The sequence below is a fragment of the Triturus cristatus genome, chromosome 5_1 (genome assembly GCF_964204655.1).
Source record: "Triturus cristatus chromosome 5_1, aTriCri1.1, whole genome shotgun sequence".
NCBI classification, from domain to species: Eukaryota; Metazoa; Chordata; class Amphibia; order Caudata; family Salamandridae; genus Triturus; species Triturus cristatus.
The window spans coordinates 151,699,110-151,843,288 of NC_140587.1; the positions used below are offsets into that span (position 1 = coordinate 151,699,110).

At 43.5% G+C, this 144,179-nt stretch overlaps 1 protein-coding gene across 1 annotated transcript; it reads left to right on the forward strand.

Annotated features, from left to right (window-relative positions):
• Nucleotides 1–36,000: 36,000 nt before the first annotated feature.
• Nucleotides 36,001–91,004, forward strand: LOC146830449 (nmrA-like family domain-containing protein 1). Its single transcript, XM_085603749.1, has 5 exons — nucleotides 36,001–36,046; nucleotides 36,578–36,816; nucleotides 63,089–63,338; nucleotides 64,473–64,663; nucleotides 90,825–91,004. Exons 1-5 carry the CDS (start codon nucleotides 36,001–36,003, stop codon nucleotides 91,002–91,004), a joined length of 906 nt encoding a protein of 301 aa, XP_085459875.1.
• The last annotated feature ends 53,175 nt before the right edge of the window (nucleotides 91,005–144,179 follow it).

The following is a 144,179-nucleotide window of genomic DNA, read 5'->3' on the forward strand; positions in this document are numbered from 1 at the left end:
TTGCAAGGCGGCAAGAAGCTCCTTTTGTGTGAGGTCAGATTCTAAAAGTGAAAGATCCAAGCACGTGTCAGAAGTGCGTTGGATTTTAGAGAAAAATTGAGAAATGGAATGATCAGAGGAAAGAGTTTCAGACGTGTACAGTTTTTTGTAAAACTGGAGAAATTATTTTAGGATATCTACATCTTTGAACTTCAATGTATGGTTATGATCATAAATAGATTCTATATTAAGTTTGTTTTGTTTAACTTTCAAATAATTGGCTAGCAATTTTCCAGCTTTATTCTGACCCCCATAACATTTTGCACTAGACTTCAGCAAAAAGTTAGAAGCATTACTAGTTGTGTCTTTGTTAAACTGAAATTTAGCATTTATAAGTTCAGACAAACAAGATTTCGATTTGGAAGAGTAGTAAGAATGCTCCAGTCTCTTTATTTTAGCCAAGAGGGCGTTGGATGTTTCTCGTGCCTTCTTCCGTTTTTTTGAGATATATCCAATAATAAAATCTCTAGCGAATGCTTTGAAAGCGTCCCAAACCACATGAAAAGGCAAAGTAGCTGATTGATTAAAGAGGAAATATTCCTTAAAAAAAGAAATAAAGGAAGATGTAAATGTTGTATCTAGAAGTAGGGCATTATTGAAACGCCATTTTCAAGATAAATTGGGTTTCTGTAAAACATCAAGTTGGATAGTGACAGGGGCGTGATCAGATATTAAGAGAGAACCAATATCTGCTGCCACCAATGATTGAGAAATGTTGTGGGACACAAAAATATAGTCTAAACGTGATTGAGTGTGATGTGTCGGGGAGTAGTAAGAGTATTCTCTTAATGTGGGGTTACAAAGCCTCCAAACGTCTATAAGCTTATGTTGTTCAATTATTTGTGTGAAAAGTTTATGAGACTTATGAGGGACAAAGGGGACAGACGAATTGCGATCCAAAAAAGGGATTTCATTACAGTCTCCGGTAAGGATAAAATTATCATCAAAACATCGTGTGATTTGTTGGGCTAGGGAAGACCAGAAAGAGGTATCTCCAACTGTGGGCGCATAAATATTTAACAAAGAGAGCGGAACATTTACCATCATTAATTTAACAAATAGCCACCTACCATCCTTATCTGTACATTGCGATAACATTTTGATAGGAAGAGATTTGCGACAAAGAATGAGAACTCCATTACGTTTGCCATCGCCCGGGGAAAAAAAGACTTCCCCTACCCAACCTCTCTTTAACTTTACAGATTCTTCAGCCATCAAATGCGATTCCTGTAAACATGCGATATCTGCCCCCAACTTAGCTAAATGGGTCAAAACCCTCTGTCTTTTAATAGGTGAGTGCAAACCTCTGACATTCCACGTAATAAGTTTTAAAGACATAGAACAAAATTGTAAATGAGTAATACGCACCGATTGCAACAATTCTCTGAACCATTCAAACAATACCAAATACCAAACCAACTACATATAAAATGAGCAAAATAAAAAGGAGAAGAGAATAGAAAGGAAAGAAAAGTAAGGCGAGTAAACAACATTTGAGATGTGAAAGAGAAAGGTAAAAAGGGGAGTAATGTTACAATGAAAAGGCATCGAGATAAAGTCCTCAAAGGGAAGTGAAGATCAAAGAAAAAGAGTACGAAACAAGAGAAAAAGAAGCTTAAAACAGTGAAAGACTTGCATATAATCCAGGACATACAAAAGGTGGAGGGGTGTGAGGCCACATGGAACAATGACGCGTCCAAAGCCCATGCGGGAAAACGGGGGAAAGAACAAACCGACGGATGATGGAACAGAAGGAGAGATGGGACACGAAGACATAACCTGTGAAGAGAAAAAAGGAGATTACTTGTATAATCGAAGAAATGCTAATGAAAAACCTGCATTTTGCTATTAATCAACACACAGCAAACCGTGAACAGATCCAAAGAACATGTAACATAAGTAAAAGCATTTCAGGAGTCAAGACAACTATTTGACATGTGATGTAGAAGTGTCCATAGAGTCAGCGTGATAAGAGTAGAGGAAGCTCTTCAGCTTTATTGGATCCTCATAGACTGACCTTCTTTCCCTAAAATACAGGAGTTATTTGCAGCTAATTCTGGATCTAAATATTTTTCCTTGATAGACCACAAGTCAGCCTATCATCAAGTCAAAGCAGCTGAAGATTCCAAAGATTACACAACTTTTGTCACACCCTTTGGTGTATATAAATGTATCCAACTTCCATTTGTGCTTGCTTCTTCAGCTAGCGTATTCCCAAAGATGATGGAACATATATGAACCCCATGCACACTGCGCAAATCACCCCGCGGTGCAGGCAAATTGATGAGTGGGCAGGGTTCAGATGGCCCCGGCCGTCCTCCGCACATGCCCACTGTGACATCGGACGGCCGGGGGGCGTACGAAGCACGCAAGGGGTTAAAAGATGTTAAGGGAGTTGAAAAATTCCAAGATGATATCCTTATACATGCAAGCACTGTAGAAGAACCTAATAGAATGCTTGACTCTGTTCTTCATAATTTAAATAAAAGAGGCATGACAGTGTCAAAGAGCAAATGCAAGTTTCTTAAGCAAGAAATTGAATATTTAGGACATGTTCTAACTTCTGATGGAATAAAACCTAAACTAGATTTGGTAAAAGCTATTTCTGATGCTCCTAGACCTGATGATAAAGATTCGCTAAGATCTTTCTTAGGTCTTAGTGAGTATTATTCACAATTATGCAGATAAGGTAGAACCCTTACGTGCTTTATTAAGAAAAGGCGAAACATATTTTTGGACGGATGAACAAGAATTTGCATTTTGTGAAATAAAAAAAGCAATTGTTGAAGCACCCACTTTCAATCCTTATGATTCAGAAGGCAATAATATTATTACAGTTGATGCAAGCTCAGTTGGTATAGGAGTCATTTTTACTCAAAAAGTAAAGGGAAGGGTATATATTGTAGCATTTATTTCCAGACGTTTGCACAAGGCCGAGCTCTATTATAGCACAATAGAGAGAGAAACATTGGCTTGTGTGTGGGCTGTGGAGAAACTTAAAATGTATCTTTGGGGCAAACATTTTGAATTAGTAACTGATCTAGACTTGTAAGATTGTTAACTAAATTACAAGAATTCAATTTTACTATTAAACGTATTTCAGGAAAAGAAAATATTAGAGCAGATTGCTTTTCAAGATTACCAGTAACAGATTTAGAAACAACCATTGAGGAAGACACTGAATGTGTTGTAGCAAGTATTGAAAGTTTTATTCAAACAGATTGCACATATTCTGATACTGAATGATAGATTTGAGTAAAAATGACCCAATTTTATTAACAGTCAAAGAATATGTCACAGGTAAATGGCCACCAATAAAGAATTTACCATCTGAACTTAAATCTTACCTTCAAGTTTCTGGCAAATTGAGTATTGAAAATGGATTATTATTACATGGAGATCTTATCATACCACCAACTAAACTAAAGAAACATTTAATTGAATTAGCTCACAGAAGCCACCTAGTTTCTTCTTCAACCAAAAAGTTATTGAAAATGTACTACTGGTGGCCAGGACTAGACACAGATGTTAATCTATATATTGACAAATGTTCAGTTTGTTTAAATTCTGATAAACATTGGAAACCTAGAGTAAATGAAATGTAATTAGTTAGTATTCCAGAAATGTCCTGGAGTAAAATTGCAATAGACTTTGCTGGTCCATTCATTCTTTTGGAAAGAGATAGTAGATTCATAATTGTTGTAAGTGATATTACGGCAAATGAATTTATTTTGAATTTGTAGATAAGATTGACACAGACGCAGTGATTAAATTTCTAAAGAAATGGTTTGCTAGTGAGGGTTTACCACACATAAATGATAAACAATTTACTTCAGAAAAAATGGTTTTATTCTTACAAAGTAATGGAATTAAACAGGAAAACACCATTATATTCCCCCAAAATAAATGGACTAGTTGAACGAATGAACAGGTTCATCAAAGAGGGAGTTCAACTTGCTCTTGCATCAAATTTTCCTGTAAATGAATTTATACAAGAAAAAGTGATTTGTTACAACTACACAACCAATAATGTTACTGGTTATACTCCTTTTTTTCTTATGAGAGGCAGAAAAGGTAATACACAACTTACACACAATTTCAGACCTAACATGAATGAAAGTAATAAACTTGTTATAATTGATGATGAAATTCTAGAAGTTAAAAAGAGAATTCAAGAAAACAACTTATGTCTAAAATTTACCATGACAAGGTTCACAGAGACAACATTTTTGAAAAAGGTGATTGGGTTAGTGTGAGAAAACCTTATAAAGTACAAAAAGGAGAATCTAAATATTCTGATCCATGCAAAGTAGATGAAGTTGCTAGAGGTTCAGTACGCTTAACTAATGATGGTTGGGGAAACAAAAGAGATGTAATTAGGCTTAAAATTGGTCAAAAAAAGCTTATTGATAAGTCAGAAAGATACTTATCAGAGGCGAATGATGGATATTTGTGGCATGAGTTAGTTTCTATTGATAACTCTAACAGAGATTTTCGTTGCATTCAAAATTGTGAAAATCCAGTTGCATCTGCGTGGTCCAGAAATATTGACAAATGTATTTCTAACACTGGCAATACTATTCATAATGATGAATTTTAAGATATATTAGAACCTAGTATGGATAACATGCTAGCTATGGGGTCATCTATAACTGAGCCTGGAAGTTCCAATGTTATACCTGACAACTGCATTTCTGATTACAGAAGTTTATCATCCCAAAATATTTACGACAGTACATCTACCAATTCTGGTAGGATTTCTCATTTTCTAAATCAGTATAAAGATTATATTATGTTCCAAATGCCTTTTAAAAAAGGGACATGTTGTATATGTGTATTACACACATTACGTATAATGCTAGCTGTATCCCATAGTTAGTTTTCACCACACTAGCACATTAACATGTTTGCACATTGTGATGTCATTATAGAACCTTTTACTTGTATATAATGTGATGTAATAGAATGTTGAAGCAGATTCTCCCACCTGCTCTACTTGTTAGCCATGCTTGCTGCTGGCTGCTTGGAGGCCTTAATAGCAATACATTTTATTGATTTTACTTATGCTATGAGGACCGTCTTTCTTCCGATGCTCCAAGCAGCTTCCTCATCTCTCCTTGGCAGAGCTCCATGTTTCCAAAGGGCATGAACTTTGCAGAACAAGCAAAATGGCGGAGAAAAAGGTGATCACAGTGTTTGAGGCGACAGGTGAGAACTGCAGACTTGAGAAAAAAAGCTGAATGTGGATGATGAAGGCTTTAGATGTGTACTGTACAGGCAAGATCAAACGAAGGTGGAGGCCTGTGCCACGGCACTATTAGTCCTACCCCCCCATCATTCCCATCACTGATGTTTAATGTGCCAGGAGCAACACAGAAAAAAGTTTTAAATAAGCAAACGCTGCACCATGCCACACTTGACTTTGTTTAACTAGCTTTCACTGCAAAGCAGTGTTCTTTGTTTATAATGGTTAAATCTTACTATGTATGGGGAGAATAAGTGCACGTCTTAACAATGGTATATTTCTTTTAATGGGAGAGTACAAGCACTTCTCATTAGCAAGCAGACACTCTGGGATACTAAAGGGCAGATTTATGTTAACTGGCGCATCCCTGCATATCAGCAGGGATGCGCCAATTATTATGCGCCACAGCTGCGCCACCATGGATGCGCCGCATTTATAATGCGGCGCACCATGGGGCAAAAGCGGCACAGATGCGTGACGCATCTGTGCCGTAAAAGTGGCGCATTGCTGGAGTTGCGTCGCAAGCGCGACGCAGCTCCAGCAATGTTCTGGGGGGCCCTATCTGTACAATGCTGCGTCAATCCTTACGCCTGCTTCAAGCAGGCGCAGGGTTTTGACGCAGCATGGGCCTAAAATTGACTGAGTGAAATCTTGTAGATTTCACTCAGCCACTTTTAGGAGGCATTCCTGCGCCGGAACGCCCTCACCTGCCCCGGAACGCCTACATGTGCCGCAGGGCTTTACAACGTGACGCATCTCCCAGATGCGTCACGTTGTAAATACCCCGCACAATGGCGCAGGATTTGCGCCGCTGCTGCGTCACAAAAGTGACGCAACGGCGGCGCAAAAGTGGCGCAAGTGCAACATAAATCTGCCCCTAAGTACCTAAAGTTGTTTATTTCTATTTTAAAACACTGGCACTCACACACATGCGCACCCACACAGCTGAATGCGTGAAAAGTGTGAAGGTGTACCCGTTATTCTGTCGCAAAGTCATTTCATATTTTGTTTTGCTGCCACAGGCAAGTTGACATTTTTCTACAGCATCAAAAATGGTTCATCGCTTACAAACCCCTGTACTCTAACCTGCCCGTCAGGTTTCATTTTGATAAAACATCAGCATAAAGTGTGAAGTCTGTCTTACGTCTGTCTATCGTTTGCAAAAAGATTGTAGAGAAATGGTCCAAGAATTGATGCCTGAAGCACCACAGCTAGGATAGGGCGTACTGTTGATCCTCCCTCAATTCGGTCAAGTGAAAAGTGCATTCGGCCAGGTAGTGACAGCAGCTTCACAAGGGGGCATATCAACAAGAAGGCGATAAAAAATTATCGCCGCTTTTGCGGCCGTTTTCGGCCGAAAAGCGGCAATAATTTTATCGCCTAATTAGCAAGGTCACGCTAACGCGTGAAACCTTGCTTTAGCGTCAGGATTCATAACGCCCAGCTTTGCATCTCTAATGAGATGCAAAGTGGGCGTTCCTGACCTGGCATGACAGGAGAAATGTTGCTAAGCAACATTTCTCCTATCAGCAAGCCTAACGCTATGAAGCATAGCGTAAGGAAAAGGAGCGATAACCCCTGTTATCGCTACTTTCCTTACGCCTGCTTCAGGACTGACTTAGCCATGATATCCTATGGAAGGTGGATATCATGGCTAAGTTTGTGAGTCCCTATCAACTAGCTAACATGAGATTATCGCTGGGTTTCCAGCGATAATCTCACGTTAGCCAGTTAGCGCTAGGATTTTTATCGCTGATGAGATAAGCGTTGCTAATAGCATGCTATCTCAGCGATAAAAACCGGCGCTAGCTGGCGATAATTATCCTAGCGCTAAGTGCGCTCACCGATAATTATCGCCGGTTGTTGTTGATATGCCCCTAGATAGTTCGGAAACTTGAACTAAATGAGCTTGTAAAACAGTGCTTTGCGTCATACTCAGTCAAAGGATGTGACTTCTTATCCCACTCTGTGTATCAATTTAAGGGCCTGGTGAAATAAGCAGCGGAATCGCGGTGAGTTGAAGTGGGTTTATTCAGTATATCAAATACACTCCACCCGTAGCAAGAGCGTCCTCTCAGTCAGACGTCCGAACGGCAACTACCAAGATGCCATCCGAACGTCCGTAGGGAAGAACGCCATGCCCCGAGCTACATTTCAAAAGGACACAAATACATAACACCTGAAAGGCATTGCGCGCCTAACACTCTAACATGGCGCGCGATACCGAATCACCATACTACATCATCTTCCCCCTTTTACAGAAATCAAAGAAGATACAGTGTGCATACGGTAAAATCATTTTTTTTTTCTAACACAACATGTTAATTCATACCTAAAATAATATTATTTCCTTAATACCTAACAAAATCCTCAAGTCTTCTGGGAATCCTAGAAGTGCGTCCACTAGAAGTGTGGAAACTGCTCATGCCCCCATAAGACTGTGCTGAAGTTTTATTCACACTGGAACGCAAACACTCCCCAATAGGTACAGTACCCGGATCATGAGAACTTAAACTTCATTAGACAGAGCGCGTGTACCTGAAACCTCATGCAACTCGTTCGACTTTAACTAATGTCCCCAGTGAAGTTCATCACACATATTTTTCTGTCTTTCTAACAAAATCTTGGCTTGCATGTCAGAAACCTTAACGAGTTGTCTCTTGTTCCACCACCCTCTACTTCCAACAAAAGCGGCTCCCTTACTTACTTTGCACACCCTTTCTGGTTTTAAAAACTTCGATTCCCCTTTTCTTACTTTAGCCGGTTTTCTAAATAGGACCCAATCTCCCACAAACACATCTTCTTTTTTGAGATGGCACTTCTTATCAAAATTTTCCTTCATTAGTAATTGCTTAGAGCAAACCCTCTTGGAAACGTCTTTAATGTCTATCTTCTTTTCATTAGATCTCTCTTTTAACCAAGATGGGAATAGGGATGTGTGGGCTTCCCTACCTCTTAATAACGTGAAAGGAGATACCCCTGTTGTACAGTGAGGGGAGGTATTATAGCTCCACAATTTCTCTTCCAGAAATGCATTCACGTCCAAGCCTGCCGCCAGGGCAGTTTGGACGCCTTCCTTCACAATTTTATTCCCCCTTTCAACCAATCCGTTGGAAGTTGGGGAATACAGTGCCACCTTGAGGTGTTTTACATCAAGCTGTCTCAAAAATGTACACATTTTTTCTGAGACAAAATGCGTGCCATTGTCAGTCACAATAACCTTTGGAGCACCCTCGATTGAAAAAATGTTTCTTAAAAACGTTAAAGTTGACTCTGTATCAGGAGATTCAATGAAAATGTAATACATCCACTTGGAGAAATAATCCACCGCCAGTAAAATGAATTTTTTATCGTGATTAAGTACAGAGTATGGTCCGGAAAAATCCAGGCCAATTTTTTCCCAAGGAGAACCCGGAAATTCAGTAGGATGGAGCGGGGTTTTCAAAGTTCGCCAATGCTTATCTGATAATAAACACTCAGGGCAATTATCGATAGCGGACTTCACCTGTGAATCAATCGCAGGCCACCAATAATGCTGCTTAATCTTCATTGTAGTTTTAGTGGACCCTAGGTGACCTGAATGGGCATTGCTTATAATTACAGGGCGCAAATCGACCGGGGGAACAAACCTGTCCCCCCGAAGAACAACCCCATTTTCGACTGACAACTCACTTGCCACTTGAGCAAAAGTTCTAAGATCTCCATCTAAACCCCTAGGTCCAGGCCATGAGCTAGATGAATACTCAATTACCTTCCTTAGTACTGCATCCTTGCCACATGCGTCTCTCCACGCACTCTCTGACAAAATCGAATCACACACCTGAATCGCATCCACCACAGCAACACATTCCACATCATCCATCATAGCATCGTCTTCATCATCCTTATCCATTAGTAGTCTTGATAAACAGTCCGCTCCAAAATTTTTCCCACCCGGGATGTGTCTGACAGAGAAATTAAATTCTTGGACTTTGGAGACTAAACGCATTAGCCTAGCCGACATGCTGGAAGAATTAATATTGTTAAAAATGTACACTAGTGGTTTATGGTCTGTTACTAACTCGAATTTCCAACCCCAAATGTACATCTTGAACTTATGTATGGCCCATACACACGCTAGCGCTTCCCTCTCTATCGTGCTGTATAGTCTTTCACATTGTTTCAAAGACCTAGAAGCAAACGCCACGGTCTGCTCACGCCCATTTACGCTTTGGCTCAGCACTGCTCCTAACCCAGACATACTAGCATCTACTGTTATAAGGGACATACAATCATCTCTAAATGCAAACAAGGCTTGAGCAGATACAATCAGCCTTTGAACGTTCTTGAACGCTGACTCCAGATCATCATTCCACCTGAAACTATGTCCTTTCTTTAGTAATTCGCGCATAGGTTCTACAGACTGAGCATAATTAGGTACAAACCTAGCATAGTATTCCGCCAACCCAAGGAACGAACGCAAAGCGTCCTTATCATTTGGAGCTTTTGCCTCTTCAATTGCTCTAATTACTGAGAATTTGGGTTTAATTTCATTCTCGGACACCGTGTGCCCTAAATATTCAAGTTCCTGTACCGCAAACTTGCACTTGTCTGCTCTCACAGTAATTTCTCTAGATTCGAGAATGGCCAAGACCTGTCTTAAAACTTTATCGTGTTCCTCAAGAGACTTAGCATAGATCAGGATGTCGTCCAAGTATGCCTGGACCCCACAATCCCTTCGAAAAGGGTATCCATTAATTTTTGGAACACGCTCCCTGCTGATGCTAACCCAAACGGAATGCGAAGGAATTTATACGCCCCGAATGGTGTCACGAAGGTAGTTAACTCTTGTGATTCCTTTGACAATGGAACTTGGTGGTACGCTGACCTAAGGTCATTCAAAGAAAACCACTTTGCCCCACCTAGATTTGCGAGCAGTTCGTGGATTCTGGGCAGCGGGTGGCAATCCACCACTATATTCTTGTTGAGAGGGCGCAAGTCGGCACAAAGCCTAATTTCGCCAGATTTTTTCAGTGCGACCACAATGGGGGCCACCCACTGCGAAGAATCCGTCGGGGTTATGATCCTTTGCTCGCACAAATTTTTCAACATGAGTTTAAGGTCCTCAGGAACGCTCATGGGAACCGAGCGGACCTTATGGGAAACCGGGTGTGCACCCGGAATCAGTTTAATGTGATGCTCCACCCCTCTAACTTTCCCTACCGTTTCTCTAAAAACAAGTTTAAACTCCCTTAAGTTGTCTTGTAACTCACCATTGTTACCCGTTTCTATTGACTCGATGTTGCAAACGGGTAAATTCCCTAGTTTACTCGGGTTCTCATCGCCCGGGACTAAGTACAACCCCATACGAGCTAGATCCTTCCACCCAATTATGATTTTGCCTTTCTCCGCCACGTAAACTTTAGTCATAGTCTCTCTCCCCAGACATTGTACAACGCCAGTAAAGTATCCCAGCATATCTATATCTTTTTCCCCGAATGCTTTGGGGTGTACATCTGACGTGAGTAAATCTTTGTCCTTCCAAAATTCATAAAATGTCGTGTCCCTTAAAATGGTTATCGGTGACCCTGAATCCGCCATAACCTGTAAGGAAATATTATCGATTGAAGCCGAACATAAGGGACCCTTGATACAAAACGTTCCACAATCCAAAGTTACAATAACATTGTTTAAGGAATTTGTACATGCATCAACTTCAGTTTGTAAACATTGAATATTAATTGGCTTCTTAGCATTCCTGCAAACCCCCTGGAAATGGCCTATTTTCTTGCAAATCACATAGCGTTTTGAAACCGCTGGGCATCCCGGAAAATTACCAATGTGGTTTCTAGATCCACACCTACAACAGAATAAATTTTGTTTCTTCTGTACGAATTTTGCACCCTTGGACTTAATATTGACTGACGCTAATGTATTTTCCTGATCTGGCTCGTTCGAGTTAATAGCATTGATACCAGTTTTAGCGTCAGCCTGCATAACCTTACTTGTAATTGTTGAGCGTTCGATGCTTAGAGCCAACTCTATAACCTCAGACAAAGGAGGGTTTTCACAACTCAAAATCCTTTCTCTGATTTTACGTGATACACAATTAAAAACAAATTGGTCTCTTATATAGTTGTCAGATAATGGACCAAATCCGCAGGTGGTACCCAACACACTGAGAGCGGAAATGTACTCCTCCACTTTTTCTTCCTCCTTCTGTTTACGAGTGTAAAAATTGTGTCGTTCAAGCATAATATTAGGCTCTTCTTCAAATTGTTTTTTAAGTCTAGCAACGGCCTCTACATATACATTCCAACGATTATCCCCAGACTGTGCGGCTGGTGGTGGGATAGGGGCGATACTATCAAAGATTCTTTGTGCCGCCTGGCCCAGGCAACCAAAAAGTATAGCGAATTTGCGCGCAGGAGAATAACCGTCGGCATCTATAGCTACAAGGTGGTTCTCAAAAAGTCTAAACCATTCTATCCAGATAATAGGTGGCCTACCAGGCTTGCTTAGAAAGGGTGAAGGTTGAGTAAGGTTGAGGTTGAGCTGTTGGTTGTTTGTAGACATTTTTGATACTATTCACTTATTCACAAATGTCTCCCAAATAATCCTAAAATGGATCAATAAGTAAATATGAATAAATAACAAATTATCAATCAGTTCTCCTTAACCATGCTTTGACGTGAGTATTGCTGTAGGAATGATAGTATTGCTGGAGGAACGTTGAGTTACATAAAATGCTAGTATAAGCTCATGAAAGCCTTTAACATAAATACAAACTGTGCAGATGTACTCAAACTATTATGAATAGGCAGTGCTTTTTTTAAAAAAAAAATTTGAAAGTTGTGACGTCGCAGAAAAATCCAACACACACGAAATGGAAAATTAATTGAATGAATGACGTGTGTATCGTCGAAATATGCACAGAAATATGTAGAATCCAACAATTAGACCCTTCAAAATGACGTGCGTGTCGTCGAATTATGATTGGCAACACGCTGGTACCTTGTAATGCCCGCTTTGTGCGAATTAACTCCTAAAAATATGACGTGCGTGTCGTCGAAATGTGACAAGCAGGCAGGCAGTGACCGGAGCAATCTTTGTACCGGTAGAGTTGCGAGCGTTTAGTCCCAATCCAAGATGGCGTCACGTTCGTTACGTGTCGACGTCACATGGGAGGGGGTGAGTAGTTCGGCAGTCATGCGCATGCGTGGAGACTCGAGGAACTCTCAATCGGCAATGCGCGAGGAACGCTTAAACAATTTTTACCTCCGGATGCTCTTTCTCACCCAAGAGACAATCGTCGAAGCTTGAACGCGATGACAGCAAAATCAATGGCGCTGAAATTTCGTACACGATGCACCCCTGGAATTCACCAAAGTCTGCGTGGTTCGATGGGTGGAGCAAATCCCGGTCGTCGCCAGATGAAATAAGCAGCGGAATCGCGGTGAGTTGAAGTGGGTTTATTCAGTATATCAAATACACTCCACCCGTAGCAAGAGCGTCCTCTCAGTCAGACGTCCGAACGGCAACTACCAAGATGCCATCCGAACGTCCGTAGGGAAGAACGCCATGCCCCGAGTTACATTTCAAAAGGACACAAATACATAACACCTGAAAGGCATCGCGCGCCTAACACTCTAACATGGCGCGCGATACCGAATCACCATACTACACCTGGTGATGCCCAAGTGGTGCCTCAAGCTCAAGAGCTTTCAAACCAAGGAGTGAAACTTGAGAGGCAGGACAGAATTCCAGGGGGCACAAGACACCCAGAAAACAAACTTCAGCACAGCCATTCAGTTTGGCATTGGCTGCCAACCTTTTGTTTAGCTTGTTTTGCCATAGATTTTATACAATTGTATTGTAATGGGAGCTGCTGGGCCCTTACCGATATAAACAAAAACATATTGGTGAAAGTAAACTTATATTTTGTCTCAAAAACCACACATTGCCTTTGTAGTGCCTGGAACTGAGGGAAACTATGTTGTACTCGTCTGTGTTCCTTGTGAAAGAGCAGAATATTGTCAGTTACAGTGAAGTTAGCCAATGTCTGAAGTGCGCTGACCCATTGCACCATACTGTGTGGTAGTGGGTGGAAGAGAAACTTGAATGACACAGTAGACCAGTGCATGAGAAGGGCTGACTGAAAGCCCCTATAAGTGAGAATATCATATGGAGAATTTGATTGAAATCAACAAGTCTGGACTAATGCCAGACTTAAAATGGGGGTCCTTACAAGAAGCTCATGTCGCTGCATTGAAAGCCCTGCTCTGTGCTGTAAAATAAGGCAGAGAGTAGATAAAAGTGAAAGGACATGCAGCCCACTTGTTATTGGATGGCTTTTACTGTTCCAAATTAGGCATCGAAATTCCCGTCCAGATTCTTTAGGCTATTAGGGGAAACAAAATAATGCAAACTGCCTCATCATTTCACTAGTTGGCCAACATATGACATTGGTAAGAAGACTTTCTACATCGCCGAAAAAAGGAGTCACTAAGAAACTGTGAGTGTTGATACCAGAATAAGAGTTGAAGCTGATATCTGGGATCTTATCTTCGTTCGTTCAATTATATCTAGTGCATTACAATCATATGTGCAATTACACTAATCTGCTATTTATATTTTCACAAAATATGTTTTTTTGGTACTTAGCAATATTGCTTTCAGGTTAAATTGTTTCATTTTTTCAATGTCCAAACAATCAAGTCGTGCAAGTACTCAGATCTACACCACACACATCACAAGTAGATTGTTGCATCACATGTATAGCCCAAAGTTTTATTTTTCAGGATTGGAACTTGTTATCTGCAGCTCATACAAAGTACTGTGCGGAAGGCACTCTAACATTACTACTGCAAGACTGTTGTGACAAGTGACACAGCCATATTCAAATCACACACACGCACACGCACGCACGCACATCCACACACACACTGTGTGTGAGTCTGGGAGGCATAAAGTCTGCATTTGATTTGTAGTAAAGGCGGCACAAATTGTGCTTCCTATTGCCATAAGCTATGCTCAGTTGGGGTTGGCAATAAGCCAGACACGGCCCATTCCACTGTGCAGCCAACCTGTGATGCACACAGCCTTTGGTTTTTAGCAGTAGGAGTTTGTGTCCAACCCACCATGCAGTCACGACCTCCTGCACATGGCCTTTGTCCTTTCAAATCAGGGGATTTCTATAGGACCTTGTGGTAATGTCCATTTAACCAAGCTTGGTTTACCTGTGGCTGCCTTTCTATGTGGATGATCCTATTAAAGCTCTAAGTGAACTTCTTCTGTGTCGGACCTTTACTACATTTTGACGACGAGCGGGGTCTGGCAGGAGCATCCACCTTTCAAGCACCGCTGGAACAATTATTCGTGAGTCTACATTGAAGTATTGACTTATATTGAAGGACAGATGGATTGTTCCACTTTCTCTGGATGAATTTTCATACTGCCGCTTTTCCTTTCATTGTGTGGCTTTGCGGTAAGCTTTACATTTATTTTGTAAATGGGCATCCACTTGCGCTTGGGCTCTTGTCATTTTTTTTTTTTTTTTCAATTTGACATTTCGCCGTTACGCTCGTGCCTCTGCCCTCAAGACTGAAACTTCGAGAGTATTACCTGGCAACCACTACAAGCCACGAAGTATTGTCTTTGGTAATATTTACGTTCGTATGTTTATGCTTTTCTAAGCACTATTCAATTTATAGAAACGATTCAACAGTGCCATCTAGTGGTTGTGTAAGGAAAAGGAAAGCTCACTTGATAGAGACACAGTGAATCGAAGATCTGGATTCCCTTGTGTTCTGCAAACAATGACTTTTTAAGGATTCAACTCCGTATCGACCCACTATTTTGGCATATCTTTCCTGAGAATTCTGCCTAAGGCTGACTGTTTGATACTGTGTGCCTAGCTACAGCATGCCTTGGAGCCACCCTGTCATTTCAGCTTTTCTTCGTGAATCTGTGAAGTGTTTCCTGCGTAACACTGCTATTTGAAGCTATTTTTTTTTTAAAGTGCAAGTGTTTCCTGGATATTAATCACAGCTCGCCTTGGAGTCACGCTATTATCTGAAGCAATTCTTCATGGAAGTTCAGAGTTTGTCATTTTTTGATCTGTTTCATTTTTTTTTTGTTTTTTACACGTTGTGTTTTTTCTCATTTATTAATCTATTATTTCAACATGGCAAGTTCGAGTTGTGGTAACCCTCCAGCACCATTTTTTAAAGGTCCCAACCAACCCAGCATGAAATGGGACAAATGGCTTCGTCATTTTAACAACTACTTATTGGCTATAAATGGCGCTACATTTTCTCCACAACGGAAAACAGCTTTTCTCCTTAATCTTATGGGTAATGATGCCGAGGACATTTTTGAGCATTTACCTGCTTCAGCACCCCCACACGGAGTAGAAGCTGGGGATTATGACTGTTTTTCTGAAGCCCTTCATAGATTAAAGAAAAGATTTAAGGAGGAGCCACACATAGTCTTATAGAAATTTCACTTCTACACTTGTCATCAATTGATTGAGGAATCTGTGGATGCTTATGTATCTACATTGAGAGTTTTGGCTGCTGTGCGTTTGGCACTGAGGTTGATAGCTATATCAGAGATCAGCTTATAATTCGTTGTTCAAACAAAAAGATACAAGAGCAGCTCCTTCGTCAACGCAATCCTTCTCTCCAAGAGACTATTGACATTGCTAAGAGTGTAGAACGTTCTATTAGTTCTTTCAAAACGATTAATGTTGACTCCACTGTTGATGGAGTAGCAGCATTATCTGTTAAAGATAGTAACAAAACTAGTTTTTCTAGAACTACATTTTCTAAGCCCATTACTCCATATAATAATTCTTTTTCGAAAATGGGGTGTAATCGTCGTGGGTCTAAAACTCGTTCAGCTCAATTTAAATTTTGTCCTGCAAAGAATAGAGAATGTTATTCTTGTGGTAAAATGGGTCATTTTGGCAATGTATGCTTAAACAAAGGTAAAAGAATTTCCGTTATCCAAGAAAATGTCAATGAAGGACAATGCACACAAAATGTTATGTTATGCATTAGAGACTGTCCTATTTTTTCTGAGCAGAAGAAAGTTTGGATGATTGATTCTCAAGATTCAGCTTCTGTTGAACATACTAATGATTCATCTTCTGATGTGAGTCATTTGGAAGCAAAACAATTAATTTCTGGTGTTTCTTTGGAAAGTATTGATGGCGAACCTTATGTTCCTCCTATGTGTGAAATTAGTATTGATGATAAAACTTTACAAGTGATGGCTGACTCGGGTTCGCCATACACTATCATTTCTGATTTTTTTTTTTTGAAGAATTGGAATAACAAAATTTTGGAACCTTCTGACATAAAAGTTTATGGGTTTGGTGGAAAAGAAATCTCCATAAGCGGTTATTTTGTGTCTGAGATTAAATTCAGACATAAAGTCATTTTGGGAAAAGTATATGTAGCGGTTGATGACAAGTCTTAGGTTGGAGACATCAAGGAAAGTTTAACATTACTCTTCGCCCAAATTCTAAAGTACAAGTGTGTTTTGCTGAAGATATTGACTTTATTCAAAGTGTTTTGGAGAAAGATAACAGACTAGAATCTATCCTTGAAAAACATAAAAATCTTTTCCGGAAAGAATTAGGTCAGGTTAAAGGATTTTCACACCACATTCAACTTAAAAAAAAATGCTGTTCCTGTGAAACATAAATTGAGACAATTTCCTCTGTCTATTCGTTCTGAATTATCCCAAATGCTTAAAAATATGTGTGCTGAAGGTATTATCGAACCTGTCAGAATGGGTTTCTCCCATCGTTATAGTTAAAAAAAAAAAATGGGGAACTTCGTCTCTGCTCAGATCTTAGGTCAGTTAACAAACAAATCCTAATTGATTGTCATCCTCTTCCCAGAATTCAGGATTTGTTATCTAAATTGGATGGTGCGAAGGTCTTTTCCACCATAAACCTTAAATCGGCTTATCATCAAGTAACACTATCTCCCCAGTCAAAACATATAGTCACTTTTATTACACCTGGTGGAGCATTTAGATATGTCAGAATGCCATTTGGATTGGTGTCTGCCGCTTCGGCCTTTCAAAAATTGATGTTCTGTCTTTTTGGGAGGATTGAAGGGGTTGTCGCTTTCCAAGACGACATCCTTGTGTTTTCCAAAAACAACGATCAACATGCTTCTTTACTAAGTAGAGTATTGTCGATTTTGGAGAACAAAGGTATGACTGTATGCTTAGATAAGTGTAATTTTTTTACAAATGAAGTTGAGTACTTAGTACATACCATATCTAGCTCTGGTATTGCTCCTAAAGAAGATTTACTAAACTCTATCCGTGACATGCATGTTCCCAAATGTAAAGACCAACTCAAATCATTTTTAGGCTTGTGTGAGTTTTATGCAAGATTTGTACAAAAGTTTTCTGACATTGTTTTACCTTTAAGGTTACTGTGAAAAAAAGGTGTCAAATTTGAGTGGCTGGAAATGCATGATTCTGCTTTCAATGCCCTTAAAAATGCTATTATTGAGTCCAAACCATTATTTGCTTTTTCACAAGATGGAACTAATGTCATCACTGTTGATGCCAGTTCTACCTGGCTCGGTGCAGTGTTTAGTCAAATCAAGGATGGTGTTGAACTTACTATTGCTTTTGCTTCCAAACCTTTAACTGCCTCAGAATCAGGATACTCCACCATTGAGCGTGAAGCTTTGGGATGTACATGGTCTGTTAAACATTTTAAAATGTATTTGTGGGGAAAACATTTTCATCTCAGAACTGATCATAAACCTTTGATTTCATTACTTTCCAAACATGGCATGGGCAAGGCTTCCTCTAGACTGGTTAGAATCTTATTGAAGCTTTATGAGTACAATTTCACTGTGGGTTACATTCCTGGGTCTCAAAATGTCCGAGCGGATTGTTTTTCTCGGTTGACAGGGGATGTTATTTCAAGCCCTGATTGTTCTTCTTTGGAAGAATGTGTTGTTGCATCCATTGATGATGTTATTCTCTCAGTTGGTGAAGTTATTTCTAAAGAGGAATGGCTTGCAGATATGTCCCAAGATGAGGTTTTGGTTTCTCTCAAAAAATTTATTTTGGATGGTTGGCCTTTAGAGAAACATTTATATAAGGAGTTACAAGTTTTCTGGAAAGTCAGAGATGACTTGTTTTTCGAAAATGATCTTATCATTAAAGGTTCTTGCTTTGTTCCTCCTTCTGGTATCAGAAACAAATTGATTTCTATTGCTCATTTAGGTCATTTGATTCAATCTAGTACTGTTAAAAAAGTCAGGATTTTTTTTGGGTGGCCTTATATGGACAATGATATTGTCAAATTTGTTGAAAATTGTCCATTGTGCATTAAATCTGACAAGATTTTGAAAACTCAACATGTCGATTATATTCAGACTGCCTTTCCAGACAGACCCTGGTCTAAGTTGGCCATGGATTTGTTAGGACCGTATGAAGGTATTGATTCTAGAAAGATTTATATTTTAGTTCTTATTGATTATTTTTCAAAATGGGTGGAGTTAAAATGGATTTTTCATCCTGATACCGTTTCAGTTATTGAGTTTTTGCAAGAAGTTTTTAAGAAGGAAGGTTTGCCTGACAGTATTGTAACTGACAATGGTTCTTTGTTTACTTCGCATGCCAAGGAAGATTTTTTTAAACAAGTTAGTATGTGTCATCTTACTACAGCACTTTATTCACCGAATATGAACGGTTTGGTGGAAAGGTTTAATAGAACTTTAGTGGAAGGAATTCAACGAGCTCGCAAGTCTAGAATTGATGTTAAACAACATATTGCTGATTTATTGTGGTCGTACCACTGCACTCCCCACTGCACTACAACATTTTCTCCTTTCTTGTTGCTTAAAGGGAGGTCCCCAAGACATAAACTTAATCCAGGATGGTTATTTCCCAAAATAGATACTTGTAATCTTAAACATATAATGTAGAAACCAAGTCTTCGAAAACAATGGTTCAAGATTCCAATGTCTCAAAGAACAAGTTAGTTATTGGTGACTGTGTTAAGATCAAACTTCCTTTTCATGTGCATAAGGGCTTTTCTAAATTTTCTGATGTCAGGAAAATTGTCAAAATTGGTAAAACGTCAGCTTTACTGGACAATGGATCTTGGTGGAGGTTGTCCAGATTAGCTAAAACATGCTCTTCTGCTTGTGCTTCCTTACCTGTATCTTCTCCATTTTCTTTTAATAATATTCCTGATTTTGGAAGTGAACCCTGTTTTAATAATTCTTCTAACAAGGAAATTTTTTGTGATACTGTACCTGAATCTGAATCTGTTGAAAGAATTAAGAGAAGTGTTAAGTTACCTTCAAAGTACAATGATTTTGTTATGTATTAAGAATTCTTTTTCTTGCTTTTTATTTTGTTTTATTTTTAAAGAAGGGAGGTATGTGGTAATGTCCATTTAACCAAGCTTGGTTAAATGAACATTCTTTCCTCCCTTATCATTGTGTCTATTTGTTTTCATTGGTCTGTGTACGAGCATTCCACTCTCTGTGGGATGTTCTATTCAGTTTACCTGTGGCTGCCTTTCTATGTGGATGCTCCTATTAAAGCTCTAAGTGAACAACTTCTGTGTCGGTCCTTTACAACAGACCTGGCCTGTAGCCCAGCAATACGGGATATCCACCAAGATGCCAACCCCTGCTGTGCCCATCAGCTAAACTTTGCGTCAAACCTCCTATGTAGCCAACTGTAGTATCTTCCGAGAAGTAACACAGGAAATGTTGTACTTTGTCTGTATCCTTTATTGCCAACCCGCAGAACATACAGTTCACTCTCCAAGAGAGCGTAGCATCTGACCGCAACATTCCACTTACAGATAGAACACAGAATGGAAATATGGAAGTTCTAACTTCCAACACTAAACTAGAATCAAGCAAGAAAGTAATCATGTAATACGTACACAAGCATATAAATAATAACAACCATAATAACCATATACTACTCCAACCTCTTCTGTGCCCTGGTAGCAGCATTTGAGTTCAGGGCCCATGCGCAATGGTTGGCCAGAGGGCCTGTCCTGTGGCCATGCACTTCTCTCAACCCAACATACAGCCAAACTGGCAAGAATGACCAAAAGCTAAGTGCAGCATGGGCTAGCAGCATGAATGACAAACACATTGAATCAAAAATATGGCGTGGCATGAGAATATTGTCAAAAATATTGTCACCACGGAAATAATGAGGAATAGCATTTCAAAGGTATCAATATTGGTTTTTATGTATATTACTTTGAAAATATAATTCTATCTATTATTGTTTACTGTAATACAGTTGTATTAAATATATTTTTTGGAAAATTTATTATATATCAGTCATTATAATAATTTTAGCTGTTAATATTATTATTATGATTGTGTTTAACATTTCTAAGTATAGTTTGTAATTTATTGTTTTATATTTTCAATTATTTTATGTTAATTAAATATGTAATTGCTAATTAGTTAGGAAATTTGATTAATTGATATTTTAATAATTTAATTGTATTCTATGATTTGAAATGTATATGTTTTTATTGTATAGTAAAATTACAAATTTTAAATTTAATTGCAGGTTCTTGGATTTATAGAAAAATTGTTATTTCAATACTAGCTTTATAAAATTATTTCTCTGTTAATTAAATGTTTAATTAGTAATTAATTATGTTCATTTTAGTTAATTATTTCTTATACACATTATTTGTTTTTTATTTGCATGTTTGTTGATTAAGTGTATTTAATAATAACATTTTAAAAATGTATTTGAACTTTATTAGTGGGTTTATTTTATTGGTGTTATTTAACGAATATGTTAATGTTATTATTGTTTTTATTAATTATTTATTATACTTTGTTTTGGGGGATCTAGCATAGAAGGAAGTGTAAATATTTTCAATTATTCATATTCTTTCTTTTTGGTTAAATAATTTTGTATGATCAATTACGTTACATTTAATTTAATTTGTTTATATACTGTATATATTTTTAAAGTTTTGAATTTGTTTTAATATTTATATATAGTTAAGTAATTAAAAGACTGTTTAAAAATTATTAGGATTTCGAGTGGTATGTATTCATTCAACAGTCCATGTTTCACTTATGTGGAAATGGGAATTTGTAGTACACAGGTACAGAGTTGATTTCCTTAAGTTTATTCCTGTAAGGCTACATGGTAGACAGCACTTCACAGCCAGCCTCCCATCCAGCTCCCACCGCCAACCTTGTCTTTGAAAGAATACCATCCCAACAGAAAGGCTACTAAGCAACCATAGAACCTCTGGGAGGGTATGACATTGGAGAAAAGAACACTCTACTCCCAGCACCTCCCAGCACTATACATAGATACTACATATCCTTCTTTCGCAATAAAAAAAATTGAAAAAAAACTACAAAGAAAAATTACGACATAGAAATAACAACATAGGAAAAAAACAGCATGGAAGAAAAACACCAGTTCACACGCGGTACCTGCTAGGAATGACCCTTGTCCTGGAGCTTCTCCTAATAGAAACGCCAGAAGAGTTATAAGCACCACAAGCTTGCAAAGAACCAGGATTCTCTTGATAACTACTCTTTAACTTAACAATTTCCTCCAAATTCCACCATTTTCCTCCTTCAACCTGAACAGCATTCCTACCCACCTTTATAACAGAACTGGGTGCACCAAATTTGCTTTCTCCCTTTTTAACATGGACAGGAAACTTGATGCGCACCAAATCTCCCACAACCACAGGGACAGTCTTGACAGCTCTCTTTTGATCAAACCAATATTTTTGTTTGGTTTGGGAAATCAACACATTCTTTCTAGTAATATCCATTAAACACTCCACATCAGACAGTGACTTAATCCACTTGTTCATTCAACCAGGTTTAAAGCTGGTATTAGCTCTCCTTCCCCTTAATAACTCAAACGGAGAAATTTTGGTCGTGGAATGTGGAGTTGTCCTATAAAACCATAACATGCTGTCTAAAGATTTCACCACATCATGGTTTCCAGACTTACCCTACTTGATGCACTCACCCACAACACGGTTCATATGCTCCACAAGACCATTCATTTGTGGATGATAAAGAGAGCTTTTCAAGTGCTTAATGTTGCACGACACCAGAAAAGATTGAAACACAGCACTCACAAATTGAGACCGTTGTCAGAAACCAAGACTTCAGGAAAGCCTTCTCTCATTCAAACTTCTTTGAGAAGAAGTACCAGGTTAGAAGCAGAAGGATCCCTGACTAGCTTAATTTCTGGCCCCTGGAGACATAGTCAATGAGAACAAAGCTAAAACAAAATCCACCAGGCAAAGACTCAAAAGTTTGTGCTTAACAGGCAAAGCAACATCTCTCACAATGATTTTATACTTGAACCCTCATATCTTCCCTAGACCATAACCAAACACAGAGGGAAAACTTTCCTTCTACTTGCACTGTAGATCATCACTAGAAACCACTAAGACTTGTTCCTTGGAACCTGGTCTGAGGACCATACTGAACAACCCTTGATGATACTAGCCTAAAATCTTTAAACCCACGAGGGCAACATAAACTTTGCCTTTAATCTTCCTTCCTTTGAAAACAAGCACATCTTCCAAATAGCCTAGAAGTTCAATCCTCCGTCCTTCATAGGAAACCGGAGAATGGTCAGGAGGCTCGAGTACTCTCTCACCCCAAGTCTCCTTGAACAGGTTGTGAGTAATCATATTAATACTGGCACCAGAATCAACAAGTAAACAAAGGGATTTACCTCCGACACTGATTTCAACAATGGGATCAACACAGCTTGATAGATCACCCTCCAAAGGTTCAGAGTTATCAGACAACGCACATACATCAGTGACAACTGAATCTACTTCCGAGTCAGATTCATAGTCAGACTCTACCACACATGCTACAGCCTTCTTTTGATTCTTTTTCCTCAGACACACCTCAGCAAAATGTCCCATTTTCTTACAATAGTTGTATACAAAATTTGCCCCAGCACATCTTCCTCCTTTTTGATGTGGAGGATTACCACAACGAAACACATAGGTTTTGAAGTGGTATTGTCTAATGGATTTCTACTTTTGACATTTGCTGGTGTGAGAGTGCGAACATCTTTTTGTTTCCCTTTTCCATTTCCAATAACAACATTAACAGTTTCAAGAGTTTTGTCATCTAATTCCTTCAGAAAGGTTTGCGAAATTTCAATGCTCTTGGCAATTTTAATAGTCTCTTCCAATGACGGGTTTCCCAAAGATAACAATTTTTGTCTGATTTGCTTGTCCTTACACTGGCAAACAAACTGATCTCTGATCAACTGTTCAGTAAAAGTTTCAAATAGACAAACAGAAGCCAGTCTACGTAAAACTGAAATATAAGCATCCACATATTCTCCATTACCTTGTTGTCTTTTGAAAAATTTGTGTCTAAGGACCATGAGACTTGGCTGCTTATCGAACTTGGTCTTAAGCTTCGTAATTGTATCTTGATATTTGTCTAGATTGTCCCCAGGTTGATGTGTCAGCTCGGGTAAATGTTTAAAAATAGACCTTCCCTCAAAACCCAAGGAGTGGAGAAGAAGGCATTTTTTCCGCTCAGCACTGAATCTCAAAACTCCAATAGCCCCAAGATAGGTTTCAAAAGCGTCGAACCATACCTCCCATCTGACAGGAGGTTCACCAGGTCTATCTAAAAATGAAGGAGGAGTAGCAACAGCTTGCATGGTACACATTACAAGAGAAATAGAAAGAAAGAAATGGAAGAAAGAAAAGTAGATGAGACAGGAAGCAAGAAGTAGGTGCAAAAAAATAGTGGAATAGATGTAGAGAAATGGAAACAAACAACAAAAGGAAAACGTCACTGAACTACAATACATACAGTAGCAGATAGTGTGCAAACAACTGATCAGGAAGAAGAAGTGTGCGAATCACTGATCCACAAGGAGTTAAGACATATAAAAAAACACAAGTGTGCAAATCACTGATTTGCTAAGTGCACGTAATAAATTGCGTGGTGGTAAAACATCCGCTTGGTAAGTCTGCGAATCACTGCTGCGCAAGAAGTCAAAAGGTATTGAAAATAGAAATGAGCAAATCACTGATTTGCTTTGTACAAAGTGATCCACTTACATAAATATAGGGTGTGCAAATCACCGTGTGAGAACACAATTTAGGCAAAAGGCAGAAGAAACAATGGTGTGCGGATCACCGAGATCCGCAAAATGAAAAGCTCCGGCGTCACAGAGGGATGCGTCGCTAGGCAATGATGTTATCGACTCCAGGCTGGAGGAATTGCTGAAGAACGAGGTAAGCAACTCGAAGATAGCCGGTAAACGGAAACACAGATGAGAAGGAGTGGCTTACCCATATAGGAGGCCGAGTCAAAGCGCTTCAACACGAAGATTTAAACATAGGTTTGAAGATCGTTGCACGCATGCGGTTGAGCATGTAGCCAACTCATTGCCACACTTTTGTAGTAAATACGCAGGTACAGAGTTGATTTCCTTAAGTTTATTCCTGTAAGGCTACATGGTAGACAGCACTTTACAGCCAGCCTCCCATCCAGCTCCAAACTTACCTTTGAAAGAATACCATCCCAACAGAAGGCTACTAAGCAGCCAGAGATCCTCTGAGAGGGAATGTCATAGGAAAAAAGAACACTCTGCCCCCAGCACCTCCCAGCACTATACAGAGATACTACAGAATAGTAAATGTAACCACTTCAAAGTTCAACATTTTCCTAACTGTTTTTAGATTAAAGAGGGAATAGTGAATCTAACCCCTCCAGAGTCTATTTCTTTCTTTGATTTTGCTTTGTTGCACTAAGAGTAGTAATCTGAACCCATCCAAATTTCAACACTTTGAGTACTTTTTTATAGATTGGAGTAGGAATAATACATCTAACCTCTCCAAAATCAAGCATGTTCCCTGATTTTGATTATGCTGAAGTGGGAGTATATATTCTAACCTCTCAAAAGTCCAACACTTTCCCTACTAGTGTATAGACTGCAGTGGGATTAGTAAACATAACCCAGCCAAAAGTCCAAAATTTTCCCTGATTTTGTCCACCACAATATTATAATCTTATCATAATAGGTCTAAACTATTCTTTCACTACATTTAAGCTATCTATTTACAAGTCACACAATTTTCTTATAATAAGGAAACTTGTGGTGCCCTAAGTTTTCATTCTTCTTTTGCACAAGGATTTAATTCGAGAGTATTTTCTTCTTTGCCTCATGTTGATCCTTTGGCTCCAGTAGCTTCTGATTTCTTGAATCAGTTACAGAAATATGGAAAACATGTCTGTGAAAGTTTACATCGTTCTCAGGTCAGTATGAATGGTATCTGTTTAGTCAAGGCCAAATCCTCCTTCTTTTGCTTCTCAGGTTAGTTTGACGGGCTTATCATTTCTTCCTGTTTATACACTGACTGTCCTAATTTCAAACCCAAATGTTTTGGCTATTAGATATAACTGATCTGATCAACCCTCATACATGGAAAATTCATTTTGTTTTTCATTCTTTCCAATTGAAGCCCCATCTTTGTGATCCTTATCGATGTTACTGTCTAAACCTCAACATGTTATTATTATTATTTTTATTAATTTATTTCGCAGAGTTGTTATATAGCGCAAACTTGACCCGAAACGGGTATCAGAGCGCTTACATAGCGCCAGCATTACATGTGGACCCATTCATTTTTGTTAGGCACGGGGAGATTAAGTGATTTGCCCAGAATCACTGGATGTTCAGCGTCATTGCTGAGACTCGAACCCAGTTCCCCAGATTCGAGGTCGACCGCCCTACCCCTTAGACCAACTCCTCTCCCCAATTAGTTATGTTACAAGGATAATAGAACATGAGCAAACGTTGGTATTCTCTGAAGTTAGGGTACCTTTAATTCCTGATCAACTTGAAAGATTTCCCATTCAATGAGCTTTCTTGGGAAGATGCATCTTTTGTTCATGCTCCCTTGTTGGATCACTTCATTTTTAATAAACCTGGAGCTTCAAGAAGGTAGAATACTGCTAAATCTCCATAAAGGGATTTCCTTTGGTTGGAAGCTGTAAGTAGAAGGTGCACTCCTTGCTCAATCAGGAAACATGCTGATGGATGCTATGCTCAGTGTGTGGTTGTGCATCCATGCCGCCTGGACGTCAATATCATTTCAGACACACATTGCCCTGGGATGGCGGTGTGGTGTTCCATGAGTTGCACAGAGCATCAGGTACAAACTGGGCTGCAGGCCTATGACTTCTGAACTGGGCAAAGGATTTCAAACCTGGGTATCTTCAGGCACCAAACAAAGCAGTGTGTTTCAGATAAGGGACGTGGGCAAGTCATATGAATTACTTTTCCAAGATTGCAGTCTTTCTAGAAAATGCTAAGGAAGGTTCCCAATCCAAGGTGAAGTAGTCATTTACTTTGATGTCAGTCTTGTTTGCTTTTTGTCCAGCATATCTTTTTCAGGCATGTTAGTCCTGTTGATTCAATTGAACTGAACACAGACTGCAACTCCTACAATAAAATAATTGTGAAAGGGAAACAGAGAATAAATAATTGTGTCCTCTGACATGGAGTGAAATGGCAACAGGCAGAGTTTTACTCCACAAAATTCTGCAGAGTTACATTAAAACGCCACAAGATTCTGAGGAGTTCTGCGAGCGGCAGAATTAGAGCACGTTGTACTGATTTTTAGTGCCGGGAGCTTGTTGGACACTGTAAAATCAACACGAACAGCACCACACACCGTGCTGGAGGGTGCTGCTTCTTTCTGCCACTTGAGTAGATTTTCTACTCGAGCGGCAGCTTTCTCCACAGGAACTGTAGCCCACGTTGAGAAATCATGCGAAACGTGTCCTAGCATTCCATTTTTCTTGCTTGTGCTCACCAACTTAATGATGGCAAGCTGCACATGAGAAAAACTCTGTCACACGGTGGTTTACAGAGTTTTTTCTGAAACACTGCACTCCTGGAGGAGCGCGGAGTGGGCGAAACTCCATGCACTCTCCCAGCAGGGCGTAGTTTACTGCCCTTTCCTAATGATAACCCTACAGATTGATTTGATTTGATATATTTATTTGTAAAGCGCCTGAATCACCCCCAAGGGGTATCTCCACGCTGTCGGATTGCTACTGCCAGCCATATATAGAAATGGATTAGTCGGGTTTTAAAGAGTCTTCTAAACTGTAAATGATCCGAACAGTGATGCAGGTGTACAGGGAGTGCGTCCCAGAGGGTAGGAGCCACGTGGGAAAAAGCTTTTCTTCTAGCAACAAGAAGAGATTTGGACCCGATCGGAGAGACCTTAGGCGGCAGGTAGTTGGTAAATTTCCTCGCTAAGTAACTAGGGCCTTTGCCATTCAGAGATTTGTGCACGGTGCAACAGACCTTAAACCTAATCTGCATCCGCACTGGCAGCCGTAGCTGTCACAGAAGAGGAAGGGAGGCCGTTCGAGGGGAGAGATTAGCTACCCGGCAAGCAGCAGTGTTCTGAACTACTTGCAGCCTGTTCAAAGATGCTTCATTGCTGAAATCAGCAAGGAATTGCAATAGTCTAGCCGGCTTAATACTAGTGCCTGGATAAGGGTTTTCCACGTGTTTAGTGGCAGAAAGGGGAATACCTTTCTTAGGAGACCAAGCACACGAAAGCATGACCCGACAGTAGATGTAGTTTGCTCTTTCATGGTCAACTTCTGGTCCAGACAGATGCCCACGTTTTTTACCACTAGCTTTGGAGTTGGTGCAGTGCCCGTTTCCTCGGACCACCACCTCAACAGTGCCTCGCCAAATGAGAACTACTGATTGAACAAGCTCAACATCAAATGTTTCTTGACCACAGGAGCCAACACCAATGCACTCCTTCTGATTTCATCTTTAACCTATGCTCCAAGGCAGACTACTAAGCTCTTTTAGGACCAAACTCTCAGCCCTCTACAACATGGGTATCAACAGGAGCTCAACATACAGAAAGGCGCCCCTTCAAGCTTGAAATGGAATGCAACAAATAAGGCTCCTAAAAAAACTCAAAGCTCTCCAGGAAGCCCACAAGCACATAAATAAGTGTCATCAAAACCAAATGCATCTATTACCCCGAGTGGACACCTAGGATTCCGGAACCTTGTCCACTATGGACACATACACATGTTTACGCTGTCTGAATAGGGAAACTAGAGATAGAAATTAGATATTTTGTAAGAATAGAAGGCACTCAAACAACTGACTAACTAATATGCAACACTGACAGATGGACCATGTCAGTTTTCATTCCTTAAAGAGGAGGTGCACAAATGTTTGGCCAAAAATAGAAAAATATGTGATGAATGGGTTTGGCACAAGTACATAATGCCACAAATGGTCAACTGTAAATATCTGGTTGCAGATCCATTTAAGGCATAATCCCACCTTCATTCCATAACAAAATAACTGATATCTGAACTAGCCAATCAGAGACAAGTGGGTCATCCTTAGTCTTAGAATCATTTTTTCCAGGTCACTAAAAAAGCTTAATGAAACAGATAGAGACAAATTGTTTTACCATGCTTGACCTGCAGAGACATTTTAACTAGATCCTAGTTTGAAATTGTCCTTCATTATCAAACTTGAGAAAAAATGATTTTTGATGATTGACTTTTGAATCTGTTCCACATCTTAACTGACCAACTCTCACAGTCCTACAGGGGCAGAGAGCATCTGGGGAGACAAACCATTATAAAACCTGCTATTTCCTGCTCCGAGCAGGGCTTGCCTCTTCTTGCAGCATGCATCTGGGGCATGTCACACATGGAGTGAAAGGCAGACTGGATTTCATAGTGGCAGCAAATACTGAAATGGACACATTCCCCAAATGCAAAGAAGTTCAGGAAGATGACAGACCCCACAAATCATCATGTTATGTCTTATATATTTTAAAACCATGTACCCTACTTTATGCTACAGAGTGGAAGTGTCCCTCCCAATGGCATCATCCCAGTTTTTCATGATATCATTGCAGTACCAAAAGTAACAAGAAAATGATATCTGGGGATTGATAAAAAGCAATTATTTCGCCACAGGAAAAATATATTATTCCCCTACGTGGGAGCCTAGTCCCCAAGTGTTACTCACAAACAATTTAACCACTCACAGAGCCTTCCTCAATTCTTTCTCTTTTTTTGATAAAAAAAATATATATTTTTTTCATGACACTAAAAACACATTGTGCATACAAAAGTCAATACTCCAACAAAAAACTCCTAGACCTTTCCATACCCATCCCTTTTTGACCCGGCTGCAATAGAATACATATATATAAGCAATCGGAGGGGAGGTCTTTACACACAAAGAATCAGAGGGAAAATCCTCCTCGACTCAGTCCATGTATTGCGTGTGTTGTTACATTACTATATCCATATTTTAATTCATTGGACTCCTCCTCTATTTCTGATCCGCATAGCGGTACCAGCATCCAAATTAAGCAATGCTACTGCTAAGGGAGGGGATTGCAGGAGCACAAGGAGGTGGATCTGCATTTGAAAACCATTCAATCTGGACTAATTGAGAGAAGAGACACTTGACATGTACCCGCTCTACTCTACTGCACCTCCAGGTCTGCCATGTGTCAATCTCACTCCAAACCCGGCCATCCTTATCCAGCAGCCAGCTGGAAGGATTGCTAATGGGTACAGTCTGCATCATAAACTCAAAGGATGTTTTTATCAACTGTTTTTTTTTATTTCCATCAATATTTTGTTGTCTTTTTACATTCACTGATTGTATCCTTTTAAACTTCTCTACGTTTATGTTAACATTCTCTATGTTGACATGGCCTCATGTTTGTGTTTTCTTATTCTCACACATACTTTTTGGAATTTTTGTCATGATTGTATGTAAATAATTAGATCAAACTAACAGAAGAAGACGTGAAAGAATGAAATTAGACATAAAAGAGATCTAAATGTGGTATAAGAAAAAATAAGCTTTTAAAAGTAATATGGGAACATTTTCCCTTTTACCGTAGTATCTCAGTTGTATTATGATGTGACACCCCCGGCCTCAGTCCATGCCCCCATTTTTCCCACATCTTTTTACTCTAACTTGCCTCTTACCACAACCTAACCTCCATTTCTAATAGTAACCCTTACTCCAAACCAAACCATAAGGTCTTATCTTAGACTATCTCCGACTCTGACCATACTTTTAACCCAACCCCTAAAAATACCCTGTAGCTCAAACCTATTCCTAAACCCAACCTATATTCCTTACCTTACATAATATCTTACAATAACCCTAAGCCCCCAACATAACTTAAACCAGCACTAAACTTCTTCTTAATATCATACCATATCCACAGTCATTTTTTACGCTAGTTTTTCAACAAAGTTTTGTAAACTGTACTTTTTTGTAGCCTTTTTGTTAGGTCTCACCAACACAGTGCATGTGCAGTGTTGGAAGTAGTATTGGTTACAATATATATATATATATATATATACGTATATATATTGTGAGCAAGGGCTCTTGTGGCCCGAAACGCGTCAGGTTCGAGGTTGAGAGAACAATAAACGCCATCTTACCTCATTCGACTGGGTTTGCTGTCTCTGTTCGCCATTTCTGTGGAGGTGCAGGGAAATCTTCGTTGTATGTATATATATATATATATATATATATATATATATATATATATATATATATATATATATATATATATATATATATATATTTAACTTTATTTACCATTTAGTACATCAAAGAGATATAATCATAGGTGGTATCTGGCATTGACATTACAATTGAGATTGATAACTTGGACCATCGAGTGTCATTGCACGAATCAACATGTAAAGTGACTATTAAGGAACGCATACTAACAAGGCATAAAAAACACAGTCCTGAAGGCCCATCCCTCCACATTAAGAGCAATCTCCCCTCCACCCCAGCAGCAGGACCGCGTGCCTGCCCGTTTCCAACCGCCTCAGATAAAGTAACATAATCAAAAAGACAAGAGTATTTCAGGGTACCACTAAGCATAGGAACTCAATCACTCGGAAAGGGTGAAGCTAATAACCCAACCCCTGTAGGAACAATGCCCCGTTCCAGTTGGGAGTCAGTGGATCGTCGAGCTTTTTCCACATAGGACCTATATGGACCCCAGATGTCCTTGGGGCAAGAAGAGCCAGGCAGTGTACTAGAAAATATTTCACTTTTGACGTTGCAGTAGGCCAGACTGTTCAGCCAGCCTTGCTGAGTGGGGGTTGACCGACGGCCCCAGTGAATAGCTATTTCCTTCTTGGCTAGCAGCAGGCTGAGAGATGCAAACCTCCGGATGCTCTTAGAAAAATTAACCACATACCCCAGTAGTGCCACTTCAGGTGTGAGGACGAGAGACAGCTCGGTCATATCGCCAAGTGTACTATGTACCCCCTCCCAGTATGACTGTAGTTTTGGACAGGACCAAGTGAGGTGTGCAAAATCAGCAAAAGGGGCGTTGCATTTACGGCAGGTGTGGGGTCTGGATGGGTGCAGTCTGTGGGTCTTGGCAGGGGTGATGTATATCTTGCGTAAGAACTTATAGTGCAGTAGTTTATGCCTGCTGTTGAGTGACACTTCATTCGTTACTGTACAGCACTTAGTCCACTGGTTATCGGTGATGGGGCGGCCTAAATCTTCCTCCCAAAGTTTGCAGATCTTGTTGTCATTGACCAGGATCATCACAGAGCATGTCTTATATAATTTAGATAGGAGATGAATCCCACTCTCGTTTTCAATGATAAGAGAGAGCGGAGTGAACGAGTCCGGTTCAATAGGGAAACCAGGCAGAGTGGTGCGCAGCGCCGAACGAATCCGACCTAGTACAAAGCTGTCAATGAATGTGGCGTCGTGGAAGCGGACATCCTTTGTCACCGAGAAGATGTGACCATCCGGGTATAAATCACCCAGTTTAGAAATATCAAATTTGGACAAAGTGCGCTGCACCAGCTTTTCGCCGGTGATTGGTAGCCAGCGGACGTTGGGGACAGGAAGAGCTGAGGAATACAGTGTAGATGCGCCGGTGACGTGTCGCAGCTTATCCCAGGCCCAGCTGGTGGTAGAGACAGTCTGAATATCATTAGGGTCCCTGGGTATGCCCTTAGGTAACACAGTGGATAACTGCTCAGGAAGGACGAAATCAGTCTCTGAGCAGAGGAAGGGAATCCTGGCATCAGGGTGGAACCATGCAAAGGCATAGTTGCATTGGGCCACCAGATACTACAAGTGAAAATCCGGCACGCTAAACCCTCCCCTCTCGTATGGTAGAGTGAGCACCTGCCAGCGCACGCGAGCCTGTTTACCTCCCCCCCAGACCAATCTGATAAGGGCTCCCCATATTCGGGAGGGGATGGGGATATTGTTGCAAAGATATAAAAATGTAGGGAGCACCGCCATCTTAATGACTGCCACCCTGCCGGCGATAGACAGTGGAAGCCGCAACCATTTTTCCACTTGAGCCTCGAGGGCGCTGATTGCCCGCCCGTAATTAAAGCGGAGGATCTGGCCGGTCTCAAGATGGATGTGTATGCCCAAATACTTGACTGAGTCAGAACACCTTTTGAGGGGGAATTCACAGTCCCATGAAGTCATACTGGAGGTTAAGGGAAAAATAACCGATTTACGCCAGTTGATGCCAAGGCCGGAATGTTGACCGAATGGGATGATCTCTCTAATGGGTGGATCCAAGTTCACCTGGCGATCTCTGACATAAAGGATGGTGTCGTCTGAGTAGAGCGAGACCAGAAGAGGGCCAGTGTTGAACTGCAGGCCTCTCTGAAGGTGCCTTTCCTGCAAATTACGAATAAAGGGGTCGATAGCTAAGATAAACAATAAAGGGGACAGAGGACAGCCCTGACGGGTGCCGCGTGAGAGAGAGAAGGGATGGGAGACCGTGCCGTTCAGGCAGAGTCTCGCCGTGAAGTGCAGTGGTGGCAATGAATCCCACAGGCACTCACATACGGCGCATAATGAAATGAAGAAGGGCCACTCTAGCGAATCAAAGGCCTTCTCAGTGTCCAATAGGATTGCGGCGGCGGAGGCCTCAGGATTAATCCTGTGGAGGACAGAAAAAAGTGTCCTGAGATTCAATGAGGTCGATCTACGGGGGACAAAGTCGGATTGGGCCGGCGAGATGATAAATTCCATCAGTTGGGACAGGCGATTCGCGATTATCTTAGCTAGAATTTTATAATCCAAATTCAGAAGGGACAGAGGTCTATATGACCCACATAACGACGGGTCTTGGTTAAAATAAATGGGCTTATTAATCTCCTGCAGTGTACCGATGGTTGTTTTCTTTGTCACTCTCACTTTCAGTCTTGCGATTGATTAGCTCCCATAGCTTCCTTTCTTATATTAGCTCACCCTGGAGCAAAGACCAAGTACATGTGTCTTTCCTCAGCTTTGTTCTTGCTCATCTTTTTGCAATGCACAATTTTTTTATTTTATAAGAGCTTCTATATTATTCTTGGACGCGCAATGTGCCTTCCTACATTTTTAACACAGTTTCTTAATTATGTTGCTGTCACCCTATCTGCAGTCTCTATTGATGCTTTAATTACTTACACCCACAACTGTACTACTCTATGCCACTCTATTTTACACTACTCTAATTAACGCCACTGCACTGCTACCCTTTTGCACTCTACGCCACACCACTCTAATCTATGCTACTGCACGCTACTCTACATTACTCCACTTTACTCTACGCCACGCCAGTCTACTCCACTCCTCTCTACTGTCCACCTCTCCTCTATGCCACTCTACCCTACCCCACTGAATCCTATGCCATTCCACTGTACTCTACGCCACTATGCAGCATTCTACGCCACTCCACTAAACACCACTCTTCTCCAATCTGTGCTTCTCTATTCTAAATCACTCCACTCTATGCCACTGCACTCTACTCTACACTACACCATGCCACTCTACAAACTTCTACTCTACGCCACTCTACACTACTCCACTATACATCATGCCACTCTGTGCATGCCTCTCTACTCCACTCCAAACCACTTGACTCTTCACCACTGTATGCTGCTCCACTCTACACCACGCCATTCTACTCTACGCCACTTTGCACAGCTCAATTATACACCAATCTACTCTATTCTACTCCACTCTACTCTATGCCATTCTGTTCAAAGCTATTCCACTGCACACAATGCTACTCTACGCAACTCCACCCAGCTCTACTCCATGCCACTGTACTCAGATCCACTCCCCTCTACAGCGCTCTAAGCCACTCCACTCCACGCAAATCTACTCTGCGCCACTTTACGTCACTCTACACCACGGCACTCTATGCCACTCCACGGCACTCTATGCCACTCCACCGTACGCCACTCTACTCTACACCGCTGTACTTTACCCTACTGTGCTCCATTCCACTTCATGCTACTCCCCTTTTTGCCACTCTACTCTGTGCCACTCTACTCCACCCCACTCTATGCCTTCCCACTTATTGCCACCACACTCTAGTCTGTACCACTCTTCTGTGCGCCACTCTACACCACTTCACTCTATGCCACTCCACTCTACACCACTCCACTCCCCACCACTCTATGCCACTCCACTCTGTGCTACTCTGCTCTATGCCACAGCACTCTACACTACTCCACTTTGTTGTGTGCCACTCTACAACTCTCCACTCTGCGCCACTCCATGCCACTCAACTCCACACCACTCTACTTCCATCTATCACACTCTGCTCCTTTATGAAACTCTACTGTACACTCCTTGTACTCTTCAGCACTCTATACAACTCCACTTCATACCAGTTTACCCTATGACACTCTAAGCCACTTTATTTCACGCTGCTCCACTCCAGTCTATGCCACTTCACTCTATCCTACTCCACTCTACGCCACTCCATGCTACTCTACACAATGCTATTCAACGCCATTCTGAGCCACTCCACTGTACGCCACTCTACACCACTATATTTTACTCCACTCTACTTTACTCTGCTCTGCTCTATGCCACTGCACGGTATGCCACGCTACTCTACACCACTCTACTCTGCTCTATGTCACTCCACTCTACGCCACTCTATTCTACAACACTACTGTATGCCGCTCTATTCTACTCTATGCCACTCTACTGTATGCCACTTTACGGCACGCCACTCTAAGGCACACCACTCTACGCCATTTCACGGTACTCCACTCCAGTCCATGCCACTCCACTGCCCCCTTTGCTATTCTACTCTACTATAGCCCTATGTACGTGTCTCTCCTCTTTGCCAATCTATGACACACCACTAACTTTTAGCCATGCTAACCGGCACCCCAGCTTCTTTACAACAATGCAGGAGCTTTCACATAGGCAGGATCTATTGGCTTAAGTCGTTCTAATGGTTCACTGCAAGCAGCTTTCATTCTTCTCTGCACTTTCCTTTTCTCATCAAGTGTGCAAAATATTTTCTTGCACTCGCCTAAACCTCAAATTTAACTTAAGTTGTGAACTCTTATTTCATGTTATTACATTAGTCTTCTAAACTCTTCACTATCCCTGGAGTGCCTGATTTTATTTTATTTCCTGACATTATTTGCAGTTTGTCCTATACTGCTTTAATCTGATGTGGACAAGTTTGTATAAGTTCTGTGTAGTTGAACGAGTCTCCGTGTTGCATATTTTCTTTGTCTCTGAGAAGCTTCTTCAGATGTTTATGCTGTAAAATAAATATGTTGTTCCACAAAGTGTGCTCTCTCTCGCTGTGGTGTAAACCATAAATGTGGTACTTGTACAATATCCTATATTTTGATTTCCTGATGGTGGGTAAGTGGTTGACGGTGATTTTGCCGATTTGCTTTTTCTCAAAACAGTTTGAAAAAATATAATTGCTATAATGCTGGGGCGTAAGTTACACGATCTCTTCTTTCCCAAATGTTTCTATGTCCCGAATCAAATTTGGGGAGCCCTCAAACTCTACATTTTTTGGCAGTTTGGAATTATTACTATCCAGCCAAACAGCACCAGACTGTCCCTGCGGGACCACTGACCCTCTGTAGGCTAATCCACCCACACAGCCCCATTAACTGGCTCTGGCTATTTCTTGCATCTCTTTATGGGTGGACGGCTACAGAGCTGGCCCCATCTGTACTCACTTCCCCAAGCTGTTTGCCTTTGTCCATCTCAGTTTACTGCCCTCACACCTGTGGTGTACCACAGCCTGCCCATGCACCTACCCTCGTTACTGTGTGCCAGACTACCTGGCATTTGCACAACTTGCTCTTAGGTGCGGCCTCTACATTTTTAGTGTTGAAATCAGTTTACATCTACTACACCATGTCTGTTCTCTGCACCTAGGTCCTGAGGGTGAGGTTGTCACTCGAGCCCTCTCGCAGAGACCTGATTTTGCAGTGAGAGCCGTTACTCGCTTTGCCAACCGTCCAGTATCACAGGCCCTTCGTGACATGGGAGCCACGGTGGTGAAAGGAGAACTGGACAACCAGAAGAGTGTGGAGGAGGCCATGAACGGGGCACACGGGGCCTTTTTGGTGACCGACTTCTTTGACAGTTTCAGCAGGGAGAAAGAAGTGCAGCAGGTAAGACCAGAGCGGCTTCCTTTGATCATCATGCAACATGCCAGGTACCCCCCTTCCTATAAAGGGCCTTTGTTCATGTTAATTTAAATTGCCATCTACGGGAACCTGTAGACATGTTGTAGCCTGAAATGTGTAAAGCACTTAATCTTGCACTAGTTCCAGCTTTGAAGCAACCTTTTTATCTTTGATGGACCTTTTGGGATGAGTTCTGTGATGATAAATTCTTAGCCCAGGTTTTGGTACCCCTTTTGCACATTCGGTTCACCATTTGTAACTGTCTTCCAAGTGGAAGGAATAGCGCAGTTCTCTTTGCAATAAGCACAGATCAGTGGAGATTGGTTCTGAATATTGCCAGACCTGCTTTCTGCTTACTTGGTCAAGAGACCGGGGAGGAGAGCCACAACTGGCATACCTTGCGGCACGTAGCCGCCCACGTTATTGCCACGCGCCGGGAGGTGCTACAAAATCGCCAGCGGGCTCCCGCAGCGCGGGACCTGAGCGGACGGGCCCGTCTGAGCCCATCCGAGACCAGAGGAGGCTGTGCTGGGCCACCCCACCTTCAAGTGGCGTTGGAAACCGGTAGGAACACGGGTGAGTGCTGATTTATCTATCTCTGAAAGGCCCACAGGTGAGCCCAGCAACTGACATTATTTGAACCTACTTTTGAGTTGCCACAATGGGAAAGCGTACTATGCCACCACCTGCACGCCTGATAACTGATAGCATTAACAGCATGCTCGAGAGGGTGGTTAACATTGTCTCAGGCGAAATTGAATTCACGGAGTGGCGCATGTCATTGGGCATTAAGGGGAGGGCGGATATTGCCGATTTTAGAGGCATACCAATTGATCACACGCAAGACTCGCCCCCGTCACAACCCCAGGGTACTGGAACACACAAATCCCCAATTGCAAGCGGGAGCATAAGTGGGCTCGAGATAGTTGAGATAGCTGAGATGCAGTCAGACATAGACATTGTTACATCTGCAGGAATCCCAGCCACCAAATGAAAGAGGAAGATGTCAAACCTATTTGCACCAAAAAGAAACAGCCTACCCAAACTACCCCTCCCCCCGAAGCTATCTCTCCGCCTGGGTACACCACCTTTAAACACTGGTACTTCCGAAGTCTCTGACCCCCTGGCGATAGCATTCAACACGAAATTGAGTTGCTCAATCAGCACACAGACTGAGGTGATATTGAATCTTGAGAACCTTGGGGAACCTATTGCCAATATTGCCGCTAAGATGGTGACCAAACAAATTAATGAACTTCAAGATATAAAATTCATTACAGGACAGGCTAGATAATTTGGTCTTACTTATAAGGGGATCTGGTCGATCAATAGGGAACGCACAAGTCATAGCAGAAGAAGGCAGAGGGCCCCTTGTAATAACGAACCTTTCAACTAATAAAACCCAATCCCCTATCACCAGAGCCCCTGCACCTGCAAGTAATTTGCGCACCACATGTGGACATACTTGGGGCCGTTCCCAACAGCTTTATAACAGGCAGGGTTCCACACCTACTGTTAAATCGGGTATTACACCACATTCCAATACCATCCAGGGCAGTGCTAACAGACCCAATAGACCTAACGGAACAGACCAGTACCCATTGCCCGGTAAACTGAGCAGTAATGCTTTAGCTTCTACCAGCTGTAGCTTCCCGATAGCAAATCAAGATGTTCTGAGTCTGCCACCTACAGCCTGCCCCTATGTGCTGGTGTTGGCAGGTGTACCAACCCTAAAAAGGGACCAGCATGAGTCTTGCGTCCAACTCCGTAATAAGTGCGTGGACTGGGTATCGAGGAACAGGAGGTTTCACCCATCAGACATGGATGACATTATTATGGTATGTAGAGTTGGGTAGGTTGGAGCATTCACAAAGAACATCGAAGGGGACTGTATTGTAATCAATTTTCGCAGACCACCCCTGGTGAGACATCTACTTAGAGCATGTGAGCCCACAACATTGAATAGCAAAAATATATACATATTACCTCTAGGTTATTTTTACAAACCGAATCATGGGCCCCGCTCTAATGAAATCCCCCAACCAAGCACCTCCAATAGGTTTCTGGCCCTGTCCGGGTTGGATACTCAGGATTGACTATTGTCATCTATGGAACCCCCTTACTCCGCTGATGGATTACTATATCTTTCCCCAGCAATTGAGCTTGCTAGCCCACACACACCTAAAAAAGCCTTAGAAAGCCCAGACCTTCGTATCCTAAACTGGAATGTTGCGGGGCTGCACTCTAAGCTGCATCAACCCGACTGGTTAAAACTCATAAGGGAACAGGATATCCTCCTGTTCCAAGAAACTTGAGCCACCCAAGATTTATTTATCAACGTGTTTGAATGTCATATTATTGTAGCAACAATCCCTAAGCACGAACGGCCATCTGGGGGATTATCGATTTGGATCAGTATCACCGCAGGTGGCCAAAAACAAGTAGAGAGTTTCCCAGGTTTAACCAGAAGGGACCGGGTACGTAACAACGTTTAAAAACTGTCAAGTTTCCCTCATGGATTTGCTCACAAGTCTCCAACTACAGATTAACGATCAATGTATATTGAACCAAAGATAAGGAGTCCATAAGACTAAACACAACGTTAAGATATATTGTTTTTTTATTTGATTTGAAAATTATTCTGTATCTCAAATTTATATTACAATCATTTATCCACAAATATCTGAATGTAGTAGAGTAAATCTTCTACAAAAAACAACAATCATGTATGAAAAATAACTCTCGATGACAGATAAAATCATTAATTGCACATAATTAAAGCAAAAACATTTTATAAAAACATTCAATATAGAGATTGATAATGCATTGCACACATTTAAAATTAGTATAAAGACACAAATATGGTTTTGTCCTCTTGTCGACGCGTTTCGGTGTAAGATGTGATTTGTAACACCTTCTTCAGGACCAATGAATTAAAAGCAGCTCTCTCTATCAAATTAAAACAATCTATAAAAAGAGAATGTATATGATTACAATACATACATATACTTATGGTATTCAGCCCTATCTTTGGTTCGACACACTTGACTTTGGATGACTATTAATCTAAATAGAAAGAATTCTAGAATGATACAGGGTCTGTTGATAAACGGTGTAGAAAACTGCACCAGAGATTTATCCCAGCCTCACAATTCTAAGGCCTGTGTACGGCCTATCGTGATATTGCCAATCACTATGTTAAATCACTCAAGTATGGAATTATCAGTTATTGGTGAAGGGCCTGCAAATAATTCCATTATGTCAGGGGTATATTTTAGATGACTAAATCCTCCCCCACAGCAAATAATTTCTAAATTTGATCGTTATTTGATTCTGTTATTGCTGGAAATGGGGCAAAATGATTTATGGGCATATACTCACATGTAGATAGGACCATTTAGAAGTAGTCCTTAAATGACCAGAATAGCGTGTTGGCTCAGTACATCACACTCCAATCTAGTTTAAAAAATATACATGTATATTTTTATGTCACGAAACATCTCCTTAAATTGTGTCTCTTATATTTTTGATTAGTTGTTTATATACTTACAAAAAAAATTTTTTGACTCTGAATCGTAGTCTTTGATTAATTAAGGCGGCGTGTCTAACTTGATCCACCGTATTTTGATCTAGTATCAAGCAACATAAAAATTATTACTTAGTTGTCTCTATTTCTCCATTAGTTACAGAGTTATTTATTCTAAGAGAAATGTTATGTCACCCAGTGAATGAGTGTTACTCACCCTAATGCAGCGGATGTTTTTTTCTTTAAAGCCGCTTGTTAGAGTTACAGATGGATTATCATGTTCAGATTCAATTAATTCTGTATAGACACAAATTCAGTATGACCTAATTAGTATCAGAAATTAGATAGTGTACTCTGATAACTGCTAATTCTATTGCATAGTAATTTGCTTACCTAAAATTTCAACTACGGTCTATTCATTGGTATCTTTTCTCTGTATGCGCAGAATGACCGAATATTCCGCTGAGCACCAAGGTGTCTGTAAATCTAACCTTCGTGTTTCTTTTTTGCGGAAACGAATTCTAAAAGTTAAAAGAAAAGACCGCTATGAGCAATGTAATGCTGGGAATTGTAACTAAAGGAGCCATTGTGGATATCATTACAATTTAAAATATACGCCATATGCGTTGTCGGGTGGTTGCACTCTGTGTATCAGACTAACTTAAAAAACGCCGTGTTCGCTAGTGAAAAATACAAGGTGTCCCAACTAACATTATTTGTGCGCTGGGCGTCATAACGCGCTGTTATGAAATGCGTTGTCCCTGTCAGTAAATATAGAGTGTTGACCCCTTGTTTTAATAAGTTTGGTGGTGTCGTATCTGATGGTTATATATCAAAGCCACCAAGCCCCACAATATTTTAAAGAGCGCCATGCTCGATACTAAGGAAAGCTAGATGCCCCGACTGATATTTTTCGAGCGCTGTGCGTTATAACGTGACGCTGTGTCATAACTGATTCCTGTTAGAAAACAGACTATTTTTACCCCCTGTTTTTTACACTATATCTGTTAGTACCACGGGTTCTTACCTTTGAAGGAGCGTAACGTCACCTCGTATTGGTATCTCTGGTCTGGCTCACCTACTGAGATCCTGTTGTCCTTCCTTTATATACGCATTTACGTTTCCGGCAGTGGCTTAATTACGTATGTACGTGTACTGCGGCCATTTTGGTAGTTCGGACGTCCGCTATGTCTGCATTATTTAATTTGCATATTTTCGTGTCGCACCGTTTCTACTTCTTTATATATATTATTAAATAACATCAAGGCCAGCTTTATAGAGCCTGAAACGCTGCGGCCGTATCTACTGTCGTTTATTCACATGTGTCCATGCCGTGCAGCGATCTCGCTAGTTTCTAATACTATTTTTTTCCGATAGAGATTCAAAAAACTTTATTGAATCTCAACCGACCACATCGAATTTACGGAGAACCTTATAATGAATATTGATTTTTGTACAATGGGGTTATATCTGTATTAATTTCTACTATTTGCATACAATCTAAGGGGATGCTTGGATGATAGCTATATGTCCTACATACCCATAGATCGCAAAAAGATGTTTTACGTATTGCTAACATTAGCATTCGTAAATTGCGATTACTGGAAATTAGTGGGGCACATTAATCGAATTTCCATATAACTGAAGTACCATATAGGTATACAGGGATATAGGGCTAAGGGATCAAACTGCCAGGCCCTCTGAAAACAAGGACAATAGTCAATGTTGTAAATAATGTAAATCAGTTTACCTAACTGTGGAAATGTGGATTTTCCTGATCAGTTATGTCCCCTATCTTGGACCCCAACGGTTCTATATGCATGTTACAAGTACATGTATGTTCCCTCCAGTTCCAGTTTCTAAGACGCAAACATATGTGTGTCTACCGTCAACATGTTCTCTGTCAGATCCGCCATCAATGGGCTGGATATTCGATTCCTAAGTATAAAAGGCCACCGACTTTATATGGCTAAGTTACTTCATCTTTACAGTTCAGGCGAGTAGGCCCGATTCTGTCCTCAAAGCCTTTCCCTGCTCTCTGTCTCTGACAGCTTCAGCTTGAGCTCGCATCTGTATCCATGAACTTTGTCCTACTCCCTGTGCAGCTAACGGTGCCTGCCTCGGCTAGTTTTCGCCTGTCTGCCAAGAAGTTGTATTTCACCTTCGAATTATCTATTTTGCTCTTCAGCCGATGCATTCCTGTCCAGTGATTTAGGTAAACATTTCCTTTAGCTCACAAGCAAAGGACTCAGCCTTTCCGTCCTCCTGCAAGTGATTCATAGCCCTGTTGCCATGGAAAGTTTTCTGCCCCTCGCATCTCATATAGACACTTAGACGCTTGTACACGCACACAGTCAGTATAGAATAGATTCTGTCCGAGAGTCTCCTCCTTGTGGATAACATAGTTCTTTAAACATAGGATGTTAGATATGATTTGGGATTAGGATGACTTGACCCCAGACTTCTCGTCTCCACATGTAGAGCTAAATGTCAAGTCCCCTTCACCCCCTAGTTGCACGTCAATTACACGTCATGCTGCCGCGCGCGCATCTATGCCAAGTATTATCTTATAGATCCACCTATGTCTGATAATTCTAACCAATCATGTTTCTTTTATTCCTTATTACGCCTAGTTTCGATTATGTCACTGTCACGTCATTTTTCTTATCAAATGTTACGCCTTCTACATTCGTTTCATTGTAATGTACTTATTATAAAAATACATGTCTGTTAATAAATTATTGTACTTCACTTCCTGAACCTTCGTGGTGACGGAACCTGAGGGCCGCGACTCGAGTCGGCCATTTTGAATGGAATAAAGCCCATTAGAAACCTCTTATACCACGGATTCTGCCTCTTGTTATTTTGAGCTATTTACTTTAATTTAAGATTCCGCATGAAATTCAGTCCGGTAATATTTATTTTATTTACCACATAATGGCGCCCGAACAGGGACACTTTCTCATCTCACGCGCCGGCGGTGCGTTGCAGGCCCGGTCTCCTGCCACAGCTGGACGGACCATAAACGCGTACCAGCAGGATTTCCTGTAAGCTCCCTCCGGTCAAGCGGGGGCGACTGAGGCTGCGATCAACCCAGACGAGGCGGTGAGAAGTGCGAAGTATCCCGACCAGAGCCTAGCTGAGAGAGCAAGATCCGAGGTATACAGAGGCCCACCAGGTTTTCCGAAATTCCGACGTCCAGAGGGTCCGATGTCCGCAGTTATCGAGTCCTGTCCATTCTCTGAGGCCTTCCGTTTCAAGGAGCTACTCGGTGAGTACCATCGCCGGGGAGGCGTGTTGACGCGCACATAGGTTGTGCCGGTCAAGACGGATTTGGGTACACAAATCCGGTCTGCACTGTTTAGCAGTGTATATGTACTGTTTAGCAGTATATCAAGTATTCCGAAGTATTCAGTTATTGTCAAGAATTCAGCGTGGTGATTAGTTAGGCGGACTGTCATCATTGTCGATCATTGTTATAATGTTTAATGTTTAATGTTTAAAGTATTCAGAAAATGTCTTGCATATTGTGGTATGAATGACTGTTCATTGTTCACTGTTCATTATTGTGTTTCTCGTATTAAGCAAGTTCAAGAGTAAGTATCAGGTCAGTTGTCAATATGCCGCTCTTCTCGAAGTTAAGACAGATTACTACCAGAAAAGGGGTGCTTGAAGAAGCAGTCCCTATTCCTCCTAGAGACACTCCAGGACATTTCATGTACCATAAACATGGCTTAGATGCCATATTGTTTCTTGATCTATGGGTAGATTATACCAAGGGATTACCGGAAAGTCAAAGGTGGCCCATAGCGGGAACCTGGGATGCAGAGTGCATCATGAAAGTGGAGGAAGAGTTATGGAAAAGAAAGGTCAGACAGTCACAGAAAGACGCTGTCGAGTTATGGCGTAAAGAATCTCATAGACGAACAGAAAAAGCACGTAGACAAGAAGAGAGGAGTAAAGAGAGTTCAAATAAAGTTCAAGAAAATCTATTAATTGAGGAAGGTATCCGAGTGAAATCAGAACAAGTAAATAGACAAAGAAATGCTCTTATGAATGGTATGTATCCCCTTCTAGCCGAAGGACTACCTAAGGCTGTTACGGAGGTGCCAAAAGACTTGCCACCCCCGTTATTTCCAATTAAGGTACATCCAAAGGGGCATCCCAGAACCGCAGAAGATGTTTTCCTTTCCTCATATCTAGACGATGCAGCCCCCGAGTATGCTAACGCCACACCACATAGACCGTCTGGCGGAGGGGTTCAACGTCAGGATCAGGTATCTGTCCCCGTGCAACAGCAAGTCCCGACGCAAGCTTCGGCAAGCACATCTGTTTCCGCATCTGTCTCCGCAGTCGACTCTACAGGGGTATCGACGCCCATAGTTGCTGTATCACGTTCGACGAACCCTTTCACACCCGACGCCCCAGATGGGGCCACGGGAGGTGCTAGCAGTATTTTTACACCACCTAGAATAAATAAACTTGTTTTTCAAGAGTCAGCACATTCACGTACACCTAAGTTCGTAAATGAACGTACGCTTAAGGAACTTCTTGTAAATTGTAGATATGACCCGGTGGTTGGTAAAGAGGACGAAATGGTCCTGGCATCATTACGTATCAGACGAGCCGCAGAGTATTTAGCAAGGTTACCAGGGATGGCTACGCATCTAGATAACATATATCATTTTGTTCAAACAGGACGAGATCCAGGATGTATTAACAGAGCTATGGAATTCCAGAAAGTAGAGATACAAGGGGAACTGTTACGTTTCCTCATAAACTGTGTGATCAGAAATCAAGATCGTCCGGAGGTAGACCGGAATGCAATGCTTATTCTTACAAGATGGAGTCAGAATATATCAGAAGGGAGACACGATAAGCAAAATTGTATAATAGCCATGTGCCGAAAAATACGTAAAGAAATAGAGCGTATTCATGAAGAGAGATTGGGAACAGACGAGTTTGAGCAAGATGAAGTGTCCGAATCAGGGGACTCTGCAAGACAGTCAGAGACCATAGCCTATGTAGGCAGAGGAAGATCTTGTGAAAATACTAGATGTTTTTCTGATCCAATACACTCTGTATGTCCAAATAATAGCAGAACGTATCCGACGCCTGTAATAAATCTGAAATCTCCTGAACATTCGTTTCAAGCCGCAGATAAAATACTACGAGAACGAAGGGGTTATCACCTCCTCGATTCCATGGATGAGCAAGAATTAGCCAGATCAGCCGTTCACTGGATTGTTAGTCCTGAAAAATACGGTGATGAGACCGTAGCACACACGTTTCTCAACCTCAGTACAGATGAACAACGTTTAGCTGGAATCTATATGATTCAGCAACTCCTCATATTATATAAGAGCCAACATGCTGACCCTGGTCCTTTACCTGATATATTAACGGAACTACTTACGTACAGATGGAGAGGTTCTAGTAACAAGCTAATTAAAGAGATATTAGTGTCACGTAAGCAGTACGTCCTTTTTGTAAATCCAGATTCTCTCTCCCTGCCCCCCAGAGAAAGAGCACCGTACTACATGGATAGACAAAATCCTTTACGGGAAGTGCACCCAATAAAAGGCGAAGACAATGAGTTTCACCGTGTATTTGTTTACACACCCATATCAAAAATGGAATTATTAGAAATGAAGAAAGTAGTACCTAGTCATGACAAAGACCCAGCGGGTTTCCACCGAGAAATTAAAGACATGTTACTGATGGGAGAGTACACCTTTCCTGATATTATGACGATATTAAAAGTGCTTTTGCCTGCTGGCATATATGAAAAACTGAAAGAAAAAGAGTGGGAAGTGGGAGACCAAAAGATAGACTGGACAGCATTAGCAGAGGAAGAAAGGGGCCGAGCCGCAGGTTCAGGGCTCGGGGATAAAGTTAAACTATTACCAGGTTTACTAGTACAGGTACTGCCACGTTTATTAACTACAAAAAAGGAAGATTGGGGTGCAATCACAGCCTGTAAACAAAAGCAAGATGAAGACACAAGCGATTATTATGCTCGATTTGAAAAATGTTTTGGTATAAATAGTGGTATAAAAGCAAGTAGTGACTCATATCCACATTTATTTGTGACAAAATTAGTGGAAAATGCATTGCCTCCAGTGAAGAATAGAATATTGAAATTCGAGAGTACCTGGCAAAGTAACACTCCGTCGCAAATGCTACAAATGTTACAGTATCATCACAATAGAATTAGGGATGAACAAGAACACGAGCATAGACGCATGAAGGATACAAAAATGAAAATGCTAGTTTCTCAGACAGTACCAGCAGATGGTCACAAAAAGGGTGTGACACATTCTGGTGATTCTGCAGTTCCTGTAAAAGGAACCTGCAATTACTGTAAACAACTAGGCCATTATGTACATGATTGTCAAGTCCTGAAACGAAATATAGCTACAGGTATTGCAAAAGAGAGACCACGATTAGTTAGACAAGATCAGAATGAAAAAGGAGCTATGCAGCATGGACAGTCCGTGCCAGTTCAGCAACAGTCTATGCCAGCCTCACAGCAACCCATACAGTTTGTGCCAGCTGCACCACCGTTGCCTGCTACTGCCACACAAACCACAACACAACAAATGTATCAGACTGCACAGTATGAATACCCTGAGTATCAGCGTTACGCATGAACCAGCCTAGAGAGGGAAGTTGACTTACCGCTTATCGAGATTCCGGTAGATCAAGAAGGACCTTATGTACATAGTGAATTATTAGGTCAAGATAGAAAATTCTTACTCGATACAGGGGCAAGTCGAACAACCATAAAACGTAGTGAAGTTCCAGGGGCACCCCTCTCAGGCTCTCAAAATGTTTCCCTTGGTTTTTCAGGAAAACCTATTGTTAATGAAGTATCACAGCCTCTACCACTTACGATAGGACCTTTGACACGAACTACAGATTTATTGCTTACTAAATCATGCCCAGAAAATTTGTTAGGAATTAAAACTCTGAAAGCACTAGGAGCCATAATATGTTGTTCTCCGGAAGGAGTAAGGTTGTTTTTGCGTGATTTTAAAGGTCACTATGTGTCTAGAGACATGGATCCCCGACTACAGATTTTACCAGTACATCTATGGGCACAAGGCCCTACGGATGTTGGCTGCATGAACATTACACCCTATCGAGTTACATTGAAAGCAGGAGTGGTACTACCACGAATGCGACAATACAAGTTACCGCATGATGCTGTAGTGGCTTTGTTGAAAATCATTGATGAGCTAATTGCCCAGGGAGTAGTTGTAGAAACAGACTCCAATGTATGTAATTCACCGATAATTCCGATTCTTAAACGAACTGATCCTACTGCTCCGCCAGTGTACCGATTGGTTATTGATTTGCGTGAACTAAACAAGTGTATTGTACCACAATTCCCTGTGGTCCCCGATATATCATCATTGTTGACAGCAATTGATTCCGAAGCAACATTCTTTACTGTAATTGATCTCAAGAATGCCTTTTTCAGCGTCCCAATAGATCCGGAAAGCCAATACTTGTTCGGATTCAGTTTAAATGGGCGCAGCTTTAAATTCTCACGCGCTCCCCAAGGATTTACAGAAAGCCCCAGCATCTACAGCCAAGCACTGAAACGAGAACTTGACAGTATACACATGCCAGTCAATACTGCACTGCTTCAATATGTCGATGATCTGCTGATCACCGCGAGAAGCGAGCCAGAATGTGAAAAAGCTTCTCTGACAGTTTTACATTTCCTAGCCGACAAGGGGCACAAGGTGTCCCCTTCTAAGCTGCAATTCTGTGTTCAGCGAGTTATTTATCTTGGTCACTCGCTGTCCAAGGAGGGAAGGCAGCTTACACCAGATCGTATCCAGTTAATTGCTAACATGTCAATACCCCAGACACAGAAGGAGGTGCGGGCTTTCATAGGCCTCACTTCATATTGTAGGCAGTGGATCCCTCAGTACGCATTTCTAGCAAAACCACTCATTCAGTTAACCACACAGGAGGCAGCCACATCGACTGTTCTCCCTTGGACTCAGGAACATACACAAGCTTTTGAAAGCCTAAAGGAAGCTTTATGTCAAGCACCTGTTTTAGCAACACCATGTTATAGCAAACCTTTTACACTCTTTGTTACAGAACGCGAAGGTACTGCCTTGTCAGTACTCACTCAGGATCAAGCAGGATCACGCAAGCCATGTGCTTATTTTTCCAGTACATTAGATCCCGTAGCTCAGGCTTTGCCTGCATGCCTGAAATCAGTGGCAGCGACAGCTTTAGCAATCAGACAAAGCGATGCCATAGTATTAGGACACCCATTGACAGTTCAAGTACCACATGCAGTAGAGGTTCTTGTGAACCGAACACAAACGCAACACTTGACCATAGCAAGACTTACCGGTTATGAACTGACATTGTTTCAACCACACATAGAGATCCGACGGTGTAATACATTGAATCCTGCTACACTATTACCTGTAATTGGAACAGACCCACTAGCTCATGATTGTGTTGAAATCATTGAAATAAAGACGAAACCTAGACAAGACTTGACAGACGTTCCATTGTTAGATCCAGACCTGACGTTGTATGTAGACGGATCATGCATGAGAGCAAGTACAGGAGATTTAGTGGCCGCGTATGCAGTCACAACAGACACTGAAGTTATTGAGACACATTGTATAGATATTCTGTCAGCCCAAGCAGCAGAACTTATTGCTCTAACGCAAGCCTGTATTCAAGCCACAAATAAGAAAGTTAATGTATACACTGACTCACGTTATGCATTCGGAGTTGTACACGACTTCGGCGTGCTGTGGCGAGAGAGAGGTTATCTAACGTCCCATGGTGCCCACATTCAGCACGGACCCCTCATTCATGCCTTGTTAGACGCAATACATCTACCCACTGCTATATCGATTATGAAATGTAAAGCACACACGAAGGTTACTGATACCATTTCTCAAGGCAATGATTTAGCTGACAGAACAGCTAAACAGACTGCTCAGAATCGCACATTAGACATGACAAAGCCAATAGTTCAGACACCAACACAGTGTATGACAATTAAGGATCCCACACTTGACGTAATTGACATACAGACACATGCCACAGCAGAAGAAATAAAGAAGTGGACTGAACTAGGAGGGATCCAGACAGATCAAGGATGGATGACGAAGGAGAAATCTGTATGGTTTCTCCCTGATTCCATGGTTCAAGCCATTATAGCTACAGTTCACAGTCCAGCACATTTAGGAGAGAAGGCTATGCTAGACAGTATTCAGCACATTTGGTTCAACAAACATTTACGAGCAGCAGCTAAACAAAAAGTTCGTACCTGTATGATATGTTGTCAGTTTAATCCAGGAAAGAGTGTTCCCGTAGAGCAGGGTGGATTTCAGCCTCCTGACCATCCTTTTGAAATCCTCCAGATGGATTATATTCAGATGGAACGTTGTCGAGGATTCAAATATGTCCTCGTAGTTGTCTGCGCTCTCTCCCGTTGGACAGAGGCGTATCCCGTATCAGATTACACTGCCTCGACTACTGCCAAGCAGCTAGTTCGAGAATTCTTCCCACGGTACGGTTTACCACGTGTTGTATATTCAGATAACGGTCAGCCTTTTTCATCCGAATTAATGAAACATGTCTCACTCCTGTTGGGATATCAGTGGAAATTCCACTGTGTCCGACACCCCGAGGCAGCAGGTCTCGTAGAAAGACATAACCAGACACTGAAAATCAGATTGTCCAAAATATGTAGAGAGAAAGGTGTCGACTGGATAGTAGCATTACCAGTTGCACTCTTTTACATGAGAATGGTAGCACACTCTAGAACAGGGCTATCCCCGTATGAGGTGATCTTTGGTAGACCGCCGAATATGTGGGGGACGCCTATACCACGTAAAATAACTGATGTTGACTGTAATATGCTGACAGATTACCTGGCTTCCTTGATGTCTGCACTACAATCTTCTCGTTCACAGGTAGCTGCAGCCTTTCCCGACAACACTGAGGCGAAACCCCATGACGTTGTTCCGGGTAATCTTGTCTTTGTGAGAAATTTCGACAGGAAGAGTCAATTGGAGCCCAGGTGGAAAGCACCCAAGTTGGTCCTGTTGACCACAAGAACAGCCGTGAAGATCGAGGGACGAAAAGGGTGGATTCATTCCAGTCACGTAAAAAAATTTCATGGACTTCCTCCTGACACAGACAGTACTGCCCGTGTGTCTTCCCCCATAGACTCAAAGCTACCTTTGGCTGAGGCCAGTAGCACCGAACTCTATAAACAGAAACTCAGGTCCAGATCTAAACTGTCGGACGATTTGATTGTTTAAGTCCTCTCCAAGGTGAAGCGGTTGAATCTGTCCCGACATGTACCCCTTAGGTCTGAATCATGTAGAGTCCAGAATCCTAATGAAACGACATGCTTATTGTAAATTACTGCGTAACCACTGTATTGTGACATTATTAATTTTGTTTTTATTGAGTATTTTAGTAATTATTACGAGTATGATTTTGCATATGTATCATCCTGTTTCTAAACGTGTTTTCAATATAACTGATGAACATTCTTTTAGTGACCTACCGCCACATGAATTATCCTATAGACTTGCGCTGCGCAATAACACATTCATTAGTATGTTACATCATTCCCATCAGACTAGTAATGCGACCAATTGTTGGGTGTGTGGCCGACTCCCTCCCTATCAGAATAACAAAGGAGTTCTGCCTTTCTTTCCACATCCGTTCACACACAATGGCTCCTGTGGAGCATGGTTTAGTTTATTAAATTCCATAGACCCAGACACAGCAGTTTATCAACAACATTGGATATGGGGAAATCTGAATCTAGTTTTATTCAAAGTCTGTCACCCTAATAAGGAGGGTCACCTCAGTAGAACAGGAACTGATCTAGAAAATGAAGTGTATAAATTAGGTAATTTTACACCTAATCTTATGATTTTGAATGTCAAATCCGAAGTTGAACTAATTCTGCCCACTATGTCAGTATTTCCAGTTAAGGGTGAATTATGTGTTAGAAAAGTTGGTTCCAAACACATGGGCCATAGCCAATGCGTTACTACAGTAGAATATAGTGATCAAGGTAAATCTTCATTTAGAGCTTCTCGCCATTCCTACTTCATATGTGGTCAGACTGCATATATGCGTCTGCCTCTAGATTGGAATGGTACCTGTTACATAGCATTCCTTTTGCCACCTGTTTTCCTAGCTCCCCCTGATTATTATCGAAATGTTCATTTAGTACACAATAGAGAGCAAAGAGATCTCCCAGTTGTCGATTATACTGAGACATCATGGGACAAGTATGTAGATTTCAATAAAGGTATCTTTCCCTATATAGGTACTATATCAAATAGTAAGCTGATACGCAGACTCACCAAGACTCTTGAAGCTGTAGTAAACGAGACTATAGCCGCCCTAGGCAATCTGACAGAGGAACAATCAGTGATGAGAATTGTTGTTCTCCAGAATCGTCTTGTCCTTGACGTCATCCTGGCCGATAGGGGCGGAGCTTGCAGGGTCATCGGATCCAGCTGCTGCATATTCATACCAGAAAATTCGCCATCTGTATATAAAGCTATAACACGCCTTCATAAGATTGTAAGCCAGATACACGAGAATCCAGGCACTTGGACGTGGTCCGGGTGGTTTTGGAGTGTGATATCAGCCTGGGGATGGAGAGTTCTATCCTTCCTAGGTATTGGCCTTCTTATGCTCTTCAGTTGTTGTCTATGCCTGCAATGTGGACCAGCGATTTGTGGTCTGTGTGCCACATCGTGTATCCCACATCAAGGTTTTCGCTCAAGATCCCGGAAGAAGAAAGAAGAAGAAATGATGCTCCATGAGCAAATCAATGGAATGATGAAGATTGATGTCTCGTGAAGGGCAAGAAGGGGACAAGGAGGGAATGTGGAAATGTGGATTTTCCTGATCAGTTATGTCCCCTATCTTGGACCCCAACGGTTCTATATGCATGTTACAAGTACATGTATGTTCCCTCCAGTTCCAGTTTCTAAGACGCAAACATATGTGTGTCTACCGTCAACATGTTCTCTGTCAGATCCGCCATCAATGGGCTGGATATTCGATTCCTAAGTATTATTAAATAACATCAAGGCCAGCTTTATAGAGCCTGAAACGCTGCGGCCGTATCTACTGTCGTTTATTCACATGTGTCCATGCCGTGCAGCGATCTCGCTAGTTTCTAATACTATTTTTTTCCGATAGAGATTCAAAAAACTTTATTGAATCTCAACCGACCACATCGAATTTACGGAGAACCTTCAGGATTACAACAGGAGAATGCAAAAGCTATTGGATGTACCGTTACATTACAGGAAATCCAATGCAGATGAATGGCTTAAATTGAAAGACAAGGTCAGCAATCTCTTGAGATTGGCGAAGGAAGACGGTGTAATCTGCGAAGATGAATTTCGCTTCCTGTATAACGAGCACCCATTGATTCCAGCCATTTATGGCCTCCCGAAGGTCCATAAGAACATCAATGACCCCCCTATGCGACCCATTGTATCAGGGATTAATTCCATCACAGAACCACTTAGCAAATATGTAGATAAATTTATAAGCCCCCTTGTTAAAAAGCTTCGATCATATATAAAAGACACAACTGATATGATCTCAAAGGTGGAAGGACTAAATTTCAATCCAGAGACTCAATGGTTGGTGTGTTTGGACATTGAGTCCTTATACACCAACATACCCCAACATGATACAGTAGAGATGATAAAAGAAATACTCAGTGAAGAAGGACGAGATCTTTCGCCCCTGGAAGTATTCATTGTTGAATGCATAGAAATTATTCTTATGAACAACATATTTCTATTCATTAATACATACTATTGTCAGATCAAAGGCACCAGTATGGGAGCCACATGTGCTCCCAGCCTGGCATGTCTCTACGTGGGCAAATTTGAGGACCGACACATCTATAATGAAGTCGCTCCTTATTTCGAAAACATCAAACAGTGGTCCAGATTTATAGATGATGTGTTCTTTATCTGGCAAGGAGATGAGGTAGAACTGGTTTCTTTTCTAGATTGGCTTAATTGTGGTGATGTCAACTTAAAATTTACAGGAAATAGAAGTAAAGAATCAGTAGATTTTTTGGACATTACCATAAAGGTAAAGGAAGATAAACTAAAAGTAGAACTCTACACTAAACCATCAGATAGGAATACGTTACTACACCATACAAGTTATCATCCCAAATGCCAGAAGGACAGCATCCCGTTCAGTCAGTTTTTAAGGATTAGACGGAATTGCAGCGAAAACAAGGATTTCGAATTTCATGCGCTGGCTTTGCAACAAAAACTTCTTAATCGAGGATATCCCAAACGACTCATCAAAGAAGCGCATAAGAGAGCTAAATACTATAATAGGGATAGCATCTTTGAACCCAATGATAGGCCCCAAAAAGCCCTACAAGAAATTGTCATGGTGACTAATTTTAATGGCTTGAGCAATAAACTTAAAAATTTGATAAATAAAAATTGGTATCTACTAAATAAACCAGGCCAGTGTCCACTTAATAAACCTATTTTTTCCTATAGAAGAAATAAAACGATTCGGAATGAACTAGTAAGAACCTTCAGTGAACCGAAAACGAGTATACAAACCAGTATCCATGACGGAATGAAGCTGAAAGGCAATTTCCCGTGCAGTTCATGTACACATTGTAAAACCATTGTAAAAGAACAAAAGATAGTGTTGAATAACACAACTCATTGGATTAATGAAATGGTCAATTGCCGAACAAAAAATGTGGTATACCTTCTAATTTGTCCCTGTCAAAAGGGATATGTAGGTGAGACAAGTAGGGAGATGCGTTCTCGCCTTACAGAGCATAGGTCGGCCTTGAAAAATGGCAAAAAGAATGCCCCTCTGGTTGATCACTGGCGAGAAATGAAACATAAGGAAGACGATCTCAAATGGTTCATTCTTGAAAAAATAAAAATTTCAGCTAGAGGTGGCGACATGGACAAAAGACGAAAACAAAGAGAACAATTTTTCATGTCTAAATTCAAGACCTACTACCAGGGGCTCAATAATAGAGAAGAGTGGGAAAGAATTGTTAGGTAAACTGATTTACATTATTTACAACATTGACTATTGTCCTTGTTTTCAGAGGGCCTGGCAGTTTGATCCCTTAGCCCTATATCCCTGTATACCTATATGGTACTTCAGTTATATGGAAATTCGATTAATGTGCCCCACTAATTTCCAGTAATCGCAATTTACGAATGCTAATGTTAGCAATACGTAAAACATCTTTTTGCGATCTATGGGTATGTAGGACATATAGCTATCATCCAAGCATCCCCTTAGATTGTATGCAAATAGTAGAAATTAATACAGATATAACCCCATTGTACAAAAATCAATATTCATTATAAGGTTCTCCGTAAATTCGATGTGGTCGGTTGAGATTCAATAAAGTTTTTTGAATCTCTATCGGAAAAAAATAGTATTAGAAACTAGCGAGATCGCTGCACGGCATGGACACATGTGAATAAACGACAGTAGATACGGCCGCAGCGTTTCAGGCTCTATAAAGCTGGCCTTGATGTTATTTAATAATATATATAAAGAAGTAGAAACGGTGCGACACGAAAATATGCAAATTAAATAATGCAGACATAGCGGACGTCCGAACTACCAAAATGGCCGCAGTACACGTACATACGTAATTAAGCCACTGCCGGAAACGTAAATGCGTATATAAAGGAAGGACAACAGGATCTCAGTAGGTGAGCCAGACCAGAGATACCAATACGAGGTGACGTTACGCTCCTTCAAAGGTAAGAACCCGTGGTACTAACAGATATAGTGTAAAAAACAGGGGGTAAAAATAGTCTGTTTTCTAACAGGAATCAGTTATGACACAGCGTCACGTTATAACGCACAGCGCTCGAAAAATATCAGTCGGGGCATCTAGCTTTCCTTAGTATCGAGCATGGCGCTCTTTAAAATATTGTGGGGCTTGGTGGCTTTGATATATAACCATCAGATACGACACCACCAAACTTATTAAAACAAGGGGTCAACACTCTATATTTACTGACAGGGACAACGCATTTCATAACAGCGCGTTATGACGCCCAGCGCACAAATAATGTTAGTTGGGACACCTTGTATTTTTCACTAGCGAACACGGCGTTTTTTAAGTTAGTCTGATACACAGAGTGCAACCACCCGACAACGCATATGGCGTATATTTTAAATTGTAATGATATCCACAATGGCTCCTTTAGTTACAATTCCCAGCATTACATTGCTCATAGCGGTCTTTTCTTTTAACTTTTAGAATTCGTTTCCGCAAAAAAGAAACACGAAGGTTAGATTTACAGACACCTTGGTGCTCAGCGGAATATTCGGTCATTCTGCGCATACAGAGAAAAGATACCAATGAATAGACCGTAGTTGAAATTTTAGGTAAGCAAATTACTATGCAATAGAATTAGCAGTTATCAGAGTACACTATCTAATTTCTGATACTAATTAGGTCATACTGAATTTGTGTCTATACAGAATTAATTGAATCTGAACATGATAATCCATCTGTAACTCTAACAAGCGGCTTTAAAGAAAAAAACATCCGCTGCATTAGGGTGAGTAACACTCATTCACTGGGTGACATAACATTTCTCTTAGAATAAATAACTCTGTAACTAATGGAGAAATAGAGACAACTAAGTAATAATTTTTATGTTGCTTGATACTAGATCAAAATACGGTGGATCAAGTTAGACACGCCGCCTTAATTAATCAAAGACTACGATTCAGAGTCAAAAAAATTTTTTTGTAAGTATATAAACAACTAATCAAAAATATAAGAGACACAATTTAAGGAGATGTTTCGTGACATAAAAATATACATGTATATTTTTTAAACTAGATTGGAGTGTGATGTACTGAGCCAACACGCTATTCTGGTCATTTAAGGACTACTTCTAAATGGTCCTATCTACATGTGAGTATATGCCCATAAATCATTTTGCCCCATTTCCAGCAATAACAGAATCAAATAACGATCAAATTTAGAAATTATTTGCTGTGGGGGAGGATTTAGTCATCTAAAATATACCCCTGACATAATGGAATTATTTGCAGGCCCTTCACCAATAACTGATAATTCCATACTTGAGTGATTTAACATAGTGATTGGCAATATCACGATAGGCCGTACACAGGCCTTAGAATTGTGAGGCTGGGATAAATCTCTGGTGCAGTTTTCTACACCGTTTATCAACAGACCCTGTATCATTCTAGAATTCTTTCTATTTAGATTAATAGTCATCCAAAGTCAAGTGTGTCGAACCAAAGATAGGGCTGAATACCATAAGTATATGTATGTATTGTAATCATATACATTCTCTTTTTATAGATTGTTTTAATTTGATAGAGAGAGCTGCTTTTAATTCATTGGTCCTGAAGAAGGTGTTACAAATCACATCTTACACCGAAACGCGTCGACAAGAGGACAAAACCATATTTGTGTCTTTATACTAATTTTAAATGTGTGCAATGCATTATCAATCTCTATATTGAATGTTTTTATAAAATGTTTTTGCTTTAATTATGTGCAATTAATGATTTTATCTGTCATCGAGAGTTATTTTTCATACATGATTGTTGTTTTTTGTAGAAGATTTACTCTACTACATTCAGATATTTGTGGATAAATGATTGTAATATAAATTTGAGATACAGAATAATTTTCAAATCAAATAAAAAAACAATATATCTTAACGTTGTGTTTAGTCTTATGGACTCCTTATCTTTGGTTCAATATACATTGATCGTTAATCTGTAGTTGGAGACTTGTGAGCAAATCCATGAGGGAAACTTGACAGTTTTTAAACGTCACCGCAGGTGGCAGCATTAAAACCATATGTACCAATAATAATAATTTCCAAGTCATATTGTTCAACAGGGGGGTTTCTTTTTTCTTAAGTAATTTTTATAATAATGATTTCCATTCCATACCAAATGAGAATTTTATAAATTTATTTAATTTTATCGCGTCTATTCGAAAATCCAAGGACTATTTTAAGCCAATTGGAATCTGCCTAGGTGGCGATTTCAATGCTAAATTACCTCAACTATGGCCAAGTAAACAGCCGTATAGTAGCGGACAAGGAATTATTGGACCATTTCAATAATCACAATTTAATTAATGTCATGGAGATCGTTGCCATAACAAAAGATAACGATTTCCTGGAGCGGACATTTAGAGGTAGGGGCTGTTCATCAATAATTAACTAAGTTTTTATTTCCCCAGTTTTAGAGGCCAACTTGTTGAAAGCAGAAATCATTGCCACAACTTTCGGGGACCACAACTCAATTCAAATAACATTAAGATTATCCCCTGGCCCAACGCCTAACATAGAATGTGGTGCCAGGAATCTGTCACCGTCTACAGATAACCTAAGATTGGTGTGGCGGCGTGTTAACAACACTGACTTATTTAGCACAATGGTCAGGGAAAACCTGAGCCTTATTAATTTAACCCACGCCCTGAGGTAATTATTGCCTTTACCTAACTTCGTGGAGCTATCAAATCCCTGTTGTCTAAACCTACCACCACAATGCAATGCAATGCAATGCAATCCCAGATGGTTCAATCATGAGTGCTCAGAGGCTAATAGGCAGTTACGCAAGGCCCTGTCACACAGCGCAAGGAGCAACTCACTGGTCAAGTCATCAAGGCAGACTTATAAGTTGGCCATAGCCAAAAGGAAGGAAGAACTATTAAGTGAGCTATGGGACGCCCTTGTCAATGCTGCTAGCTTCAAGAACGGGAGCATATTTGGGACCACTGTTAAAGATCAACGAACAATGGGGCAGCCGCTAACTCCCATAAGCTGCAATATAGCAAGTGCAACCTGGGAACGGTATTTTTCCACAATTTACTCTGCACCTGCATTAGAACTCGACCCCTTCAAACATAAGACTCCATCTGGGATCCCAATATTAATAACAGACGTTGAGGAGGCCATACGCCAGAGAGTGGGCAATAAAGCCCCGGGCCCCAATGGGTTACCCATTGATCTGATCAAACACATACCTGATTTCTGGGCCCCATTGCTGCTACACGTTTATGGTCCACTAGTATTATTGTTCCAATTTTTAAGAAGGGCGATCGCTCGCAACCGAGCTGCTACAAGCCAATCTCCCTAATACATAACACCCTCAAAATTTTAGGTATAGCTTTATATAATAAAATTTTAACTTGGGCTGATGATAATCATATTTTAGAATAATGTCAATTAGGCTTTAGGAGCAAAGTAGGCACAAATGAGCAGTGTTTAAATCTCAATCTGATCAGCTGGAAGTACACCATAGCACAGCACTCGCCACTTTATCTAGCTTTTATGGACCTGACCACCGCCTTCGACTTTGTGAATAGGTCTCGCGTATGGTCCATTCTCCTAGCTTACGGCTTGGAGGAGGCCCTCGTTAATTTCATGGCTTACCTACATACAGACTTGAAAGCGTGGGTCAAGATTGGTGGCGGGGGTGAGGTGTCCAATGATATTACTGTTGGCAGAGGGGTTAGGCAAGGGTGTGTCCTAGCCCCCCTCCTTTTTATTATTTATAATAATAATTAAGCCTGGGCAAAGCACTACGCTACGCTTGCGGTACTTCGCACTACGCGAATTGCAGGTAGCACAGTGCAAACATGCGTAGCATAGTGCAGCGGTCATTTTTTGCTTGCTCGCGATCCTCAACATCAAGTTGGCAACCGCGAGCAAGCAAAATGACATCCCGGCGAGACTTTTTCCTTGTTCGCGATCAGCAACATCAAGTTGCCGATTGCGAGCATGGAAAATAAACATCCCGGCGAGATTCTCAAGGTGGGGAGGTCAGGTTTCTCATTGCGAGTGGTCGCGTATGCTCACGACCACTCGTGATGAGAAACTACCAGTCCGCGTTGAGAAAGCTGCCGCTCGAGTAAAAATCTGCTCGAGGGGAGAAAACTACAGCTCGCACTGTTCAAGATGCCGTTTTCAATGATTGCACAGTGCCGGAGGCTTGTCCGCACTGTGCAATCATTGAAAACGGCATCTTGCACAGTGCGAATAGGGTACTACGCAGTTCGCGAAGTGCTACGCGTAACTCGCGTAGTGCGAAGTGTACTTTGCGTAGCTTCCCGTAGTGCTACTTCGCGAACTACGCCCAGGGTTAATAATAATCTGCACATATCATTGATTACACTTACTGATGATGTACCCAGAGTTAAAGGCAAAATCCTTCCGGTGCTCTTATACGCAGATGGTGCGGTCTTAATTGGACGCACACCCAATGCACTTCGCACTTTAGTACAGGGATTTATGGATTTTATGTCTGACCTAGACCTATGTACCAACTTTAGGAAATCATTTATAATGTCCTGTGGGCAAAGGAAATATCCCCATAGCTCTATTTCTGTCGGAGATCAAAAACTAACTTGCACTGTTACTTTCCCATACCTGGGTATGGTCTTTGCTGCGAATGGCACCTGGTCTGAACACATGGGGGTCTATTAGGATGGCAGTCGGAAAATCACTCCGACTGCCATGGTAGCGGGAAAACACCGCCCGCTAGGACCGCGTCATAACCGCCGGTCCAATTAATATGCTCCGCAGTCTAAATCCGACAACGGCGGTATGATCACGGCATTTAACATTGTGGCGGTTGCTTCTGCCAGCAGCACCGCCGCAATGTCCAAAAAAGCATGTCCAGCATATCCCTGCACCTGGTACAGGGACATGCAGGGGGGTACCATGGGTACCCCCCAGTGCACCCACACCCCACAAACACATTGGGGGCCTGCAATGGGCCCCCAGAGACATTCTCAGCATGCCTGCGGAGCCTGGCCCTGCACGGGCCCCATTTTAGCGGTCCAGCTCCGCTCACCAAGCAAGCGTGTGGACTGCTACCGGCAGAAAAGTGGCGGGCAGAAAATCTGACCGCCGCGGTCGTCACCGCCATGCTAATGGGACCAGTGGTTTTCTGGGCTGCGATCGCTGGCGGATGACTGCCGCCGGCCCGGCGGTTGCCACTGCCGGCCCGGCGGCAGCCATCCGACCGCCATCCTAATAGACCCAACGGTGTTTTGTCAGAACAAGTTCTCAAAGGCCTATAACTCTAGCTTCAGTGTCCCCCGCCCAAAAAGATCAGGGGCAATTTCAGCGATTTGAAAGATTTTTAGATCGCAATGCATACCAATAGCAACCTACGGCACAGAGGTTTGGAGTATTGCCAAAAGCTCTAGAGTCCAATTAGGGGAAAATAGATTCTGCAGGAAGCTTTTGGTTGCACAAATTTCTACTCCTCAGTAGATATGCCATAGTGAACATCGAAGATTTTATAAGGGCACGTCCCGCATTGTTTTGGCTAGCTATAATGAAAAACCCTGAAGCATCTCTCACCAGGGAGAGAATAGATGATTGCATTAGTTGCGAGAAATGGATGGATATCCCATGGCTTGCTGGGGTTAATAAGAGCCTGAAAAGTGTTAATGTCAAAGGATTGTTTTTAAACCCAAAACACAGCTGAGACTGTAGACGAAAAAGTTCTTAGTTCAGCACTGTATGCACTTGATAACACGGAAAGATTAGAGAGGGAATCAAAATAAAAACTGTTGCTAACTTTGTACCCATTGAGCGATCTGAACATTGGTTGCCTAGTTATATTACATTATCGATGTCACATTGGGAGAGAGGACTTCTTTTTCGTTTAAGAGCTAGGACTGTAAAATACTTGCTCTGGTTTCCCCTTGGGTATAATGCAAAACTTGGGGGCATATTAACAAGCTAGGCGATAAAATTTTCGCCACTTTAGCGGCAGAAAACTGCCGCTAAAACGGCGATAATGGGCTTTATAATATGTTCTATGGAATTCCAATTGAGACCCATGTTAGATGTGAAGGACATCTAACATGGGCTTCAATTGGAATTCCATAGAGCATATTATCAAGCCCATTATCGCCGCTTTAGCGGCAGTTTTCTGCCGCTAAAGCGGCGATAATTTTATCTAATATGCCCCCTTATTCCCTGCCATGCCCATGTGACGGACAGAGTGGTCAAACACTCTTGCACTTCATATTCTTTTGTAAGTACTACACAAAATATGCACAATGGCTGCTAATTAAATTTTTTAAGAAATTGTCACCTATCCAATTAGCTGATGCCCCTAGTCGCATACTCAAACTAGAAAACGATGAACTGACTCTGCGTGTTGGTACTTTTTTGTGAATAGCCACAGTGGCTCGCAAATCAATGTGCAACCTGTGAAGCACATCTGCACTTTGCTCTTAATACATTGCACTTTTGATCATGTTACTGTAATCGATTTTACTATGCAGCCTAGTTGCCTCTTGTTTGCTATACTACAAGTTTTCATCATGCTATTTCATTGTTTTATTGTGATTTTAATCCTTGCACATGCTCTACTTTTATGGATACAGTGTTATCCGAATACAGTCTTTTGGATTTGTAACTGTTTTGCACTATTTTATGTCATATTCTTAAAAGTTATTGTATTTCATTGATGTAGCTAATATGATTTAATATATTACTTTCTATATTTTCTACAGCCTGTAGAAAAATGCTATATTGGTGTGTGGCCCTCAGTTGGACTATTATGCCCAGACATGCGTCCCATGTAGACTGTGCCACTGGAAATAAAGCTATATCTGGCTGATGAGCCCATAACTAGGGCTAAAACGGCCCTGGGTTGCTAGTGGACCAGTGCAGGACCTGGCTTGGCAGTTTGGGCTGGACTGGTCCCATTGCAGCAGGGGCAAGACTGATTTGCATATAACTAGGTCTAAACTGAGGTGGTGTGGTGTGGAGCGCAAAATTACAATGGGTTGGGATGCGGCCCGAACAAGTGCCAGTGACTGAGATTAATTCAATCATTCCATCCATCACTATTGTATACTTCACTAAACCTACACATACCTATAAGTACTGTTGATATTTGGTTTTCAATATTTAGGCTAGCAAATCAATATTCTCTACTCATTATTCCTTCCAACCACCTTTCTCAAGCAGCAGGTCCAGGATAGAAAAGCACCAGTGGGCCTGGACATTGTTTATGAGACCAAAAGTACACAAAGTAGAGCTACTCAGGAGAATCATTTGTATGCCATTCAGATTACATATGTTTTTGTAAGTCTAAATCAGTGAAGCGGAATTAAACTAATCTAAAAAAGAAAGTTTCTGCTACAGGTTATTTGCATAGAACACCCCATATGCTATCTCCATCAAAACGTCTTAATCTGCAAGAACAGTTTCAATGGAGGACAGGCTGGCCTTGGACAGATGGAGGGATTTGCAGTTACAAAGTACTTTTGCACTTGGTGTAGTTTCTCCGTGCTGCATTGTCTCCTATGATGATATAAAGTCGAGTTGCATCTGCAGTGCAGTTGCATGTAGTGGTGATGTTGTGGGAGGTCCTATATCGTTCACTATGTTTGCATAGGTGAGTCATGCATCTGCAGAGATGGCCCATCCAGTTCTGTGAGCTTTCTTTGTAGTAGGGCATATATTATCAGTTGGTTGATGAGGCTCTAAAGTTGGCATACTCCTTCTTGAAAGGAGTGAAACAATTCCCAGTAACTTTTGATTATCAAAAAAACCCTTCTTATATACGTCAATGCTGGAAGTAATTCATAACATGTTCTCTAACTGAAGAGATGCCTTCTTTCTTCTACAGGGCAAAATGGTGGCTGATATTGCGAAGCGACTTGGTACGAAGCACGTGGTATTCATCGGGTTTGAGAACGTGAAGGCGCTCACAGGCGGGAAGCTGGAAGTGTTGCATTTGGACAGCAAAGGCGAGGTGGAGCAGTACTTTTGGGACATAGGGGTGCCCATGACAAGTGTCCGTGTCAGCTTCTACTTTGAGAACTTCTTCACTAACGCAAAGCCGTTGAAGGCAGCGGATGGAGACCATTATAACCTGGGTATGGGACTTACATGGTCCAGGTTCTAGAGCTTATGTACGCAGGACCTTCATGAGTGTGAGACCCTTCCCATGATCCAGGAGAAAGTTGAGCAGTCGCTCTCACTTTACCCACAACTCTAAACTATGGGTGCATGAACCTTTGAAGTATCTAACTGACCAGTACACATAACATGGTACAGATTGTTAGTAGCAACATCATAAAACAAAATGATGGACAGAGTGTTGAAGCTTCTCAAACACTCACCACCAGTCACAGATCTGGGTTTAATCCATTGTTATTTTGCTCGCCATGTCACCCCAGTTTGGAGACAGCCATATGCAAATCAATTTTGGCCCTGCTCCCCATGTGAACAGTCCAGCCCAAACTGCCAGGTCAGGCCCTCCCTGGACCGGAAACAAGCATCATGGGACCGGTTTCGGGGTATCACCCCTAATCTGTCAGGCTAGCTTGAATCTGGGGACGCAGCAAGCAAGGAACCCACACCTGGGCACACCCATAGCCACTTAGGGCGCACATAGAAACACCGCAACATAAAATGATGGACAGAGTGTTGAAACTTTTCAAACTTTCACCCGAGTCACAGATCTGGGTTTTATCCATCGTTATTTTGCTCGCCACGTCACCCCTGTTTGGACCCAGCTACATGCAAATCAGTCTTCACCCTGTGCCCATGGAAACAGTCCAGCCCGAACGGCCAGGCCAAGTCAAGCATCCTGGGACCAGTTTCGGGGTATCTCCCCTCATCAGCCAGGCTAGCTTGAATCTAGTGGCACAGCGAGCAAGGGACCCACGACTGGGTATACCCATACCCACTTGTAGGTTGGCTCTTGAATACCTGGAGGTGAGGTCCAAAGGACCAGCCATTTTTGCTATGCACTGCTGGGGGTGAAGCTCCATGTATGTGCCTTCAAGAAGACAAATGCGGCCTTTTGAATGCACTTCATGAACTCAGGTATACATGGGGGGGACATATTATACAGAGGGATGAAGACCAGACACCTCCTTGATCCTCTGGGAATCTAGGGCATCTGCAAAACTTTGCAAGAGATTACCGTTTTCCTTATTCTCCCCACTCACCTTGCTTACCTTGTCTCTGCTCACACTTTATCTCCTTTCATCTTTCTACACTAGTGCTGCCCTTGGCGGACATTCCGCTGGATGCAATATCCATAGATGACATTGGACCTGTCGTGGCAAGCATCTTCCAGTCCCCTGAAGGTTACCTGGGCAAGCCCATTGGACTGAGCGCTGAATGCCTGACAGTCCAGAAGTACGCAGAGATACTGTCCAAGCACATGGGGAAGACAGTGCTGGATTCCAAGGTGAGAAGCATACTGTGCGCAAATAAAATGTAAGAGAAAATAGTAGGATTTTTTATGGCTATGTGGTAACAGCAGATGCCAGAGCAACCCCATGCAATTCACCTGTTCCACGTATGGTAACTATCTCACCGCCAGAAACAAAAAACAGGAGAATTCGTACATCCAGTATTTGTATTTTTTCTGTGCATGTGAAACCCCCATGTTGTGGAATTGGCTAAGGCAGTTGGCACCAGTTACCAGCTGGTAGTGGCTGGGCAAAGATCCGAGAAGCACAATTTGCTTTGAGCTCCTTGCATTAAAAAATGCTGAAACAGGGACAAGTATAATTTCTACCCATACTAGCCCTACTGCCCTGCTCTAAATGACCTCTAAACCAGCAGCTACTTTTGTAAAATAACAATACAGTTAAAATACTCAGGCCCTCGTTATGAATGGCTAGGTTTTTGATGCAGTGATTTAGGCAACACATTTTTTGGAATGTATTGGTTGTGACAATTATCCCCTATAACTAGTTCCTGTGGTGTATCTTCAAGAGTTCTTGAAGATACGCCACAGGAAGGGATTTTCTGATTAATATAGCCACTCCCCCCCCCCCCCACTTGAAGTCAAGGGCAGTAAGAACCTTTTTATAAAGTGTGTTATGCCAATAATATGCTGAAGACATTGACTGACTACACCCAGAAGAGCCGTACTGAGAAGAGAAGGTACTAGAGATGACACCACGCCATAATATAGTAGAAAGAGAAGGTGCAGGCGTGGAGTGCAAGTGCTGAGGGGTGGCATGGACTCTGTATTGCTGAGAAAGGCTTACTCAAAGAGATGGTGATAGTAAAGGAGTACGGCTTCGTGCCAGTTAAAGTCGTGAGTTGTACGCAGGTGGAACCCAATTGTTTCTCAAGAGTGATGAGAGACTTGAGGAAAGGGGTGGGAATAGAGAATGAACAAAAACAGGATCAAGAACGACCAAAAAAACGCTCAATATGGTCCTTCGGCCAACAATACTCTAGACCAAATATTTAGGGGAAAGTCAGGACAGCGAACCCACCTGTCATGAATTCAACATGAAACATAGGCCGGAGAGTCAAATCAGTACCTTATTTCTGGTGTTACAGTCTTATAGTAGTATTGGAAGCACTTAACCTATTTGACCCAAGCTAATGAGTAGGTGTTTATCACATGAAGAAAAGCCAATTGTCATTGTACATCTATGTATATCCTAACCAGGGTCAACAGCAATTAAGTTCTGACAATGTGCCCCTGTATATGTTTGTCCTCAGTGTAAGGTAGACACAATTCCTTCCCCTCCCCCCCAAAATGACACAACACAATGAGCTAACATTAACACTTAAAAAGTGCATATAAAATCACCATTTGGTGTACTTCTCATGTCAGCCATTCCTTGGGACCAGCTATCTGATGAATCACCCAGAGAGGGCCACGGGTGCAGTGTTCATTATGATCAGGAGTTCTTAAGAAGTTACTTTATGTGTCTCTAGGCTCTTCTTGTCTTCCATTTCTGTTCCTGTCCCCAACATTCCATAGCAGATGATAGCATACATTCGCTCTCTTTTCTCCAGGTGCTGGTCCATTGTATGACAGGTCTTGGTTGGTTGTGGTGGGGATTTTCTGGCTGCAAAGTCTGCATCTTTGATGAATGCAGGGGGTCCGGTAACATTTCCAGTGAATCAGGTCCTCATATTTTGTGATCTTCCTATCAGTCATTACCAGCATAGTAGCTGAATCAAGTAAGCCAAAGCCCATATTTCATTTTCTCCATCATGACCTGAGCATTAGATATTTCTTCTGCTTTCGATTGGTTGTACACCAGACGTCCTGTGAGATCTATATTTTGTGTCCTTGAAATGAAACGGGGCCATGTTTTTTAGCCAGCTCAATCACTTGATGTGCGTGTTATTGTATCAGAAAACATGCAATTATTTGTCTTGGTCCAGGTTGTGTGTTGCATTCAACGTCAACGCTGAGAAGTCTGTTACCGTTGTGCTAGCCTCCGAAGGACGGCCTAACTTTGACGGGACATTGCTGCTGTTTGACGTTTCTTATCGACTGCAAGACTGACCTCAATGCTGAAGACAGGTATGGCACTGCCGTCATGCTCTTTTCCAGTGTCGGCATCTACGGCAAGACCTCGATCAACGTCAAGATCTCACTAATCGCTGTCATTCGCTGTCAGGGTCACATCATTTGATGTCAAGATCATGCCACTCTTCCACGTCAAAAAACTCTGCTTCGAAGAGTCATGCCTCTCCTACAAGTTCTCCGGTGCCATCTAAAAGACAGTGTATAGCGTCGAGCACCCCTCACTCAACGTCGAACATAATTCAGGTGAAGATCTCTTCATCCTCTTTTCGCTGGTCTGGTTCACCCCAGCATATAAAAGCTTCCTTACCGGAGCAGGATACAGGTCTTCCACCAATACGACCTGTTATCTTTCCTTCTGATCCTCTTCAGATTCCTGCGCAACATCTTAATATTTCGCATGTGCAACGACACTCAAGAGTTACATCAATGTTGCCTATCTGCAAGTGGAAAGCTCCTTCACCTATTAAATCTCCTACAAGACGCAGAGCTCCCAATCGCCCACTATCACTGTCAACATTATCACAAACAGGATCTCCAGATTCCTCTTCTTCTTGTACACCAACGTCTCCGCCTCGTTCTCCATCTGGATCTTCTCCTGTTGATGATATTGTCACTTTTCAGGACGCTTTAGCCAGAGGTGCTACTAAGCCCAAAATACAAGTTGATACCCACCAACAATCAGTATCGGTTATACTGGAAACTCAGCAACCTCTTCTTCCAGGCCTATAGACATCGTGCAGAAAAGGTTTCTGACTCCAGCTACAGTGGAATCTGCAACTCCGAGGCTATTAAAGAAATACAATACTCCTCCTCAGGATCCAGACTTCCTCAAGGCTGATCCTAAACCAGTCACAATAGTACACAGGAAACATGCCTCTGCTCCGGAGACCACAACTCCACCTGACCGAGGATGCAAACAAATGTATGCAATTGCAAAGAAGATGTGTGGCACAGCATCTACACATTCACGTGTCAAGTCAGCAGCACTATTGGGTAGATATCATAGGAAGATTTGGGAAGGAACGATGCAGTTCATATTGGATCCGCCAGATCACAGACAATAAAAATAATCAGAGAGGGCACTCTCATTTCCAACCATTCCATCAGCACTGCAGTTGACTCTGTTGATCTGTCTGCTACTACCTTTTGCCATGGTATTTCCCTATAAACGTACAACCTGGTTGAGATTCTCATCTTTAAAGCCAGATGTACAACTGAAGATTGCTGATCTGCCTTCCTCCGAATCCTCTCTATTCGGACAGCACACGGAAGAGGATATGTTACGAATGAAAAATGAAGTGGAAACACTTAAGGCAGTAGGTTTAGAAGAGCAGGAAAAATTCTTCAAACAATTAAACACAAAGACGAAAGACATTTCTACCCGTAGGGTCCAAAATCCTAGGTGGCTTTACCAATGCCAACAACAACAGAGATAGCCTCAGCGGTCTTTTCAAAGCTGATAACAAAGACGAAGATCCTCTCCCAACAAACCCTCATAAACCAAGGGAAACATTTTCTCAATTAAAACAATTAGTATCACATACTCCCTCCAGAGTACCCACTCTGGTGGGGGAGCGATACAGTCTCATTGGGAAGAGTGGACAAAAATAACAACAGACAAGTTGGTCCTAGATATTATTCAGAGCAGCTACGAACTACATTTCACGAGCGCCCCACCACCAGAACCTCCACAACAAACCATTTTGGCCCATTTGCACGACCTCAAGCCAGAAACATCTGTACTACTCCAGAAGAAGGCCATAGAGCCTGTGGACGACCCAGCATACAGATTGGATCGTCATAATATGCAACCAGGTGGCCGTCTTGGAGCACTCTATGGGGGAAATCGACGAACGTCTTTCACACCCCGACCTCAACCACACTCCAGATATTGCAGGTGGAAACAAAGGCATTGGGTTGGCAAGACAAAATCACCTTACTGATCCCATTGTGGGACTCCAATAAGCTGGGTCTGATGGTGCAAAACATAGGCTTTGACAGGTGGGACATGATTGGGTTCTCCAAGGTAGGCGACCTCTGGGAGGGATGAGATGTCAAATCCTTTTCGGCCCTGCAGAGGGACCACCAGGTGTCGGGGTCGGGAACCTTTAAGTATCTCCAGATTACCCATGCCCTGAAAGCGGCAATACCTAAGGGGACGGCACTGCCCGAAGCTTCCCCGCTGGAGGACAGACTGTAAGATGAATACTTGGATAAAAAATCGATCTCCCTAGTGTACCGCAAAATCATAAACAATGTCCAGGATCCCCTCTCAACTCTTAGGACTCGATGGGAAGAAGACCTGGGCACTTGAAGATGAGGAATGGCTGGAAGCTACGACCTCTCCCAGGGAGGTTGTCATACGCCTGCGCTTTAGACTGGTGCAGCTTAAGATCTTACATAGAGTCTACTATGCATGTGCCACTTTGAGGAAAATGGGAATAACGGCTACGCCACTGTGCCCCAGAGAGTGTGGATGGGAGGGTACTTACTACCACCTACTATGGGATTTCCCAGCCCTGCAGGAGCGTTGGTTAGCTATATTGACGAGCATGAGAGAAGCATATATGGTAGAGGACACCAAATCACTGATATTGTATCTTCTAAATGTATGGGGAGACTCAGACCTCACAAGCAGTAAGCGGTTGTGGGTGACGTTGGGATTCATGGTTGCAAAACGTAACATCGCACGAAAATGGAGGGCAGTGACGGCTCAACTTTGAATGAGTGGAAGGCAGATATGGACTGGTGCATGCTGGCGGAGAGAGCAATCAATGAGAGTAAGGGCTGCCCTAAAAAATGGAATAAGATTTGGGGTACCTGGAACGAATATCGAGGGATGTTGTGCAGGCTGGTTGATAGACTTAGATATGACCAAGAAGCAACAGAACCGGTTGATTGAGGGAAGGTGGATGGGGGAGGACCTGTGAAAAATCAGCTATGGTATGTAATAAGAGCATTATTTATCGGTACACTAATGTCGCATCGAGCTATTGTGATATAACTTTTTTCAATGTAAGTGGCAAGTTGCTGTTTCAAAAACAAGATTTCTTTTTTTTAACGGTCATAGGGATTGTCCCACTACATCAGAGAGGCAAAGGAGTCCATTTGAGATACTTCTTGATCAAGAAGAAAAATCACTTCTCCAGTTTCAACCAATCCTGGACCTCAAGTTCCTCAACAAATTAATAAAGAGAAATTCATAATACTTTCACTGCTTAAATCTTCCCGCACTTGAGGAAGAACGATTGGCTTTGTGCAGTATATTTACAGGATGCGTATTTTCATATTCCCATACTTCCGTGTCACAGACAATTTCTCAGATTTCTAGTGGACTCTCACCACTATCAATTTGCGGCACTACCCTTTGGAGTCAAATCATCACCACAAACTTTTTCCAAATGTATGGCAGTGGTGGTGGCTCAACTTAGAAAACAAGGTATTTTTTTATATCCATATCTGGATGACTGGCTCATCAGAGCAGAGTCTTTTCACAAAGCGAAGGAGGACTATGCCACCACAACATCTCTCCTGGAAAAATTAGGACTCCAGGTCGATCCACAGATATCCATCACAACACCGGTGCAGGGCCTCACATTTCCAGGAGCTACTCTAAACACTCCAAAAGAAAGTGTGTGTCGTTCGGAGGAGAGAGTGTTTTCAATTAGAACAAAATGTTCCAAAATTCTACAACAGACCAGGCCCACAGATCGCAAAGCAGTGTCTCTACAAGAATCAATGGCGTTATGCATCAACATTGTACCTCACGCTTGTTCATGAGACCTCTACAGGAATGTCTGGAAGATCAAAGGTCTTAAAGAACAGGCCTCTGGGAAAATTGGATCCTTCCCACGCCTATCCCTTGCATGGTAGACCAACCCGAACAATCTGCTGAAGGTAGTTCCATTTCAAGAAACAACCCCAACTCAGATGATCGTCACAGATGCATCTTTAAAAGGATGGGGGACCTAAAACTGAAAACAACAGTGTTACTGGCCCTCAAAGCGTTTCTTTCATCTCTGCAGTTGAAGGACCTCATGATTTAAATAGTCAATGCCACCACAATGTTTAACATCAACAAACAGGGTGGATCAAGGTCCAAACAGTTGTCTTACCAGGCTCAAACAGTGGTCTCCAGCGAGAGAATTCTCCATTGCAGCCTTTCACATCCCAGGAGTTATAAACATGGATTTCCTCACCTGCTTCAATAAAGAAAAACATGAGTAGGCCCTCAGTAACAAAGTCATAGATGCTATCTTCCAAGAATAGGGCTCCCCAAACTCTGGATTTGTTCTCAACCGCCCTAAACTGAAAACCCCAAGACTTCACATCCAGCGCTCCTGAACCGAAGTCTCTGGGCAATGCCCTTTTTATAGACTGGTCGACTCCATTTCTGTACACCTTTCTGCCAATTCTACTAATTCCGAGGGTGATTCAAGAGTTACTGAGATCACGCATCACAATGATCCTGATAGCTCCAGATTGGCCAAGAGACAATGGTGGTACACGAACCTTATCCACTTATTCATAGCCCACCACAAGCGTCTCCCACTCAGATCAGACCTGTTCTCCAAACACCAGGGCAGAATTCTCGATCCAATCATTGAATTTTGCAGCATGGCTCCTGAGTTCATCCAGTATAGACATCTAAATCTTTCTGAAGATTGCATGGACATTCTTAAAGAAGCCAAGCACCTTTCCACAAGGATTTGCTACTCTTTTAAATGGAAACGCTTCTGTATATGGTGTCATTCAAAGAACTATGATCCCATCACAATGCAGGAAGACATTATTCTACCTTATTTACTACACCTAGCCAAGTCTAGCCTACAGCTGCCCTCTTTAAGAGTTCACTTAGCAGCTATCACTGCGTATAGTAAATATCCAACACAAGAATTTTTTTTTTCAAGATCCCAGTCATTAAATACTTTCTTAGAGGCCTCAACAAAGTTTTTCCTCCTTGCAGAAACCCCTCTCTTCCTTGGAAGCTAAATATAGTACAATCCAAATTAATGGGTCTGCCCTTTGAACCGATTCATAAAGCATTGCTGCAACACTTATCATTAAAAACTGTCTTTTTGGTTGCAATTACCTCGGCTCGTAGAGTCAGTGAATTGCAAGCTCTATCCTCTGTAGAACCCTTTATTTTTTCCACCACTATAGGTTTGTTTTATGTACACACCTTTCTTTCTTGCCCAAGGTAGTATCATATTTCCATCTCAATCAATCTGTCACTCTTCCTACCTTTTTCCAAATTCCACATCTGCAGCGGAGAGAACATTACACTCCCTAGATCTTAAGAGTCCTTTGTTTTTACTAAGACGGATCGTACTCTTAAATCACCCCAACTGTTTATAAATTATGAGACCATGAGACAAGATTTATAAACCTCAAAACAATCCATATCTAGATGGATAGTTTCATGCATTGCCCTATGTTGCTAGATTGCCAATAAACCTTTACCAGGCAAACAAAGGGCTCACTCAACAAGAAGAAAAGCTGTGACCACAGCTTGGGTGAGGTAAGTACCTATTCAAGACATTTGCAGGGCAGCAACCTGGAACTCTCTGCACTCTTTCAGAAAACATTACTGTTTGGAATCGAACAATCAAGACGACGCTAAGTTTTGGCAAGAGACTTTAAGAAACCTCTTCAAATAGGTTTTCTTCTCCTTCTATGTTTCTCTACTATCTTTTTCAGGATAGCTTCCCTTGTGTGACCTTTAAAGTCTCACAGGATACATATTTGTAAATACCCGACAGCCGCTTTCTGAAGTTTCATTAGCTTGCCATTCTGTTCAAGGTTTATGACTATCAATGAAGATCCCATGATTCAGAAGGAAAGGTTACATACCTGTAGATATAATTCTGCGGTGTAGGTATTTTCATTGAAGTCATAAATACCCTCCCTCCTCCCTGGCTGTCAGGTTGTATTATTATCTTGTTCTTCCCTTAAAAAAGAACTGACTCTCACAGGCAAACTGCTACTGCAGGGCATTGTGGGATGGGGTCCCTCCGGGATTGTTAAAGGTACAGGTCTCATTTTGTACTTTCTAGTGTTACCTTATCAGGCTGTCTTTTCCTTTGCACTGTAGGCTTTCTGACACATCCCCTTTTCCTATGAAAAGTGTTGTAAGCTTTGCAGTTCCTGCCTCCTGCAATCTCTACCAGCATGCACCAGGAAAATATAACGCTGACAGTCTACTCTATGAAGATATCTACGATGCAGTACTATACCTACAGGTATGTAACCTTTGCTTTTGTAACACTTTCAGTAGTATACGTGGCCAAACACTGATACTACAACCCCCTCTCATATAAAATAAGCAAAGAGGGTACAAACAATAAAACTGTTTGGTCCAGGCTATCTTTTCCTTTGCACTGTAGGCTTTCTGACACAGCCCCTTTCCCTATGAAAAGTGTTGTTAGATTTGCAGTTCCTGTCTCCTGCTGTCTCAACCAACATGCACCAGGAAAATACAACACTGACAGTCTACACCACAAATAAATGGAAAATGTCTTTCAGCGATGAATGCTATACAGATCCTTTTCCTGGATATTCTACACATATGAAAGACGTTGCTCCAGGGCCCACCAGGCAGCATGGAATTATTCAAGGTTTATGACTTAAATGAAGATACCTATGATGCAGAACTTTACCTACAGGTATGTAACTTTTGGCTTTGTAGAACTTCCAGTTGTATACATGGCCAAACATCAATACTGGCAAAACCCTCCCTTAGAAAATAATGATGGTGGGTACAAAAAATAAAACTCCATAGAAAATGTTAAATTCAATTATTTGAAATCTTTTAAAATATAGATACATATAAATGAATGTATAAAATATTAATATAGTATATATTTATTATTTAACAAATAGTTATGAAATGTGTTATCATTAAATAATAAATATGTGCTATTTTTATAATATATTGTTTACCATTAATTTACTAATGAGGTGAAATCTTTGGTAAGACAGTGCTAAAATGGATTTAAAAAAGTCAAAATAGTTAATTATTACTATCGCAAATTGTGTTGCATTACACCGCATAGTTTGTTTTTAATGCCCCATAATTTAGTCAATCCTGCCTCAGAATTTGGTTCTCTTCTGCCATGTAATTCCAGTTGCCCTAGCAATAGGTTTGCAATAGAAAGTTTATCAAAATACCCTTTACCAATCTCCAGTTATCAAACTATCCACCAATCTTGCCCCAGCCCAAAAGCCCCAGAAGCCTTAGAAGCCATTACACGCTTTGCTGAGTGAATCTCAAACTATCTGTATCTATCCCTGCCATGACCGCTATACTTTTAACCAATTGATTATGGGTAGTAGAAGACATAGGCTTAAATGGCTTATGCAAAGCTGTCAAAAGTTGCAGATCCGATGTCCTCATACTCTCTGTTACTTGTACATACTGCTTCAGACATCTGAACACATACAGCTTAGGTTGTAGAGGAAAAGCAGGGATCTCAATGGAAGTAGAGGCATTTTTGGTATGTCAACCAGCCTCACAGGAGATAAATACAAAGCAGAAAGATCTAGCTCTTTATTATTGAAAAGAAGCCAAACATAACAACATTACCAATTTTTCTGAAAACAGTTTCAAGTTTAAGCTGTTATTGTCCTCCAATGATGCTATAAGCTCTAGAGCCGTCTCTACATCCTATTAAGGACATCCGAGTCAAATGCAAAAGCTTCATGAAAGGGTTTCAATGCTTTTGCATTTGACTCGTGAGGGACATCTAGTAACGACTAGTGTAACTGCAGCTTGATGTAATAATAATTTCAATGCTTTTGCATTTGACTCGTGAGGGACTTCTAGTAATGACTAGCTGAACTGCAGCTCTTTATAGAATTATTTTGATATTGGACACTATAATATTCACTGCCCACTGCTAATCTCGTCCCATAATGCTTTGCAGGGCCTTTGGTTAGGATTGTATTTTTGCCCATAACTGTGCTTGGGGTGGTCCTAGGAGGAAGGGACCACCACTGAATCGTTCAACAGCATGATATGCTCTTTGTGTTCAAAGCATCTGCTTGATCCTCCCCCTAGGTTAGGGGTGACCCCAAAATCATCACCTCTCTCAATGCCTAATATTTTCATGGACAGTTCACTTTTGTGAATTGGTTATATGCTTTTTAGCATGTAAAATTGCTTTACCAAAGCTTTTGTGGGTGTTGTTGGTATTGCTGCTATGCTACGTATATTTTGCGCAGGCTAGATTATTGTAATAGTCCATATGCAGGAACTAATAGAGCAGTACTGCGTAAGCTCCAGATGGCCCAGCATGCGGCTGCATGGCTGGGACTGAAATGGCCCAGGCGATCGTCCGCAACAGCGGCACTAGATTTCCTAAACTGGTTACCAATTCACAAACGCATTCTGTTTAAGGTCCTCATTATCAATTCTAGCGCCTTCCATTTTCGGGGCTCCCAATACCTTCGAACTGGTTTTAAGCGCTATGTTGCCTCCCGAAGCTTGAGATCAGCAAATGACAATCTGCTAAAAATACCTGCCTTCAGATTAGTGTCAAAGGGAGGAAAATCACTCACGGTCTTAGGTTCAAAGGCTTGGAATAACCTCCCCCCAAAATTCCGCCAAATCACATCAGAGTCCCTGTTTAGGAAGGCACTAAAAACCTGGATCTTAAGTGCTCCGGACAATCTATGCAAAACGCTGATCTGATCTCCCATCCCTACCGTCTTTCAGTAAACAACCTCTTCTTTCCATCGAGGTTTACATTCTCAGCGCAAAGATGCTCCTCGGAGTGATAGCCGCGCTATATAAATATACCATTACATTACATAGCTGATCTATATCCATTATCAGTTCTGCTAGCCTTCTGTCCTTTTGCTAAGGGTGACAGAAAATTTAGAACACTTGTGATGTGAGAGAAAACGGAGTTGATACCCCACCCACTACTTCAGGTTTCCTAAGTTGACTTTTCGATATATGTTGTATCTTTCCCCCAGGATTTTCTGATATAAGTAGAAGCTGATTCAAAAGGCCAGGCCTGCCTGTGACCACTCCAAAAGATTCTATGCCACCAGAGTGAACTTGCCCTCCAAAGCAGGTTGTGAAGTCACCCACAGGGTCCCTCAACAGCTGAGGAAATGTTTGAATATGAATTGGTCGATTGACTGATAGTTTTAAGAGTGCCCTCCACAGTGTAGTTACCAATGTGGTCCTTGCCAACTAGCTGCTAATCTTGAAAACACATCCTGGAATCATGAGAAATGGTGGAAAAGAATAGGAATCCCCATGGACAAATCCTAAAAAGCATCCATTGCTAGAGCTTTGGAAACGTATCTCGAGCTGTAACATCTTCCTTACTGAGCTGTCAAGCTAGACTCAAAGAGGTCTATGCTCAAAGGACATCGTATCTTGTTCAGAGTCTGAAATACTTGGCGATCCAGACTCCAATCTGCTACTGTATTATCCGGTCCCGGTAAGTATTCTGCCTCCAGAGATATGTTCCTCTGAGATAAAACTTCCCAAATGGACATGGCTAAATCAGCTTTGAACTTGTTCCTCCCAGTCTATTTATTTACCTGACATCTGTAATGTTGTCCATTTGAAGGAGGATTGCAAATTTGATTCTGTTCTTTGCAAAGCTCTTGATTGCAAAAGAGCCTGCAAGCAACTCTAAACAATTTATGTGCATTAAGGATTCTTTACTGGACCATACTCCTCTGCTCGAGTAACTGCCACATCTTGCATACCATTCTTCCAGACTTGCATCATTCTGATTCTAAGACAAGATCTGGGGACGTTGGGAAAATAGCTTGCCCATTCCGTGTGTCTACACAATTTAGCCATTGTATCATCTCCATCTTTTGACTCCTGGTTTAAAGGGACTGTTTGTGAGTATTCTAGTCCTCTTTAAATGTGCCTTATCTTCAGGTGCTGGAGAGCCCTGTTACAAAGGGGTCCTGGATATATAACGGCATGGAGTGCCGTAGATAATGTAAACTGTTCTCCCTCTCCAGTATAACAAGACTTTGGTTGATATTTGCTCCATTGAATAGGAATGAGTATTGAGAATTGTATTTGTGAGAGACTTCTGTGGGCTTTGTTCTCCCTTTTTCTCGCCTCCTTGGATAGCTCTGTATTTGCTGATTAAGCAATATGCTGTACATTTTCCATTTATATGTGGACAGTAGGGAAGGGGAGATGGGCATCTCGACTTGGACTCCTACTTGAATGTGTTTTTCTATGTGATATCCCTATATGCCAATAAAGTTATTTAGAAAAAGGGGGGGCCTGGAACAATTGCCTGAATTGAGGTAGAGAGCTTAATTATTTTATTTCTTTACTTGAGTTTTATATAGCGCTGGCTAGACCCGGAGGTATCAGAGAGCTTTACATGAGGAGAGTTGCTTTGGTTCCACGTTACACATTGTTACAGAAGGTACATCAATTACAAGTTACATCCGAAAGGTACATCAATTACAAGTTACATCCGTTGGTTCATGGCGTGTAGAAGGGTAGGGGGTAATGTCAAAGGAAGACGGGGAGGGAGATTGAGCGGAGAATCGGCACAAGGAAAAACAAAGCAGGCAAGAAGGGAGATTCAGGGGAGAGAGGAAAGGAATAGGGGAGGCAAGCCAAGAATTAAAGGAGGGAAGAGGTGGGGTATGAGACACAGCGAGGAGATGAGGAAGAAACTGTGCCCGATGTCCGGCTGGGTGTGAGACGGCTCCCTGCAGTAAAGGGGTCATTCTCAGACTTCCATTTTGTGTGATTCCCTTGTCGCGGTGGACTCTCTCAGCGGGGTAGCTGAGACTCCAGGGCATAAATGCTGGATCCCTCCCCAACAAGGGGAGAGGAGTGCTTTGGTCACGGGCACACTTAGAAGAATATGGGGGCATATCAGCAAGGGCCGGCAATAATTATCGCTCAGCGCTTTTAGCGTGAGGATAATTATCGCTGGCCAACTCTGAATTTTATCGCGGCAATAGCGTGCTATCAGTAACGCTTATCTCCAAAGCGATAAAATTCAGAGCGCAAGCTGCCAATTGTGAGATTATCGCTGGAAATACAGCGATAATCCCACAAGGTTTGGGGATAGCTTGCTGATAGGGATAGACATACTTAGCCATGATATCCACCTTACATAGGATATCATGGCTAAGTCAGAAAAATACCAGACGTAAAAAAGCAGCGTTAACCGCGGTTAGCGCTACTTTTTTTGTCTCTAACAGGATTAGCGATATCCTTGATAATAGGAGAAATGTCGCTTAGCGACATTTCTCCTATTATTTTACTCTGGAACGCCCCCTTTGCATCTCATTAGAGATGTAAGGGGAAGGGTAGAGTAAAAGGGTGCTAACATGCGAATTTGCGTGTTAGCACCCTGTTGCTGATAGGGCGCTAGTTTTATCTCTGCTCTTTTGGCTTTTAAAGCAAAAAAAGCAGAGATAAAGCCTTTGTTGATTTCCCCGAAGGAGGGCAGAGGTGGGGAAGGGGGTAGAAAACCCAGCGTGAACACAGTGTCCGACTTCTGGCAAGTAGGAGACAGTTCCCAGAGGTAAAGGGATCAATCCCAGTCCTCTACTATGTGAGACTCCCTTGTCACTGTGGACTCTCTCAGAAGGGTCTCTGAGACACCAGGGCAAAATTGCTGGATCCATCCCCAACAAGGGGAGTAGGAGTGCTTTGGACAAGGGCATACTTAAGTGGGCGGTTTTAGGGAGTCAGGCTGGTAGGGTTTTATTGGTTACAAGTTACACATTGTTACAGAAGGTACATCAATTACGAGTTGCATCCGTTGGTTCATGGCGTGTAGAGGGTAAGGGGATAATGTAAAAAGGGCGACAGGGAGGGAGATTGAGCGGAGCATAGGCACAAGGATAAACAAAGCAGGTAGGGGGAAAGAGATTCAGGGAAGGAAGGAAAGGAATAGGGGAGGCAAGCAAAGAATGACGGAGGGAAGAGGTGGGGGAGGGGGTAGGAGACATGGCGAGGAGACGAGGAAGTCCAGGCTGGGCCCAGAGGTATCAGAGCGCTTTACATGAGGATTAAGATGAGTTACAGCGTTACCTCAGTTACAGTTACATTACTGTTAAATTCATTGCTAGAGCATTCAATAAACACAGAAAAACTAGATTAGGTGTTGCTAGGTTAGCTAATTGCATGAATGGCAAATACATTTTTTTATTTCCAAATGTCTTTTTAAATGAAAAATACTTTGGGCCGAAGTTCTACAGGTCTAACGGGTGCCAAAATCATCCAGTGAACTCCCTGTTTGCACATTATAAGGACTTTTAAATTGGGAATCACATGGGAAACTTATGGAAATGGTATTTGTTGTTTTTTGGCATGATTGTAAATGCGCCATACAGCATGCTCCATTCTCCAGACCAGAGGCAATATAAAGTCCACCAAGGCGATGTCCATGTGATGCACTTGTGAGCAAAGCATTCCACGCCTTTTGTAGTATGGCTTGATGTCACACTGATCAGTGGCAGATTGGCTACAGGGGGAATGAAATCTAAAGAGCAAAAGTCTGCCAATCTCTAGCTGACCTTCTCTGCACACACTGGTGACTCTGCCATCTCATGTTCAGTGCCAGACAGATGCCACTCCACTCTGCCACAGTGGTTAAGAGGGTGCGAGTTGTTGCTCGGCGTCCAGAAGATGAAATCTGTTGTTGTGTTCATTCTTCCCTCGGATGTCGGCGGGTGGGTCTGAGTCAGTCGACCCCTCGCAGCGGGCCTCTCTCATTTCATGATCTTGGCCACCGGGGTGCTTCTGTGAATCTAGTCTCCGCCAACAGCCCCCCGCCACCCAGGCCCTGGAAAGCGTGGAGCAGCTCAGGGACCGGCCATTCAATTCCTGCAGTAGAGCAAGAAGGGAGATCCTTCTGTCATTTGGGCCTAGCTTTGGAGGGGGGTGGGCGGATCCAGTGATGCGCGGTATGCACACTTGATGCGGTTCAGGGCCGATTCCCATAAGGTGTGGGGGCCTCAGGCAGAGTTTGGGGCAGAGTATAGTGTGGAGCCCACCGTTCGCTCAGATGTTGAAGATATGAGATGCCCACTAGCCTTCTCAACGGACAGAAAGGAATCTGATCTAGTGTAAATTTCACCCTCTACTCCTTCTTTATCTTCTTTAACTTTTCTTCTGCCAACATAAGAATGTAATTTTCGTGATCCATCAGAAACCCAAGAATTCAAGACACCAACTCCCATTTTATCAAATCAACTCTATGGCCACCTGAACTTGCTTCACCAAAATCCTTCTCTCCTTTTCCAGGAAGATGATATCGCCCAGATACAACACCATACTCAGTCCCTGTGCTCTGAGGGCAGCGGCTGCTATAAGCCTCATCAACTTGGTGAAACACCAAGAAGCTGATGATAGACCGAATAGATGGGACTTAAAACTAAACACTGTCCTTGTCACAGAAAATGAAGGTTCTTTCTTTGCTCTTGATATTTTGGTACTATCAGTTAAACATCTTTTAAAACCAGATGCACCATCCAGTCCCCAACGTTTGCTTAAAAGTGTTACAATTTTGGCATCAAACTCCGGAGTTATGTCCGTTCTGTCAGATATAAATCGCCTTGGTTAGCCTGCTCTCCTTTTAGATCTAACACTCAGGTCCACTGAACATTTTATCCTGGACTTAATGTATTTCATCAATAAATGGTAGAGGAGCCCACTGCATGATTTTATATGCTGAATGAGCTCAGGCTCAATCATGGGAGTACCTCCCTCATACAAAACAATAATATGAGACTGATCCCCAGTTTTCATCTTTATCGGAACATTAGTACCATCATCTACAACATCACTGTAAATATTGCCATTAGCATATAATTCATCAAAATCCTAGGAACATAACTAATCAGAGGGCCTCTTACTCTGACCCCCCATATAAAGCACAATAAGGCTTTGAGATATTGACTTCAAATGATTATCTTCCTGCAGAATTGAACTGCCATCAAATGTATCTCTATCATGCCCATGAGGGGAAGCATCATTTTTCTTCATCATTCATTTACCCACATGGCTACATAATTCCCCTTGTTGTCAATTTAACCTGGAAAAACATTTGCCACTAAATTTTCTATATCAGTGGCCACACTTCTAAATGATGAAGAGCTCTTTTTAAGAATGGAATCAGAAACAGCCTTGCACTGCTTCAATATACTTATTCACACATGAACCATGAAACCAGGCAGATTTGAACTTCAATAAACAAACCAGCCACAGCATGCAGAAACAAAGTAACAATTTTGCACACAACTTAAAAGCGGTGAAAGTGACTTAAAAGAAATTATTAATCAAATCAAAACTCCATTTATATAGCTCCCAGCTGCTTCTTAAGAGGCGTCCCAGTGCTCGAGCAGAGAACTGACAGCCAATGAATCCAGTGCAGATAAGAAAAAAGGTGGGGCCAGCTTTTGTCGAAGAGAAAGGTTTTCAGTTCTGTCTTGATAGTTGAGATAGATTCACAGGAAGTGTATTCCACAGATTAGCTGTCAAGACTGCGAAAGATCTTTTTCCTTATCTTGCTTGGAAAACTTTGGGTCTTGCAGCAATAGAAGACTGCTTGATCTGAGTTATCTACATTGCATACATATGGACGCAGTCGCTTTCGCAGATAGACAGGAACCTGACCTGAAAAGGCTATAAATGCTAGTGTTAGAGCTCTAAACTTGATCCGATTTATTACTGACAGCCAATGCAGTTGCTTCAAATAGTGAGATATGAACTGTGTATACGGGACTCATCGAATCAGCCTTGCTGCTGCATTTTGCACCATCTGAAGTCTGTGAATAAAAAAAGCAGTGAGCCCCAGATACAGAATATAAGCATAGCCCAGATAGGAGGTTATCACGGTGTGAACCACCGTCTTGCAAGTCTTCGCTGGGATCCGATGCAACATCTTTCTCAGGGGTCTAAGTTTAGAAAAACAAACTGATGACACCTGTTTGATTTGCGTAGAAAAAGACTTGAATCAAACATTGTTCCTACATTTTCTGTGTGGGCTGCGGGGGCTGATGGGGAAACAAGTTCCTCTGGCCACCAAAGGCTTAAAAGGGGAGGAGAACATGTACCAAAGAAAACAACTTCAGTTTTCTCTGAGCTTAGTTTGAGAAAATTGCCATCCATCCAGCCTGCGTCTGCTTTAAGGCATTCCTTGAACTTAATCAGGACAAAATCAGAATTTTCCTGGAAGGACAGTAAAAGCTGTGTATCATCCACATAGGACACCACCTGTAGCCCCCAAGATTTAATCATTCGAGCCAAAGGAGCTAGACAGAGATTAAACAGTGTAGGTCTCAGTGCTGAGCCCTGTGGAACTCTGTATATCAGGGGCTTAGGGGCAGACGAAAAGGGACAGAGATAGACCTTCTGCGATCGCTCCTGTAGAAAATACTTCATCCAGGAAAGGGACTTCCCCTGAATACCTGCCAATCTGATTCTATCTAAGAGAGTAGCATGAGAAACCGTGTTGAACGCTGCCAATAGATCCAAAAAGACTACCATCACAGAGCGTCTGCCATCAAGATGTTCTTTGATGTATACTGTTACTTCCAGTAAGGCAGTTTTAATGCTAACTCCTTGTTGGAAGCCAGATTACAAATCATGAAACAGGCCATTAGATTCCAGGTAAGCAGAGAGCTGACCATTAACCAGTTGCTCAAGTATTTTACCTGCTGCATGGCAGTGTTTGATGCGGTTGCTGGAGGTAAAAATTGGGTCCAGCATGTGTCCTGCGATGTGTGTAGGACTGTGGACAATATGTGTCAATCCGAGGCTGCTCATACTGTCGAGGAGATGTCCAGTGTTTTTGTCATTGGGGTCATCAATGTGGAAATGTAGGTCACCAAGGAAGATTGACCGTGATGTATGAGAAGGATCTGTTCTGGCTCTGCGGATGCGCAGGGTTTTGGCGAGGGTGAGGTTTATATAGAGGCCGAAGAAAAACATGTTTCCACTCAGTGGGAAAAATATATACTTCTAGGGATTGGTTCAGAATTCTGTTGAACATCGGGTAAATAGGCGGGGCAATCAGTTTTAAAATTCTAATTGGGCAAGGACCAGCTGGTGATCCCGATTTACATATCTTGAGTTCTTCCAAGAAACTAACTCAGAAATTGTGAGGAAATTTGATAGTTCATGATTGGGGGTTGTCACCGTATCTGTCAACGTTTCTACTCCAGAACTCAAGAAAAAGGTAGCATAAATCTTTTGAATTTGTTCTTAGAAAAATGTTATTTTATGTTATAACTATTCATAGAGTGCACATACCAACAAAGGTGTCTTCTGCGCTATAAACCATCACAAAGTTCCCTGGAAGGACTAAAATTACTATTAACATCCTCCAGAGAGAGTAAAGAATGAACAATTTTAAATCCGGTGGAGTATTGAGCACCACCCAAAACTTACTGAGGAGAAATACTTACTCTGTGCTTCACGGGTAGGTTTATGAAAGTGTCTCAACACTTCTTTATATTGAATCGTAGCTTCCATTCCATAGGATTTCCTCCAAACTCACTCCAGCTTTTTACAGTGGCTTTTTTATTCCCTTAGTACAGGTGAAAACCATGGAGTCGAAGTTTGCTACTCTTTGCTATCAAAGGTATTATTGGTACAGCCTAGTCCAGGGCATCAGTGATCCATTTATTAAACTTGTCCACATCAGTGTCAGGACTCCCAGTTAGAGATGGGGTCGTGGGGTGTAACTTTTGAGAGAGGGATGTCTATAATTTTATGCCATGCTCCGGGAAAGGATAGAGGGGAGACTACCGTATTCCGATTTGGCAGCTCAATAAAAGAAAAGGGAATTTAAAAATAATCAGACCAGATAAGACACTGTGCTGGGGAAACCTAGAGATTGAGCATATGTCTTGCCTTGTGTGGGGGATCGAACCCATTGAGGAATGTTCATACCTGCCAGAGTAGCAATAAGGTGCGTGGCCTGAGAGCATTTCAGATCATCCATATACAAATTAAAATACCCAAGAACAGTGAAATTTGCATAATGCAGAGAAAGTTGGACAATCCTGTAAAATAGTATAAAATAATTGGGGAAGACCATTCTTTGAGCCTGGAGTCTATATAACAGAATGTCTGAGAAGGAAAAAGAGGGAGCTGAAAATCAGACCCCCAGTACCCTTGTTTTGCCCTAATGGGGTAGACGTACCCTCAAAAGTTTACCTAAAAATAACAGCAGCCCCCCACACTTTTTTACATTCTCGGTTGACAATTAGAATGTGTTATCCTGGGAGAGTAGCTTTTGCTAGGTCAGGAGCTGGTGGTTCGTTCAGCCATGTTTCAGTCAGGAACATGGAATCCCAGATATTATCAAAGATTAGATTGAAAACGTCAAATGAATGTTCGAAAAAAAGATATCTACAGGCTCTATAAGTCAAGCACTTATCCTGAGAGAGACTCACAGCTATACTTAGTGACTCGCTCAAATTACAATAAGGATCTGATCCGCTAATATTGGGTTCCCAAAGAACAGTTTGGGGCAAACTCACAGCTTTTAGAGCGCTGATCCCACAATTGCTCTAAATTAAAACCCACGAGGTGGAGAAGCAACCCTTTCTTAAAGCGAAAAGCACCTCCTTAGGGTAGGAACTCACTGGGGTAGGCCTGTATACATTCGGGCAGCGTGGTTGGCTCTGGCCGTGCTCTGGGTGTGGACAAGCCCAGACAGACTCACCTTTGGTGCACTCGCTGTGTGTGTCTGCGGCATGAGCAGCTTTAAATCTTGGCAAAAAAGGGAAAGAGGAGGGGAGTCGCCTTGTCAGCCCAAACAGTAAAGCGTTAAACACACAAAATGGCGTCACTGTGGTGGTGCAGATAGAGGAGTAAAAATGGTGGCCTTCTCCACAAAGTGCTAATCGTATTTAACTTCAAGAGACCAGATCTAAGTGGATCCTGTACTAGGTACGCATGTCTAAAAACACATTAGGCCCATAAATAACTTTATTTACATTTAAACTCCAAGTTTAAAACATGTGTTCTCCCCAAACACACAGTGAGTTTGTTAAAGTATTAAAAAGCATTAAAAAGCCCTAATATTCGTAATAGTCATTAGTAAAGCAGATTTTAGTTGTGCGGTCAGTCTCTTCTCTGATCAACTCCACATAGAGCTTCGAAAGCAGATACTTGTGTGAATTTACTTAATTCAAAACTTCAGTTTAAACACTACACAAACCTGAAATAAATCTACAGCAAATCACAATCCAAAGCTAACAAACAGCACTTATCTCTAGCAGCAAGGAAAGAGGAAATGGTGTACTGCCTATTGCTCTTTATAAGTGGGGATGTCCTTTGTGTTAATAATGTCCTACCCAGGACAGCAGGAATATGAGTGTTGTAGTTTTCTTCTAAATGCTGTACAAAATAAATCAAGAAGAGCGACTGCATAATAAAAGCTCCTATCATGTAATAAAATGTAGATTTTCCTAGTAATTTATGATGGAAAGTCTTAATTTCATTAAAGACACAGAGGCGAGTATTATGCTTTCTAATCTTGCATTTATTCAGATAGCAGCCAAGATAAGCACTAAAAACTACAGTTCCCAGAAGGCCAAGCAACTGGCTGACCAATGAGAACACATGGAATCAACAACAGAACCAATGAATGAGCAGTCCCAAGTATAACATTAGCTCTGACTGCAAACAGCTCTCTTTTTGTCTGCGAGCAGACTAGATAATGTCCATAAACAAGAGGGAAAATGGAGAAAACAATACAAAAGGCTAAAGTCCAAGCAAAAAGGTATTGACCATGATCCAGCAGAGTCGTCCATGAGGTGGGAGCGAGGATCGAGGAATCGCTGATGGGCGAAGGAACATCACGAAGAAGCGGGAGGCAGAGCTGGAGCCGCTGTAGGGAGGGAGAAAAAACACACATTAAAAGGTGTTGCGGTGGGATAATACTCGCCTCTATGTCTTTAATAAAATTAAGACTTTCCGTCATAAATTACTAGGAAAATCTACATTTTATAGCAAGACCGGAGGCTCATATTATGCTTGTTCAAAGCATATCAACAACCAAAGAAGCAGCAGTAATAACGGGTTTGCAATAAAACATTCGGAACACATTGTCATTGGACCAATCAGCTGATCTCAGAATGTCCTCCAATCTGGAGCCTGTCCAAAAAGCTTTGTAGGCCATGGCTCCCCTGGTGGAATGGGCCCTAAAGACAGAAAGATTGATACCAGCAAGGGACATAACCCAGCAGACCTAACAGGCTAAAGTGGCTGAAGAAACAGGATTATGAGGTTTGCGGAAAGAAATGAGAAGCTGGGAATGGGAGGACGTTCTGAGATCAAAGGTCCGTTGTTCGTACACTTTAAGGCATTGACCCACACACAATTTAGGTTGAGAAGGAAAATAGGGATAAAAGACAGTGTTCAAATTTGTTTTTGTATGCTTGTTAATGTAAAACATCACCCCAGAAGGGGTGAACTGGCGAGAGGAAACATCCATCGCCTTGACATCAGAAACACGTTTGATAGAAACCAAGCACAACAACATAGTAAGTTTGGTTGAAAGCATTTTTAAAGAAAGAACTGCATTATCTGGCCAGTCAGAAAAGAGTTTGAGAACTAAATTCACGTCCCATAACCTAGAGTACTTTGCCAAAGAAGGTTTAGAGAACTTGACACCTCTTAAAAGACAAAAAATTAGGGGGTGTTCACTCACTGGTTTGCCTTCAATTGGACAGTGATTAAGGGAAATCGCTGATCTATACAGATTCACCGTTCTGTAGGACTTGCCTGAACTAGCTTCAGAAGCCAAAAAATTGACAATATAATTCAAATGTGCTGAAAAGGGATTGATATGTTTTCCCACACACCAGCTTGCCCATAAAGACCATGCTGACTTGTAAGCTTTAGTCGTTCCTGGAGCCCAAGCCCTGCTGATGAACAGAGAAGCTTCTTGCGAAATGAGATGGTCAGGCTGGTTAGACCCGAAACCTTCCACGTGGACAGAACCAAAGAGTTGTCCAGAATGAGACTGTGTGGCTGACCCAAGGGATCTAGAATAAGGTCGTTGCGAAAAGGAAAAAGGACTGGAAAATCCACCGCCATCTCCAACAGAGATGGGAACTAAATCTGTAATTTCCAGAAGGGGACCACTATCACTAGAGAGACAAGTTGGCATCTAGTCCGAGCAAGGACCCTGTTGATCATGACAAAAGGAGGAAAGGCGTAGTTGAAATGAGGAGACCAAACTTGGAGGAAAGCGTCTGTTGCCAGAGCTAAAGGATCTGGACGCCAACTGAAGAATTGAGGACGTTGGGAGTTGAGGCGAGAGGCAAAGAGATCGATGTACAAAGGGCCCCATTTTTGACACAGAGATTGAAAAACGGATGGAAGAAGGTTCCAATCGCTGGAGTCCCAAAGACATTGAGAGTGCCAGTCCGCTACAGAGTTGAGATCGCCTGGGAGGTAATTCGCTCTGAGAGAGTTCTTGTTGAGAAGGCAAAATTCCCAGAGGCTCTTTGCTAACTCCGCAAGGGGTTTGGATTTGGTACCACCTAGATGGTTTATGTAGCGGAGCGTAGAAACATTGTCCATGTGCAGAAGGATAGAACAGCGAACTTTGTCCTTTGCAAGACTCCTGATTGCAAAGGAGCCTGCCAGCATCTCTAATCAATGTATTTGCAATCTCAACTCCTCGAGTGACCATGTACATCAGTTGAGATTGTACCACAACAGGGGCCCCAACCCGAAAGGCTGGCATCGGATTCCAACACAAGATCTGGGGCCGAGGTGAAGATTGTTCGCCCGTTCCACGCATTCCCCGTCTATCCACCATTGAAGTTCGAGGCGAGATTCCTGGTCTAAAGAGATGAGATCGGAATAAGCCAGGCCTTGACGCAGATGTCGAATTTTTAGGCGCTGAAGAGCACGATAGTGAAGCGGCCCTGGAAATATAGCCTGAATGGAGGCTGATAGTAGACCTACAATTGCGAGAGATCTGAGGGAGACCAAAGAGGTCCGAAGCACTTGGTAGATTTCTGATTTTATAGCTCAGACTCTTGACTGAGGAAGATGAAGAGAAGCAGTGGAAGAATCCACAATAAAACCTAAGAAGTCGATTCGCTGAGAAGGAGTGAGTATGAATTTTTCGGGGTTTAGAATGAAACCCAGATCTAGAAGGAGAGATCGAGTGATGCTCAAATGGGACAACAGAGATTGCTTGTCCAAATTCATTATCAAGATGTTGTCGAGATAGATAATTAATCTAATCCCGAGAGACCTCATATATATCACCACCGGTTTCATGATCTTTGTAAAACACCATGGTGCTGACGACAGGCCAAAGGGAAGGGTTCGAAACCGATAGGTTACTCCTTGCCACTGAAATTTAAGACATTTCCTGTGAGCGGAATGAATCGGAATCGTAAGGTACGCGTCTTGTAAATCTATTCTGACCATCCAATCGTTTAAATAAAGAGCATCCCTGAGATGAATAATGGTTTCCATTTTAAAGTGGTGATAAACTACGAATTGATTGAACCACTTCAGATTTATGACAGGACGCATTTTCTTGTTCTTTTTGCGCACAAGAAAGATGGAACTGAGGAACCCTGAAGGATCTAGAGGAGCAATCTGAATTGCTTGTTTTTGGAGAAGGGTTTGAACCTCTATTGAAATTAGATTTGCCATATCGGAAGAGAAGACAAGAGGCTGAGGGAAAACTGTTTGGAAAGGTGGAGCGTAAAACTCTATAAGATAACCTTGGATAGAGTTTAGAACCCAAGGATCTGCGGTCAGAGTTTAACATTTTTGAACAAATAGTCTTAAACGATCCCCAACCGGGGGAGGATCTGAGGGACTTACCTTGTTGGAAATTGTTGCTGAAAATCTTCTGTCCCCGACCTCTGAAGCCTCAACCTCTTTGAGGGGAGAATTGGGGCTTCTAGTCTTGGTAGTTGGAACTGAAAGACCCTCTGGAGCTTGGTTTTGGTATGAACGGCCGGCAAAGCGACTCCTGCCTCTGCCGGCCCGTCCAAAAACCTGTAGAAAAAAAACTTTCTTTATGGACTGTTGGGCTTTATCAAGAGAAGCAAAAGTGGTGACTTTACCGAAGAATCAACAAACAAAAGGCCATCAGCCTTAATTCTAGGGTCAAGGGTAGCCAAGTTAGATAATTTGGGGTCCAATTTAATAAGGAGATCTTTGCGGAGCTCATGAATAATTGCAGAGTTGGCGTTAACTAGGAGACAAAAGGCTCTTTGTACCCATAAGGAGATATCCTGAGGATCCAAATCTGTGCCATCCAAACAAGCAGATTCCGCCAAGTCAAAAATGTGAGCTAAGGGCCCCACTACATCCAATAACTTGTCTTGACAAGTAGACCAGGCCTTATCCACTCCATTATGGGGATCTTTGCCAAACTTGGAAAGGAAGGTTAATAAAGGCTGATCAATAGCCGGAGCAATCGTAATATTAGAAGCCAGAGAAGGCTTAGGGCATTCCAACTTCAGCTTGGACCCGTTGGATTTGTCCAAAGGGAGACGAAGTCTAGCAGAAATATAATCACCAACATGGGAAGCCGGGAACCACTCCGTGGAGTTTGGATGGCAAATAGAAGAAGGGTCAAACATAGGAGTACCCTCAGAATCCAAAACAGGTATGAAGGAAAAAGAATAAGATTTCAATTTTTTAGGTGGAGGGGAAGATGGATCAATGACATCAAAAAGGTCAAACAAATCATCAGCGTCATTCATATAATCCTCAGTGTCCAAAAATATAGGAAATGACCAGCTTTTTAGGTACCTCCACATTTTTTGACTCACCTTTACGTTTACCATCCGAAACGGAAATCCTCTCCTTAGAAGTAGGCCTGGGAGACACCACGTCCTCAACCTTGCACGAGGAAAGCTTGCTAACCATGCGTGACACATCAGGAATATCATGTTTAGTATTGGAGGATACCAATTTCCTCTTTCTGCTATTCCCCACAGAATGGGCCAAAGCTTTGGACATCAGAGACAGCATAGAATTTTCTATATCTTTGAAAAAGCATTTCATAGAGGCTTCAACCGCATGCTCTACAGAGTAATTAATTAAAACATTCAAAATATTCTAGAAGGCTTCTCCTTCATCATTCTGCATGTCTGAGCCTGGAGAGCTGTCAATCTCCATTATAAATATATCATGGCAGAAAGCGTAGTTAACTAAACCCAAAGCTGAGGACCGCCCCTGGGCGTTAAAATGCACTGAAAGGGGGAGGAAACCAGTCCCTTTAGGGCGGGACCCAACCGGAGTGAAGGGCAGGAAGACAGAGCTCCGGTGAAGAAAGTCGGAGAAAACAATAACCGTCAGTCCAGGAGTCAGAAGCCCACAAAAAGTAAGGGAGAAAAAGGGAATGGCTGAAGCGGCCGTCACGCGACGCATTGAGCAGCCGTCAAAGCGCACGAGCGGCAAGGAGAGAGAGAGTGCAATTACGGGCACCGGCGGGAGAGTGCAACCGCGGGGGAGCACAGAGCACGAAAGTCACGCACCGGGGCTTTAATACAGCCTAACAATAAACAATTAAACACGGCACCTGAAAATACTAAACTGTATACCATTCCAAAAATAAGGATGAGAGGTACTTATCTGACTGTGAGCAGCAAGAAAAGAGGGCTGTTGCCAGTCAGAGCTAAAGTTATACTTGGAACTGCTCATTCATTGGTTCTTGTTATTGATTCCATATGTTCCCATTGGTCAGCCGGTTGGTCAGGCAACTGTAGTTTTTAGTGCTTATCTTGGCTGCTATTTGAATAAATGCAAGATTAGAAAGCATAATATGAGCCTCCGGTCTTGCCATAAAATTATAGTTGAGTTGCTTAACCTTCTGGAATGCGCACCTTGGAGAGAGACAGTGCAGATAGTCTCCCTGCATGCATACAAGTCTTGATCGATTGCAGAGAATGACCCCGGTTGACCTCTTGCAGTCTTTTGCTGTGATCTTATTTTGGTGATATAAATGTCTTTCAGAAACTGCCCTGAAAGACATAACTGGTAATTGCAACTGAATATATAGATGATTGTGTGTTTTTGCTCTCTGTTCTCTTTTACTAGATTACACCTGAGCAGTATGAGGATCTGGGATTCCCTGGGGCCAAGCAACTTGCTAACATGTTCCGTTTCCTCTGTACAAAGTTAGACCGCGACATTGGACTAACACATCAACTGAACCCAAAGGTCAAGAGCTTTGATCAATTCCTCTCCGAGAACAAGGAGACCTTAAACAGTTTATAGGAAGGAATGTTATTTTTTTCTCAATTGATGTCTGGAAACAATAAAGATTGTTGTGGTCGATTACTTGTCATTTTGTACCAAAATATGTTTATCACCTCAGTATTTTGGTTTCTGTCTTGTCCTTTGCTGTGAAATCCTCTGATTTCCTGGTGCTCACTCCATTCCTTTACCTTTCTAAATTTGGCTTATGACATTCTATGCATATTCCATTCCTCTACATTCCAAGGGAATGGTGGGAGATATCCTGTTCTCATTTCATCCTCGTTTCTTCTAGGATTGTGGAGCATGACATTTTCTTTTAATTACATTCTGCTTTTCTGAGGCATGTAGTGTGAAGTCCTACATTCAGTTGGATGATACATGGCTTGTGATGTCTAGCTCGCTCCATTGCTATGCATTCCTAGATGTGATGCTTGTTGTCCCTAACACACTTCCTCTGCCCTCCTGGGGCATAGTATGCAATGTACGTTATAGCCTTCTCAGGGCATGGTGTCAGATGTAGTAAATCTGTTTAGTTCCTCTACCTGCTGGCTCATGGTGAGTGATGTAGCTCTTTACTTTCCTTGGCCTTCCTAGTGCATGATGTGTAATATCCATAGATCAGTTGTTTCTCGAGTATGAATTTACCTTGAAAAACGCAAAAGGCAAGAGTTGTTTGGCGAAACAGGAACAGTTGGTTTAATTAAACACTTCAACCAGGAGTATAGCTTACAGAAACTGGTCTGAGGACTGTCTCAAAGTACAATCAATCCAAGCAAGTTTTTATACAGTTTTGGGTATCATAAAAGTACATCTGGGGATCCCTGTTTGGTAAAAGAATTCATGTCTTGTCTGTGGAGTCGTAAATAAAATGTCTCAGATAACAAATGCGTGGACACAATGTGGGCTAGTGGGTAATGTGTCCAGATATACGGCATGAAGTGCGGATAATCACTGTTTGCTGTGTGTGCTATGTCCAGATTGGCTGTGTGTTCCTAACTCCATGTGGCATCTGACTTTATGGTGTTTTGGGAATGTGACACCCCTTTCGCCATGTATGCTTTATTGGGGCCATTTTATCAGGAGGGAATGGGGGTGGTCTGCAAGCTATCCGATGGCCGCTGTTTGTTTCTAATATTGCAGTGTCTGAGACCTACTGTTTCCTTCAGATGGTGTGTGTAAGGCCTGGTGTGTTGGCTGACGGTTAGGCCTGATAAGGGAGTGCGCACATTCTTGAGTTCTAATCTCGTATGGAGCTGTGCTGGATCTTTTCGGAGTCCCTGTTTCCCTCGACACCCCGTCTCCCTCTGACCCTTCTTTTCCGGGGTAGTTGGACCTGTGGTTCCCAGCTGTGGCCAGTGCCCCTTAACTGGCAACATGCTGATTTTGTTATTTTGGAGGCGCACAATCTGGTGAGCAGGCTTTCGGATGCTTGGAAGATTTTGAGGGAGAAGAGAGGAGAAAATGTTGCTGCATGGAGAACCTGGAATCTAATGTCAAGAATTTGTTGAAAATTCGTCCAATGAAGGTGATGGACTGGGATAGTTGGTTGTTGGGGCAGACCTCTCCTCTTCACTGACTTGGCAGCGTGCAGCTTCTCGCAACGTGTACAATCCTTTGCGGTGGAGGTGATGGAGTCTTCACTATCCCGAGCGTACGGCACCCTGGCTCCTGACAAGGGAGAACAGCTGCGTTTAGACCTTAAAAGGGAGCCTCCATTTTCTGGAGGCTGCTGGCTTTTGGGAGCGTGGTTGGAACCTCAGAACATGAAACAATATTGGTCCCATGCTAGGGACCCAAGAATGGGTTCCTCTAGGTTTAGTGATTGACACCCGTCCCAGTTGACTTGTGGGTGCAGATGTCTGGGTGCCGGCTTTTAAAGACTGGAGGAGAAGCTGCCCCCCCCATCAGACTGCCCTTCACCTGAGGTGTGGTCAGCCTGCCCCACCCAGGGGGATCAGCAGCAGAGTTGGGCGTAAGCTTCGAAGGGCACTCGGAATGGCGGACTCTAGTGAGTATACCCAATCGACAAACCACATCCAGCAGTCCTGAACTCCCGAATGAAAGTAAAGGCTTCAATTCCTAATATTGTCGCATTAGTCCTTCTTTTGAATTTTGGTACCATGAATTGTGAGATGGCCATGAAATAGATGGTTCGTTATTAGGGGTTTTGACTTGAATATTTGAGTTCAGCGTTTGCGTGAAGGCATTGCCTCCCCAGACAGTCACCCCAGCCTGCCGTGGTTGTGACCCCGGTCCCTGCTGGGCTGGATTCCGTATCTGTTGTTATGCATTTGCCCAATTACCTGATCCCTGTTGCAGTGGTGCGGTAGCTGGCTGACTTCCCTGAGGCTGTGTTTATGGTTGGTTCGGGTCCCCCTTTATTTTGTTTTGTGGATGGGGGGTTTGCTGGGACTGTCCCATGTCTATCAACCTCTGTCCGTGATAGGCTTTTAGCTCACAGCGAACGACCATGTGGCCCATCCTGTGGCAATAGTAATATTCTTTGAGGTCTGGCTGCTGCCAACTTCCCTGACTCCTGCTATTATAGTTAGGTAGAAACCCTCTGGGGTTTTGCGGTAGAGCCCCCTTGAAGACTGGTGCCATTTGAACGCTCATGGCAAACGCAGCCCCCTCGAGCGCGGCCTTTTTCAACTTGTGTTGGACCAACTTAGCGCAATGAGACATCGATAAAAACACAACATGTAAAAGACATGTATAAAAAGGTGGCACCACAGATTAGAGGGTCAGGCAGCATACGGAGAAAACATAGGGTGACATTGTCTAAAATTATTGTAGAACTTGGGCTTTTTGGCTAAAGTTCCCTAAACTTTTTGCTTTCCCCCTAGACCATTTTCCTGACATAGAGATGCCAATTTAGATGCTTGGGGTACAAGTGTTCCCTATGAAAAATATAATGGTGATTGGTTGGCCATGATTGGTATGTTTGCCTTACTAGTAAAGTCCCTAGTGATGTGCACTGTGTGTGCCAGGGCTAGTAATGCAACGGCGTGCGGAGAAGGGAACTCAGGCCTGCAGTGTAGGGCCTGCGAGCAGAGTGCTAAGTTAGCATGTTGTCCTGACAATTGCAACCACTTGTCAGACCTGACTTTCCCTTTTACATACTCATTGGGCACCCCTGTTCAGGTAGGTCCCAAGTAACCCCTGGGCAGAGTGCAGTGTAGGTAAAAGGCAGAACATATACTGAGGTGTGTGCTATTTTCTGACAGTGAAAAACACTCCATTTCGTTTTTCACTGCTGAAAGGCTATCCTGCCCATAGGACACAATGGGGGAGGCTGGGTTTTGTGTTTGTTAACCTAGTTTCCTGTCAGTTTATAATGGAGAGGTGAAGTTTAGTATGTATGAACTCACAGTGTCATAACACATCTTTCTGTGAAGGTGGTTTTGTCACTGTGTGTTCAGAAACCACTCTTTTAGAAAGGGGCTGAGTTTTGTGCTCTGGGCATTTCTGTGTGTCTCTGCTGAAATGTGGATTGTCTGTCTGGAACTGAAAGGTGAGAGGAGCTGGGAGAGGTCTTGACCCAGGGAGAGGGTTGAGATGGCACCAGGCTGCCCTGCATCTGGAGAGTAGGGGGAGGAGAAGCCCGGGAGGTGGAAAGGCCTGGCCAAGTGCTATAAACCAATTGACCCATCTCCTGCAGAGTGATTAAGGATCCAGACCCCCAGTATCAAAGGGAGAGAGGTGAAACTGGGAGGGAGACACCCAGAACTGATTTTGGGAGGGGTCAGGGACCCCTGAGCACAAACGAACTTCAAAGACATTAAGGGGTTTAACTATGAGAGCTGAAACCCCTGAACGTTGGTATGAAACAGATATGGATTGAGACGGGAAAGGCTTGGACCCATTCAGTGGTCAAGAGGAACCTCTGCTAAAGAAGGAGCAACTGAAGAGACTGCTGTGGAAAGACCAATCCTTGCTTCTTGATCTGGGGCTGGTCTGCAGTTTGCTGTTCTAACTAAGGGAGAGGCTGTTGGGACTGTGCTTGGAGGCTCTGGGCACCCCTGCTTGAAGAAGACTGTGGTTTGTGCTGTGTCTTGTAACCCCAAGGGCCCGAGGTGAGCTGGCTCCCTGTTTGGAATTATAGGATCATCAAAGTTTCCGGAGCATTCCCAAGCAATGCGGTGTGTGCGTGCTTTTGCAGCTTGAGATCCTCAGAAGTTGTGCCTTGTGCTCGTAAGCATGCTGGAGTAAGCTAAGTCTCGGACGTGCTGGGTGCGTGTCGTGGTGCATGCCAAGGCGTTGGTGAGGAGCGCTTGGTCGTTGTGTGCACCAAAAGAAGAAGTGAGTCACAGACGCGCAGAGTGCGTGTCGTGGGGCAGCCAGGGCATTGGTGAAGAGCGCCTATACATCGTGTGCACCGGGAGAAGAGGTGAGACTCGGACGCGCGGAGTACGTGTCGTGGTGCAGCCAGGGCATTGGTGAAGAGAGCCTGGCCATCGTGTGCACCGGGAGAAGAGGTGAGACTCGGACGCGCGGAATGCGTGTCGTGGTGCATCCAGGGCATTGGTGATGAGCGCCTGGACATCGTGTGCACCGAGAGAAGAGGAGAGACGTGGACGCGCAGGATGCGTGTTGAGGTGCAAGCAGGGCGTTGGTGAAGAGAGGCGGGTCATCGTGAGCACCAGAGAAGAGGCGAGTCTCGGACAAGCAGTGTACGTGTCGAAGTGCAACCTGAGGCGCTGGTGAGGAGTGCCTGGGTAGGGTGTGCACCTAATTTGATGTAAAGTCTCCACAGTGCTGAGGGCGGATCTCGGTGTTGACTGAGACTGCCAGAAGGAGGGCCAAGTCATTGGGCCCTCGGAGTAAATCAGCAGCGTCCCGGGCTGGCAGCCCCAGAAGAGCTGAGCCACTGGCCCGAGTCTGCTGCAACCCTTGGCGGAGTTCTGGATCAAGGCCCAAGTCGCTGATGTCAGAGAGGAGAGTGGGGTCGCGCCCCCCCAGGTGACTTGGATCAACACCTGGGGTGGAGTGCGGGCCCGGAGGGACACTCTCTCGGCCTCCCGTTCTGTCAGCTGGGCGAGCCGTTGCTTCGACTCGGATCTCGGCCCGTGCTGACCCAAGGAGGTGGTACAAAAGGGGGTGGTGATGGACGGAGCATCAGAACCAATCAAACACTCACACCCAGTCAACAGATCTGGGTTTGATCCATCACCGTTCTTTAGCCCACTCTGCCACCCCAGTTCAGACATGGCCATATGCAAATCAGTCTGACCCTGTGCCTCATGGGAACAGTCCAGCCCGAACTGCCAAGCCATGCCTTCCCTGGACCGGAAACAAACTTCCTAGGACCGGTTTCTGGCATTTCAGCCGTCTTCAGCCAGGCTTGCTTGAATCCAGTGGCGAAGTGAGCAAGGGACTCAACGTCTGAGCATACCCTGCCAACTTATGGCGAACAAAGCGGTACAAAAGAGGGTGGTGATGGACGGAGCATCAGAACCAATCAAACACTCACACCCAGTCAACAGATCTGGGTTTGATCCATCACTTTTCTTTAGCCCACTCTGCCACCCCAGTTCAGACATGGCCATATGCGAATCAGTCTGACCCTGTGCCTCATGGGAACAGTCCAGCCCGAACTGCCAAGCCATGCCTTCCCTGGACCGGAAACAAGCTTCCTAGGACCGGTTTCTGGCATTTCAGCCGTCTTCAGCCAGGCTTGCTTGAATCCAGTGGCAAAGTGAGCAAGGGACTCAACGTCTTAGCATACCCTGCCAACTTATCGCGAACAAAGCGGTACAAAAGGGGGTGGTGAATGACGGAGCATCAGAACCAATCAAACACTCACACCCAGTCAACAGATCTGGGTTTGATCCATCACCGTTCTTTAGCCCACTCTGCAACCCCAGTTCAGACATAGCCATATGCAAATCAGTCTGACCCTGTGCCAAGGAGGGGCAGTACTGGGGCTGGAGTGGGAAGCAGTACTTTTGTGTCATCATTTGATCCATAGCGGGGGCACTGTTAACGGAGCATCTAAAACTGTTGTATTACACTTTGCATTATTGTTGCTAATGAACTATCAAACTGTCGTATGACACCTGACCTCATTTGTGCCTGACGAACTACATGCTTGGTGCGCTGAGCACTGTGTTATTTTTCCCTTGCAGATTACCTGATTGTAACGTGGCGCATTGCATTATTTCTTCAGTGCACAGTATCTGATTATAACATGGCGCAGTGTATTATTTCTTCATTGCACCGTACAAAATTGTAGCGTGACGCAATGCTTTGTTTCTTCCTGGTACAGGGCATGCTGGTGGTGATACGCATTGCATTATTCCTTCAAGTGCAAAGTACATGACTGTGTCGCTACGTATGGCATTGTTTCTCTGTTGCACAGTATAAGAGAATATCGTTACGCATTGCAATATTTTTATCTTTTTGCAACGTGTGTGATTCTAACAATACGACTGGCCTAACCTTTTAAAAATGGTTAGAAGTGAGCTTAACTGTTGGTTAGAAGTGGTGGTTGGGATTAGAACCTACCAACCCACCGGAAAGAATACTACCCATTCTTATATGTTGATTTTGTATCGTGTGGTCATATCCTATAATTTCTTATATAAAGATTATACTCATTTTATCAAAACTCGTGTGGAGTTTATTTGTGGTGACATCATTGGTTTACTATCAGCGTGGTTGCACATACTATACACTCGTGCCTTACAGATAAGCCTGGCTGCTCGCGCCAAGCTACTTAGGGGGTGAGCAGGGCTATCTCAGATGGTGTCCTTACTTAGCCTAACGTTGAAGCGAGGGGCCAGGGACTCCCGCCTCCAGCATTTGGTGGCGGCGGTAAGCGATGAGGACCCCCACTTCCAACAATTATGCTTACGCAAAAGTGGAATAATTACAATAAAATGTACACAAAAAAAAGATGTGCAAATCAGTTTGACGTGAGGAATCTTCACATGGGCAACAAGAGAGATCAATAGTAAAATAAATACCAGCAGGGTGGCCCAACTTATAGGAAATATAATTGAGGCGAAACCTTAACAAAATAAATATGTGCCGAGGGATTGTTACAAACTCCAAGTAGGAGGGTATCCCCTCAACCTGCAGAAGGCCTTCAATGTATTCCCTGATAATCAGTTTATCACGATGTACATTTATTCTCGCATCATTGGCAATGGTTGTAAAACGGGTCTTTAAAGCTTTTTTTTAGACTGATGCATAGTTTCCTGTGAATTCAAGTAAACTCCCTAGATTTAGGGTATGTAGAGTGTTTTTTACATACTTTAACCATTGAATATCCTCTGTATGTTCTAGGGATAAGCAGGTCAGTATTATTTGTTGGGTAAGGGACACAGTATTTCTGCGCCATATTGAGTGCCATAGGAGAATGAGTGCTACGTTTATCAAATGAGTTATATAGGGGATATTTAGCTCTTGATGTAATTTGAAGTTAGAACAAATTATAGGGATTCTCATAATTGATTTCCAAAAGCAATCCTTTGTTGTTTGTATACCCTTTAAATTAACATGGCCCCACACTCCGCACCATACGCAGCTACTGCACTAGATTTTGCCTCATAGACCTTTCTTAAAATATCTGGGTTTCTTGTTCGCAATTTTTTTTAAATGAACGAATGGCATTTGTACTCTTTTCAAACATGGTCCCACGATTCTCTACCATATTCATCCAGGATGCCCTATAATCAAAAGTCACCCCTAGATAAGAAAATAACTCTGTTTGACCGCTTTACGATTAGAAATAAAAAAGGATGGAGGATTTTTCAGCTTTTGACCTGCAATTAAAACAATGGTATCAAATAATCACAACATCAAATACCTTGCATCAATTTCAATACAACAATATGGAAAAAACTGACAGAGAAAAAATGATGATTTGGTCAAAAATACCTTAGCCCGCTCCTAGCTCATGCTATCCTGTGACCAGGGGAAGCCCTCCGCGGCACATGGGACTAAGTGAGCATGATTGTCTGTCAATAGCGGCTCCTCGGCAAAGTAAATGAAAAACAATTCACAGAGAACATGAAGAACTCGAAGATCCACAGGCCCCTCTTGGCCAAACACAAGCTACACCTGATCTTCCGGATCCAAATCTTTCCCTAACATCCAATTTTCACTCCGTTTCATACCAAATGGCTTAGCGTACCATGGGGTATATTCACAAGAACGTGTGATAACTACCGCAATAGTAGCTTAACGCAACTCTCAACATCGCAGCCTATCGCGGGAAACCAAGTATTCACAACGCGGCGGTGGCATGCGATAGTCACCAGATAACGTGTCAAATGGCCGCGCAAAAATCAACGCCACGTCACAAAAATGCTAAACGCAAACGCAAAAAATCATGCAATGAGGCCAATCGTGGTACAAAAAGTAGCAAAAACCAGCCATGGTCTTGCAAATCCCACCTGTCTGGCAGGAAAATGCACCATATAAACCACAGAAACAATACACCAGAAACAAGCGAAAGCACTTAGTAACATTTGTACTCTTTTCAAACATGGTCCCACGATTCTCTACCATATTCATCCAGGATGCCCTATAATCAAAAGTCACCCCTAGATAAGAAAATAACTCTGTCTGACCGCTTTACGATTAGAAATAAAAAAGGATGGAGGATTTTTCAGCTTTTGACCTGCAATTAAAACAATGGTATCAAATAATCACAACATCAAATACCTTGCATCAATTTCAATACAACAATATGGAAAAAACTGACAGAGAAAAAATGATGATTTGGTCAAAAATACCTTAGCCCGCTCCTAGCTCATGCTATCCTGTGACCAGGGGAAGCCCTCCGCGGCACATGGGACTAAGTGAGCATGATTGTCTGTCAATAGCGGCTCCTCGGCAAAGTAAATGAAAAACAATTCACAGAGAACATGAAGAACTCGAAGATCCACAGGCCCCTCTTGGCCAAACACAAGCTACACCTGATCTTCCGGATCCAAATCTTTCCCTAACATCCAATTTTCACTCCGTTTCATACCAAATGGCTTAGCGTACCATGGGGTATATTCACAAGAACGTGTGATAACTACCGCAATAGTAGCTTAACGCAACTCTCAACATCGCAGCCTATCGCACCAGATAACGTGTCAAATGGCCGCGCAAAAATCAACGCCACGTCACAAAAATGCTAAACGCAAACGCAAAAAATCATGCAATGAGGCCAATCGTGGTACAAAAAGTAGCAAAAACCAGCCATGGTCTTGCAAATCCCACCTGTCTGGCAGGAAAATGCACCATATAAACCACAGAAACAATACACCAGAAACAAGCGAAAGCACTTAGTAACATGGATGCACCCTGACCCAGCGCAGAGGCCAATGTGAACCCCACAACCCCCACAGACCACCAGCAAGGAACAACAGGGACGGGGACGGCTGAGGAGAAGAGGGAGAGAAAGACGGAGTGCAGTCCACAGCAAAACCAGATCAGCATCACGGAGTTGACAGAACACTACCAGCAACTGACCCACAAGTAGACCACTTGGAACGCAACGCAGTCGGAGTGCCGAGGAGGCCAATCGAGGAGGCCAAGATGCGCTGGCATGATGTGACAACCTAAACCAGGCACAAACCCGCTGCTAACAGGAAGGCTGCAACGGCGACAGGAGGTGGCAGTCCTGCGCCACAGGAGGAGCTGGAGGAAACCGAGGCAACAATCATCAGTGTGGAGACGGTGCAAGGAGTAGGGAGTACATACACAGCTCGAGAGGACCTGACACAACATCAACAGGGTGAGTAACGACCAGGGACTGGGCACAATGGCACACATGCACAATCAGGTATTGCACACTGCACACCCACAATTACCCTGGATCATGTCGCTCATCCCCTTGGCACACTGCAGCACACACACATAGCAAGAAGAGCACACCCACATTGACGACAACGTGATACAATGCGCAAAGCCGACACTACAGAACAGAGAACACAACTGGCTCCGCACATGCACAGAAACATGCCTACTACATCTGACAGAGCAGGAAACAGTGAAATGGAAATGTAGGCGTACGACCTCACGTCCGTCATGTAGTCCAAATGTACAGTGTCCCGCAGCAGTTGTCAGCACCTCCCAAACAGTCACAATGTACATTGTCATACAGTCTGCATGTAACCCAGAACAATGCGCCAACATACATGTCAACACAATGTCAACATGCATCTCCCCTTCACATTGAAGAGGGGCACACAACACCTTCAGCAGAGCACAGAAGACAACACATCTGTGATGACGGAGAGGACCACCACACCTTCGACACCAACGCCCTACAACAGCCCAAGGACATCTCACGCAACCCACCACCAGGACCCGGGCAGCCAAACTACTTAGAGGAGAACACAGAGCCTGCAACAGACCACACAACATAAAGCACCCGCAAGCACAGCTGGCTCACGACACTTCACTCACCCACACATGGCACCCCAATGCCATGTGTCAGCACGCCAAAAGGAGGTGGCCCAACAGGTGTGGGTGTGGTCCCAACCCATGGAAGGTGAACTAGATCACATATGTTGGTGTATATTACCCTTCAGGGACCACCTACACCCCACAAAGGAGACCCACACTGCCATAGGGACACATGCAGATGAACATTCACAGTACACAACCACGCCCAGGGGCACGCACATATCAGTCACACACCCACATTGGCCCTGCGTAAGATGGCCCAGGCCACTCCCCTTACAAATTGAGTGGGTGATTACAAAGCTACATGTCCAAGCTCAAACCCGATGCCTGCGGTGACATGCCTGCATCCGCTGTACACAGCACAAGGTAATGTCGCAGAGCTCTGGGCCCCCATGCATACAACAAGACCACAGGGACACACGCAGACATGATGTTGAACTGGCTACGGGCACGTGCGCCCGGCCTCTTTATTGGCAGGGCCACATGTACAGTGACGCCTGTGCTGGATGTGTGTGGTGTGGGTGCAAGCCAGCCCTCAGGGAGTTGTTGGTGCTTGCAACTAATACAACAGTTAACACAATGAATACGTAAACAAACAACACCAGCATCACGGGGACAACTGCGGAGCATCATGGAGGTAGCCTGAGCAAGTCCAGAGGGCACACAATGAGCAAACAGAAGTGTCCTTAAGTTGCAGCGCACTGAGGTCTGAGCACTACAGCTGAGCGCACCCATGTGAAGAAAAAGTCTTGGATTGTGTCCCTTCGAGATATTCCTGATGCAGATGCAGTGGGGTGTGTTACACCTGCATCATCTTCCTCATCAACGTCCCAGGTCTCCCACACTGCTTGTGATGACATTGATCCAGCGCGAGACCCAGAAAAATGGGAACAACATTTACCGATACCCTCCCTGCATCGCAGACCCGACGTCACACTATCTCATTCACACACGCAGTCATTGGTGGGGCCCATAACACCAACACTCATACGTCTCTCTCACAAGTCTGCACACACAGGAGGGATGAGTAATTCAAGCACTGGACATGTGGGGGGGAAATACTTTATAACCTATAAGGAGAGAAAAGCTATATACATTAACATCCCTCGCCTATAGATCCCTAGTCCCAAACATCAAGGCACTCCACCCACTTGGTCAATGGACCAATTTAGTTGGATTGGTTGATGGTGATTTAGAACCAGCTAAAACACATTTTAAGACTCAGAATCCTTATTTCCTTTAATGAAATCACAAACTCATATTTCTTGTTAATCAATATTTGTTTATCTAAATTTTCATAATGATTAATATTTGCATTTGTCTCGTCAAAGTTTAGAATTTTCACATCAATTAAAATAAATCGCAGAACATCATATTTACCTAATCTGGCTATTTGAAGTCCTCTAATTCATTGGCTCTGCATAACCAAATTTTGTCGTAAATTGTCTGAAAAAGCAGGCCAAAACTCAAAGTCCTCTGCTCAGCACGTTACAGTCCCAATTAATCAAAGGACCAGAAATCGTGCAAGCACCTATCATAGCCCGTGAATTTTAGAAAAAGTTTTCAGTCATCAAGCGGTCGGGCAGCATCTGGATCATCAGGAAAGGCGTCACGAACATAGCTTCGAACAAGAAAAAAAAATGAAGTAGTTGAGTACCCCTCCCTATTCTACTACGCTTTTTATAATAAAATTAAGTTAAAGATGATACAAATTTAAGCTTTAGAACAGTTGTGATTGGCTGGTTGAGATCGTCCGACTTTCATTCCCAGATTCTTAGTACAGTTCGAGGGGTGAGGTCATTGGCCAGCAAAGTGTCGGCTTGTTCCGGTTTACTGTAAGGTTGATTGTTCCCCTGTCTTGGCGAACGTCCCGTTTCCTATCCTTGACCGTGTACATTATGTGCCAAGGTCGCTATGAGGTTTAGGAGATTTCTTGCACATGCACAGCTCACTCCGCGCCTCATGAGACAGTGGCCACTTTTGCTTGTGGTGACAGTGGCCATATTGGATTTAGGCCCAGATGCCAACTTAAGCGAAACAAACACAAAATAATAATTAATTCATAGAAATGGAGATTCTAATGTTAACCCCTTGCTAATCCCTCTATGTGCTTGTATTTATCTAGCATATAGCGACATTTAAAGCAATTATATTCACATTTTTCGATCCTCCTCGAGGGTGCAACATCAGAAAACAACATATATCATGCAGTATTCTATTACCACATATACTATTGTTAACATGCGTACAGATTTTAGTTATAAGAGTTATTTAGCCATGCAAAAAGCAAATCCCATGTATAGTTTTAGTTTTAATAATGTTGATTAGTATGCATGCAATACTTGTTTAATAATATTATAATTAATAGATTATATAATTAGTATTTTCATGCAGGAATAGAGGAGGTATACAAAAGTTTGCACTAGCTGCTCCATCAATCCCCCCTTTGGTGATTTTATCACCACGATACCTAAAATTTTGTAAATGTATTATAAAAAGAAAATGAATTCATAGATTATTAGTTCACATTTCTGTTTCCCCAATTTCTTCTTCTCTTGCTTTTCTATACATATTATCTTTCATTTCTTCTAATTCTACTTCTTCAAATTCTCTTTCTCGTCTTTTATTTTCTTTCTTTCTCAAAGTTTCTCTCTTTAAATTTTTCTATATTTTCTTTCTTTTGCAACATAAACATCTTGGGGGCATATTATCAAGGACAGCGTTAAAAATTATCGCCGGTTTAGCGGCAGAAAACTGCCGCTATATCGGCGATAATGGCCTTGATAATATGCCCTAGAGAATTCCAATAGAAGCCCATGTTCTGGTGTCAACATGGGCTTCTATTGAAATTCTCCAAGGCATATTATTAAGCCCATTATCGCCGCTTTAGCGGCAGTTTTCTGCCGCTAAACTGGCGATAATTTTTAACGCTGTCCTTGATAATATGCCCCCAAGATGTTTATGTTGCAAAAGAAAGAAAATACTGAAAAATTTAAAGAGAGAAACTTTGAGAAAGAAAGAAAATAAAAGACGAGAAAGAGAATTTGAAGAAGTAGAATTAGAAGAAATGAAAGATAATATGTATAGAAAAGCAAGAGAAGAAGAAATTGGGGAAACAGAAATGTGAACTAATAATCTATGAATTCATTTTCTTTTTATGATGATATGCCCCCTAGTCTTATAACTAATACTAGAAAAATTACACAGGTTAGTGGAAATTAGACTTTACCTATAAATGTACTACCTAATTTTAATAAGAACTCTAACTGCCTAACGTGAGATTATCGGGTGGAAACCCAGCGATAATCTCACGAAATGTGGCGTCAGCTTGTTGATAGGGCCTCACAAACTTAGCCATGATATCCACCTTCCATAGGATATCATGGCTAAGTCAGTCCTGAAGCAGACGTAAGGAAAGTAGCGATAACAGGGGTTATCGCTACTTTTCCTGACGCTATGCTTCATAGCGTGGGGCTTGATGATAGGAGAAATGTTGCTTAGCGACATTTCTCCTGGCATGTTAGGTCAGGAACGCCCACTTTGCATCTCATTAGAGATGCAAGGCTAGGCGTTAGGAATCCTGACGCTAAAGCAAGGTTTCACGCGTTAGCGTGGCCTTGCTAATTAGGCGATAAAATTATCGCCGCTTTTCGGCCGAAAACGGCCGCAAAAGCGGCGATAATTTTTTATCGCCTGCTTGTAAATATGCCCCCATGTCCTTCTATTGTTTCTAGTGTAACTTTAAATGAGATCATCAAAGCCATATCACTCCATAGAAGCATTAGTAATCCTGTACAACAACAACACATTTTTAACCACCTTCTATGAAATACACATTTAGTTTTTCTATTCTCTGTGTTTGCCATTTCGAAAAATGATCAGTGTCTTTTGACTTAGCCTCTTCTACTTCACAACTAGTTTTGTCTAACCCAAAGCTCTAAGCACCTACTTGCTTCTATCAGTTATGTCTTTTCCAGTAATTTATTGTCTTTCCATTGCTATCACTTTTGGTCTTTTCAGTTTGGCATTTGATCGTCTTTCACTTTTCCTTCACAATCTTGATACAGAACTTCCTGAACATCCGTTTCTTCTCCAATGTCGGACAAGATAATTCTCAGGATTTCAGATTCTTCGTCTTCCTCAACCACTTCTGGTACAGTCACCTCTGGATTTTCTTGGCTATCCGCCTCTTCTTTTATTTCAAGCAGCGCCACATATAACCATTCCGGCGACTTATACTTCTGGTTAGGTTTTCTTGTTCTCTTATTTTCTTCAGTTGTCGTTTTTCCCTCGTCTTTCAATTTTTCTTGACTAGATACTTCATTCACTTGTTCAGCTCTGGATGAATTTACTCGTGTCAGTCGGTATCTTAATCTCTTTATTTTGTTTGCCCAGATTTCATCTCTTGCTGATCTTTTCAATGTATTTCCCTTTTCGTTTTTCTCAGTTCTCCATGCTCTTTTCCTCAGGACTCGACCTTCTGGTGCTTCTTCATTACTGTCCTCTGATTCTGTTTCAACTTGACCTTTACTTTCAGCTGTTTTTCTTTCTACCACTTCTTTTATTTTCCCTACTTCTGTCCCTCCTCGTGTTTCTTGCACACAATCTTCCTGCTGACTAACTGTCCCTGCCTCTAACTGGATGTTTGAATTCCCTATAACTCCTTGGGGGTCTTCCGCAAAAATCTTTCCCTCTCTTTCTGTATCTGTCACCTGACCATCTGCTTTTGTTACTTCAAGTGGAATTTCTCTCAACTTTCCATCGGGAATTTCTTTATCGAGAACTTCTTTAATTGTTTCTTCACTGTTTTTCTCTTTTCCTGTATGTACCTGTGCTTGTTCTGATTTCCCCTTTTCAGAATTTTGTCCTGTTCTAGTGTCTTCAGTATCAGATTCAGAGCTAGTTTCTGATTCTTCAAAATACTCTCCTTCCTTGTTATCCACTGGGTTTGGAATTCGCAAGGTATGACTAGCATGGATCCAGTTCTTTATTCCTGCACACTTTACAGCTGTTGTTGTAGTTAAAATCACTTGTCCTGGTTTGCCCCAACGTGGGACCAAACAGTTCCTTCTTCTGTGCACTTTAATTTTCACCCAGTCACCTGGGCTCAGATCATGAGCTGGCTTCTTTTCAAGGGTGGTGGCATCTGATCCAACCTGATGAAACACAGAATGTATGGTGTCAGCCAGCCCCTTACAGTAATCCAACACCAAGACTTCAGATATAGGCAATAACTTGTTGACTGGTATGAATACATGCCTCATTGCTCTCCCCATCACAATCTCGTGGGGACTCAAACCTGTGTTCCTATCTGGAATTGATCTAATAGTCATGAGTACCAGAGGCAAGACATCAGGCCATTTCATTCCTGTGGATAAACACATCTTTCCTAATCTGTTATTAATAGTGCCATTTACCTGTTCTACCACACCAGAAGACTCTGGCCGATAGGCACAATGCAGTTTTTGTTGTACATTCAATGCTTCACAGATTAGCTTCATGATTTCATTATTGAAATGTTTTCCTCTATCTGACTCAATTGTGACGGGAAACCCAAATCTTGGGATGAACTCCCTCAAAAGCAGTTTTGCTACTGTTATTCCATCACTTCTTCTTGTGGGATATGCTTCTACCCATCTAGAAAACAGGCAGACCATCACTAAAACATACCTCAACCTGTTACAGGGAGGCATCTCAATGAAGTCGATTTGCATTCTGCTGAAAGGCCCTCCTTCTCGACCTATAGTCTGAATTTTGCATTGTACCATGTCTGCTTAAATAATCTAAGCATTGCATCTCTCCCTACGTGTGCTTGTCCATGATACATCCGGGCCATGGCTGACACCATGCTATCAGGCATAACTGGTCTTCCATCCCGATAGACCCACACATGATCTGTTTCCCTTGGTGCACATCCTGCCTTGACCCATTGTCTCTTTTCCTCATCCCCTGCTTCTTCCTGTAACTGCCTCACTTCTTCCCATGTATTCACAATGTTAGTAAACAACAAGGGACATGAATTCATTCCCTTTTCTTTTGCCCTGTTCACCGAATTCTGATTTCGCGCACTATATTGAGCCATATCGTTCGCATACTGGTTCCCAGCTGCGATGTAATCTCCGGTCTTAGAATGTGCAGCACACTTCACAACAGCCAATTGCTTAGGCAGCTGTATCGACTCAAGCAATTTCCCAACCACTTCAGCATTCTTTATAGGGGTTCCACTTGAAGTCAAAAATCCTCTCTGTGACCAAATTTGGCCAAATTCATGCACAACACCGAACCCATATTGACTATCGGTTATCACAGTCACTCTCACATTCTTTCCCAACTTACATGCTCTGGTTAAAGCAAAAAGTTCAGCAACTTGGGCTGACTTTACTCCCTTTAGGTAAGATGCTTCCATTACTGCTGCTACTGTGCACACTGCATATGCTGCGCTCAAATTTCCTTTGTCTGTTCTCAAGCATGATCCATCAACAAACATCACATAATCACTTTCTGTCAAAGGTAAATCTTTTATATCAGGTCGTGGTTTTGTACAGAAATCAAGCACATCCAAGCAGTCATGATTAGGGGTGGGCGGAATTTGCGAAATTAACTTTCGCAAATTATCGCGAAAATGTTTAAAATTATCGCAAACAAGCGGAAATATCGCGAAGATGCAGAAGTTTTTTTCCCGCATGTTCGCAAGATTTTCTGCATGGTTGCGGGTCGCCAACTTACCCATGTGGTTGCTTGCGGGCGCGGCCATCTTGTTTTGAGTTGTCTCGCGGTGCATGATCGCGAGAAGAAAGACGTGATCGCGCGACGCATGACGTCACTGCGGGCGCGAACTGTCGCGAGACAGCGCAAATGGCTAAAAACAATACAACATCTCATGGAGAACGCGACCGGATCAAGAAAACTTGTCGGCGAACGCAGGGATTCAGGTAAGGTGATCGCGCGCGCGCGAGAATGTATTATTTTACAGCGCGAGCAAGAAACAAATTATCGCCAAGCTGCGGAAACCGGAAATTTTGACATTTTCGCGCTCTCCGCGGAACGCGAAAATGTCAAATTATCGCAATTTCCGCGAACGGAACAAAATTTTCGCCCAGGCCTAGTCATGATCCACATCATCTCTGACTTCCACATTCTCAGCATCCGGCAATAACGTTGAAGGATTCACATTCAGACATCTTACAAGGCTCACATTCGTTGCACCTAATATTACTTTTTCATATTTAGTCAGCCGAGTATGTGTCATGAACTGAGTGCGGCTTCTTGTTAGAAGGATTGCCACATCATGAGGTACAAAATACTCGCACAGGATATCCCATCACAATTCCTTCGCTCTGTTCCAGACTCCTACAAGTGGCAGCCACTGCTTTCAGACAACCAGGCAACGCTACAGCTACTGGGTCGAGTATAGCTGAAAAATATGCAATTGGTCTTCTCAATTTTCCATGTCTCTGTATTAATACAGAGAGTGCACATCCATTCCTTTCGCTGCAGTATAGTTCAAACTCCTTCTCATAATCAGGCATACCAAGTGCTGGTGCCTCACACAAACTGTCTCTCAACTGTTTAAAAGCTGTTAACTCTTATTTATTCAATTAAATGGGATCTTTTACATCACTTCTTGTCAGATGTACCAAAGGTTTTGCAATCAGGGAAAAGTTACTTATCCATTGACAAAAATATCCTACCATTCCAAGAAACATTCTCACTTCTCTTTGCGTCATTGGGGCTCTCATTCCTTTTATTATCTTGATTCTCTCTGCAGTTATTTTCCTCAATCCCTTTTGAATTTTATGGTCTAAATATTGTACTTCTTTCTGGCAGAATTGCAATTTCGATGGGGATACTTTAAGTCCTCCATCTGCTAAATGATTTAGCAATGCTTTGGTATCCACCACACAAGCTTCTCTTGTTTTTGACGCCACAAGCAGGTCGTCGATATATTGCAGTAGTACTGAACTCTTGGACATCTCTAGATCTTCTAAGGACTTTTTCAATATCTGGTTAAATATTGAGGGGCTCTCTGTATAGCCCTGTGGGATTCGGCACCATGCCAAAATGCGTTCGCCAAACCGGAATGCAAAAATCTGCTGACTGTCTTGATGCAATGGGATGGAAAAGAAAGCATGACACAGGTGAATTACTGTGTACCATTCTGCATCATGTGGAATCTGATACAAAATCACAGATGGATTTGGTAAAATAGGACAACATGACACAACTATTTTGTTTATTTTTCTCAAATCTTGCACTATTCTGAACGTTCCATTAGGCTTTTTCAGGCCCATAATTGGTGAATTACATGGACTACTCATTGTTTCTCTCAAAATACCTTGTTTAATCATTTTCTCTATTATAGGAGTAACTCCTTCAATTATTTCGGGTGTCAATTTGTACTGCGGAATATTTGGGTAACTTATTCCTTCCTTTACAGTCACTCTTACAGGATCTACATTTTTCATTAATCCTACATCTTCTCCTGTGAAATCCCAGACCTCTGCCTTTACTGTCTTTTTCAGTTCCTTTGGTAGTTCTACAGGGTTAAATACAGCAAATGCCTCAGTAATCTCAGATTCCATATTAGCCATAGTCATTTTATGTAGTACATCTTCATCAGGGGTCTCAAAGGCTATACAATCGGGAGTGCAAAATATGGTGCAATTCATTTTGCACAATAAACCTCTTCCTCACAAATTTACAGGGCTTGAATCACACACGACAAACCGGTGCATTTTAGAAAATGTCCCTATGTTAACTTTTACTGGTTCAGTGAGATACGTTTTAATCTGTCTGTTGGATACCCCAACTACTTGGATTGTTTCATTGAGAGAGGAACGTTTTTAACATCAGCTGACGTGACAAATAGCACCAGTATCTACTAGGAAAGTAATATTTTCATCATTTACCTTTCCATCGACAAAAGGGCCTGTCTGGTCTACTTCTAGAGTTGCGCCAAGTATGCACTCTTCTTCCTCCCCTCGGCACCGTCAATAGCTTTCTTCTGACACACTCTCATCACGTTGTAGCCAATACTGCGAAACAGCACTAGCGCGCGGCAGCTTAGTTACCTGTTCTTCATTGTAGAATCCTGTCTCATTACTGTATTTCTGAGGATTTAAGCTCTGTGGAAAAGGCGGTTTTGGCGCCTGATTCTGTTGGGCAACAACCTGCTGCTGTCGCTGTGGTTGACAACTCACCTCTTTCTGCACCTGCGAATTCAATGATGCATTATCACCATTACTACTCGGGGGAAATTTACACTCGGATTTCCAGTGCCCTATTCTTCCTCAATTATGACATGGCCACTTCTTTTTGGCTTCTATATTAAATTGTCCCTTTCCTTTTCCAACATTAAATTTAGGTTTCATATCTGCACCATTTGCCTGTTCAATCAATTGAGCTTCCTGTCTTTCTGCCACCTTTACCTGTGGCCACATAGCCTTTTCTTTTAACTTACGCTGTTTGGCTTCAATTCCATCACTAAAATATTTTGCATGTCTCAGTACTTCATCTATTTTCTTATTTTGCCAGTCCACTGTATGCTGTTTAATCATTTCACTTATTTCCGGACGCAGCCCATATACAAATCGGTATACAAAGTGACTTAAATCTTTTTCACTCAAATTTTCATCACCACTGAACTGCTTAAAGGCGAGGATCAACCTCTCATAATAAGCATGTACCAATTCCTTAGCTTCTTGATGAGTCCTATCAATTTTTACCCAATCAGTCTCCTTGGAAGATACTTTGTTTTTCAGAAAGGTGATTACTTTGTCATATTTTTTCATCACCTCAGGATCAGGGGCACCTGTTTTTGGGTCTCTAGGGTATTCATGTGTAGGCCAGTTTATCATAATCTTGCACTCTGTCCATAAATCTGCTGGTACTATTATGTCAAAAAGACTATTTAAATCAATCCATAAAACTTTTGATAACTTTACGAACCTATCCACTTGCCTATACCACTCAACTGACTTTTTGCGTAGTCGAGGCAAATCATTGGTAAATGACAAAATATCTTGTCTAGTCCAAGGGACATGTACATATCCCCCTCCTGGAATTTCTCTCATGGAACATTCTGTTACCACCTTTTCTTTTTCTCTTACAGGGAAAGCTGCAAACGTTTTGTCCGAGGCATCATCTCGTTTTCGGAACCACCTACTCTTCCATTTATCTACATCTCCCCATTTTCTTAACAAAATGATTATGTCTTTAATCTGAGTTGTTCTTCCTGCGGCATTCAGATTTTCAATATCTTTTTCAGAAAAATCTACTCTGTATGGTTTTTGTAAAGCCTTTACTTTTTCGAAGTCTATACCCATTTAATTTGCCACTTCTTCTAGTCTCTCATGTAGATTTCTTGCTCTCCAGGTTATACTTTTACATAAAAATAGTAATTCTTCATCCTGATAGGCTTTTAACTTCTCCGTGGGCATAGTCCCTACTATTAATTCTTCCAAAACAATATTCAGCTTGGCCACATCTATAGATTGGGATTCTTTATCTTTCTGCTGCAAACTCCTTAGCCATTCACTTAATTCATCTGAAGTAGGCCCTACACTATCTTTCTCAGTAGTTTGTTTGCTAATCTCTTTGGTGATCCTGGGACTGATTCTGTTGTCATTATTATTCTACCCACTAAACTTTGATTTACTGTCAAATTTTTAGGCGTACTTTGTTCTGGAATACCTGTTGTTTGTCTCCATGGGTTCTCGTCTGCAATTTTTTCTGGACTCTCATTTTGTTTATTACTGTTATAAGGAATCGTCAGACAATGCTCACTATCCTTCTGTTTCTCAAAAATAAGCATTACAGGTCCTATTGTTACTGGAACGGTTACGGCTTCCAAATTTTTTGTCAATTCCCTGATTTTCTCCGTTAATTCTAAAGTGGATTTCGCTAGTTCAGCTGAATTTTCATTACCTATTTTACCATGTTGTGTTTTCTCTATTTCTCTAAAAAGATTGTTTCTTCCTGTTTCTTGTGATACTGATTCAAATGTTATATTTCGTGGAGTCTCTCTCATTTGGGCACTTGGTGTCAATAATGTGGAATCTGATTGATAAGGGGGTGGATTTTTATAAAACATGTCGTCAAGAACATCATCCTCCGATTATGCACACCATACCCTCTTGACTCGATATTATTTCTCTTTTCCATACATTTTCTATTGCTAATTTCTTCAGCATTTCTTACAGGAAACAAACCCTCAGTCATATTTGCGCTTCGCCATCTACTCATTCTATCATCATGATTCTCCTGTCCATATGATCGACCAAACATATATTTGTACCTTCCGCCACTCCTCTGTCGTTCTCTGTCATGCATCTCATCTTCCCATTCTGCCAATGCCGCAAACTGTGTTGGTATAGGTCTCGGTTCTAGATTCATCATTCTCTCTCTTAAATTTCTCAAAACCGCTAAATTAAATGAACCATGTTCTGGAAGTGCTAAAACTCCATCATCTTTTGTATACTTTGCCCAATTGTCCAACCAAATACAAGTATGATATCCGTATTTCGCTACCATAAAGGATGCGGGCGATTTTGGCGGGGGAAGCAACTGTCCCTCTCTAGTCACAATCGGTTTGTCCTTTTTAAACAAACTCTTGATCTTTCCAAACCATGACTTTTTCTCTTTTTCTGGTGGATCGTAATACATCATTTTATTTTCCGTGTATCGCTAGATTTTCCCTACAACTATTCTGTTAACCAATCGTAGCGCGACTCACACTAACGCACCAATCCGGAGCGTCTATGTCACTTCAGTAATTCTCCAATCCCAGCGCGACTCACACTAACGCACCAATCAGGAGCGTCTACGTCACCCTGTATTTCTCCACTCTCAGCGCGGCATACACTAACGCACCAATCAGGAGCATCTACGTTTCTTACTGACTGGCCAATCCCAGCGCGGTCTATCTGACGTCAGCTTTTCTTACTACTCCTGCTTCTGCTGACCCCTCCTTTACAAACTTTATCTGCAAACTTTTTACGTTGTTTCTGACTCACAAATCTGTTAGTAACGACATAAAAACACCACCATTATCTGTTTCGCTATAAAAATCGTTACTTCCGTTGATAAAATAGCACATCCCTCTACCTTATCCTTCTAGCAAGCATTAGCTAACCGTTTCTCCAGTATTAAGAAACCTAGTTGGAGACGCTCTGCTCCTGAGAAATAAAACCAGAGTTTCACAATTTTTTATAGCAATCATTTTTATTGATTTTCAGAACAACAGTATCATTGCACATGTGTAGTCATACAATAACAAGTAACTGCCGGGTGTCCCCCGGCCATAGGTATCTACAGAATGCCCCATAGGTGGTTCAGATGCTCCATGTGCGGCCCAGGGGAACCCCTCCTCAGACTCCTCTGGTACCCCGTCCCACCCCCCACCCCCCCCCACTACCCCCCTCCCGCCACCCCCCCCCCAGAGGCTGCTGCAAAGCGTCCGAAAAAAAAAAGGGAAAACAGTTTCAGTCTGTGGAGTGCCAGGTCCGGAAGATACGCATCGTCCTCCACGCTGGCGGGAAGACGGCTGCCGGGAGGCCCCTAGATAAGTAGGTCAGCAACGAGCCCCAAGACTCCTCAAAGGCTGTGGGATCATCCCTAAAGCACATCGCCAAGCGCTCCATCGAGAGCAGGCGCCACAGGCGGGCATGCCACAGTGACATAGCGGGAGCAGCCTGTTTCTTCCACGCCGCTGCCACCGTGAGCTTAGCTGCCCCCACGCAGAGCCACCATATAGCTTTATCTCCTCTGGACACCCCCTCCCAGTCTTCTCCCCGAAGACCCAGGATGACATGAGCAAGGTCCCCGGGGGGTTCAAAGCCCAAAATCTCTTTAATCTGCGCTAAAATTTCGGCCCAGAAAGGTTGAATACTAGGGCAGTCCCACCAGATATGTTTGAAATCCCCGAGGAGACCACATCCCCGCCAGCAGAGTGCAGAAGTCCCCGGGAAGATCCTAGCCAATTTTGTGGGGTATAGGTACCAATCAAAGATGGTCTTGTAGTGAGCCTCCCGTAAGCCTACCGACAAGTTATGCCTGGGAATGTCCCGCCACAAGCCCCTCCACTCAGCTTCAGTTATCTCTCTCCCCAGGAGTTGCTCCCAGAATTCCATATGTCTGGCCCTGGGTGTGTGTAGTGTAGTCAGCAGCATCCCATAGAGAGACGAGATTGCCCCCTTCATCGAGCCCGCCCGCGACAAAACCAGTTTCTCCATATCCGTAAGGCTCCGGCAGCCCGCCACCCTGAACGGTGGCGCCGTGGCCCAGTGTTTGAGCTGCAAATAATGGAACTGCTCACTGTTGGGGACCCCAAATTCACTCTTACAGTTCTGAAACGAGCGGAACGCCCCCTTGTCGAATAGGTCCACCAGCTTTAGACACCCTCCCTCTCGCCACCCATCAAAGGGACCCTCCTCTCTGGCTGGGGCGAAGGCCGGATTAAAGTGTATCGGGGTGTATGGTGAAGGGAATGTCGTCCACCCCTCCCTCCGCGTGACCCTATCCCAAACCTCCAATGTAGTGCGCGTTGGCGTGCTAAGATATGCATTCGGCGGTCTATCTCTCCTCGGTTTCCACAGCAGATCCCAGATGGATCTGCCGGCTATCGCGCGGTCCATATGAAGCCAATGCTTCTCTGATTCCCGTACCGTCCATTCCAACACGACCCGCAATTGGGCCGCTTGATAGTAAAGCTCAAAGTCCGGCAGCCCCATCCCTCCATCCGCCCTGTGTTTCCGAAGCACCGTGAAAGGGAGCCGGGCCCTCCCTCCTTGCCATACAAACTGAGTGATCAACGTCTTCAGCTGCGGAAGAAATGCCTTCTCCAGCGGGATCAGCAAGGCCTGAAACAAGTAAAGGACCCGGGGCAGCACCATCATCTTCACCGCATTGATTCGCCCCGACCAAGATATGTACAAGGGCGTCCACCGCCGCAACTCCTGCCGCAAGTGTGGCAAAACTGTGGTTTAGTTGGCCCCATACAGTCCCGAAACCGTCGGTGTCAGCTGCACCCCTAGATATTGTAGCGAGTGTTGGGCCCATGAGAGCGTCGTCTGGGATTTGAGCAAGGCCACCTCCGCTCTCGAGAGTGTGAGATTGAGTATGTAGGATTTGGTCATGTTGACCTTGAACCCTGCCACTCTCTCAAAGTCCCTCAATTCCCCCTGCACCGCGGGCAGAGAGACATGTGGCTCCCCCAGAGCCAGCAGAATATCATCCGCGAAGAGGGAGATTTTGTGGTCTTCCCCTCCAAATCGGATCCCTTTAATGGAAGCATTCTCCCTCACCCGAATGGCTAGTGGCTCAATGCTGAGGGCAAAAAGCAGAGGGGACAGCGGGCACCCCTGTCTAGTACCTCTAGTCAGCTGGAAGGGCTCGGAAGGTGTCCCGTTGACCACCACTCTCGCGGAGGGATGGCTGTAGTTAGCTCGCACCATCTCCATGAAAGCGTCCCCGAACCCAAATTTTTGCAAGGTCAAGAAGAGGTAGGGCCAATCCACGCGGTCGAACGCTTTTTCAGCGTCCAATCCTACTAGCACCGCTGGAATCTTAAATCTGGATGATTTCTCGATAAGGTGAATGGTACGCCGTATATTATCGTGCGTCTGGCGCCCTTTAATGAAGCCTGATTGGTCCGGGTGGATCAATCGAGGCAGCAGGTCATCCAGGCGGCTAGCTAGGATCATGGAGTAGAGCTTGGCATCTAGGTTCAGAAGTGCTATGGGGCGGTATGATGCACACACCAGCGGATCCTTGCCCGGTTTAGGCAGGACCGTAATCACCGCCTCAGCCATTGACTTGGACACTCTCGCCTCCTTCGCCACCGCCCGAAACAGAGCCGTCAGATGCGGGGCGAGCTCGTCTACAAAGTGTTTATAAAAGTGGGCGGTATAGCCGTCGGGCCCAGGTGCCTTGTGGAGCTTGAGACGCTTTATGGCATTCCGCACTTCCTCTACGGAAATCGGTTCGTCCAGCCGTTCCCGGTCCAGCGTTGATAGCTGGGGGCACTCCACCCCATCGAGATATGCCGTTTGCGCGTCGTGCGCCAGCGTGCTCCCCCCATACAGCTCGCCATAGAAATCCCTAAAGGCTCTGGTCTTCGCTGCCTCCTCGTGTGTGACTCGGTCTGGCCCTACCCGAATGCCTTCCACATAGGATTTTGCCCTCTGAATGCGAAGCTTTCGAGCCAACTGAGAACCCACCTTGTCCCCCTGTTCATACCCCGCGCGGCGCAGCCTCAGCAAAGTATATTCCGCCCTGGCGCTGTAAATCGCCCGCAATTTACCCCTCACCGCCGTGAGTTGTCGTTGCAGGTCGCGAGTGGGTTTATCTTTATGTCTGCCCTCCAACCCCCTAAGTTCCCCCTCCAGTGCCTCCCGTTCCAATGCTTGTTGTCGCCGCAGCGACGCCTGTAGTTGGATGCATTTGCCCCTCATCACCGCCTTGAAGGCGTCCCACGTATTCTGATGTGAGGTGTCTTCAGGCGGGTTGTCTTGGAAGTACTCCCCTATGGCCTCGGTCAGCTCCACCCTCCGCACTTGGTCTCGCAGGAGGGCCCCCGGAAAGTACCATCTGCCACGACCCCGCGCCCCCCACTGAAGCTCCAATAGGACCATCCCGTGGTCTGAGACCGAAATGGGGAGAATCTGCGCCCCTGTCGCCTTCCCCACTAATGCCTGACTAATGAAGATGTAATCTATTCGAGTGTAAGTCCGGTGAACATGGGAATAGAAAGTGTAGTCTTTTGCCGTCTCGTGGAGAGCCCGCCACCCATCCCGCAGACCAAGGGAATCGAAGCGGTCCTTGACTCGCTTGGAAAACACTGATGATCTGGCCCCCGCAACGTGAGAGCCGTCCAGGACACCATCCCACAGGCAGTTAAAGTCCCCCAGCAGAATGATGGGGCCCTCCGCGAATCCGCCCAGGGACCCCAACATGCGGGCTGTGAACACCGCCTGGCCCGTGTTCGGAGCATACACGACCGCAATGGTGCATAGTTGGCCCTGAAGCCGCCCCTTGAGCATGAGCCACCTCCCCTCCTTGTCTCTCTGTGAATCCACTACTTGGAAGGGCATCGAGCTGTGGAACAATATCGCCACTCCATTATGTTTGGTGGTGGCCGCTGAGTGAAAAATCTGCGGGAATGCCCTATGCTTGAGCCTACCCACATCCTCCCTGGTAAGGTGTGTTTCCTGCAGAGCAACTACCTTGACCTGCCGATCCACAATGTACTTCAGGACCTGCTGTCTCTTCTGGGGTGAGTTCAGGCCCTTCACGTTCCATGTAGCCCACGTCACCATCTTAAGTGAGTGTAGACCCCCCTCTCCACCCCGTGTTGTGGGATCCGCCGATACCAGACCTCAGCGCCTGTCCTCCTCCCCCTCCCGGGTCCCCCTTCTAATATCTCGCTGTCTCTCCCCGGTCCCTCTCCACGTCTTCGTTGCAGCCTACCCCTGTCACCCTCCCCCCCCGCCCAGACCCCCCCACATCCCCCCCCCCCTCCCGCACCCCCCCACCCCAAGCACCCAGCCATGGAACCCCTCATGCCTGGGGTAGTTCCAGGGAAAGTAACCAAGACCCCGCCCCATCGAACTCCTAACCTCATCAACTTGCTCCGCAACCGGCAGAGCATCAACAACATGTGTGGCAGACAAAGGGCTCATAGAGAAAAAACAAAAACCTCAGTGTCCATGTAACCTCAGTGTCTCTGTGGAGACTGCCGCATCTCTCCGCTGGGCCTTCACAGACTCGTCGCCAGCCACCTGGCTTCGCCGCTCGGGCTCCCGGGTCCCTCCCGGCCGGAGGACCCCCCGCGGTCGTTCTTGAACTGCATCCCGGAGAATCCCGTTCTTCCAGGTCGCGACCACTACTCACGGCGAGGCCCTCCTCGCTGGCGTTGCGCCCTGCGCCACTGCTCCCCCTGAGAGCCGACTGCCACTGTTCCGGATGGCCCCGGGCCGCCTCCTTCCTCCGGTTCCGTCGGGAGGCCCAGGATACGCAGCCCATCTCCCAAGTCTGTGATGTGGTGTCGTTTATTGTGCCATTCGAAGCTGAGCCCAAAGGGATAGGTCCAACGGTAGCGCACATTGTCCTCTCTGAGTTTGCTGGTCACTGGGCGGAGCTGCTGCCTCCGAACAAGGGTGGCCTGCGACAAGTCCTGGTAAAGAGAGCAACTGTGGCCCTGGAACGAGACTTCCTTCTTCTTCCTGGCCGCTTCCAGGATGGCCTCCTTGACTGGGAAGGCGTGCAGCTTTGCTAGGACATCCCTAGGTCTCCGGCGTTCGCCGTGAGCCGGTGGTCCGACCCTGTGCACCCGATCCACTTTTATTTTTAGGTCTGGCTTGTTCACCACCTCTCCAAAGAGGCCTATAATAAACGCCTCCAGGTCCAGACCCTCTGCGCCTTCTTCCAAGTCTCTCACCCGTATATTCTCCCCTCCGGGAACGATCCTCCAAGTCCTCCAGCTTCAGAGCAGATTGCGCCAGCTGAGCGCGAAGCTCCGCGCACTCCGACCGGGAAGCCTGAGCTGCACTCTCCAGGGATTGTACCTTCTCCTCCACCTCCAGGATTCGCGACCCCACGGCGTCCACATCACTGCGCAGATCACCAAGCTTCTCCGTCAGGTCCCCACGCAATTGGTCCAGGCTGGCGTGGAGGTCCCTTTTAAGTTCGCCACATAAATCCCTCTTGAAGTCCCGGAGCGTGGCCACCAGGTCATCCTTCGTCAAGGCCATGCTTTCCCCTCCGCCTGGACCTCCCTCGTCCGCAGTGCTGGAGAGCGCCTGGAAGTACTTCGCCACGCGGTTTTCCTGAGGCTTCGGCGCCTTTTTTGTCGGGGGCGCACGGGACGACCTCCCCATCAGACCGTCCCCTCCGTGCCACACGACGTCGCCTCCACCGGTTCTATGGTCTTGTCGCGTCCGACCTCCACCGCTCAGCCACTGGGACCCCGGAAATCAGAGCAGGGGCCAATTCGGCTCCGCTCACCGCCTCAGGCACTCAGCCAGGCCCACGTGTTGTGCCTCAGAGAGTCCTCACCAGCGCCAACCCGCACCTATATGTCACAGCATCCTTCCCATCCAGCGTGCCAGAGAACCAGTGCTGCGGAGGCTCCCCCGGTCCCGGCGCCAGCAGGTGTCTTTCTTGGCCGCCATCTTGGAGTCAGGCATCGTCTCTCGCCCGGGCGCGCGGTGATTGCCCCCTGCGCCCCTGCTCCCTCCAGCCTGGCTCGGTCTCCGTCAGGGCGGATCACTTATCTCCTGTTGGCCCTCCGCCCTTCCTCATGGGCTCCGTGATGGCCGCAATCTCCGCCTCCTCATGCACGTCCCACGGTGAGGAGTCCCCTTGTGTTGTCCCGCTCACCGGCGCCGGCAGAATCCGGTGCAGCCCCTCTCCAGCCGCGGCGGTCCCTCCCGTTGCGCGGTCACCGCGACCAGCCTCCGGTCACTCTCCTGAGTCCGGGGAACCGCCGCTCGGCGAGCGATCGTGGCCTTCCGCCGCCATTTTGCTTGGTCATCGCTCCCGAGTCAGTGCTCGCTTCCTAGCCGCACCGGAGCCGCCTCATCCTCGCCGCCGGTCCATTCGCCTCCAGAGGTGTCCCGCGAGTGTTTTCCCCGAAGAGCGCCAGTCTAGAGCCCCCGTTTAGCCGCTCACAGGAGTCCGTGGGGCCGGAGCTGACTCGGTGCACTACCAGTCAGCCATCTTACTTGGCCACGCCCCCCAGAGTTTCACAATTAACCTGAATGCTATTTCATTCACGCTCTTTCATATGGAAAATGTAGTTCATTCATACAGAATTCTGTCTTTCCCGAGAGCAGCGCTTATCTCTGCCCTACTACAGAATTATTACACTCGTTAATAAAGTAGCACTTCCCTCTACTTTATCCTTCTAGCAAGCTTAGGGAACACCTATTACCTTTCCAGTGATAAGCGTAATCAGAGTGCCTTTTGGACTCCTGGTACCTAAGACCAAAATTTCACAGGTGACCTTCGCTACCATACATTTCTCTCATACAGAAAATGTCCCTAATGGCAACACATGACGATGTTACCGAATCGAACCCAGACAATGCGTCGTGCAACTCCAATCGTCACACGTTTTCCCCGTATACCTACAGGGCAACAACAATTCCGTCTTTCCCAAGAGCAGCGCTTACCGCTCCCCTACTATGGAACCGTTACAAACTTTCGACTTCCTACATCCCAGAAGCCGTCAAACAACATAAAAGTCGAAACAACTCAACATAGAGTGTTAATACATAAACCAATACTTATCCACAATCAATAATCAATAAGCAATTTACAAGCAATTATCACCAAACCAAAACAATAAAAACCATAACTCTGCTACCAGAAAAACTGATCCAGCGCGAGACCAAAAAAAATGGGAACAACATTTACCGATACCCTGCCTGCATCGCAGACCCGACGTCACACTATCTCATTCACACACGCAGTCAGCGGTGGGGCCCATAACACCAACACTCATACGTCTCTCTCACGAGTCTGCACACACAGGATGGATGAGTAATTCAAGTGCTGGACATGTGGGGGGAAATACCTTATAACCTATAAGGAGAGAAAAGCTATATACATTAACATCCCTCGCCTATAGATCCCCAGTCCCAAACATCAAGGCACTCCACCCACTTGGTCAATGGACCAATTTAGTTGGATTGGTTGATGGTGATTTAGAACCAGCTAAAACACATTTTAAGACTCAGAATCCTTATTTCCTTTAATGAAACCACAAACTCATATTTCTTGTTAATCAATATTTGTTTATCTAAATTTTCATAATGATTAATATTTGCATTTGTCTCGTCAAAGTTTAGAATTTTCACATCAATTCAAATAAATCGCAGAACATCATATTTACCTAATCTGGCTATTTGAAGCCCTCTAATTCATTGGCTCTGCATAACCAAATTTTGTCGTAAATTGTCTGAAAAAGCAGGCCAAAACTCAAAGTCCTCTGCTCAGCACGTTACAGTCCCAAGGACCAGAAATCGTGCAGGCACCTATCATAGCCTGTGGATTTTAGAAAAAGTTTGCAGTCATCAAGCGGTCGGGCAGCATCTGGATCATCAGGAAAGGCGTCACGAACATAGCTTCGAACAAGGAAAAAAATGAGGCAGTTGAGTACCCCTCCCTATTCTACTACGCTTTTTATAATAAAATTACGTTAAAGATGATACAAATGTAAGCTTTTGAACAGTCGTGATTGGCTGGTTGAGATCGTCCGACTTTCATTCCCAGATTCTTAGTACAGTTCAAGGGGTGAGGTCATTGGTCAGCAAAGTGTCGGCTTGTTACGGTTTACTGTAAGGTTGATTGTTCCCCTGTCTTGGCGAACGTCCCGTTTCCTATCCTTGACCGGGTACATGATGGGCAAAGGTAGCTATGAGGTTTAGGAGATTTCTTGCACATGCGCAGCTCACTCTGGGCCTTATGAGACAGTGGCCACTTCTGCGTGTGGTGACAGCGGCCATATTGGATTTAGGCACAGATACCAACTGAAGCTAAACAAACAAAAAAGAATAATTAATTCATGAAATGGAGATTCTAATGTTATCCCCTTGCTAATCCCTCTATGTGCTTGTATTTATCTAGCATATAGCGACATTTAAAGCAATTATATTCACCTTTTTCGATCCTCCTCGAGGGTGCAACATCACAAAGCAACATATAGCATGCAGTATTCTATTACCACATATACTATTGTTAACATGCGTACAGATTTTAGTTATATGAGTTAATTAGCCATGCAAAAAGCAAATCCCATGTATAGTTTTAGTTTTAATAATGTTGATTAGTATACATGCAATACTTGTTTAATAATATTATAATTAATAGATTATATAATTAGTATTTTCATGCAGGAATAGAGGAGGTATATACCATTTTGCACTACCTGCTCCATCAATATGACTGTGCAACCTCTCCACAGCACAAAACTCAATCAGTAATGAACGATGGCTTGCTGAGTCAGTGGCACCTAGAGTGCCTAGCAGGGTATCAGTCTGATGATGGCAACGACGACAGTTGTGAGCATCTCTGTAAGTCTGTCAGGACCACCGTTTCGACTCTGGCAGATGGCGGTTGGAGGTGGTCCTGGCGGTGGTGGCGTGTGCCTCCTGCAGTGATGCGACATCCGGGCTGGTCAGGACTCGATTTGGTGTGTGAACCCTGGTGGACCGCAGTTGAGTCCGGAGGCAGCGGACAGTGCAGGGCCACAGACACATGGCGTCGATGACCCTAAGCCCATCCCCTCAGAGGCCATCCAATATCTCAGAAGGAGGGGTCCCGGACCTGACTAGCACAGAGTTAGTGGCCCCAGATGCACAGCGGCTTTCACAGGCACCCTGCCACGGGACGGTGACTTCCGGTGCTCTGAGGTAGGTCCACGCGCAGTGAGCGGGTCCTCAAGGATGTCAAAGGTGAATGTGACGGAGGCTTGTGGGGTCTGATGTTATCCGGAAGCAGCAAATGGTGGAGTGTAAAGCGACAGCCTCGTTTTCACCACCAATTCGGTATCAGCTACATGAGGATGAAAACTAGCCCCTAGTCCATAGACTCAGACGCCACAAATGTATGACCAGAGAGTGTCCATGAATGTCGGGGAACAGACGTAGTGGCACCGGTGCTGAGAGGGGATGCAGTCTGCGATGATGCCGGTACACTGATATGAACTCCGCCATCGCTAAATCAAGACTCTGTGACCTACTGGACCGCAGTGTAGACCGGAGGCAGCGGTCAGCAGTGGCCCACACCCACCTGTCGTTGGCTCGCGATGCACAGAGTTAGTGACACCAGGGCAGTTGTCGGTAGTGTTCGATCACCTCCGTAACAATCATCCTATTCCCTCCGGACTGCAATGCGTCGTCCACTTACGCCTCGCCTTGCGTGCGATGATATGTTTTCTGCCTTGACTAAGGAACAGATGTGCTCTCTTTTTAACACCCTTTTTTATTACAACAGTTTTGGGTATGTAATGTAATGTAAATAACATTTCTATAGCGCGGCTGCCACCCAACGGTTATCCTGGCGCTGAGATTACCAGTAAAAGGACACTGGGCATAACTGAAATTCATAAGAGTCAGGCCGAGGGGACTGAAAAAGTATTCTCTGGAAAAAAGACTGGTTTTCAATTCCTTCCTAAACCACAGCAGGGTGTTAATTTGTCTGAGCTCGATCGGCAGTGCTTTCTAAAGTTTGGAAGCTACAAGACTAAATGATCTGCCGCCCAGTCGAGCTTTGTTAAAATGTGGAATACATATCAAATTGGCTGAAGAAGAACGGAGGCTTCTAGCTGGGGAATACCAGAGGAATTTCCTCTGTAAGAGCTTAGGCCCCATTTTATGTACTGCCCTATAAACAATACAGATTGCCTAATACTGAACTATCTGCGCGATGGATAACCAGAGAAGATCTTTTAGAGCAAGCGAGGCAGAGGCTCTGCGTTGTCTGTTTAATGCAAGGATAGCTGCGATTACTTGTATCCTTCGCACCTTTTTAGCAAGGAGACTGGAGCTCCCAGGAGTAGGGCATTACAGTAATCTAATCTGCTCATAATAATACTCCTTACCACTTGAGGTCTAGCTGAAGCTGGTAAAAAAGGGAGTATTTTTCGAAGAGCTCGGAGCAGAGATAAGCAAGTACTCACTGTTTTCTTCACTTGGGAGTCCAGTTGTAGGTTACTATCTAGTAGTAGTCCTAGATTACGGGCTGTTTTAGCAGGCAGAGGGGGATTATTTGCAGGGACTGGCCAGAAATCCGCTGGCAGTGGACGGGGCGCTTTACTTGCAGCACAACATAATACTTCCGTCTTATCGCCATTGAATAGCAGAGAGTTATCTCTGAGCCAGCCTGCTGTTTCCCGCATACAGCTATGACATTTTTCGAAGGGGACTACATTGTTGCCCTCAAATGACAAGTTGGGTATCATCTGCATAGTTTATAACTTCAATGCCAAAGGATTTTATAAGGGAGATAAGTGGGCGCAGATACAAATTAAAAAGGATTGGATTTATAGCCGAACCCTATCATAAAAGTACATCCGGTACAGCTTGTAGCCTAACCCTATCATGAAAGTACATCCGGTGATCCTTGTTTGGTAAAAAATGGTGGGTCTTAACTGTGGAGTCGTAAATAAAAGGTCCCTGATAATAAATGCAGGTGGACCTCGACCTTGCGTTGACACAATGTGGGCCAGTGGGTAATTTGTTCAGATTTCCACATGAGGGGGGCGTGATCACTGTGGTTACTGTGTGTGCTGTGTCCTGATTGGCTGTGTGTTCCTAACTCCATGTGGCATCTGACTTTATGGTGTTTTGGGAATGCGCCCACCCCTTTGGCCAAGTGTGCTTTATTGGGGCCAACTTCCCTGAACCATTGTAGTGTCGCTGCGCTTATCTGGGGTATGGACCTGAGTTTCATGTTCGCGCGGTTGTCCGCCATCTATGTGCCACCCTATCCTACCTGTGATCTGTCAATCAATTACCATGGGCCTAGGTTGCAGAGCCTGCCTGATTGTGTTTTCCTGAGTCGGGTTGATGTAGAGTTCATAACAGATGAATTTGATAATCATTCTTTAGTAGTGTGAACATTGACTATTCTTTAAACTGCATGCATACTAGATTTAACACTGATAATGACGTTCACATGTGTTCACATTGACAAAACAAATCACAGAAACAGAAAATGTTGAATTATCAGCCCCATAAAATCACGCTTAATTAGCTAGAAATAGTAGGACTAATCAAATAATACCAATAGCAAGATGTTATGAATACAAATGAGTAGTTTACCATTTCTATTGATTTCAATTTCAGGGTATCTTCACATACCTGCAAATAATAAAGATTTGATGTTTGAAGCTTTCCATAATAAGTGTGTAACACCCTAAAGAACATATATTAATGAAAACAATTTTGTTTTAATGATCTTCAGAATTATTTTACATGTTGCTACTTTTGGAACTTGTATGGGTAGCCCATATTCAGGTTTGTTCATTTTTATACAATAATCACTGACAATACTACCATTATTATTTAAATATAAAACGTTTGATTTACTATATGACGTTTTGAATAGTTATAAATTAGTTGAATCACTAAAAGATCGTTGTAATGCATGGAAATTCTCTTGCTAAGGCTGCATTATTTCATGGCCTACTGAAATGAACTTTGACATGGTTCTTTCAAATGTTGCTTTAAGTGTTCCTGCCTAATCTAACAATTCAACTATGAATAAAGCCTTTTTCTTTGTGAGTCGGAATTGGTGGGAACTAATCCTTGTACTGTACCCATGAAGGAGCTACAAATAAAAAAAAATGTTTTTGTAACTAACATGTGAGGATGGCAAAGACCGTGGTTTCTCATGACGAGCTTGGGAAACAATGCTGGAGTAGCAAATTGTACCTGACAAACGGAAGATGACCTCACAATGGACGGACCCCATAAAGACAAACTCCCTGAAGGAGGGGTAGAGGATGATGATGATTTTGGTTCGGGATCAGATCAGAGCCAGACGGAAGAACTCTCTTACTTTCTTTTTAGAACATCTTTTTATTAGGCACATGGTAAAACAAAAGCAGGATGGTACACCACAAGCATTACGCATGAGTGCAGCAAGTGTATTCAATGCAATCCGACCCATGCAGTTTCCCTGACTATGTTACAACATAGTCCCATCCTGTTGTGGATCAGATGTGGTATAGCTGATATTCGCAGCCCCGAGGGCAGCACGATGGGGGTGGAACACGGACTGCCCCTGTAGACATTCCATTTGCCCCAGATCTGTTCCCACTATTGAGGGTAACCCCTGCTTTCATATACTCCCCTCTGCGCCACGATGCACCAGTCCATTTCTCTTTTCCAGTCTCTGAGGCGTGGAGCAGATTCTGCCCCCATAGACAAGCTATGTTTTGTTTAGCAATCACCATACCCAGGGTCACCCAGATTTGTTTTGTGCGATTCAAGTCCATGGCATGCCAAACGTTATGAAGTACTGGGAATTTTAAGCCCAGCGGTGCAGGGGAACACACCCTAAGACTTCGGGTTCTTCCTGTTTCAGACCTACAGAAACACAGAGTCTTCTGGGTGAAGTCAAAGATCGATTTATTGGCTGCAGACCAATTACAGGTATCCGAGAAGTACAACACAATGTATGTTCTCAGGAGCCTTCTTAAAATTACAGAAACGGGCTTCTCCTTAAATACAAAATATCATGCTTCAGGCACACATTCCTTGTTTTACGATATGGTCATTGACATGTATCCATTACAAACGAAAAGGCAGAGTCATGATGACCATCCCACATTCCAGTTTAGCCAGCCCACAATTATTTACCCAGCGAGGCTCAGATCCCACATCAGATATCAACAGGCCCCAATAAACACGGGCATCTCCTGTTTGTAAAACAAGCCATAAAGCAGGAAGAGTCAGGTGTGAAAGAGATTAGCCTGAGGCTTGTGTGTGATGAAAAGGCTTTATGGTGTGTCAAACCCTGATGCTAATCACAGGTGGCCGTAGGATGGGGAGCTCGTGAGACCGGACTGACCTGGGGCAGCGGAGCCAAGCTGCCCAGGTCACAGAGAAGTCAAAGGAAAGCACATGTGTTCTAAAGGCCTGTATTTGTTCGTAATATGTAGCCTATGTGAGGGCAACCATAAGATGGCCACCGCTCTAAGATGGAACCCACGAAGTCAATGTATAATATCGTATACATAGTGCATTTATCAATGAAACGTCATATAAAGCACTTGTACATACCGCATTGGCCATTCGCGGTTCGCTAATACCGGGATAGACAGGGGTAGGGCCCTGCCTCCCACGCGGTCCTAAATTTCAAAGTACCACAGACCCTCCTTTTGCCCTTACATAGGCAATAACTATGCTCACATCAATACGAGTCTAGGTCAATATTCACGAAGTCATGGAGATGTTGCTGTAGCATCATCCTATTACTTAGCTCGTCCCTCGATACAGGGTTCCTTACACATAATGTAGCACAGAGGCCACATATCGCAGGAGCACACTGTATGCACAGACAGAACAGGAAAAGAATGGCTAAGATCATTCCAATGACCATCAGAATTTTCCAACCCCAGGCAGATATCAGTTCCCAGAACCACCCCACCAGTGACCAATCTCCTTTATCCACGTGTATGGATTCAGATATTTTATGCAGTTTGGAGATGGCTTGATAAACTGTTGGAGCGTTATCTGGTATGAAAATGCAACAACTAGATTGGATGACCTTACATACCCCACCGCGGTCTGCAAGTATGACGTCTAGAACCATACGGTTCTGCAAAGTCATGAGGCGATCCGCTTGGAGCTCAGCTGTCAAATTACCAAGGGCACCAGCCGCAACATTAACAGTGGATTCAACCACATGAGTCAGTTGTCTCAGGTTCCTACTATTGACCATAGGTCCCCAAAACGGCAGGAAACCCAAAAAGAAGTCTCCCGCTTCTTGACCGGCAGTATCCTCCTTACTAATCACGCCTCTCACAACTCAGGTCTTGTGATAATCAGAGGCAGCAGTAAATGTTGGCGGTAGCAAGTTTGTAATATAACATGTGCCCGAGAAATCAGGGGGCAACCATGTATATGCTCTGTCGTTGCAGACAAAATATGTACCCTTGGCAGCCAAAAACGCAGGGGAAAACTGCGATGGAAAAGTGTACGTTTCAGTACAGTCACTTCTCCCCAGCTGAGCTCTTGGATTCTGACCAATACCTTGTAAACAGAACCGACCTATGTGGGGTACGACCCAAATTGGTGATGAGATTTTTCGCTGCCTTTCACCCAGACTAATACTATACCCCGTCGCGTTCCACCCTACATAAGCTCGCAATTCATCCTTAGGAATAGATGAGTATGCGTCGATATCTCTGCTCATATCGGCAACTCCTTTCATTAAAGCTTTATTATTGGTGCTAGGTCTGATGGAACGCGGTTGTCGCGGGGAGTAGGCATCTAGTGCAAAAAGGAACATGGTCTGGAATGCCCAAGACGATCCATTGTAACTAAACGGCAGCACTAGATAAGGAATACCCTTGTTAATGGTATGTGGCATTAACCCACACACCCAGCAATTGGTTGTATTCATGACTAGTTGGTGCTGGTGCAGGAGCTGAATAAACGAGTTGTTTACAAACTCCGATCGTCTAGCTTGTTCATGTTCAGGCAGAGGGTGGAAGGAGTGTGAGGAGACAGTAGGAGGAGGTATAGGCTGTACAGTGGGTGCAATGGGCTCTTGAGAGGAGAAGAATACAAATCCTACAGTAAACATCATCATACTACATAGTATAAACACACATAATAATACAAAACGTTTGCTCTTCATTATTTTACATATTCTTGTTTTAAAGTTCATTTCCTCAGCGGGTCTCTCCATCTTGAAAAACTCCATCCTCTCATCGTGCCGCTTGCGGCGGGTGAGTATCTTCTGCTAAGGAGTACGCCTGTCAGTCCAGGGAACGCCCTAGACCAACCAGAACCATTGACCTAACGTCTTCGGCCTGTACCTCAAAGTCTTGGCACTGCGACCCTGCGGCTGAACCCGGATGGTGGTTCGAAAAACAAAAATCAAGAAAGTCCTTCAGATGGGAGAGCTATAATATCAAAAATAGTAAGGGAAAGGAATTTTTTATTTGTCCATAGGCCTTGGTCTCAAGTTGTAGCGGAAACGGCCAGGTACTGTCTGGTCTTGAAACAAGAGTTCAGGCTCTGTGGTGTCCAATCGAATTGACGGTGGCACAGCTTCCTGCAAAATCTCGTCACTTTCTTGTGCTGAAGTTGTGCCTCTTACGCGTGCATCACTGAATGGTACAAAACGAGGTACAGTGTCTGTTTCAGAATCGGCGATACCCTCCTGGACCCACTGGTCATATGGTAGAGGCAAAGGGATCCTCTTACAGTTGGCACCGTGAATCCAAGTCTTCTTCCCTTTTACTCGAACCGCTGACCTTGTCGACAGAAGTACGAGGTGAGGGCCAATCCAACGGGGCTCATCATTGCTCTTCCGCTGGAAATTCTTCACGAGGACCCACGTGCCAGGGTTGATGGGGTGTCCTGGAGCTTCAGAGGCTTGGGGGAGAGTATCATGCACCTGTTGGTGTAAAACACGCAATTTAGCCGTCAATTCATACAAATAATCAAGCAGTACTGGATGTTCGATTTCGCTGAATTTTGTCGGTCTTGGCACACCCCATATATTGGCCGGGCCGCCAAAAACAACTTCGTATGGACTAAGTCCCACTCGTGAATGCACAGTCATTCTGGTGGACAGGAGTGCTAGAGGCAGAGCGTCAGGCCATTTAAGTTAAGACCGGAGCTCGCCTGGATTTTGGCTAGTTTTAGCTTCAGAGTGCCATTGTAGCACTCTACTAATCCAGTTGATTGGGGGTGATTTGCAGCGTGAAACTTCTGCTTTATCCCTAACCCCTCACACACATTCTTCATCACTCGACCCACAAACTCACTCCCATTATCACTCCACACCATTCTTGGCATTCCAAACCTAGGGAAGAATTCTTTCACAAGGGCTTTGGCTGTGGATAAAGCAGTGTTGTCTTTTAGGGGATATGCTTCTATCCATTTTGAAAAAGCGCAAACAACAACCAGTACATATTTCAAGTTGTTGCACCTCTCCATGTGGATAAAATCTAGCTGCAAAACCTCGAACGGATACGTTGGAGGCGCAAAATGACCAGCTGGAGTTGGGGTTCCCCTACCAGGGTTGTATTTCAAACATACCATACAATTCTTGACCACGTTCTCTGCACACTTGGGAATTCCAGCATTCTGCCATACTGGAGCCAACAACTTACAGATTCCTTTCATACTGATATGTGCCATTCCATGTGCCATAGTAACCACTGGAAGCACATATGCATCAGGTAACAACCATCGCCGATGTTCTGACAAATCAACCCAACAACCATTCTCATCCAATTTACCCGTGCTTTCTCTCCACTTGCTCAACTCTTTCTCTGTGGCTTCAGCTTGAAGGGACTTCACACTCTCTATCGTGTCTTCACACATTCCAACATCACCAATCCATCTTGCAGGGCCTGCAACATACATTCGGGTCTTCACATCTTTTGCCGTTTCTTTAGCGATTTCATCAGCAAACGCATTACCATGACCAACATCATCAGTGACTTTCTTGTGCGCACTGCATTTCATAATCGCAACTTGTAACGGTAGGGTCAGTGACTCAAGGAGATCATTCACCAACTTGCCATTCTGAATTTTAGCTCCATGCGAAGTCAGGAACCCACGTTCTTTCCACAATCGCCCAAAACTATGAGCCACGCCAAAGGCGTACTGGCTATCTGTATATATGTTCACTTTCATTCCTTCAGACAACACGCATGCTCTTGTAAGGGCAATTAATTCTGCTGCTTGAGCCGAATTATGTGGCACACGCGCAGTTTCCACAATCGTGTGCAAAGTCGTGATAGCATATGCAGCAGTCGTATCACCATTCGGAAGCTTGAAGCACGAACCATCCACCCATAAGGTACCATCACACTCAGTCAGGGGAGTATCTTTGAGATCTATTCTCCCTTTCGTCTCTTCTTCTGTTCTGAACAGACAATCATGTTGCTCAAGCTCATCTAGGTCTGCTGGAATCGGCAATAATGTAGCTGGATTCAACGTGTTGCATCTCTTTATGTGTATATGATTTGCTAACAGTGTCAATTCATATCCTGACAATCGTGCACTAGTTAAGTGCTGTGTCTTGGTCCTGTTTAACAATGTGTCCACAGCATGTGGAACCATAACAATCAATGTATTATCCATTACTAGTCCAGCAGACTGTCGAATAGACATAGCTGCGGCGGCTGTAGCTCTCAAACAACTTGGCAATGGCCTAGCTACCGGGTCCAAGGTTGACGAAAAATATGCGCATGGACGCGGTCTGTCGCCAAAAGGCTGTGTTAACACTGATAATGCGCAACCATCTTTTTCATGAACATACAATGTAAAAGGCTTGCTGTAGTCAGGGGTACCCAACACAGGAGCTGAACATAATGCATCACGCAATTCAAAAAAACTTTTCTGACACTCCTCAGACCATGGGATAGGATTCGGTGTGTCTTTACAGGTTAATGCTAACAAAGGTTTTGCCAGCAAAGAAAAATTTGGTATCCAATATCCAATGCCTACAGTATGAAGCAATGCCCAAGAAAGCACGCACTTCTCTCTGTGTTCTTGGCACGCTCAATTGTGCAATGGCTTGAATTCTTTCTGGGGTCAGTTTCCTTCCCTCCTTCGATAAGAGATGACCTAAGTAGGTCACTTCTTGTCGACAATATTGAAGTTTTGAGAGAGACACTTTGTGATGAAAGGCAGACAAATGATGCAACAATGACAATGTAGCTTCTTTGCAAATCCTTTCAGTATCCGCGGCGATTAGTAAATCGTCAACGTACTGAATAAGGATAGCGCCACTGGGTAAAACCAGTGCATCAAGCTGCGCTTTTAAAGCTTGACTGTATATTGATGGACTTTCACAGTAGCCCTGGGGAGCGCGTTTAAAGCGGAAGCTTCGACCTCCTAAACTGAAGCCAAAAATGTCCCTGCTCTCCTCTGCAATTGGGATGCTAAAGAAAGCATTCTTTAAATCGATCACTGAGAACCATGCAGCGGAGGCTGGAATCATAGTTAACAAGGCAGTTATATCAGGGACAACTGGAAACTGTGGCACAACAATCTTATTTACCTCTCTAAGATCAATCACACATCTGTAAACAGGTGGCTGTGAAGGGTCCGTTCGTTTTAAGACAGGTAAAACAGGACTATTGCAAACGTTGCCTCTTGTCTTTTCAATTACACCCTTTTTAATCAAATCACTGACAATTGCTAACAACGCTTTCTGACCTTCATTGGAGATCTTGTACTGGGGAATACGTGGCAATCTGACATTGGCCTTTAAAGTGACCACATATGGCGGTATTTCCAAGAGACCCACATCATTGGGACCAGTAGCCCAAAGGACATCCGAAAGGGATGACAATTCGGGTGGCATTGCATTCTTAGACAAATACATAGGGGAAATCACTTCCTTACCCAATGTAAGTTGTACTCCTGAGGGAGAACAATATAGCGTCGCATGCAATCTTTTTAACAAATCTAATCCTAGCAAATTTTCACCACAACCTGTCGTTAGGATGAGGGGTGCTTTTAACTCGCAAGGTCCAACAGAAAGTGACATAGGACTAGAAATCGGGTTCCTAACTGGGGCGCCAGAAAAACCTACTGAAACATTCATTTCGCCAGACAAAGACGCGCCAGGGAGTTTTGAATGCATAATTGAACTCTTTGCAGCACCAGTGTCCAGCAGAAAGGGCTCTGTTACACCCGCTGTAGTCACTTTAACATATGGTCCGCTCTGATCCACGGGTACTGAAACAACTCCCTCTCTCTGTCTATGGCTGTCCTAGTAATCATTACCTTCCACATTGTCGACTTCTGCATAATAATCGTTATTATAGTACTGAGCTGTATTACCAGTTGCATTGGCTTGCTGATCAAAGCTATTTATCGTATTTTGAGGCGGAAGAGGACGCGCGTTCTGGGGAACATTTCCACGCCCTCTACCTTTAGGAACTTGCTGACCACCTCTACCTCTTGCGCCATACGCATTATTAGTATGCTGCATTAATTTAGGACAACTATACTTGAAATGACCTTCCTCTCTGCAATATGAACATTGATTGGGACCTACAGGGATACGTGGTTGATAATACCCGTTCATTTGCTGGTTATTCTGAAACTGTTGGGGTTGCTGATAGATACCTTGGGTTTGCCTATAATTATTCTGTCCTCCACGTGGCGGATAAGCCTGCTGTAAAAGGACCTTCGTTTTAAGTTCTTTCGTTTTCTTATCTGTTCTATCTTTCTCGTCTTTATCTCTATTTTCATAATACTGTGCAGTAGCCAGTATTTGCGCTGAAGAGGAAACAGCCCAAGAACTTTCTGAATCTTTTAATTTCTTACACAACTCGGGAAGTAGATTCTGCACAAATTTATCCACGAATTACCGTTGGCCACCTTCAGTACTCATGTCTTGACCACTGTGGTCGATAAACGTTTCTTCAAACCTTGTAAAGAAATTGAACACTGTCTCATCTTTCTTCTGCTTACATGCGGATAGTTTATCCCAATTCACGCGCATCGCGGGCATTATAGTTTTCATGTAGGTAATAATTCTACCAGGGAGGTCTGCTACCAAAGGGTCAGGCTTCGTGCCACCAACTTGGCCAGCGTCTGCAGCAATAATATTAGCCCATGTGTTACCCAATTCTGCAGCGTGATCTACATTACGAATGGATCCCCATAAAGGCTGTGGAACCACATTCCCAAACAACATATCTATGTCAGCTAGATTCATGACCCACGATTCTGCAGTCTGTGATAACTCCTTATAATATCCTGTAGGGTTTTTACGGGGGTCAGGCAATGTCTGCTTAAGCGCTAACACCTCAGAACGCTTCCATGGGACATGTACCCAAACACGCTGAAAATGAGCTGGGACAGCTGGATTAGCATTTGGATCAGCAGGTCTCCACACTGGAGGAACCTCATGCATCGGATATTGGCGCGCTTTTACCTTTTTCCCCACAGGGAATTCCTGTTCGAACAATGATTGCTGACAATCGCCATTTCTGAAGGACAGTAAAGTCGCAACTGCTTTATCTACATCGGGACCCACAATTGTACCTGTTCCAAAATCAAATCGCACGCGACACAATTCCTGTGGGTTTGGGTTTGAACCATTATCCTCCAATTCCTCACAGAGACATTCACAGATTTTGTCAAAGACATACCTCTGTTTTGGGGCATCCCATTGGTGAAAAACGTTAACAACTGATTCCACATTATAGGTGAAGGGAAACCAATCCACCTACGCGCCAGATGATCTAACACCTCTTTCTCGTCAGGACCAGGCAGCTGACTACGCAATTGCTTACATTGTAACCCAGGGGTCACACTAGATGACCCAAAGAGAGGCGACATTAAACTAGTAACTACATTAGCTAGTCGTTGTCGTGCTGAAGGAGAAGTTGAGGCGAAAACGGGGGGATACACAGAGGGAAGAAAAGCAGAGTCAGATACAGGCACCTGGGTAGTGTAAGAAGGAGCGCCAGGGGAGGCAGCTGATGTGCTAGGCAAAGTCACAGGAAGCGCGGGGGCAACAGGTAACAAAACTGGCGGCCCTTGAGAGGGCTGCACTGCAGGGGTAGGAGCCAGCTGAGGAGGAGCTCGCGGTTGTGGGAAGACTTGCGGCACATTAACTGGACATTTACGAGCTGTGGAGGCGCTGTGGCATTTTGCGCATACGGGGGTGGCGAACTTAGCAAATGGGACATTAGGGAATCCTTCTCTTTCTCTTTTGTTTCATCTTGCACAAGGGGTGACAAAACAGGGTAACATTTATCGATCCCTAGTTTGCGCTGTCTATGTAACTGTTCATTCATGTGTTCCTCCTCATTATCTTTAAATTGCACAGTTGTTTGCATCATTGACATACCTCTTTCTCTCTTATTCCTTTTCGCTAGCTTAATTTCCTTCTGTTTAGCTTCCTTTCGCCATAGGCGGAAAGAATCAAACATCGCCGGCCGGGCTTTCTTTTTAAACAATTTAACCACCAAATTATCTAAGATATCTGTATCGAAACTACCATTTTGGGGCCATTTTAAAACACCGTCCTTTCTGGTGTATCGGATCCATACTTCATTATATGCAATGGGGCCCACGCCATGTTTTACATAAAGCTCATAAGTTGGAGTTCCAATTGGAGGAACCGGACATGAATCCTCTAATTGGGAATCCCTTCTACAACCCAAACAAAACAATCTTCCAAATACACTAGCACCAGGCATCTTCGCTCACTAGTCTAGTTTCAAACTTCAAAGGATTATCGAATACGATAGTCTCATGAATACACGAGTCCTCTGGCTTTGGCGCTTGCAAGCTCCAAATCAAAATGATCCCGAAGGATACCAAAAATCCCGAAGGATACCAAACAAACTGGGAGACGCTCCACTTATACTTAACTGAATATCGATGATCGATGGCCTCACCAGAAGACTCTCTCGATTGTTTCGCTCTACCAAAATCGTCAAGGGTCCAAAACAGGGCGATTAATCAGGGCAGCAGTCCTTCGTAGCCATCGGGACGCGGAGAACCTCGCAGAAAAGACTTTCGGACCACGCCGACATGCAGGGGTCGATGAAGTGGCGGCCTTCCTCCAGAATTTCCACACGAAGCTCCTCACGAACCTCTGGCTTGGACCGGTACCGCTGAAATCGTCCCGAGTTGGGCGCCAACTGAAGTACTGGGAATTTTAAGCCCAGCGGTGCAGGGGAACACACCCTAAGACTTCGGGTTCTTCCTGGTTCAGACCTACAGAAACACAGAGTCTTCTGGGTGAAGTCAAAGATCGATTTATTGGCTGCAGACCAATTACAGGTATCCGAGAAGTACAACACAATATATGTTCTCAGGAGACTGCTTAAAATTACAGAAACGGGCTTCTCCTTAAATACAAAATATCATGCTTCAGGCACACATTCCTTGTTTTACGATATGGTCATTGACATGTATCCATTACAAACGAAAAGGCAGAGTCATGATGACCATCCCACATTCCAGTTTAGCCAGCCCACAATTATTTACCCAGCGAGGCTCAGATCCCACATCAGATATCAACAGGCCCCAATAAACACGGGCATCTCCTGTTTGTAAAACAAGCCATAAAGCACGAAGAGTCAGGTGTGAAAGAGATTAGCCTGAGGCTTGTGTGTGATGAAAAGGCTTTATGGTGTGTTAAACCCTGATGCTAATCACAGGTGGCCGTAGGACGGGGAGCTCGTGAGACCGGACTGACCTGGGGCAGCGGAGCCAAGCTGCCCAGGTCACAGAGAAGTCAAAGGAAAGCACATGTGTTCTAAAGGCCTGTATTTGTTCGTAATATGTAGCCTATGTGAGGGCAACCATAAGATGGCCACCGCTCTAAGATGGAACCCACGAAGTCAATGTATAATATCATATACATAGTGCATTTATCAATGAAACGTCATATAAAGCACTTGTACATACCGCATTGGCCATTCGCGGTTCGCTAATACCGGGATAGACAGGGGTAGGGCCCTGCCTCCCACGCGGTCCTAAATTTCAAAGTACCACAGTTAAGAAGGCACCACTTGGTGAAGGTGTGAAATTGCCCCCACCCACACTATTCATACAAGTTACTACAGCTCCCCAGATGTCCTGGATTGCTAGGCCCTCCCAAATGATATGGAAACTTCCCTACCGCCCACACTAATTTCAACAAGTTGATTCAGTCACCCCGCCCAACTTAACCATGAAATTGCGGACAAATAGGACCTGTGGAGTATTTTAAGCTGAACCTGTCAAAACCATGCTCTGACTGCCTCTTCTTTGGGGGAGGCTATGGCCTCCAGCCAGTCTTCATCAGCCAGGCTACCTAGATCTGCATCCCAGTGGTGGCACAAGAGAAGGAGCATATCTGGGAAGTTATTAATTAACTTTTTATAGGTGAGGGAAAACAGCCCTCAGCTCATGTGATCGTCTAACAATTTATCCTTTAATGATGATCATTCCTGAAGGACCTCTTCCCGAGGGATTTTCGCCAGAAGGGCATGTTGAAGTTGCAGATAATGGAACATGCCTGCAGTCGTCAGTTCATATTATTTCTGTAGTTTAGAGAATGGGACCAGCCTTGCATTGGACCAGAGATCCCCTACCTTGGAGATACCAATAAGGTCCCATTTATCAAAGCCTGATCTTTCTGTAAGTGTGCCTAGCTTCTCAGAGTCCCATAGTGGTGTGACCTGGGTAATCTTGCCCCCCAACCCAATGCAATGAGTGTTGTGTGCCAAATGTTGACCATGAGAGCGGTCGGTCCTGTAAGGGTCAGACATTTTGGGTGAGTGTAAAGTGCTTGTAGATACCCTCACAGGTTTAAAATATGATGGTCCATATGGTACGCTGGGTTGTCTGTAGGTTGATGAACTCATTGATTAATTACATCCATTTGCGCCGCCCAAAAGTATTCTTGAATGTCAGGTAGAGCTATTCTTTCGTCATAACAATCTCTTGTCAATTTAGTTAGGGTGATACGAGGGTTCCCCCGGTCCCCTAACATGGTTCTAACTTTGCCCTCTATGGTTTTAAAATAGGGTGCGAGAATGGGGAACGGTGTATTCTGCAGCATGTACAGGAACGTGGCAATGCCATCATTTCTAACAAGGCCGATCTGCCAAGCAGTGAGTGTGGGAGTAACCTCCAATGTTGAATATCAATTCTAAGATGCTGCAGGGAGCCTTGGAGACTATTAGCTTAGAACAGCATAGGATCTGTGGTGACGCAGATTTCAAGATAGCGGAATCTGTCTGTCACTATACATGCCCCACTGTCGGGTGGTAGGCTTGTCATCTTACCACAGAGAACAAATACCGTGGATTTGGAAATGTTAATGGTATAACCAAATTATTTACCAAAATTGGTGAAAATATCTAATATTCTGTAGGTGGAGGATTGTGGAGCAGCTATGTACAACCAGATATCTGCATAGAGACATATCCTATCCTCCTACTCCTCCACCCAACGCAGGCCGCAAATCAACTTGACGATTTGCACCCATGCAGGCAAAGGTTCAAGGATAAGAGCAAAAATAAGTGGTGAGAGAGGGCATCCGTGTGTCCCTCGTTGGAGGGGGACTGCCCAGGAAGTCTGAATATTCAAAATCACCTGAGCTAAAGGTTTTGCATAAAGAAGTCGCAGCCAGGACAGAAACTTGGGACCAAAGCTCATGCTTTCTAACACCGCAAATAGGTATGGCCATTAGATCATGTCAAAGGCTATATGTGCATCAAATGACAGGACCACCGCATCTTATCAAATTCTGTTTACACAACCCAACACTCCATGGAGTCACTGCAAATTAAGGGCCATAATCCTGCCAGGAATAAAGCCTGATTGATCAGGATTCCCCAATTTAGTTATTATTTGAATACATCAGGATGCCAGAAGCTTGGCTAGGATTTTTGCTTCTGCGTTGAGGAGTGAGATAGGTCTATAGGAGGTAGATTGGTCTGCTGGTTTACCCTGTTTGTTTATTACTACTGAGGCCAGTCTTTGACCCTCAGGGAGACTACCTTTTGTTCGGCTCTCTATGTACATCCCTAACAAGTGAGGTGCTATATTAGATGCAGTGAGTTTATAATGATTTATAGGGAGACCGTTGGGTCCCATCATCTTGCCCGACTGGACATTTTTAGCACAACTTCCTCCTCAGTGGGATCGCTCTTCATGAGAGAACTGTCCTCCACGGAGATTCGGGATAGATCAGCTAGGACTTTGTGAGAGTCTGCCATAATGGTCGTGCCTACTGGATAATAAAGAGGGGTATAAGTTGCGAAAGCGTTTGCGATATCTTGTGGATCTCTAAGGTATTTCTCATTCGTAGATCAAATATCCATTACCCACCGGCTCGTCCTCTCACATCTGTCTAACCATGCAAGCAGTGTCCCACTTTGTCTCCTATTTGGTACATGATATGCTGCATCGCAAATGTCTGACCTAAGCTACCTCTGTCACTAGATCACTGTATTCTTGTTGCTTGAGCTCCAGAGTTTGTCTAGCGTCCCCGATCTCTTCCACGACCAGAGTAGCTTCAAGGTCTAAAATGTCAGGTTCAAACTTCTCTACCGTGGACCTTCTCTCTTTTTTGTGCCAGATCGCCTGTCCCTTAATGACTGTTTTGTAAGCTTCCCAAAGTATTTGTGGAAGTCCACAGATGTCATATTTTCTGTGAAATATTGCTCTGTAGCTATTACCAATTCCTTCCACACGCTCGGGATTTTAAGATACCAGGGATCCAGTGATGGAGACCTCCGAGGTTCCGGCCTATCTAGACTGTAGATCGCCCATACTGGAGCTTGATTGGAGATCCCCGTCGCCAAGTGACGTACATCCCGAAAGTAAGGAATGCTGTCGGCCAATGTTAAAATAAAGTCAATTTGGGAAAGGCTACCATGGGCCCCTGAGAGGAAAGTATACATTTGTACAGTGGGGTTATGTACCCTACAAACATCAGCTACCCCTAGGGCTGATAGAAATTCCGCTAAGTGAAAGCGGGAAAGGCGTTGCCTTCTCGGGGGTTATGATCTGTATTATCACAATGACTCATATTGAATCTCATCCCATAAGGAGTTCTCCCACTGGCAGTTCAAGCAGAAGTTTGCCGAAGTCTGGGAAGGTGACATTAAGCATACCTGGTGGGATGTATACTGACAGAAAATTGATCAATTCTCCCTCCTACATCCCAGAAAGGACTGCGTATCTATCCAGCTTATCAGACCAAGTTTGAATAACACTAAGGAGAAACTGTTTCCTAAGGAGTATTCCCGTGCCCCTGAAACCAGAAGTGAACCCAGATGGACCGTCATCTTGTACCCCCAATTATCCAGAGCCTTTCAAGCATTACCCATGAGATGTATCTCTTATAGAAGGACCACATCTGGGGAACTCTATTTGATATACTGAAGCACCACCCGATGCTTGATTCTATCCCCTAAACCATTTACATTCCAGAACAAGAGAAGAATCTCAGAGGTAGTAATTGCAGGCGCCATTCTCTGTCACTACCCAATCCTGTCCATTGATTCCTACTTCGGCAGTCCTACTAGGTGGCTTAAATAAGAGCAGTTCACACACAAACACTATTACGAGATCAATCAGTGTGGTGAAATAGAGAAGCTGGTGCCATTCAGTCAAATAAACAAGAAAAACAGAACAACTAAACTGACCCCCTCCTATCCCCCATTGAATCCAAACTCCCCTTCCTGACTTCCTGCAAGATGGTCCTAGAACTGCCTGTCCCCCCAACTCGGCAGAGCTCCTCTCGCGCCAATATAAAATACTACAGAGAGCATGCTCCACCCAAGATGCCACCCACTGCTCCCTACCTGAGGAACATAGTATTACCAGTGGCCTATAATATAAGAAGGGGGCAACTTAGGGGATAGTGAGTCACACCAGCCCCTGGTCACAGTAATCGTCCCTCTGATTGTGAGTTCCTAGTTGCAGAATAAATGGTGTATTCCAAAGCGCTAAGTGGTTATGTAACAACAAGCATGGTATCAGGGTCCTCAACTGAGTCCACAGCATTCAAGGTTAGTGTTCGCTATTGAGAGGAGAGGTATAATTGGTCATGAAACTTGTTGTTGCAGCGATTCATTTCCATCCCGGTCCAATTCCCTCGCTGTCTGCCCGGTTGACTTCTCAGGGAACTGTCCCAGCCACCTCCGCTGTTCCATGGAGCCACTACCCCCCACTATCCGCCATCCCTCAAGCCACTCCCAAGCTTCCTCACGAGTTGAGAAGAACCAATTCCATCCCTCTGACTCCACTCACAGCTTTGCAGGAAAAATCATTGAGTACTTGACTGCTTTGTCCCTTAAGGTCCTTTTGACTTCTGGGAAACTGCCACGTTGCTTCTAGACCTTAAGCCTGAAATCAGGAAAGAAAGTTATTGTCGCATTCTCATAAGTCACTGGAGGAGCACGACGAGTCGCCAGGAGTATTATGTTCCACTCTTGAAGTTGAAGATACGGGCAATGATGGGGCGAGGGGCTACACAGGTTTGAGGCGTCCACAGGGGGCGTGCTTCACTAAAAAGTCTTTAGAGATACCAAGAGGTTGCAGTCCATGAGGATGAGATCTTCAACAAATAGATCTACTTCTAGTCCTTCTGCCCATTCTCGGACCCCTAATATGCACACATTATTGCATTGGGATCTACCTTCATAATCCTCCAGATGCGCCTCCATTATTTTACTTGTAGCTTGCAACTCACTGACCTGAGCCTAGAGGGCCTCAGTGTCACAGTGTAGAGCAACCATTGAGTCCTCCATCTCCATGATTTTCGTGTTCATAATGCAGAGATCCGCTCTCAGCAATGAAACCTCAGTCATGGTTGAGTCGATTCGGACTTCTAGTGCAGCGCACACTCCTTGAATTTCTGCCTTAAGATCGTGTAGTATCAAGGGTGTCTCTTCAGCTGTTGATGGCGCAGTGAGTGGGGGCTGCTCCTGGGACTGATCTAAGGTTTTGATGCCCTTCGAAAGCGCTTACTTGTCCAATTTCGTCTGGTGGGAGCCGTGCATGCCTTTGATGCCCGTCATGGTGTCTAAATGGGTGTGAGGGAAAAAGAGGGAAACACTGGGGTCATGAGATACTTACTACCGCCTGTCTTTGGTTGCACACTTGCACTCCACGCAGCCTGTCGGTTTTCTCGCCACATGTGCGCCACTCCCCCATATCCCAACTGTGCACACTTCAAGGGCTCCACTGGTCAATGGGAAACACAGTACAAATGGCAGCTCAACAAGTCACTCTGGGACCAGGCGGCAGTAGAGAAGGAAAGGCATAAGACCCCAGGGGCCCTATGCGGGTAAGAACGAATAGAGAGCAGTGTAGCAGAAAAGGCATTGATGCCGGCTATAGTAGCAGGCTATATAACACAGGCGAGTGGTCAATAATGGCCCGTATTCCCACAGAGGGGATGCACATTCCGGTCCAAAGTAATTGGAGAGTGGCAGCTTCACTGGGGGCGCAATGATTTCCCTCAGTTATGGGCATTCACCCCACCTCGGCGTCTCCTCCTCTCCCACTCACTGCTCGACTGGCTCCTCCAAATGAGGTAAGTCTCTCTCTGTGCCACTTGTAGTGCAGTGAAAGGAGCGTCTCCAGACTTTCCCTGCGACCCGTCCTCGGGCTGCTGTTTATCCGGCAAGGTGGCCACCACTATTTTCAAGAATAGAAGGCCACACCAGACCAATGTTTCCTTCTCCACTCACTCGTCGCCCAGCTGCCTAGACAATCTCTGAGCCGATCTGCGCCAACCTCCCACTCCCCAGCACCGCTTTCTCTGCTGGTGCTGCATTGTCAGGGGGAGGAATCCCTCCTCTGCAGAGGCGTACCTCACAGATCTGTATACCCTTCCCGCCGAGTAGAGAAATTTACACCACCAAGGTGCAACCATGACTGCGTCACTCGCCACCTCCGGTGACTCCCCTGGGGCACAGGTCAAAATTGAGTCTGGGGCTTCTCCGCACTACCCAGGCATCGAGTGGGTTAGCCCCACAGATAGCAGATGACGGATTATAGGGGATTCTGCAGTCTGGTGTCAGAGACGCTTTAACAAGTGGCCATCTTCATCAGCGATTGCCCCCCCTCCCCCCTTCCCCAGTTCTCTTACCTTTTGCTGTTTTTCCATGACTTGGCAACTTGGGATGCTTTTGCAGCTGCTGCTGTAAATGCTGTTTGATTTAAACTCCTTTCCTTTGCTGACAACCTGAAATCAATGCTTGATTTTTCTTTTCTAATGAACTGCTTGAACTTTTTTTGACTATTTGATGAGATACCAAATCTGAATTTTCCTGATTTTATTCAAATTCCCTTTACTTCCAGGATTGTGGACATTTCCTTAGTGGACTTTAACATGACTCCTTTCTCCCTTTATTGAATGAGTTTTTTCCTGTTTAGCCATCCTCCTGCTTTCATTGGTAGTGGGAATCTATAATGTTCAAACCATTTTCCTTGGAAATCTTTGATTTTGTGTGGTTTTATACTATGTTTTATACTACGTGCTATTGGCATTCAAACTGAGCTACTTAAAATGTTGCTTGTATGCATTGATTTTGGATCATTAATACAATAACTACATTTTCTAAATTGCCTGAGTCTGTTATTGTGTCCTGATGTTCTTTCTTTAAACTGTGTTATTAGTTTGAATCCAAATGAGTAATAGACATCGTCATCGGTTGTTTTCAGAACATCAAGTTCTGTTGCTTTTATTTTGTGTGGCAACAGCAGAGTTATTGGTTTGTATCAAGTTAGTCAGACTAAACTTCTTCAGGAGGTTGGGTCTTCCAATCGCAGTATTTTTGCAGTATGGTTCTGCGGATAGTTTATTTGAACCTCATTTCAAACTTGTGAGTTGGCCACTAATTAATGGTCCGCATTGAGTGTGTAACTGTTTTTGAACATCCTGAAGCCTCACCCCCTCACTACAACAGAAAAAGATTCATCAAAGGATCAATGCCTCTGTGGGTTTAGAATAAATTGTGATCAGTAGCAAATACAGCTTTCTTATAGGCCCAAAGTGGATGCTGAAGTAGAGATTCAGTTGAAAAAGCCTTCCCCTTCATCACGGATCTGTCATGGCCTAAGATCTCAAGATATTTATCTATATGGTAGTCGCAGTGTAGAACACACTGAGTAAGTAGTCTGCTGTTTGTCGTGAGACATCATGAGGCGTCGTCGATAACATCTTATGGTGAAGGGTTCTCTAATGTGTGTTAGTGGTAAATGGTTGGTATAGTTGATCTCAGATGCACAGGGAATAAATAACGATATCAGTTAGCGTGAAATACTGCTGGTCGAGATTTCATTTGGAGTGAATGATTATAGAAAAGTTTAGTTACCTTGTGAGAGTTGATTTCCTTTAGTGGAGCAAACAGGCTAAATTATTGCTTGCATTGTATTGTTTATTTGTTTAGAGAAAAATGCAGCAAAGAAAACTGAAAAGGAGGATGCGCTGCTGCGAGGAGTGAGATTAACATCACAGTGTGTGGCGCTAGGATTCGTTGATTAGTTTAATCCACTCTGAGATTGGTTGACAACATCATAAAAGGTTGTACTATCATTGGTT

Coding starts and splice junctions, on each gene's coding strand:
- LOC146830449 (XM_085603749.1), top strand. CDS start 36,001: ATGTGGTACTTGTACAATATCCTATATTTTGATTTCCTGATGGTGG. Junction 36,047..36,577: donor TTTTGATTTCCTGATGGTGG/GTAAGTGGTTGA, acceptor CTCTGCACCTAG/GTCCTGAGGGTGAGGTTGTC. Junction 63,339..64,472: donor TGGAGACCATTATAACCTGG/GTATGGGACTTA, acceptor TTTCTACACTAG/TGCTGCCCTTGGCGGACATT.